The sequence below is a fragment of the Onychostoma macrolepis genome, chromosome 07 (assembly GCF_012432095.1).
Source record: "Onychostoma macrolepis isolate SWU-2019 chromosome 07, ASM1243209v1, whole genome shotgun sequence".
NCBI classification, from domain to species: Eukaryota; Metazoa; Chordata; class Actinopteri; order Cypriniformes; family Cyprinidae; genus Onychostoma; species Onychostoma macrolepis.
In genome coordinates this window covers 8,015,600-8,128,468 of record NC_081161.1, presented here as the reverse complement: position 1 = coordinate 8,128,468, position 112,869 = coordinate 8,015,600, and the positions used below count along the sequence as shown (strand labels likewise).

Here is a 112,869-nt window from a genome sequence, read left to right as displayed (position 1 = left end):
CAACTAACATTCACAAATAATAATAAATTATATAACAAATGTATTGCTCATTGTTAGTTAATATTAGTTAATGCATTAACGTCGTTAAGTGTTACCTGAAATTTAAATAATTATTGACTGAAAATTTTGAGATCCTCAAGTCTCCTTAGCATGAACTATGAGAGCTCATGAAATTGATATTTCTGAATGAATTTTTCCTTTAAATCTAATCTTTTCAATGAACGAGTTCATATTTTTATAAGTTTGTTTCCGTTCTGCAGCTTGAAAGCTTCAGTCCCTATTTTTTGTAATTGCATGGAAAATTCATGCAGTACATTAAAAATATGAATGTTCGTGCTATATCCTCATGAAACGTATAAATTTATCTGTCAAAATCTTTTTCTTTTGAAAATGAGAAGTAGTCTAGATGATCTGCAGGGCACATGTCATGTGTTTCAAAGACACGCAGTAAAAGATATTCCCTCTGGGCTGTTTGCTCTTTTTTGCACTCGTCTCTCTACTCCCTCCATCTCCCTCCATCTCACAGCATCACACTCTAAAATTAGCTGAGAACACTGAGCTCTGAACTGGACTTCCTTCCCTGATCAACAGCCCCTCTGTCTCCAACTCCAACTAAAATCAATGTGTAGCTATTCATATCCTCAAGAGGTGTTTATGAACAAGTTATGCAAAAAATGTGTTTAATACTTGGTGTAATTGATCTTTATGATTCAAAATAGATGAAACTTTAATTCTGATTAAATTAAACAATGATCTTATCAACATCTTGTTAAAACGAATGAAACTTTTAGATAAAATTAAATACAATCTAAAAAAAAAAAACTTTAAATTTTTTTTTATTTTATTTGAAATATTTTAGATGAATTCAATTTTGATTTATCTAATCAATATTTAAAACAAATGAGATAAAATAAAATAATTTAGTATGATCTAATCATACATTTATGATTAAGTAAAACAAATTAAAATTTTTATTTGAAATATTTTGCATGGAATAAATTATTAAATTAAATGATATTATACAATTGAATTACATTTAAATCATTTATAATTAATTTTTTTATTTGAAATGTTTTATCAATGTTTTATCAATAAATGATAAAAACTGAAAATTTGCAGCATTGCAAAACATAAGTGAACAAGAATGCTATGTAAATATAATAAAATTTGCTCATTTTGAATCAGTTTTTTTCTGTTTGAAGTTCAGTTTTTTCCCCCTTGTGGATTATTCAAAATCTACTTTTTATAAATCACTTTTCACATTTCTTTAGAACAAATTTGGTCAAAAGCAAGGAATTTATTTACAAAGGACTTTTTCAAATCTATGCCACACATAAGGTGTGGTAGTGAATGAATTTTCTTGTTGGGTTATGAATGGGTAAACTCCCAAATTAATTTCATTTTCTTCCCAAGTAAATATTTATGAATGGCTGGAAACAGTGGATGGGTTGTTGTGACTGCACTGAGGGCATTTCAATTCCCTTTAGGTACACAAAAACACCGAATGCCCAGCCAATAGCCTGAGAGTAAAAAAAGGGAGAAAACTGTAAGACTTGTCCACTTTCTCTCAGTGATTTGCACAGCTCGTCTGTGACCATGGCACAGTCTCGGCTTCTGCTGTTAGTGATCTGCTTTAGTGTCCTCCCGTCCGGATATGGCCATCCCTCTCGCTCCAAAAAAGCAGTTCCAGCTCGACAGAGAGGTAACTTTTATGTCAGGACTGTATGTTTTTCCTTAGCCGCATCAATTCCTTCAGAACTCTTAGATTCAGTCAAGCTTTTGTAATGTATTGAATATTTGATCTGACCTCTGGTGTGTCGTTCTTCTGTTGAGATACAGCGACAGAGGATGAGGACATGAGGACACAGATTGACAAGCTGTGGCAGGAAGTCAATTCCCTGAAAGAGATGCAGGCGCTGCAAACAGGTAAACAGTTATACATAATTGTGACCCTGGACCACAAAACCAGTCTTAAGTGTCAATTTTTAGAATAAATAAGCTTTCCATTGATGTATGGTTTGTTAAAATCTGGAATCTGAGGGTGCAAAAAAATCTAAATATTGAGAAAATCACCTAATCAAAAACGATGTTTTAATATATTTACAGTAGTAAATTTACAAAATATCTTCATGGAATATGATCTTTACTTAATATCCTAATGATTTTTGGCATAAAAGTAAAATCTATAATATTGACCCATACAGTGTATTTTTAGCTATTGCTACAAATATACCCCAGCGACTGGTTTTGTGGTGCAGGGTCACATTTGATTTCATTTCATTAAAAAGAATGTTTATGTTGCAGATCATTATTTAATAATTTTCCTGTTTCACACCATAAGTGGCAGCAGCGCATATTGTTAACAAATGAAAGTTGACATCAGAAGTGTATTTTACATCATTGTTTTCATAATCTTTTTAATGGCTTTCAAGAAGTATACACTTATTTTGACTAACATAAAGCATGTGTAAATAACTGCAGTGTTATTCGATGTTTCAATGAAAGTTAATATATTTTAAATGTACTAAATTGCAATACATTTTAAGTACATAACATACAAATTTAAATAGAAATGACATTAAAGTATATTTTAAATGACTATAAATGCTTGACAACACATTCAGCAGTACACGTTAACCATATTTTCAAAGACAATAGAAGTATGAAATTACATATGAAGATGTACTTAGGTCTAAAAAAAGCACTCTTAAGTTTAACATTGCATTTAATATAAATTTAATAAATAGTATGTTTTCATTTAATTTTAAACAATTTGCAATAAAATGTCTGAAAACATTAATATGAACATTGTTCACAAAGTATATTCTTTTAAAGTGTATTATTTCCATACTACTACGACAACTATACTACTACTATTGATAATAATGCTAATAATAATAATAATAAATACAGTTATTACTGTATTTTTATTACTTTTATTGTTATTACTGTAAAATTGGAATGTATTCATATGGTGTCCTTCAAACAGTGTGATTTAAGAGCATTTTTTCCATTTCTTTTTTAAGACAAAGTGGGGACTATGAAAATAGTAACAGAAGTAGTAATGTTAACTATTTGGTTGAAACTATCAGGCTGATCTTACAATATTACAAAGATTCTATTTCAAATAAAAGCTTTTTTCATTCATCAGAGAATTCTGAAAAAAATGGATCATGGTTTTCGCTAGAATATTAAGCAGTGCAACTGTTTTCAACATTGATAATAATAAGAAACGTTTCAAATTAGCATATTAGAATGATTTCTGAAGAATCATGTGACACTGAAGACTGAAAATGTAGCTTTATCGTCAAAGGAATAAATTACATTTTAAAATATATTTAAATGGAAAACTTTTTATTGTAATAATATTTAATAATAATACTGTTTTACTGTATTTTTAATAAAACGCATGCAGCCATGGTGAGCCTAAGTGACATTTTTATCGCTCAAACTGATATTGAACGATAGTGTACATAATATTTATAATGCATTTATTTATGGGAGGGGCCTCCAGTTTGTTCCCTAACTAGATGAATGTTATGAAGGACTAAAATGGTACCATTAGGTGTTTGACAGATGTGGATATAATGACTGACAAAGAATGAACAATGTAAGTACTTGTTAGCTGGCATGTTAGTGCTTTGTCTTTACGGGTAACCCCTTTTTATGCCCCTTTTTACAAGACGTAAAATAAGTCTCTGATGTCCTCAGAGTGCATATGTGAAGTTTTAGCTCAAAATACACTACTGATAATTTTTTATAGCTTGTTAAAATTGCCACTTTTAGGGTATTAGCCAAAACGTGCCGTTTTGTGTCTGTCCCTTAAAATGCAAATGAGCTGGTGCTCCCAGAGAAGAGGGCGGAGCTTCAAGAGCTCGTGCTCTGTGCTGGCCTTTGCAAATAAACATTCCACTATTAGTACAAGCCTGTTATATTTACAGAAAACGTGCTCGGTTGAGCATCATGGCACAATAAAAATAACTCATGGTGCCATTGCTTGGTATTACAAACTTTATAAGCCCCACTTGTGATTATGAGCTCAACTAATTCAAGCGGTCAACTTTCATATGCAATTTTTAATCGTATTTACAGTCATTCTGGTAGCATGTGAAGGCAGCATCAATGAAAACAGGCATAGATTTAGCAACAGTAGCCTTATAGAGTGCCAAGAAGTGCTTTCAGAAGGGCAGTTCGGAAAACAAATGCATGACTTACTTTGTCTGGAGCTGACGTTCGTGCACGAAGCATTGGTATTGATCCATGAACATAGAGGGGACTCACTTTACCGTTTTTTTCCCCCGGGGACAATTTCTTCGATAATGAAATTTAACCACAGTGTCCTCAGTGGGAGGGAGTCTATGGAGACTCCTGTTCGTTGGTGCTTCAGAAAACACACCTCTTTGACACTAACATTGTATATCTCCAGTAATGGCGGACTGCTGCTTCTCACTCAGGGCTGTGTTTATGCAAATAGGGCAGAGATCGTCACAAATGGGCGGGACTTCCTTCAGTGATGAGTAAAGAGGGAGAATCTGAAATCGCTTGTTCTGAGAGACTGTTTATAATTTATTGGGATTATAAAAAAAATGAGTGGGTGGATTTTTTACCATTATAGGATGATTGATTTCACACACCGCGGCCACACAACTGTGTTCAAACACCTTATAAAAGTGACTTAAGAAAGCTTATATGTCTTATTACATTAACAGTAAAAATGCTTCATAAATAAAGACAGCAATATTTTTGTCACTGATTATTTGATATTCACATTGTAAGGCATGTGTGAAACTGCTATAAACCAGTGTTCGAGTGAATGTGTTTTTATATGTTTCAGTTTGCCTGCGTGGCATCAAAGCCCACAGGAAGTGTTACCTGCTCTCTGAGCAGGCCAAGCACTACCATGAGGCCAACGAGGACTGCATCGCACAGGGAGGGACCCTGGCCATCCCTCGAGACATCAACCAGAACGACGAGCTCACAGACTATGTCAAACGCAGCTCACCCGTATCCAAAGATTTCTGGATCGGCATAACAGACATAGTGAAGGAAGGCCAGTATGTGGACGTGAACAGCCTGCCTGTCACTTTCTTCCACTGGGATCGTTCCAAGAGAGAGCCGACTGGAGGGAAGAGAGAGAGCTGCGTCGCTCTCTCGCTGGCAGCACAGGGAAAATGGCACGACGAGGTCTGTCGCAGTCAGAAGAAATACATCTGTGAATACCTGATCCCATGATGTGCATGGCGCATGTTAAATGCCAGCCTGTCATTAAGCCGCTCATTAAAAATGAAACACAATGGTAATGTATGATGTGTCCTCTTTATTCACTCGAACAGAGGAACACTAAACAGAAAATTGCTCAGGTTCACAGTGCTTGTTTTTCAAGGAAATAATATTACGGAGTGTCTATTTACACTAAGTGCAAAGAGCCTGCCTTGTTGGCAAAGGCTGTTTACACTAACTCTGCCCAACAGTGTGTGATTGGAATAGTCAACAAGGTGCTTTTTGATGCGATCGACCCGAGGTCGAATCCACCTTTTGCCGAACTTTTTTTTCAAATCTCATATTGCATCGGGAAGGCATTTATTTTCAATAAAAATGAAGGAAAAAATCAAAAAGTTGAAAATAAAGTATCGGGTAGTGTTAGGGTAGGTGTAGTGAGGTCTTTATTCTCCCAATATAGGTGGCGTCCATGTAATAATTTGAATTAAATCTATCCACCTTTTTCTTGCCGTAAAAATGGGCCATTTGTAAATTCTATGGGTCTGGCTTCCGGTCTCATCCGCATCCAGCTATGTTTAGCTGTACAAAACAGTTTGTTTTGCTGCTTGATATTGAAAATGTGTGTATCTTACGATATTATTTTAATGTATTATCTTAATTATGAACACACTGGTTTGTAGTGCAAACAGTTTTACCGTTTACTGCACGTTGTTATTCTTCTCGTTATTTATCTATAATGAATCGGAAGTCTCTCCCATAGGCTTACTTCCGCGTTGAAGAAAAAGGTGGATAATTTACACTCAATACGTTATTACTGCGTACTGTTTTACAATGTCCTACAATACTGAGGTGCAGATAATTGCCACTATTTGCAACAAGTAGTATAAATAGCAGAAAATGCTGCTATTTTAACATAGTGTAAATAGAATCTATCGCTATTTGCACTTAGTGTAAATAGCATCTGACATAATATTATGTTTGTTTGTTTTTTGGATAATGGTATCATGTCCAATTTTGTAACATTTTGAACATGAACATTTTGACAATTTTGAATATTTTGTTGAGGTCAATTATTAAAAAAAGATGATGACAAAAAAACAAAACAACAAAAGTTGTTTTTCAGATGAGGTAAACACAAAGCTGTGTATTTATATAGATTGCATTATATCAAACATCAAACTTTTTTAGTTATTTGTTTGTTTATTTATTTACAAAACAAGAGAGGCAGCATTTCAACACCACAAACATAATGAATGAAGATAAAATGCAAACCATAATGAATGATTATACAAGAATAAAATAAAATAATAAAAAATCAACCCCTTTTATTTGAGTAAACATTAAAATAAAAGAAAAGAAAAGAAAAGAAATCACCCCCTTTTATTTGAGTAAACAATAGAGGATTTGACTTCAGGAAAATCTTGTCCCAACATTTTTAAGTTTAACTAATTACTAAATGAATTAAACCTAATAAATAAAAAATACATTTAAGAAACTAATAAAAATGACAATAACACACTACAAAATGATTAAAATGTTAACTAAATCTATAGTAAATGCAGAAAATATAAAACCAGATTCTAATTCAGAATATTAAGAAATACACTAAGGTATGTATTTTTTATAATTTATACTTTTTAAAAGGCTATTATTTTATTATAACCATATAATTATAAATGTTGGGAAGACCACATTGGCATGCATTAATATATATATATTTATATACACATTCTCTCTCTCTCTCTCACACACACACACACACACAGTTTTTGTCATTTGTATACATTTATATACATGTATATACTATTTGTTCTTTGTTTATTTTATTTATTTATTTTTAATCTGTCCACTTAACTAAAATTCCAGTGTTGGGAAAGAAGTTAACACAATAAAACATGAAGGCAAAGGTCAGTTATATATACTGACAGCAGATTTCAATCAAAAGGTGTGCTCTCAGGACACGTTTTATATTTCATAACTATCATGCAAAGTCCCGCATTACATCACAATATTTTCACTTTACTAACTGCTTGTTTACGCGTTCAGCTGTTTTATAACGTACACAGACAGTGTTGTCGGAAGTGACGCAGATTGATGTGAAGTCTCGCGAAAGTGCGTGGCGGCCATTTTTCCTCCATTGATTGCTGTTTTTGCTTGCAGTCCAAGCAGAAAGAAAGTAACACAGATTAACCTGGATTAACGGCTATTTAGCCCAAAAGTTGTTTCCTCGATATCACCTCGTTTTAACTAACACACTCAGAATGGTGTCTCGAGGCGCCTCGCAGAGCTCCTGTTGACAGCGGACCGCGGCTGGAGGATCCGATGGAAATGGTGCCTAGCGAAGAAAAGCAGCTTGTGCCCAAAGAGGTGAGAGATGATCGACCTCAAAATAACACACAGGAGTCACACCATCAACTCTGTAAATCGCACCACGAGCTAGGAACTCGCGTTTATATGAATGCAGGGGGACACATGAAGTGCGCGTCAGTGTTGAGTTTAGCGGCTAGCAGCAGAGTGTTAGCAGCAGCTCAGCTAACTATCAGTCAACAAGTCCTTCCAACAGATTAAACACGTTAATAACCACTCGAGTCCGGTGATTTATGTGATTAATAAGGCGCATAAAGTGTTGTCATGTGTGCTGTCCTACTGTTTACTTTTCATGCAGCCTGTAAAGTGTCCTGCTGGAGTGAGTTTAGGGAGGTGCTAAAGTGTGCGCCATAGTTTATGTTAGCAGCACAGATTACACTGCTCGAGTTAATCCACATCACTTCATTCATGGACATGATTCAGAATAGATTCATAATTCAGGTATTTTAGGACTTCTCTCTACTTTCATTTCTAAAAGACCGTGCAGTGTCAACACACGTAAAATCGGATTTTAATCGAGAACAATTTTACCTGGCAACCTATTCTGGTCAATTCAAATCAAATATATTGTTTCAGATTGAATCCACATTATTTTATTTGTGGACATGTTTCGGATCAGATGAGAATCGAGTTATTCATTTTAATGTCCAGCATCATTTTTGGGCACTTAGCTGTCAGGATGTTTATTTTTCAGTCTTCCTGTTAACTGATAAATAACACATTTTGGAATAAATGTCAATGCAATTATAAAAGTTATATTTGTAAAATCATTCCTTAATATTAGCAAGGACAGCCTGTTTTTATGGAATGCTTAAAGTAATATTTAGAAATAATTGACAAGAATCATGGTACTTGTACATTTCTTCAAGGTACTTCAAAGAAAACAGTACTTGGTAATAAAAACTAGTGGATGGCCAATATAAAGCCATCAGTTATGTTATCACACGTTTTAATTAATTTTTAAAGATTGTAAATAACACATGATGTAAAGAAATTTGTATTTACATAAGTAAGATTTTACCAGAAAATATTTTAGAATTTTTATCATATGCTAATTTAAACAATTGTGTATAATTTTAACTACTGCATTTTTCTGTTTGCTTGGTTTTGTGTTTATGTAATTTGTATTATTGCAACTCTCGTTTTTGCCATGAAGAGAGCCTCAGATGCTGATTGCAATAAAAATAAATAACTAGGCTATAACTACATAATATTTACTAAATTAGAAATAATTTTAAAATGGAAAAAACAATAGAAAAAGTCTCATACATGTAATTATTTATTTATTATTATTATTTTTTTAATAATGATTTTTAGTTTAGATGGCAGTTTCCTGATTTTGGAATTTTTCATGACTCAACTGAATTTTTAACATTAAAAACATAACTACAAATGCACACTTCAGAACATCTAACAGCAGGATTTGTTTGCAATGTTTGTGGAATTAAATGTTTATTAAAAATTCAAAGACTTGCCTAAATGAAATATGCATTCACTGAACGCCAGCAGTTTTTGAGAAAGCATTATTGCGGTATCAATAATAATGGAAAGTCAAACACTATAATGCTTTTTCATATACCATTTACTTTCTATGTTTAATATTTCTGTTAATAATTTATTAGACTGAACTGTTCAACAAAAATATCAAACTAATGAAGACAGAGAATGGCTGTCCGAATAAAAGTCTTACTTCTGACACTAAACGGCCAAACAGAAAAACAAATTGGCCCCTGCAGAAGAAAAAATCTATATATATCAGCTGATTTTCCAAAAATCAGCTGATAGCAACCTATCATCCTCCTTGCTGATATATATATACCGGTCGACTACTTTTTGTTTTTCTTAGTTCCCCTGTTTATATGGTTGTTATTGTGGGTGATTTAAATTTATTGCGTCAGGGATTCCAACTAAATTCAGAGCAGGATTAATCTATTCAAACACGTAACAACAATAAAAAAAAAAAAGTCATTTGACTTTAGCATGAAATGAATGAGTCTGTTTGATCCTATTTGATCTTATAAATTGGTCTACAGGATTAACATGACCTTCACTGGCTCCACGCCAATTACCACATGAATCTGTCTCAGTCTTTTATAGCGGGATGCGACACTCCCACACTCTTCCTCTGGGTTGTGACAACACCTGCTGGAAATCATTGATTAGTCAGCACTAAAGTTTATAGTTATATTTTATCTCCGGTGCAACCAGATTACCTTCAAAGCACACTGAGCCTTTTCTTTCACGTAGTTGTGGCATTTATCCTGTGCCAGTGCTGAATGACGTGTGCTGATATCACAAAGGTTCATGGGCTCACAGTACACCGCTCTTACCATGGCACTAGAGCTGCTTGATTAATCAAAATAAAACCAAAATTGCAACCAGTGTTAATTTTGTCAACGAAGACAGCGACGAAAAATATTCCTTAACAAACCTTTTTTTCTGTGACTAAGACGAGACGTTGACCAGTTAAAACTAATATCTGATGATAAAAACTATGACGAAATTTATGCCGCAGGACTAGAATGTTATTTGAGGACTACCGGACATTCAAAATACATCCTAAAGTTGTCTTCTCTTTCAAAATGTGTGTCCCTGTCATTGGATTGCAATAGGATGACGGCGTTTGCATATCTAATCTCAGTATGGCAGCCGCTGTGGACAGATAGGCTATCAAAACGCGAACTAGCGATCTGAAACAATGGCCTCAGCACCTGAAGGGTTAGGGATAGGGTGACCCGGGAGTCACAATTCGTTGTCGTTTTAACATAGACAAGAGACTGTGCGAGGAAGTTAGAAAATATCCCCATTTGTACCACTGAAAGAATACAAGGATATTTATATGGGTTTTAACTCGCGCAAACACTGGCCCCGTTAGGCCAGGAGAGGTATTGCAATTCGGTGCAAAGCGTGCGTCGAACATCTTTGTACGCGTACGAGTCAAATTAAGTATATTTTGCAAGGCTGTGTGTACGACTGTATGCATACGCTAACGTACGTGTAAAAAAAGAAGTATACTTTGGCCTTAAAACTAGACACAAACTATGAAAGACTCGGATAACTAAAATGTGGCTAAGACTATTAAGCATTTTCGTCTCAAATTAACACTGTTAAAATTAACACAGATTGCAACATGGCTTAAGGTGATTATCAAATCACACAGGCTGTGATTTTCATAAAAAAGAAAAAAAAAAGCGCTGCGTGTTTCAGAGTGAAGCATGGCACTGTTTTCTTACACGTGAGCAACTCGTTATCTGCCATACTTTCAGCATCTCAAAGCACCTCGGTTCACAGCAAATTCTGCTCCTCACGAACTCCATCTCTGCATGAATTTGGGCTGCTTAAAGATGGGTTTTGGAAAGCAGCATGCCCCAACCATCTTCAAAGAGAAGCGCTTGTCAACAAAAGAGAAGCTTTTTCCCTGCGGTTTTCCGTCAAAATAAAAGTTTGATGGTGTAACATTTGTAAATGAGGAAATTAAGACATCCATTAATATTAGTAATTTATAAAATAAAATTATTAGTTGTGCTATATGCCAGCACACTAACCTCAAGTCTGTCGGTGCCGAATATTTTTAAAAATAAATTTTTAGAATATTCTTGTTTTTATTTAGTAAAAATAGTAATAATTATTATTTTATAGACATTTTGATAAATAATCGCACAATTTTAGCCAAATTGTTCAGCCCAACAAAAAACATGCAAACCCGGATTTTTTAAAATCACATTTTAAATTGCAACCACAATTTGTAGCAGAAAAATTGCAAAGGGGTTTATGCGCAACAAACTTCCATATTATATAAAACAGGTCACATCACTTCTGTTTCTGGTCTTTTGTATGTGATTCGTTAAATATGGAGCTCTTTTACTCAAGACATTCAGATATAAAAATTAAATAAAATACAACCGCCACAAAAAAACCCCCCAAAAAACCCCAACTAGCTAGGTTAGCATCAGTTCATACTGCTGTTAACACTTTCTCCATCAAACAGATGCAAAGAGACCTGTTTTCCAGGCTTGTTAGGTGACATCCCCCATTAGATTTTTTCCCCAAAATCATGCAGGCCTACTTGGTACCCTTGAGCAAAGCACTTAACCTCACATTGCTTCAAGAATGACGTTCCTGCAGTTCAACTACTGTAAATCACATCACATCAAACCATTCACCAAGTAACATCAGATGAAGCCCAATTTGTGGCTGCGGTTGCTGAGGGCCCCGAAGTGCAGGCCAGTGATGCTGAGCTCTCTCTGTCTTCATTGTCAGATTGGCTCATTTTAATCTGCTCAGGGTGGGCTTTTAGTAATCAAGACCGTCCAATGTCAGCGGGCGTTCAGTCAGGACATCTTCTAATGATGTTGCTGTAGCTGTTATTTCAGATTTAATGTTCCAACTTCGCTCTCTGCACATATCCCTAAATTTCCAACAACTCTGCCTCTGTCCCGCTGCCACACAAAGGCCAGGCCCAGAGAACATCTGCTACCTTTAGATAGAAGAGGAATGTTTAGCATTCTAGCAAACAGGAAGAGAAAATATAAAGCCAGTAAAGTTTCACAATAGCTTTTTAAGTGTACTGTCTTTCGGGTCCAAATCGGCTTACGCGGAGCTCCTATTATGATGTGTGGTTGTAGGGTCTGCTGGCTGTTTCAAAGGACCACCTGCTAAAAGTAATTAAGCCGTTTGACAGAAGGCTTGAGGGTGACTCATGCCCAGCAAGGGTGAGGCACATTTTCGTATGAAGGCCTCACTAGCTTTTTTCAAAATGCATATCCCATAGGTCTGGTTTATGGGAAGGGTTGGTAAATTTAGTTATCTATTTAAATTTGATTTTCATTCGTATTAACAAGGCAGTCGAGAATTGCAGTGATTTTACCTTGGTTAAGGTTAACATGTCCTTGGACACAATGCAAAGTTATTTTAATTACTTTTTTAATTACATTTTTAAAATATATTCAGATATAGCTATTTTCAGTTGTAATAATGTGTCACCATATTACTGTTTTTACTGTATTTTGATCCAATAAATGCAGCCTTGGTGAGCAGAAGAGACTTCATCAAAAAATAAATAAAAAATCTTACTGACCTACACTTTTGAATGATAGTGTACATAACTCCAAAACTAGGCTGATGTTAATATTAATACTGCAGTTGCCAAAGGTCTGCAGTTGCCCAAGTTACCCAACGAACGAAAAGCTCTGTAGTTTCAGTGTTGTGTTGAGATGATTTGCTGCCCACATCACATTCTTTAAAAGGAATGCAGATGTTAACAGGTAAACAAAGGTGGCTTCATTGGGGTAACATCCGCCTTTACTGTCTGTCACAGGCTGGGTGACTTTCTCTTTAAAGTCAACCTATACAAACAATGCATGGAATTTCCCTGAATAATAATCAGACGCTTGCTTTGGGCCTTTGATTCAGGTGCTCTGATAGTGTTCAAAGGGACTGGAAATGCTAAGCAGGATCTGAGGCCCCAGTGGCCCCTCACTCTCTCAGTCTGTCTCTCTCGCTCTCTCTGTCTCTTTTTCCATCAGCTGGCGTCTGTGTGCCAGGTAGGAATCTTTGTTCACTTCAGCTATTGATGTCATCCACATTGCACCACAAGCTCACCGTTTTTATCACAGCCCCACGGGACCAGAACGTGAGCTAAATTACAACTCAGGTTTGCATCCAACCTGGGAACCTACGTCCTGGAAATGGGTTGATCTGCCAGGCTGCTTAGTTCCAATGTGTAGAAGTATACACACGTACAGTTATATATATTTTTAACCCTTTAGACTATATAGGCAGTATAGGAAGTTATATTCCTCAGTCATTGAAAAACCTGGAAATATATTTGTTTAATTATTTGTCAAACCTGGAAATGCCATGCACATTAATACATTTTAGAAATAAAGGAAAAGACATTGACGCTTCTATAGTGAATATAAATTGTTCATATTATGTTCTACTTTAAAATATCAAAAATGTAAATATGACTACACAACTCTTGTTTACACAACTCTTAAGCTTATTTATTTGTTTAACCAATTTCTGGTATAATACATATTGGTATGTATTTTAAAATATTAGTACACATATTTACAAGTGTATTAGTTCATTTCAAAGGATACCTGACATAGACATTGAAAACTGCTCTCTCCAAAAATCTCTATTAACATTTTGAATCATATTAAATGGCTGCAAAAATTATTTTATATATTTTTTTAATTTGTATATTATTTTATTGTTTTAATAAGTATTTAATTGGTCAAATTTTGTGGAAACCCTGTTTTATATATATATATATATTATCTATATTTATAGACATACACATATAAAATCTGAAAAATACCACAGTCTTCTGTAAATATTTTGGGTGAAACTAATCACAAATATTCAATGTTGGTTAAAATGGTATATCAAAATATGAAAAGAAAATATGAATATATTATGGATATTTGATATGCATCGTTGAAAGTCTTCACTGAGATAAAGATCTTGTAGCCCTTTGCACCTTGTTATAATGAATACCGGCCGCTCGAGTACAGGCCAACCTGTTTCACGTGAGCACCTAACGATATTATCCCTGATAAAAATACCCTGTAATCTGATAATGCCCCTGCTTGTGTTGACATCTGTGTGTCTTTTACGGTGGCATCTTCACATTTTCTCCTCTAGATCGCCATTCTTCCCTTGAGTATTGACCTTTAACAGATATCAGACATCAGTGCGGCTCAGATCGTGATGCTCAGCCTTACGCTCGGGGCTGGTTTGACTTCTCTTGAACAGTGTGTTGTTGTTCTGTCATCAGGGTATTTTTTGGAGTTGCAGGCAGAGTATTTTTGAGGAGATGCAGAAGAGGTTCTCACAGGTAGCTGTATTTGTGTGGCATGTGTGTGTGTTTACAGCATGGTGATTCATTTGACACTAACTCTCAAATGAAGACGTCAGGAAAAAATCAGCTGGTTCGAGGAGAAGCTGAGGGCTTGACACTATTACAGGCAGATGGGAATTTAAGGATGTAGTATAAAAATAATGGGGGGAAAAATCAATAAATTAAATATCTAAATCTAGTTTTATGAAAATATAATATTATAAATATATAAAATCTTGATTTTTATATATATTTTATTTTGATTTTAGAGTGATGCTTTTTGACAAGCTCGGTGCGATTCACCCAGTTAGTAATATTTTTGCTGGAAGCTGGGAATTTGAGTATATCGTGTAAAAAATGTAATTGTCTGTAAAGTAGTTAAAGTCAACATGAATCAACATTCCTATTTTACTTTTCTTAGTGATGCAGAATGTTCACGACTAAAAAAAAATGTAGGAAGACACTTGATTTTATCCATTGGGAATTAAATTGAATTGTTAAAAGTGGGCGTTACATAGCAAATTTTGTAGTCAATTGGACTGAAGTCACCAATGTCCAAGTTATAAAAGACAATCAAATTTTAAAAACCAATAAGTAAAAGGACAAAAAATTGAAGTTTTATTTAATTTATTTTATAAAAACATACATTTAAAAAGTCATCAAAAGTAATTAAAGTAAAGCACCCTTAATACAGTCTATTCAAGTTATTTTCAATGCTTTTCCCATCAGAAATATATGTAGAAGTGTTTTGCTTGCATCGTTCTTGGTATTCTCAGTCAGCGCTTTCGGTAACATGATCAGTTCTTTAGCAGACGCTCAGACAGCGTATGAAAAGACCATGGCTTTGCTTTGTAAACAACACCTGCAATTAACCAACCACCACCAGTCATGCTGTCCACATTATAGCCTTGACTGCATACTGTGGCCTCATTTGAACAGTGAAGCCATAACTTCTGAGCTAGTTTTGCAGTTACATTTAACCAAGTGTCGCTATGTTTAATAATATGATTGTTTACGGTTTTTATTGATTAATTAGTCAGGTTTGCTCGAGGCACGGTCATGCTTTTAGTCTTGTTTAACCTTGATTTGTTCATGGTGGGGCTTTGTATTATTTGAGTTCAGTGTTGAAGTATGTACATACTTCCTAGTTTACCATGTCTTCCAGGATGTTACATAACGATCAGACGATTATTGCATGGCACAAGAAGACTGTCATGTTTTTAACTGTCATGTCTGATGGAAGTTCTCAGTACTGGAGCTCAGCTTAAACTCGTGTGTGTTTGGTTAAAGTAAACTCAGCACACGTGTTTGTGCACTTACAGATTGAAAGTGCAGCGGAGGAGCCGAGAGTGCTGTGTATAGTGCAGGACACCACCAATGCCAAGACCGTCAATGAGAGGCTGACACTCAACCTGCCCGCCTCCACCACCGTGAACAAATTCTACGAGGATGTGGCTCACAAGGCTGGATATGTGAAAGGCACTTTCTGCCTGGCCTGGGCCAACAATGGCGACACGGTGAGAGTCCTTCCATAAAACACACAAAGACTCTAGTTCGATTACGCAAAAACATGTAATATTTCACTGCAAAATTAATAGAAAAAAATTAATTTTATTGTGCATAAATAATCAGGGGTTTTGTCCTAAGTAGCTGTGATGACGACACGTGAAATTTCTATTTTAGACAGTTTCTATTTCAGCGACACTAGATGATTCTCAGGTGATTGTGCTTTATTCAAATTTAAACGTGTCTAATCATTTTGCATGACCTTATAGCCATACTGAAAGCAACAACAGATCTTGAAAATAAATTAAAGCAAACATGTACGTTAAAACTGTGAACTCACTGCGAATCAATGAGTGTATCCCATAACAAAGATGGTATCAGTCACTCAGAATGTACATTTAATGATGTTAAAAAGGTTTGATATTTATGAATTAGATTATAAACGTATCCATTTCATTGCGAGTGCAGTGCGCTTCCAGAGAGAGCCCGCCCACACGATCTTCTGATTGGCTGTGATATTTGATTGATTCTGTGGCGCCGCGTTTGGTGTGGACACCCAAATTGCTTGTCGCGTCAAGTGTAGTTAGGACACAGTGTTATTGTGAAATATTATTAAAATGTAAAATACCTACATTCTAATTTATAGTACATTTAAATGTAATTTATTCCTGTGATGACCAAGCTGAATTAATCGTAATCTTTTGTAACATTCTAAATGTCTTTACACTGTCACTTTCCTTGCTGACTAAAAGTAGTGATTTCTTTAAAAGAAAATCTGAACAATTTAACAGTAGTATAATTATACACTGAAAAAGTTTGGGTGTAGGATTTACTTTAATGTTTTGCTAGTAAGTTTCACGAGTAATTACAAAGTAATTAAAAAAATGGAAAAATCTGAATTAAGTGTAAAAATTTTAAATAGATATGCTGAAATAATAGTTTTTTGGTAAAACAATCCAGTAATCTTTGTTTTATTTACAACTTCACCCATGTAGTAATAATGAATGAATATGCCCTGCTTATGGATTAATTATTCACATATACTGGAGGTTTGTATTGTGTAGTGTACTAGAGGTATGCATGGGTATTTGAAACTTAACCCGACCAGTACTGTCAAATGTAAGACCAACCTGAAATCGCTCCCAATAGCTTGTTAGGTTCTGGTTTCTTAAGGATGGAATACACTAAATGACTTTTAAATGTGCAGACTGTCTGTGACTTTTGGCAACTAGTGTCGACTCATCCAGACTGCAAATAAAGGCCAAAGTCGTTAGTGTGTTCCTGCCTTTAATAATGCAAATAATTTATAATATGTTTTTTTATTAATTCCAAACACGAGCGTAATGCGCACCTGAAGTTACACAGACGGCGTCAGAGCCATGATTTTACCACACCTCTGCAGTGCTATGATTAGATGGAGCTGTGTCATGGACTCTGCTCCATTCTCCATCTAATTGTGTGCTAATCCCAGCGCTGACCCAGCACAGAGTCTGTAGCTGCAGGTAACTCTCAGAGTAGGTCAGTGGATTAGGGCCTGTTTCTGCCGTTACCCACGCTGCTCTCCCCGCCAGCGGAACATTAGCGCGTCCAGACCTGTGGCTAAATTGCTAGTACATGTTGTCCCTCAGGTAGCACAGCCATTGTTTCCACACTAACTGAATCCTGGGACGAGATGTGGGTTATCTGCAGTACATCAGGTTGATTGTTTTCTCTCTGAAGTTTTTTTTTTTTTTTTTTGCAGTATTTCTGCATATTTAGACTTGCTCTTTGTTTGGTGTTCCAGACAACATCTTGTCTCACATTGCCATTTGTTGTTCTGATCATTTTTCTCTACCTCTCACTCTTCATCATTGCTTATCTCTCTTTTCTCCCCTCTTTCTCAAATCTGCACCTATAGGCTCCGCTGGACCAGGCCAGTGAGATGTCCCTGGTGTTGTCCGGTTTTGAGGCGGGGAAAAGGAATTTCCTGCAGCTTACAGACAAGGACGGGGAGCAGCCTCAGATCGCTTCAGTGAGTCACTATATCAGCAATTTAACTGGGTTTAAAAAACAAAACAAAACAAAGAAAACAACAAAAAATATATTGTTCGTTCAATCTGTTTTTCATTCTGTCTGTTGTTCCATCTATTGTTTGGTCTGTCTAATGTTCTGTCCATCGTTCTGTCTAAATTTTGATCTATTGTTTGATCATTCGTTCTGTCTTCTTTCAATCTTTCATTCATTTGTTCTATTAGTCGTTTGTTCATTTGTTCTATCAATCTGTAGTTCTGTGATTCTATCTGTTGTTTAATTATGTCTGTCTGTCTGTCTGTCTATGTCTGTCTGTCTGTCTATCTATCTATCATTCTATCATACTATCATACTATCTATTGTTCTATCTATCGTTCTGTCTATTGTTCTATGCATTGTTCTATCATTCTGTAGTTCTGTCGTTCTGTCTACATAATTCGAATTATTTAATGTTCCATATCGTTCTATCTATAGTTCTAAATTTTGATCTATCGTTTGATCATCCGTTCTATCTTTCGATCTGTCATTCATTAGTTTGTTCTATCAATCGTTTTTTCATTCCATCTGTTGTCGTTTCTGTCTGTCTATTGTATGTTCTGTCATTTGTTGTCTATTGTTTGTTTGTTTGCTCATTCTATCTATCTATCATTCTATCGGTGTTGTTCTATCTATATAGTTCTGTTTATCTAATGACCTGTCTGTCTCTCTATCTATCTGTTTATCTATTTATTGTTGTCTCGTTCCATCGTCTTTATTTATATATCTGACTAAAATGCAAAGAAAGTTCAAAATCTATCTTTTATTCTGTCGTTCTATCATCATTATTTATATTTGAACAAAAGTGCAAAGAAAGTTTCAAGTAAGGGGAAAATATTTGTACACATTTTTGTTCCCACTGTTTGATCTGAAATACAGTTCACATTTATTAATTTAGCAGACGCTTCCAAAGCGACTTGCAATTGAGAAATACAACAAGTGATTCATCTTAAAGAGGCAAATTAACATAGGAAGTGCTTGTAACACAAGTTTCAGACAGGTTGTTACCTTGTGGGTTCCTGACTTATTTAATTCCAGTAGAAATGAAGGATACCACACAATATGAATGCAATATCATAAGAAAAATAATTTTGATAAAAGAATGAGTGTTAATTTAATATCCTTTTGGCATGAGATCTTAATTTTGTCAGGCATGGTATAAAACTAGATGGTGAGCATTGCACGTTTAGCATTATTCATGTGGAACTCTTTCAGGATGAATCTGGCACCGCAGACAGCAGTGGTCTTGATGACAGCTCTCAGGATCGCTTCATCGGACCCTTACCGCGGGATGGTACTGTCGGCTGCAGCAGTGACTACAGCAGCCCCAGTTACTCGTACTCCTCCATACTCAACAAATCAGAGACAGGTAGCCCTCCTTCAACATGCATTGGCCAAGAAGAACATGCCAACTTTGCCACATAGATTTATTTGTCTTGTAACCTCTGCTTTCAAGGTTATGTTGGTTTGGTCAACCAAGCAATGACCTGTTACCTGAACAGCCTCCTGCAGACCCTGTTCATGACCCCTGAGTTCAGGAATGCACTCTACAAGTAAGTAGTCTGTGTCAGAACTAGTTGATATGAAATAGATTTAAGCAACACACCAGCATAAAGCAGAGTTCCTGCAATTGTTGATGCAAAAATTGTTAAATCAGAATTTTGAACTCCCAACTGTGTTTTTAATGATTCTGCACCAGTTGGGAGTTTGAGGAGTTGGAGGAGGATCCGGTCAACAGTATCCCGTACCAGCTCCAGAGGCTGTTTGTGCTTCTGCAGACCAGTAAGAAGCGTGCCATTGAGACCACAGATGTGACCCGCAGCTTTGGCTGGGACAGCAGTGAGGGTACGAGGCTTCACTTAATATCCCTTTGGGAAACTTTACCCACATTAACGCTGCTGTGATCAGATAGCAGGAGGAGTCTTGATTACTGTGAAACTCTTTACCTTGTTTGTCTTGCAGCCTGGCAGCAGCACGACGTCCAGGAGCTTTGCAGAGTCATGTTTGATGCACTAGAGCAGAAGTGGAAACAGACCGAGCAGGTATGTGATGCAAGCCCCGCCGCCTCATCACATGATACTAATCCATAACCAATGGGATCTCTAGATCAGGACAAAAGACCCAGTGTTGAGTCAAATAAAAAGTTCCAAGCTTTTTTCTGCTGTGTAAACAGCAGCTGAGTCTGGACTGGTGGGTTTTACCCATTCAGTGTGGGTTGGATCAGGGGCCACGCACTGAATTCTGCAGATTTTCTACATAGGTTTGCATGTTTCTACACTCAGCTCATTGTTCTCTTCTAAGCTGGGTGCTGTAAGACTTTAAATCTCTGTATTTGTGTCAGTAAGTTGGCTAAACTATTTGTTGAAATGAAAACATGTCTCAACCTCTTTTTCGGGGTTTGAGTTTATAGCGGGGTCCAAAAGTATTAAGGCTCTGACATGCCAGCCAAAGCGATATGTAAGAACTAGCAATGACGAAAACTGAATCTGTTGTTGCCTCATATCGCCTGCATCTGGGCCAAAATGTAGAACACTGCAGAGACTAAAAGCCAACGGTCAACTGCCCTGCATAAGAGGAAATAACACTCCATTCCAGCTGGTGGCAGTATTCTTTATTTGATCAAAACGAAGACTGCAGATATGCAAACTGTAAACAAGCAGCGCTTGCTTATCATTTTTGAATTTGAATCATGTTGATCATTTGGTCTTCACAATATTCAGACATCCATGTTGTTATGTTTGCGTATTGGAAACTGAAACAAGGATGTTCAGCATATGCAGATATACAAAGCAGCACCCCTCACCGACGGCTCCCAAGCGAATTTGACATGCCCAATCAGCTGAAAAGCCACCATTACAAAAACTAGCAGGAGAGACAGTCAATGATGGTCTAACATTACTTGATGACCAACCAATGCCTTGAAAATCACGGCTTTTAGCCCACAGTTTCTTTTTCTGTAATTGAAAAAGATTCTAAACTAAACCTCAAAATTATTTTAGTTTTAGGATTTATATTAAAAAAAAAGAATGGATTACATAACGTGAACGTGTGTTATGGTGGTTAGATGTACTTGCTTCTGTTGAAGCACAAGATTCTCTTTGGTTCATTCTCTAATCATGCTGTAGAACATGATTATCAGGTTTTACACAAGTTGTAGAGCTCATGCAGCTGAAGCTCTGCTGTCATTAATGCACGTCACATGCTAAAGACATTCAGAAATTCATTTTCACTTTTTCAACTAAACTTTTCACCTAAATTATGCTAATAGGATCATCTATATTAGGAAAAAATGTTTTTCCTTTTAACAGTCTCAGACTGTTGGACTGACTGTAAGTTTCGTTCTGAATGTGTGGGTGTTTACTGAACAGTTTTGTGATTAGTGGTGTATGCAAAGTGTCTTGATGTACTGCCTTTTGTTTTTTCCAGGCTGACCTGATCAACCAGCTTTACCAGGGCAAACTGAAGGACTATGTGCGCTGTTTGGAGTGTGGCTATGAGAGCTGGAGGATTGACACGTATTTGGACATACCTCTGGTCATCAGGCCCTTCGGGGCCAGCCAGGCGTTTGGCAGCGTGGTGCGTCCGGCTGTCATAATGATCATTTTTTTGTAGCCGTTGCAGTATAGATGACTAGCAGATACAGAATTAAATTGTAAAGGAACTGTAAATTGTAGTAGTTTTATATGCCAACAAAATTTTCAGTTTGTTGATTTTATTACTGATAAAATGTACATTGGTCTTAAAAAACAAACTAACATAGAGTCCACAGCCAGTCAGAATATATTTATAAGTAATTGTCATCAAAAGCGCTGAAGTGTTATTTTAAATTATTTATATAGTATTATGGTATTTATTTAAATTTTGAATTATATACTTTTTATGTTTCAGTTTTTGTTTTAATATTATATGTGTCTCTTCTTTTTATTAGTTTTTGTTGTAAATATTTATATATATTTTTAATTTTTTAATTTTTATTTCCCTTTTAGAAATTTTGGTACGTAAACTTATTTTATTTCAGTTTGTTGCCAAGGCAATGCAATCTCACAGTTAGATGTTTTATCAGTTTTTCATCTAATATTTAGATTTTATTTTATTTCAGTTAAAGAAAACAATGTTTAATAGTTTTAGTTAACAATGACAGCACTGGTACTAAATGTCAAATGCAAAAAACAGCAGTCTGAAACAGTTATTATCTAAATAGTTCTTTAGTGGCAACCTCACTAAACTTTTGATTGACATGTTTGTCCTCATTGTCCACTGATTTTATGTCGAACAGGAAGAAGCCCTGCAAGCCTTCATCCAGCCTGAGACTCTCGACGGTCCCAACCAATACTTCTGTGAGCGCTGCAAAAAGAAATGTGACGCTCGCAAGGTGATTCAGATCACTGACAATGATTGTGAATTCCTGTACCACATTTCAGTTTCTTATGCAGTGTTTTTTTGTCTCCAGGGTCTGAGATTCCTCCATTTCCCATACCTGCTGACTCTGCAGCTGAAACGCTTCGACTTTGATTACACCACTATGCACCGCATTAAACTCAATGACCGCATGACCTTCCCAGAGGAGCTGGACATGAGCCCCTTCATCGACGTCGAGGACGAGGTGAGACACAGCTTTATGCTTTCTTTTTTGAGTGCTCATATCCTTATTGAGTCCATAATTAATGAACTGATGATCTCATCTACCCTCTTTACCCCTATTGTTAACATCCCAGATGTGTCTCTCGTAACCATTTGTGATTAGTTTTCATCAAGGAGATTTTGTGAACAGACCTAAGTGATAACCTGGTTGAAAATGTGCATTTGAATTTTATGAACACGCTATTGCACCTTTAATAACTTTTAAAGGGGTGCTTGACTTTTTTTTTCTAGGCTTGATTGTGTTTATAGGGTGCAGTCTAACATGTTAATGCTTTGTTTGTTAAAAAACACGTTATTTTTCACATAATTTACCTTTATTCCACACCGCTCTCTCCTTCTCTGATAAACGCCCTGATCATTTCATGCTTTTATGAAGCCCCTCCCTCAGAAATAAGCGATGGACTCATATTGGTTAGCTGGTCCAGCATGTTGTGATTGGCTAAACCGCCTTTAGTGCACGTCTGAACAACCCGCCCCTCAGCTCAGCGGCATGTGCTCTGGTTGTATTGTAAACAATGGCGTCATCTATATTGCTTATCAATTTGAGCCTGATTGAGACACAGAGGATATTAGTGGAGAGGATTGCGCAGAACCTGTGCAAGCACGGCTCTTAATGGTAGGCCGAAGTTTTTTGTTTGTTGTTGTCTCATACTTTTAGATACGCTGTTATTTGTAAATGCTACTGCTTCTGTTAGCTTTTAATATACGGTTTTATATTGATTAAAGCTTTAATACAATACGGAGCTGATGATCTGAATGAGAGAGAGAGAGGTGCAGAGCAGGGGACGCGAGGAACAGTATTAAGAACCGCTGCTTTAGAACATTGATTTTGAAACTTGTGAATCCATTAGAATCGTTAGAAGACAGAATCACGATTCATATATGAATAGATTTTTACGTGCACCCCTAGTTTTCTCTTCCTCTTCTCTAAAGCAGTGCAGCATGGCCTCGTCCCCTTTGCTGCGTGTTCCAGAGGGCGGGGTTTATCTGGGTTCATGACATATCGGACCTGGGAAGTAACTCGTTGTAGTCCCTTACCAGTCGTTTTTGTAGGCATTAAACTGCCAGAGTTTTAAAAGACGATATCTCCGTTTGCATCGAACTTTCAGCTTCGTAACTTTGCAGATATTGTTTATGCTCAAACAGCAACATTACACACTAACTAAAGTTAAAAAAGTGAAATCGCAATCAACCACCCCTTTAAAGGCTTATTTATATAAGCTGTTTGATTGGTTATATCATTGAGTTGTAAAGACTGGCTTTTCATAGCATTAGGTCATGCAGTCTCATGAATAACTATGTGACACCGGCGATGTGTCATCAAAGTACTACAGTCATTTGCTACATCACTACCTGTGCTGTCAGCACAATGTCGATTTTAAACCTGGAAGACAAAAAAAAAAACAGCTCAATATTAACCAGTGTTCTCCTACAAACAAATGATATAATAGTCTTCTATGATGTGCAACACAAACACCTTTGTTAAATTCCCAGAAAAAGTAGTTCTGTATTTCATGACCCTTTAAAAGTTGGATTTCATAAGTACAGTACACTCACATAAAGCGATATATACTATATAGCAAATCTCTGCCTTCTATTTTAATTTTGTAACGAAATGTAACTGTTGTCACCCAGCTCTGTATATAAAGTTGGCTATATAAGTATGCCCTGCTTTATTTGCATACATATAGTATACTCATTTTGGGATGTAGAATACAGCATATCTCAAATGCTTGATTGCTTGTGTCGTCACAAAATGTAGTCTATATTATCACCCAGCTTATATCTGCTTAATGTGGCATTAAGGCATGAAGATATTAAAAACATTATGGTTTCTGTAAAGCTGCTTTGAAACTAAGTGTATTGTGAAAAGCACTACTAAGAAACTTGACTTGATCTCAACATTTGGCAACAGACTGATAAGGGCATCAAGTATAATAAGAGTCACATTTCTCATTTCCTATTATTTAATTCTGTTTAAAAGAATCGTTACAGAAAAACTTAAATCATGAAGAGACGCGCCAGATGTTTTTTATGATTCCCATCCCTAGCCAAGAACAAACTTGTCGAATAGTGTGCTCAGCTTTTGAGTGTTTTATACTGTGAGCACTGCGTTTTTAAGAAAGAACAAGTAGTTCTATTCTTTTGCACTCTGTCATTGGTTTTTGTTTTCATTGTTTTTGGATAGAAGAACATTTCTTAATGCACATGTCTAATAGTCTTGTTATTCAGTGTTTCCTTAGACCAGTAGGTTACCACTAGTGGATTTTGAAAGTGTGTAGTTTTGAACATCACACATCATTTTGATGCATTAATTGCAAGTTTTGACTCTGCAGAAATCACCTCAGACAGAGAGCTGCACTGACAGTGGGGCGGAGAATGAAGGAAGCTGCCACAGTGACCAGATGAGCAATGATTTCTCCACGGATGATGCTGTGGACGAGGGCATCTGTCTGGATAACACCAGCAGCGCAGAGCGGGTGCTCAAGCCAAAGGTCACCTCATGTCCTCTCTGAACCTAAATGCCGAAGTGCTGTATTGAACTGTGGAAGGTGAAAGACGAACATGCTTTTTCTTGTCTCCCTTACAGAGCTCCTTGACCTTTGAACTCTTCTCAGTCATGGTGCATTCTGGGAGTGCTGCAGGTGGGCACTACTATGCCTGCATTAAGTCCTTCAGTGACAGCCAGTGGTACAGCTTCAATGACCAGCACGTCAGCAAGGTCAGCCAACCAGCATCAGTCTTAAAGCAATAGTTCACTCAGAAATAAAAATACTGGGTCTCATTCACTAATAATTGTGTTGATTATTCCTATATATACACTAGGGGTGTAATGGTACACAAACATGATGGTTCGGTATGTACATCGTTTTTGACGTCACAGTTCGGTGTGGTTTCAGTACAGCAGGGGGGAAAAAACTAAACATAAAACTTATTTTTTTTAATTTTTATATTGAACAGTGGTTTACTTAAACTGCTCTTTGAATTTCTTTAAATAAATTCAATTATAATTACAATTTTCTTAGGGATAAAAAAATCTACTTCAGCTTATGCTCTAAACTATAGGGAGCCCTTTTACATTACTAAGGTTACAATTAACAACAGAGCCCAAACATAAATTTAATTACTATTTATTTTTAAATTTAATAATCAACACTCAACTAAAAAAAAAAATTGTATACAAACATAAATTGCACATAATGCAGTTTTTAAATTTAGAAATACAATTTCTATTTGTTTTTGAAATATATTCATTTATACAGTGGCATAACTTGTTTCATAACAGATTTATTTAACCACACATTAAATAATTAAGACAGGTAAAGTACAGGTAACGGGTAAAGTAAAATATTATGAGTATATAATATTTCGCGAAATGGCAAAATAACGAGCTGTGGACACTGATGACTTGTCTGAGGTAAATGAAATTTTACGTGACATTTTGCTTTGACAACTTTCCACTGTTGAAAAACAGATTGAGCGATTACATGAGGGTGTCCATGTTTATTTTGCATTAAAGGGATCACCGGGTATTAAGACATGTATAGCTTAATGTAACGTAAATTATGTCTCTTATTTAAATATGTAGTAAAAAACCCATGAAAATGTATGTTATTTGAAAAAAAATCTACATCGTTTTTGGACTATGGGGGGTGCCATTATTTTATGTGCACAGTACATTCTGCGTTGATGACGTCAAATGGTTGCACTCAGTGAGCTACTGGCGCTCGCACGGCCGCTAGAGGAGTTTCTCGGCGCGGATTTCCCTCGATATCCGGGGTGTTTACACTCCTTGTGGGAAAAAATGCGTACTGAACCAAAAGACCCGTACGGAAAATTGTCAGTATGAACACGTGTACCGTTACACCCCTAATATACACACTTTTCACAAAAGAATTTCACCATATTCACAAATTTGTTATTAACCTAATTCTAACATTAATGAATTTGAAGTGTTGTAAATGAGCAACCACGTGTCCAAGGTTAGTAATTTACCTAAAACACACCCAAGTCATCTCTATATTGCTTTTCATACAATCATTCCTTCCCGTTTCGACTGGGTATTTTCTTTATTTTGGTTCTTTTTGCAGCTTGACACTATAAATCTATATAAATGTATATCTATTTTTGTTTGTATAGAAAGAAAGAAAACTGTACAGGATTGGAGGGTTGTAATACAGGGTTGTAATTTGTGTTATCGCCTTCATGTGTGTGCGTTCCAGATCACGCAGGATGACATCCGGAAGACATATGGCGGATCCTCAGGGAGCAGAGGCTATTACTCCAGTGCCTTTGCCAGGTGTGTAAAGCCTCCTAGTCCTACATTTGTGATCTCTGAAATGCCAAAGAAGACCCTTATAAAACATTATAATGTAAAGCATGTCATAAAATCCATTTTTATCAAATCTTCTACTTTTACCCCCCAACAGCTCTACAAATGCATACATGCTCATGTACAGACTAAAAGACTCCTCCAGGAATGCAAGTAAGAAATGGAATTTACATGGTTTGAATGTTGCAAATGTATTTATTTTCTCAGTATCAAAAAGTATTCCCAGTGATCTCGCTCCCTGTCTGAGATTCTGGAAATTAATGGAGTGTGTGTTTTGCAGAATTCCTGGAAGTGGAGGAGTTTCCAGAGCACATAAAGAGACTGGTGCAGCGAGAGAAAGAGTCTGAAGAACAGGAGAAGAGGCAAAGAGAGATTGAGCGCAACACATGCAAGGTAAGCTGCATGAATATACTTGGCTCTGTTCCAAACCCTAATGAGCTGCCAACCTAGACAGCATTTTAGGCATCACAGGTGCGCTCTTAATGCAAAAGCTGTTCCAAGCAGTGTGCCACAGAATTTGACCTAAATTAGGTATTGTAGAGTATAATTTAAGGCAACATTAAATGTGTTAAGCCACAAAGATTTGATGGTGGTGAGGGTCAAAGGAAATATAGGCAGGATATAAAAAAAAAATTGATGTTTAGGGTTCTGCCTTAAAAGACCTGTGTAGACACAGCCTGTGTTTAGAATATAGCCTTATTCTGTCCTCTTCCCTTAGATCAAGCTCTTCTGCATGCATCCAGTGAAGACGATGATGATGGAGAATAAGCTGGAGGTTCACAAGGACAAAACTCTCAGAGAGGCAACAGAAATGGCATACAAGGTAAGCAAGGCCAGTGTGTAGTTGTCTATAGTTCACCTCTGCATCAGAGTGTCTAAGTCTCTCTTAATTGATCACTGATTGTTTCATTGTGTTTGTCTGTGTGCATGGTGTGATTGTCCTCGGTGTGATCAGCTGATGGATCTTGATGGAGTGGTGCCACTGGACTGCTGTCGATTGGTCAAATACGATGAGTTTCACGAATATCTAGAACGTTCATATGAAGGGGAGGAAGACATGCCCATGGGTCTGCTGCTCGGCGGGGTCAAGTCTTCATACATGTTTGACCTGCTCCTGGAGATCCGCAGGCCTGACCAGTTGTTCCAGCCCTACAAACCTGGAGGTATCTACTGAGCAGAACATTTGCACGTTTAACTAAAAATCTGCCATCAAGGCCCCAATAAAAAAAAAAAAAAGACATTAATGCATCATCATTTTGCAATCCTTTGTTTTCCAAGATTTTTCGTTATGGTTGACCAGATATCCTTTCAAAATGTTTGTGTGTTTATTTATTGCAGAGGTGATGGTGAAGGTCCATGTGGTGGATCTGAAGGGTGAGTCTATTGCTGCTCCAGTCAGCGTCAGGGCGTATCTCAACCAGACAATTACAGAGTTCAAGCAACTCATTGCACAGGTACAAAATCTCATTTCTGTGAATACACTGCTCCATTAACTTACAAAGGCCAATTTCCATAAATAGGGTAAAAAAAAAATGTGACCCATTATTTTATTTTTTTTAAACCAATGAGCGCCCAAGTCCAATGTTGTTTTGAGAGAACAATTACATATGTTAGATAAACTATTATCCAACACTAAATTATTATAGTGTATAAAGTCCCCCCTTAAAATAACCATAAAATAACCTTACAGAAGTCATAATTTGTAAAAAAAAAAAAAATAATAAATAAAAAAAAAATTTGAATTACCAAAGCTACATTTTTTGCACTTACTGTGCGTGCACTTTTTTTTTAATTTTTTTTTTTATATATGTTTCATGTATATATATTTTCATTTATTTAATCTTAATTTTTTTTATGGGAGTTTCAAACACTGTTTTGTTCCCTATTTGTGGAAAGTGCCAAAGACTGTTGAAACAGATGTCCGGTTCCATCTAACATCTTGTTACCTGGTTATGTGTTCTCAGGCCACTGGGCTTTGTGCGGAGACGATGCGTGTCGTCTTAGAGCGCTGCTATAATGACCTTCGGCTTCTTTATGTGCCCAACAAGACTCTGAAAGCAGAAGGTTTCTTCAGGAGTAACAAGGTTCACTTGCTTAACACTTACTTTAATGGCTTTTTTCTAAAACTTAATGAGCTGCCTTGCTGCCTTCTAAGGCAGCATCTTGACCAACGTAGAACACGACTGGTTTTGAAATGTTCTTCATAAACAGTTTATGGTCATGCATGGCATACAATTATAGCCCCTCCAATAAGGTATACAAGAGATTTGTCTATCCCTCTTATTATATACACTAAGTGCAAAATGCATGACACTCAAAATACTTGCCAAAAAGAGTTATTTTTTTATTTATAAAACATTTTGGGATATTTTTCAGAGCCCACTGCAATGCATTCTGGTATTGAATATATATGCAATCCATTACCAAAAAAAGAAGCATCATTGAAGTTAACTTTAGGTAAAAATCAGTGTACTAGTAATAATTATTGTAATTGTACTACATCAGTACTACTTTTGGACTAAATTGGCCCACTTTCGTTTTGCTGTGAGGGTAGTTTAACTGTAGTAGAGTTGAAATACACAACCAGTTTCCATATAAATTATATCAAACTTACTGTTTATTTGCTAGCTGTATACTTCAAGTTTACTTATTAGTTTTTATACTGAAATTATACTTGTAAGTTTTCTTGAAGTGAACTTAATCCTGCCTTAGCATATTTAGCTGACCTACTTTTTGGAATGGCCTTCACATTCCGACCATGCCAGTGCCTTATAATTCTGTTCCAAAACTTAGAGAACTAAGTTTCACAAGATCCTTCTTGAAAGAGAGATTTTTTTTTTGCTGCATTTTCCCTTAAAATGTCTTAATTTTGCTGTTTTCTATAAGATGCTGTTGTTTATCCTCAGGTTTTTGTGGAGAGCTCAGACTCAACGGATCATCAGGCCGTTTTCACTGACTCTGTTTTGTGGAAGCTCCTGGATCGGCACGGGAACACAATCAGACTGTTTGTCTCCTTGCCCGAGCAGTCGCCAGGTTCTTTGGCCAACAGAACTAGTTGCCCCAAAGCTAGCGCTGACTCTGAGGACTCTTTTGATGGGGCGAAGGGCAGCAGGAAGTCAGTGGAGGCCATTCTTGAAGAGAGCACAGAGAAGCTAAAGAACCTTTCTTTACAGCAACAGCAGCAACAGCAGCAGCAGCAGCATCAGCAATCCTCCAGCACCAGTGACAGCCAGAAGAGCTCAGAACACAGCGACTTTGAGCACATCGAGTCACCAGCACAAGAGCCGGACGCTGCCTCGCAGCCTTCCCAGACGGAGAACTGCACACGGGCCGCCTCAGACACAGAGAACCAGTTCCCCTCCGAGGAGCGCTCGGACTCGGACGTCAATAACGACCGCAGCACCAGCTCAGTGGACAGTGACATCCTGAGCTCCAGCCACAGCAGCGACACGCTGTGTAACGCCGACAGTGGCCCGCTGCCTCTGGCTAACGGCCTCGACTCGCACAGCATCACCAGCAGCCGGCGCTCCAAAGCACACGAGGGGAAGAAGGAGACGTGGGACACGGCGGAGGAGGACTCCGGCACGGACAGCGAGTACGATGAGAACGGCAAGAGCAAAGCTGACGCCCAGTACCTGTACTTCAAAGCAGAGCCATACTCTAATGAGGACGGATCTGGAGAAGGACAGAAATGTAAAGTCTCTCTGGTTGACTCTTGTGTGTTTTTTTTTTTTTCTTTTTTTCTTTTTGGAGACCTTGGACAGGATTAGATTTGGATTTTAAATGAACAATGCCGTGTTTGAGCCTTAAATAGCAGGGCATACATTTGTTTTATTTAATTTGCAGTCTTCGCAATCTGTCTATAGCATTAAGCCATGTCACAATAATGTTTTTATTTTGATATATCATGCATATAATATAACGGCACTTTTATTTATTTGCCAAATCGCCAAAATAAAAGCTTGAGGGTTTAAGCATTAAAATTACTGACATTTTAGCCTAAATTTTAACATTAGTCAATTGGCTGGTAACCTAAAACAATTTGGGTTTAAATTCTAAGGAATTCTAATGACGATTTGACCTTTTTATCAGATGTTAAAACCAAAATATCATGATAAAACCAAAAAGATTCAAACAGTAAAACTAAATGGGTAAATAATCATTAACCTAAACAAATACCCATCTGTTTCTGGTAAACATGCATTTTAGTAAGCAAGTTAATGTTGCGAATGTGTCTGTTTTAGGTTTACTTGTCCACGTTGACAAGAGGATCACACTGGCAGCATTCAAACAGAATCTAGAGCCGTTTGTTGGTGTCCCCTCCACTCAGTTTAAGGTCTTCCGGGTTTATGCCAACAACCAGGAGTTTGAGAGTGTGCGGCTCAATGAGACGCTCTCCTCTTTCTCTGACGACAACAAGGTGAGATTCTAACTTTACATTCTAGCTTAATGTTCAAGGACAACTATTCCTAGTTATTCTTGCATTTCTGTTTGGCACCACTAAAGATGCATAAATGACACACTGAATGTTTATATGCACTGCTGCTCTGCTGTTGAACAGATCACGATTCGATTTGGACGTGCACTGAAGAAAGGAGAATACAGGGTGAAGGTGTACCAGCTGCTAGTCAATGACCCAGAGGTGAGGGACAAAACGTTTGGAAATGGATGTGCATTAAGTTTATTCTACAGTGGAATGCGTATTCTAAAACTGCTAAAAAAATTGTTTGTGCACATGTAATGTGTATTTTGTTTTGACAGCCCTGTAAGTTCCTTTTGGACACTGTGTTCGCTAAAGGCATGACTGTTCGACAGTCTAAAGAGGAGTTGCTGCCTCAACTCAAAGACCAGTGCAAACTGGACCTCAGTATAGATAGGTAAGCCCATAACATTTTAGATTTTCCTTCTAAAGGCCCTGAAATGGCGTGATCGCTGAAGTTCTTCATTGCTCTTTGCAACAAAGATGACAGCCATAAGAAATCAAAAGCTAAAAGCATCTGATCACAGTGATGTGGATAGGTTTACCAGAGCTCTGCAATTTGGCACTCCAGTCAAGTCACGTCATGTTTATTTATATGCCACTTTATACAATAGAGTGCTTCAAAGCGGGGGTAATCAATTAAAGTCTGGTCTCTAAATGTCCTTCCCAGCAGAGGTCCGGAAAATGCCTATTTGAAATGGTTATAAATTTCGATCTGGGCACCAGTAGTACTTTGTAAAAAAAAAAAAAAAACCTCCTAAACAGTCAAAATACTCATCCAAGATGAGGATATTGGGCTCCACGAGCCAAAGCAGTGGTGTCTGAGAGAATTCCTTCCAAAAACAATTCGGAGTGAGCTTTTCCTAAGTTTTTGCTTTGGCTAGCTGTTTGAACTCATGAAATGAACTTTTGGCTTGATTTTGTTTGAAATGACACCACACCAGTTCAGTGTTTCCCCTGCTGCCATTGTTGTTTACTACTCATACAGAAGCGCGTGTGACGCTTCCGGTGATATTAACCTCTGGCATCTCACTAAATGAGGACATAAATACATGAACAATGGCTCCAGAACTGCTCTGAGAGTCACTTCATGAGTATTTTACCATTTCATTTGAGTAAAACTATCCTCGTATCATATACATACAGAAATGTAAGTATTCACGGCAACCCGTCAAAATAAAAGTTTGGTTTACCTTGAAGTCATTGCTGCAGAAATAGCCAACATAATTGTTCAGTAGAATGTTATAGAAACCTTATTTTTAAGGGATAATTTCTTCAATTTTTATAATTGTAATATTAAATCCCCTTATTTTCCAAAAAAATTAATTAAATTTTCATTAATTAAAAGATAAATTAAATGAATGTTTTATTCCTTAAAATTGAAAATACACAGAATTTCTTAGGGGGAAAAAAATCATAGGGCTATTGTAAGAATAAATGAAACTTGTTTTTATGCTTTCAAATAGTTAGACATGCTAAAACAGAATTTGGTAACAATAAAACATAAGGTTGGAAAACATTTCATAGGGCCCTAATCAGGTAATTTTTGTTAAACTTTTAATAAATTGATGTTAAGTTAAGTATCCTGATTTTAATTAATTAGACATGCTTTTTGATTAATAAAATGTAATTTAAACATTAAAAAGGAGTCCAGAAAAATTAAAACGGAACCCCTAAAAAAAAAAACAGGCAAAAACCTAGGGGAAACACTGCTGTTCATTCTTCGATTTCACTTGAAGCATATCAGTGCCTCAAAGTTTTTTGCACCGAAAACATTCATGATTTTTCATCTATGCTGAATTAAAAGAACGCAGACTTTAAATCTGCAAAGTGGAATAGGTTGTTTATTGTAATGAAAAATCATCATGTTATCCATCTGAAATCTCAGTTTTCTGACTCGTGAATATGCTGCAGCAGTTTTGGACGCACATCCACCTTCTGCACGCTGCAGTGATGCATCCCAGTGCTTCACTGCAGCTACTGACCTTTTAAATGCACTGGCTCACAGCGCAGGACGATTAATGCCTCAGAATACTAACAAGATATGTGTCGCCCTGTGTCACAGGTTTAGACTCAGGAAGAAGACCTGGAAGAACCCAGGCACAGTGTTTCTGGATTATCACGTCTATGAGGAGGACATCAACATCTCCAGTAACTGGGAGGTGTTCCTAGAAGTCCTCGAAGGTGAAGACCATCATGGTTGTCATGAATATTCTAGTCCAACAGCCTGTATATTTTGTCATTCAATGACTTTCTTGCTTGTAGAACCGGAGCGGATGAAGTCCATGTCCCAGTTGGCAGTTCTGACCCGTCGCTGGTGCCCAGCCCAGATGAAGCTGGAGGCCTTCCGGGAGGTGGTGCTGGAGAGCAGCAGCGTAGAGGAGCTCAAGGAGAAGGTATGTGGAATATAAAATACTTAGAATTCTTTGTTTTCCTTTTCTTTTGAGTGCTAATGTCATATTTTGTTCCCTCAGCTCAGTGAATTGAGTGGAATTCCTCTTGAGAACTTGGAGTTTGCCAAGGTACGGCAGTCTTTGCGTATCAGATTTGGTTGAGTTTCAGATGCCCTTCCGTCAGATCTGACTGTCTTTGTTTCTCCTACAGGGACGAGGAACTTTTCCTTGTGACATTTCAGTGTTGGAGATCCATCAGGATTTAGATTGGAATCCTAAAGTCTCCACCCTCAATGTCTGGCCACTCTACATCTGTGATGATGGCGCCGTGATCTTCTACAGGTAAAGCCTTTCCCTTTCACATATAAACTTGATTACTAGTTTTAAACTAGTTAAGTAAGGAAATTGTATGCAAAAATAAAGACTTTTAGACTCAACTAGTCAGCGAGTTGTCAAAGACTTGTTTAGCTGGCTCTATGAAATGGCTATATATATATTATATTATATTATATTATATTATATATTATATTATATTATATTATATTATATTATCATATTATATTGAATTTAATTATTTCTTTCCTGTTTTAATAATGTAGTTTTAATTGTTAAAGATAATTGCCAATTTTCAACCAGCTTTGTATTGTTACATTTTCAGAATCAACCAGTTTGTGAGTTGTCCGAAAGGCTAGTTTAGTTGGTCCTGAGAAAACTCTAGGCTAGTGTATGTTAGTTATGTTAGGCTGGTTATATATTACATTTATTTTATTTTATTGAATTGGTGTTGAATTGTTTTAATAATGTAGGTTTAATTGTTCAAGAACAACTTTGTAACAATACAAAGCTGGTTGAAATTTGACAATGTTGGAAGTGTATGTAAATGAACAATGTTTACTTTTTTTTTTTTTTTTTTTCTTTTTTTGTTGTTGTTGTTGTTATCTGCATCCAGAGATCCCCGTTTTTTTTTGTTTTGTATTTTTTTTTTTTGGCAAAAGTCCACAAAAAGTTATATTCATATATTTTATAAATTATTATATGATGGTATATATTAAATTATTGTTTGAATAAAGTAAATACATATTTTTATAACAATATAAAATGTTAATATAGATTTATTTTATTTTAAATTACCTTTTCGATTTATGTAAATTCATAAGTGACATGAATAATAATAATATTTGAATTTATATTAACCTTAATGTAAATCCGCAAGTCAAAATTATATAAATTAGTTACTTTAAATAAATCTAACTTTAATTTAAATATTAACATTGTTATTAAAGATAAATACTATTAAGATAAACCGACTAGTCATCTTAGTCTGTAATTAACTAGTTGCTTGTTGATCAATTAGTCAACCATGCATTTCTGCGCCTGTCTCTGCAGGGACAGCACCGAGGAGCTCATGGAGCTGTCTGAGGAGGAGCGCAATGAACTGATGAAGAAGGAGAGCAGCCGCCTTCTGAAGACGGGCCACCGGGTCAGCTACTCCCCCCGCAAAGAGAAGGCCCTCAAAATTTACTTAGACGGAGGGCCCACCAAAGACCCTGGACAGGACTGAGAGGGGGAGGACTCTATCCTTCCCTATTTTCTATCTGGCCTGCCCGCTGCAGTGTAGCGCTGCCTCGCCAGCGACCCTGGCGTTTGGGCCCCACGTTGAATCAACGTCACCAGTGCTGTCCGGCTGACGCTCTCTTCTTTGAGCTCCAGAACGCATAGCGTGGCTCAGAGTACTATTGTGCACCATAGTTTATTGTACTGTAAAGTTTAAAGGGAAGTGCAAAAGCTATTTCAAGTTCAGTATCATTCAGATAAATCAATTTAATAATACAGAGATGGGTGCACTCGTTAGAGGAAAGGGGGCAGTTTGGGAGAGAGATTTTATCGCCCTCTTCATTTCTTTCGTCTGTTTGCACTCTCAGTGCACCATCTCCATAGATTTTCATCCCGTCGTTCTGCATTTGCTGTTTGTCCATCACTCACTCTCTGATTTTGAGATGCGATCGAATGCATCGAATTCTCACGTTCTCAATGTCCATCGTCCCGAGTCCATTCAGCACTCGAGCACAGCGTGTAACGTATCCAGCCACCTCCGAACGCCCGCAGGGGTGACGGCACTGCTCATCTTCCATTGCATAGAGCTCTTCGATCGACTCCAGTCGTAGTGACACTTTCACTTGAAGTTTTGGGTATGATGCTCTCACTTGAATATTGGGATATCTCTCCTTTTGTTTATTTAACACATAGTTGTGAAATTAAATGCTTCTTTTCTGGCTGAAGAGGTTCTGTTCTTGCAGTTCATGCTACCTTTTGTGTGAGGGTGTCGCCCACTGACTGCTGAAGCTCCGCCCTCCTCCTCTCACTACACTTCCTACTGGGGCTAGTGACACTGGTACATATGAATTTGCAAGCCTTTAAGAGTAGGGCAATATGAATCAAGTAGTGCGCTTTGTTTACCCGATTCATTTTTTTTGTTTGTTTTTGTTTTTTTCTTGTAAATTATTTCATTACAGACTGATGATGACGTTAGGTCTTGTGAGTGACTTTTAATGGCACGTGTTTTAATTTTTTGATCTGTACTCGGCTTTTCTTTTTCCATTTAGACATGTCCTGTGTTCTTTTTTTTTTCATTTTTCATTTTTATTTCTGCACAATGTGAACAGAGCCTGTGGGTTCGGATGTGGCAGGTTTGCGTGTGTGCATGCGTGGAAATGCTTCTCGCTGCTGTTTTCGCGTAGCTGGAAAGCGGAGGTTGCGGATGCCCCACTGGAGGGGCGCCAGTGTTGAACCACTGCGGGTTCCTGGGCTCCTAATGCTGCCACAAGCTGTTCACAGTAGACATGCCAATACTGAAATAAAAAGCAACAATCAGTCTCTGTCTTCCTGCTTCCAGGTTGACGTATATGAAGAGCTCATATTTTAAAGAAGAATATGATCTGCTATTTTATGGCGTTATATAAGGAATCGAATTTTGCTTGATTTTATGAAATTATAGTAGAAATTATATAAAACAATGTTAGCATACTATAACCTACAAAACATTAAGATTAAAAGGGATAGTTCACACAAAAATGAGTTTTGTTTCATCATTTACTCACCCTCAAGTTGTTCCATACATATAAGAGTTTTTCTTCTGTTGAATGTAAAAAGATATTTTGAACAATGTTTGTTACCAAACAGTTGACGATAACCATTAACTTCTATAGTATAAAAAATACTCTAGACGTTAATGGCTACCATTTTGCAAAATATCATCTTTTGTGTTCAACAGAAGAAAGAAATTCATACTACTTCAGAACAACTTGAGAGTGAGTAAATTATCATTTTAATTTTGGGCGAACTATTCCTTTAAGCTGCAGAAATGGTTCATAAATAGTAATAATTTCACATGTGCAGTTGGTGTGCGTAGTCTTACGGTGTGGTCACATTAACGGCATTTCATGCAAAAAATGTCCATTGTCTGTTGTGAAGTATAGCAATATATAAAGCACAGCTCAAAAAAGAAGTCAATTTCAAACTAAGTGGCTTTCTGTTGGGCAATGGGCAGATTTACATGACCAACTTGAACCCATTGCAAAATCTGCAAAAGGAAATCTTTGCCTTTGTGCAAAGTTCACAATTGCGTAGATGAATTCCTATTGAAATGGATGCATTTAGTCTGCGAAAGTTCTCCAACTTACATTCAATTTTAAACCCACACTTTTAAGGTGAAGTCACATTAGCAATGTTTAGGCAAAATTGTTAGTGTAGCCATGGATGAAGCATAGCTCACACAGAAGTCATTTTCAAACCAAGTCGCTTTTTTATTGGTCAATACAGCAAATTCATGTGACCAACTTGAACGCATTGTGAAATCTGCATGGGGAAATCTTTCACTCACGTGCGAAATTTGCACAGATTCCTATTGAATTGACTGGATTTCGCCTGTGAAAAATTCAGCAAACAACGGTAAATGTGACCACACCTTTTAACTCAAATAATTGCAACTAATATAAGTGGATGCAAAACTTTGGTTCATATTATATACATAAAAAAAAAAAGATATAAACAACATATATGTTTTTCAACCTTTTATTTTCTGGAGCAAGTTTGTGTTTATTACCTGGGTAAATTACAAGAGGTTTCTTGTATGGGTACGTCACTTTGGCTGCTACACTAAACTAAGATGGATTGGCTCTCAACAGAGATTTCCTCTTTACATTTTTCTGCCTGATGTATTCTTAAAGCATTAATACTGTACATTTAATAATAAGTGCTTCTTTCCAGTGCTCAGAAGCCACAGTTGAGCTTCAACACTTGAGGGCTGTTCACACTGACAATGATTCGATCTGCTGGATGCCCAAATATTAATGCTGCCTAGCTTTGAAAATCTGATCACAAATCATCATCCTTTGAAAAGGTGCTTGAATCAAAGTTGCAGGGAATGTAACTCACTCATCTACAGTATCTCACATGTGACTGTTGCATTCAAACTCAAAGTTCACTTTTTTTAATTTCATTTGTGTCATCTAACGCCTCCAACCATCACCATCACTCAAATCGCCAACTTTCTTTGGAAATGAACGACTTCCAGGCAGCTTGATACTTTCAAATCACTGTCAGTGTGAATCTGCTGCACATTCACTGCTGTTTGGGTGATTATAATGAAGGCGTTTCCTACAAAGCTTTGGAGTGATGATGAAGCGTTCATGTCTGTTTCAGCAGCTTCTCTTCGTCTGTCTGTCAAACAGGCTGAGTCTCACTAGACGATGTAGTCAATCTCAGAGTAGAGAGTGTCAGTGAGCTCCTCTTCACTGGAGTTCTGACTCTTCAGGCACAGTGCACCTCGTCTGATAAAGAGAGTGACCGTAATTTCTTATTAATATTTCATATATTATTTCATGTCAAGAAAGTATTATTTTATGATCAACAAGGCTGATCAAAAATACAAGAAAAACTACAGTAATCTGAAAAATATTTGAAATGTGATTTATTCATGTGATGCAAAGTTGAATTTTCAGCATCATCTTCATCGTCTTCAGTGTCACATGATCCTTCAGAAATCATTCTAATACAATAACATTTCTTAAATTATCAATGTAAAAAAAACTTAGCTGCTTAATATTTTTGTGGAAACTGTGATGCATTTTTTCAGGATTCTTTGATGAATAGAACGTTCAAAAGAACAGCATTTATTTGAAATAGACTATTTTGTAAGATTATAAATGTCTTTACTCTCACTTTTTAGCAGTTTAATTCAACCTTGCTGAGTAGAACTATTAATTGCTTTAAAAAAAAAAGCTGCTCCTGACCCCAAACATTTTTGAACTTTTATTTATTTAAAATTTCTCTCTTAAATAGTGCACATAAAAGAAGTTGATCACTAAAAACTAGAGTTTGGCCAGGAACTTATTGTCATTGGGGTTGTTTTCTGCAAATATCTGCATATTAGAATGATTTCTGAAGGATCATGTGACTGAAGTAATGATGCTGAAAATTCAGTTGTGCATCACCAGAATAAATTACATTTTAAAATACATCAAAATAGAAAAGTTCTTTCAAATAGTAATAATATTTCACAATATTACTGTTTTACTGTGTTTTAAATCAAATAAATGGTGGTAAAAAAAAAAAGTCTTACTTCAAGCGTATAAGTGTATAAATATTAAAATATAATATTTAAATATGTACATATTTATGTCATATCAAAGGGATAGTTCACCCAAAAATGAAAATTTGATGTTTATCCCCAGGGCACCCAAGATGTAGGTGACTTTGTTTCTTCAGTAGAACACAAACAAAGCTTTTTAACTCAAACCGTTGCAGTCTGTCAGTCATATAATGGCAGTCAATGGTACTCACGGCTTTGAGAGAAAAAAAACATACACAGACAAAACCAAATTAAACCCTGCGGCTCGTGACGATACATTGTGGTCTTAAGACACGAAACGATCGGTCTGTGCAAGAAACTGAACAGTATTTATATCATTTTTTACCTCTGATCCATGCATGCATCTTCTATGCCAGAGCACGATAACGTGCGCTCAGGACAGTTGGACCGTGCGGTGGATCAGAGCTAAAAAATTATATAAATACTGTTCAGTTTCTTGCACAGACCGATCGTTTTGTGTCTTAAGACCACAATGTATCGTCACAAGCTGCAGGGTTTAATTTGGTTTTGTAGGTGTATGTTTTTTTTGATTCTCAAAGCCGTGGGTCCCATTGACTGCCATTATATGACCGATAGACTGCAATGGTTTGAGTTAAAAATCTTAATTTGTGTTCTACTGAAGAAACAAAGTCACCTACATCTTGGATGCCCAGCAGATAAACATTAAATTTTCATATTTGGGTGAACTATCCCTTTAAGTGAAAATGGCAAGAAGATGATGGCTTCTTACCCGAGATGTTGGCACTGCAGATCACCGGCACATGGACAGTGCTCTTGAGGACCCTCCCCCTTAAAATCCCACGACAGCAGCTCCATCAGGTGATTGGCTGAAATGATGCAGCGCTCACGTTCTATTGGCTTAGAGCTGCACACTGGGAACAGCAGGGCTGAAAATTGAACAATATATGCACTATTCAGCAGGTGCAGATCAAGATGTAGCGTGCTCATATGTTATGATGCAAGATGCTCATACCTTTATGGAAAGCACAGCAGAACTCCTCCTTACAGTCACTCTGGTACTGACAGATGGTTCCTGCTGCTCCCTTTGTGCTGTTTGCACACTGACCCCAAATGCACAGCTGTCCTGCACAGCATTCCTCATCTTTGGTGCATGTCTGAGGGGGATACAGGACATATAATGGCTTGAGACAGCTCAAAATATTTCAGCATACATATTTCATGCTTATATTGAATCAACCAATTAATTTTTTCAGGACACTGATGCACAGCAATACATCTCAAGAACACTGATGGTAGAAATTACTTGAGTGTTTCACGAAAAACGATCAAAGTAACAGTATATTTAAGACTAGACTTAACCAGACTTAGCCTGTACAAACATTTGTGCCAGTGTGCTGCTAAAGTGTTCCGAGTAAGAATAAGAATCATTAGGAATGTAAAGAATCTGAAAAAGCACAGTTTTGCATTTACTGCCCTCAGCATTGTGTTATAAATGAGATCAATTATGATTTCAACAAAACAGGTTTAACATCTCAGAAATGTGAAATAATTCTTGTAAAAATCTTTACACAGACTTAAAAAATACAAACTTGTGGTTCAGTATGTGAATACCGCACTAGCTGATTCATAATTATGATTCACAAAAATAAACTGGCCCATAATTCATTTATTCTGTAATTAGACTCTACTGGTTGCAATGTACACTACTTATTCACTTTAAAAAATGGCTCATGGATGTCATGCATTCAGGAATTTGACTATATTGGTTGCGCTATATCAAAGACTGTAAGACTTTGGCTATATGCAGTTGGTTCACTAAATAGACATGGTTCATAAGTCATTTAGGATTCAGACTCCACTGGTTGTGCGGCATGCTATTGATTCACTAAAAAGTACTGTCTCACATGAGTCATTTGTTCAGGAATTGGACTCCACTTGTTGCCATTGCAATTATGTGCTACTGAAACATTTAAAAAATGGCTAATACGAGTCAATGTAAGAATCAGACTCCTCCACTGGCTGCACTGTATGTTATTGATTCACTAAAAAGAAAAAGCTCAAGTGAGTCATTCATTAGCGAATCAAACTCTACTGGTTGTTCTGTATGCTATTGATTCATTAAAAAGGACTGGCTTATAAATCATTTGTTCAAGAATCAGACTCCTCAGGATGTGCTGTATGTTTAATGCCTCACCAAAAAGAACCAGTAAATAAGAGTTATTTAGGCTCACAAGAGTCATTCTTCAATATTCTTGAGTCATTCATCTCAGTGTAGGCCTCCAATGTATTTAGTTTCACCCTTTTATCATCTGCCAAAAGTAAATCTTAGAAAATGCTTAGAAAACTATTAGCACGATGTTCCATACATAAGGTTATGTTTGTTCAAAGCCTTAGCAAGGCTCTCTAACGAGCAGTTTGTTTTGATTGGGTGTTAGAATCTGCTTCAACAATATCCTGCAAGAGTAATGCACATCTGTATTCTGCTTAGTTGGCTACCCTACTTCCTGTGCCGCGAGGTGAACTCAATATGTCCTATCTTGGGCCGGAGAAGCTGCTCATATTTAGCAATCTGCGCACTTTGATGTGAAACCCAAAGGAGAAACGCTTCGGCATATCAGATTCCAGGTGCACTCGTACTGCAATGCAGTCACAATGCAGGCTCAGTTGCATCATGTTATTGGAAAGCCACATTACTGGGTATTATATTTGTGCAGAGACCCAGAGAAAGCAGAAAATAATGAGCAGATGAAAATTACTACAGACTAGGCTGAACACCTAACACATAATAAGCAAACTTGACGAACTCTTACTGGATAATAGCAGAGGTCAAGTGTACTTCAAATGTGCCTGGTCTGTGAAATTTGAAACCGCTTACTGCATCAGTGTGTTTGCAGGGCAGACACTTTGATCTCTGTGTTTCGTAGAGACAGTAGCTGCCCTTCTCACAGTCTTCATCAATGATGCACTCCTGAGAGACAGAAGAAAATCATTCAAAACTTTCAAGAAGGAGCAGATCGAGCAACATGTGAACTAAAATAAGAGTCATAACCCACACGTCTATTTGAGGAACTAATCAATAGCAGAGCTGTACTTCACCACAGAACTAAAACAACATTCACTGGATTTTGGGAAGATATGAGGTGGTCATATGATAGGTGCAGTAATTTTCTACATCCCTACATTTAGGCTGATGTTGAAGTGTTGGACAAAAAGCTTTTTATCCCGTAATGCTCCATTTCCCTCCTTTTTCATCCTGGTTCATAAATATTTAACAGAGGCAAAAGTCATCCCTTCCATTACCGTTAGAAGAAACAAACGAGTGATTTAAACATATTAAATACAATCACTGCAATTATATCATTATAAATCAGACTTATAGGGACAGCTTATCCAAAAAAGAAAATTGTGTCATTTACTCACCCTCATGTCATTCCAAACCTGTAAGACTTTTTTCTTTTGGAGCACACAAAAGATATTTTAAAGAATGTTGGTAACTAAACCATTCTAGTTACCATTGACTTCCATTGTGTAGAAAACAAAAAACAAAAAAAACTCTTCTACGTTTCATGTTCAAACATGAAATTACATAAGGGTGAGCGAATAATGAACATTTTAATTTTTGTATGAACTATCCCTTTAAGGACCAATTGTGATTTTGTATCAATGTCTGTTTGGTTGTCTATAGGCTAGTACGCTCCTAAATGTTTATTTGTGCAAATATACATATTTAAAATGGAAAAACATCATCTGGAAAAAATAGACCAAAATATTGATGACTCATCCTGCACTACACAGATTTTTGTCCAATCAAATGCTGTTTATCTAGAACAAAAGTCCCTCCCCTCTTATACCACCTGCAACTGACTAGCAAATCATCGTGCATGTGATTTTATGTCTATTAGCTATTTTAAAATGGGAGGATGAGCCTCTAGAACTTCCTGTTTCAACAGGAAATACATCAATACAGGATGGAAAACAGTGATTTTTGGAGTCATGAAAATAACTCAGTTATTTAATTTATAAGGTTTATAAATTTATGGTCGTTTTCAGATGAGTACATAAGATATTTTAACCCTATAAAGCCAACTGTGTCATATTTGATATGCAAATTTCTAATGCCTCTAAATGATCAACATTCAACTTTTGCTGGAAAACCATCAAATTGATAGTTTATACTTCAAGGTTGTGGAACACAATTCTTTTTACTGTGAAATCTTAAATGATTTTCATAAAGGAAACATAAGAACAATACTTCTACAGCATTTATTAATCTTAGTTCATGTTAATTTCAGCATTTACTAATGCATTATTAAAATCATAAGTTGTGTTTGTTAACATTAGTAAATGCACTGTGAACTAACGTGAATAAACAATGAACAAAAGTGTAATAAATGCATTGTTCATTGTTTGTTCATGTTAGTTAATACATTAACTAATGTTAATAAATGACACCTTATTGTGAAGTGTTACCAATATTTTTTATTGTTGTTTCCTCCTCGAGTAAGAGCTCCGTATTCTCCTATATCATACTATATGAGCCTTACAATATAAACTCAACAAAAAACATGCAAACTTTTTTTAGTGATATTGTTTAAATTTTATAGAATGGTTCAGTAAACTACAAACTGGCTTGTGCATTTGGTTTCTTAGTCTGAGCTTCCTGGACGACTGGAATTAGTGGACTTAGTGCATCCGTAAAGACGAGACATAGACGAGATCTGCCGATTATCCGGCGTTATCTTGCCTTGTCAGCTGAACTGTCACCTCAGATCCAGAACCCTGCCATCTAAAAGAGCAGGCCAATTCACAGCAGACAGCGTTATTTCAGTCAGACGGGAATTTAAAGCTGAGGAAGAGTTTTCCTCTTCCTGAAAACTATTCCTCCTGACGTCTCTGAGAAGATGTGTGCAAATAAAAGGGTTTTGGTTGTGGCAGCGTTTGGCTGAGCAAGATAAATACCAGGTTTTTCAGACACAATTAGACCGAGAGACAAAAAGATAGACGGACAGACAGACAGACAGCTTACGTGATCAATGCTGTTCTCGTTATCTCTGGGTTGTATGGTTGTCAAGTTGTTTGTCTCTTCGGTTGAATTGTCCGTTGTCTGGGAGTAAAAACACCAAAATTTATTTAGTCACATATTATCATGCATTTAATGTGATTCTACATTATCCCACTTATTACTTAACACATTAATGAATAAATAGACTCAAAATAATGATTTGAGTTATACTTATAGTATGTGAGAAAAAACATCGTGAAATATCGTGTCTAGGAAACCAGTTGCCAAGGACAAAATCAATTCCACAGGTAAAGTTCCCCTGCAGTTACTAATTTTATCCCTTACAACTCAGCTTTGATCATCAAAATGACATATTTAGAACCATGTGAAAATCATTTTTTCATCCCTTAAAATGGCTTGAATATAGTTCTGCATCTTTACCTCATTCAGTAAACATTAAAACATGAATATGCAAATGAGTCCCCGCCTCCACTCCATCACACCTGCTCAAACCTGCTTCATTTTCACTCAGTTAACTAAAGTAGTAAATGCTACACTATGATAATTCATTTCATGTATGAACCAGAAACTCATTCTAAACTCCGTCCCGTGAGTGTTTGTGATGGTAGGAAATGGACTGTTTCAAACCGTGCTTTTGGTATACTGCAGATTTAAGGAGAAAATGTACAGCAAAAGTTTTGAATTTGCAAACTTGATTTTCACCACAGGGGGTCTTTAAGTGGTCATTACGCCAAATGATCTGACCAATCAGAATCAAGTATTATGGAGAGTCATATAACTGTATTTAAACTGCCTTACTGAACCAGAAAAAAACTCATACCCACCTTATTGATTCTCTCAGCAGTATAAATGGATTGATTCCCAGCTATGATTTCAATACTGCTGTAATTCTGGAGATTTGAAGAGACATTGTGTGGATGGAGGCTGGATTTTGCTGTCTCATTGTCCATCTGAGAAAAAAGGAAAATGCTGCAATAAGTACAATTTCCCAGCTACCAAATAAGCTATTTCTAAATGAACTGACCCTTGAAAATCACTTTCATTGATGTAAAGGTTTCCACAAATTGTGACCAATGAATTTCTTAACTTTTTCAGTTTTTGATTACTGGGGTAAGTGGGATTTTAAAAAAATTTATAGACTGTCACTGTCCTCACAAAAAGCAATTTCTAACTAATGAAACATTTTAGTTCTGGGCATAGCAAGAGGCACAAACTAAAGTATTCTTATGATTTGCACAACTTTATAATTCTTTATAATGTGAAACTTCATAATGAGTTCCCTCACAGTGGGAATTGTCTTAATCAGTAATATTAAATATGTATTTTTTTTATAAAACCACTTTAAATTTTACTTGACTATTTTGGGGTAAAGAGTTGAACCAACAATATCTACTTACATTCACTTACATTCATGGGCATCAGTTTTTATATAAAGTTGAAAAATGGCAAATTTGGGAGATCTCTGAAGAATAACACCTAACAATGGCATTCACAGGTAAAACAGTATGAAAAAGTGTAGTTTAAAATGAAAATAGTCCTAACAATATTAGTCAGTCTCAGTTTATGTGAAAATTTAATTCTGCTGTCTAATATCTCATATCATGTCCATATTATCTAATTAAGCTGTGATGGATCATTTTTAGGAAAACTGCCATTGCAGCCAATGATGCTATTATTAAAACTCAAAAGCTATTAGTTGTGAGAGAATCCAATAATTGGACTGTATTTTAAAGCAAAAACCTGATGCACCGCGTCCTCCAGCTTCTGCTGCGTGTCCTCCATCAGTTCCCCCACCTCTTTGAACACATCGCTCAGTGCCGTTTGTCCTTCTTCTGCATTTGTTTCCATGTTTGCAATGATGTCCATGTCTGTTTTGGATATCTCGGGGACAATTCCGTGGACGATGGCCAGGCACAGGCTGAATCCGAGCAGAAACATGTTGACAGGGCGACTGGTGTCTGTACAGTGTGTGTGTGAGCAGAGAGCGGCTGTGTCTGTGCAGTGTGTGTGTGTGTGTGTGTGATCAGAGGAGCTCCAGCTGCACGAGGCGGGGCGGGGCGATGCGCATCCACACAAACACAAACCTCTTTATACTGCATCTCTAGCTATTCACATTTACTGCATATGCGAGACATACATTCAGTGAATTTACGCGAATTTGACATATGCAAATCAACTGTGACGAACAGTTACAATAGGCTATTTTAGTTATTTGTTTCACAACGTTTCTTATTCAGCTTTTTCTTAGTTTGTTGCATTTATTCTAGGCTTTATTTATTTGCATTTACCTAGATGTAGGCCTCTTTTTATGTAATACATAAAACATATATTTTTATATACCCCCCGATAAACAAGCAATCAGGCGTAGGTATTAAAACCTACTCATTTCCCCTTGTTAAAAAGTGCTACGCACAAATAAATTATTATCATTGTCTATTATTAGCCTATTATTTATTTTATTTTATTTTATTTTATTTTTTGTGCATGGAAAAAAGTCATAATGTCCGAAATTGCAATGGTTAACAATACTCTAGAGTCTGTTTAACCCTTTTGATGTTAGCTATTTTTGACCAAAGAAGTCGACAGAGAATCAATTGATTCATGACTCACTGAGAATACAGAAGACTCGAGTCACTGAATGAATCAAAATCACCACTACTAGGCTATTTTTGCATTAAAAAGTAATTGTTCTGTTCAGTTAAGTTCTGTTTTTGGTTCTCACAACGAGTCTCTCATGAGGCTGTAGAAAGTGGTTTTCTTATGAAGTAAAATATCTGTTTAAAGAATATGAAAAACTCAGGATTAGCAATCTATTTATGGCCAGTCATTTGAACCGATTAGTGAATGAATCATTTAATCTCAGATCCGGCTTTAAAGAGCGATTCGTTTCGAACTTTCATGAACGCAGTTAATGCTGACTTTTTGAATCGTGAAGCTTTATTATTATTATTTTTTATCACCCACTAATACTACATTTTAAAAAACAATCATCTGTTGCCTCGCGTTAACCATTTTATTGGCTATATAGATATTTAATGGACAAACTGCGTGTTCGATCCACGCGGTGGCGCCATTGTAGTTTGAGTTTGACAGTAATTAGAAGGCGATCAGAGTCCAAACTTCAGCTAATATCACTGCTGGTAGAGTTCATCTCAAACAGTTGAAATAGTTAAAAAATATTAAATAATAAGCTCACAGATAATGATAGATGTTATCAGTGATTCTGTGGTTTATTGTTCACCTTTGCATCCTAACATGTAGTGCGTTATCAAGTATGAAAAACGCATGAACTATCACCTGTTATTGTTCCGGAAGTCTAAAGGGCGAGTGAAATACCTTATTGTTGGATTATGTCAACAGGTAAGCCTAATTTAGACCGCGCTGTAATGATTTCATACAGAACAGTCTGCCACACTTCATTCTGGACGTTAGGTTCAGCCTCCTCCACTATAAAATACACAGAGCCAATAGGAAACCCAACTTCGCATGTCCTCAAACGCCATTTATTGCCTCCAACTGCGGATGATAGCCAGTATATTTCTTCTCTTGTGAAAGAGTAGGTAAACTGATTGCGGATCTGACACACATGCTTGCTACGGTACAGTCACTGACTCACACACAGATCAGGAGCGCACTTCTGCTGCCTTCACTTCTGACTGACTGACACACGATCGCTGTACCTGTGCCTTCAGTCCCACGAGCACAAGAGTAAGTGCCTGTTACTTATTTCGAATAGTTAATTTGAGTATTTTGTAATCCTGTATTGTGTGAGGAGAGTATTTGGTGTTGAATCGCTTCTGTATATTCCTCTGTTGAACAGAATCATTTCTATCCATTGAGTTCTATTGACAGGTTGTTTCGGTTCATCTTCACCTGCTGAAACATACTTTATGTATGTATGTCGTTGTTGTAAAACGTTTTTAGTGTATTTTAGTGTAAATATTTGGAATCAGTGCCGTCAAAACATAGGCTGTCGGTCGGAGTCAATAAGTCTGGTTCATTTATTGATTACTTAATCCGACGAAGCGTAGCCTACAGCTGACAACCGACCAGCTGTCTTGATCTGACACATACTTTTATACTAATTAATTGGAGTAAGCTTGATTAAAATAGTTTAGTAGGGAATCTTTATGTGCCGTAGAAGAGGAAGCTACTTCGCTTCTCCTTTTCTATTCAAACGTCTGTTTGACCTGTTTTTAAATGGCATTCTTTTCATTGTTATTTAATAATCAAATGAATTGTTATTAAGGGTGCAGTTACACACTTTCATAATGCGTATAGTATGTCAATTACTGGACACAGAAAGAGAGAGATGGAGTAGAGACTCCGAAGGTATTTTCACGCTTAAAATTTATTAATATCCTAACATTAACAAAATATCAAACCCACTTTTCAGGGACAACAAATAAGTTTGTTAAAATCATATATATATATATATATATAATATTTATATTTGCACACTTTCTTGTCAAATGTTCTTGTCAAAATCAGCTTGGCTTTATTTGCGAATATAAAATGCGAAGGTCTGAGAAAAGCAGCATCATTTGTTTGCAGATGCCATTGTTTCTCCAATGAACAACCAGACATGTTTAAGTGTGACTTAAGTGTCTAAAAGTGTCCAAACTCTTTGGGGACAGTATGTGGAATAAAATACATTTTATTTTATTTTTTTCAAAATTTTGCACTCATTAGAAATATTATCAAATATGAAATTTAAAGAAGCTGTATGTATGTTAATTATGTTTATTCATTTGAGCTTTTTTTTTTTTTGGACCTTCTAAGACTCATCTGAACTTTTTTTTGAAAATGCAACTGCTTGTTCGCTTTGTCTCAATGAGAGAGGGAGAGAGAGAGAGAGAGAGAGAGAAGGAGGAGGTAGAGAGATGAATGATTGGTTGTTCTCAGTGTGAGAAAGATAATACTCCCTTTAATGTTTCTTCAAGGAATCGGTGGCTTGCTCAGTAACCTGCTCTTGAACTTGTGTGAAGTTTAGTAGATTTAACACCACTCGATTTTCACACAGTTTTCTTTGTCCGGATCTCAATGAGACTTTTAGAAATACATTCTAGACAGGTAATATTGGGAAACTGGAAATTCACCCTTTGGATATTCAGCACATTCACCTTTTGGACTTTAAACACACCATTGTTTGCGCTCAACCTGAAGTTTGCTGTCTGGAGATGACAATCAAGCTAAATATTGATGTTGTAACCCATCTAGTCATCTCAGTAACAAAGAATGTTTAAGAGTGGTGTTTGAAACGTGTAAATATAATACATTATAATGCATTCAAAGTGTCAGTTATGTGTTTTTGAAAAAAAAAGACATTATTATTTTTCAAAAACAACAATGTAAACATTAGAATGTATCTCAATTTCTATTATAAGATATTATGTGTATCTTTATGATATACTATAAATACAGACTTTGAGTCTTCATGTAGTTTAACTCTGGTGAAGGTTGGTCTTTAACTAGTCCTGTGAGATTTGTGATGAACAAGGCAGCCACAAAAACAGTTTCATCTTCCTCTGTGGATGAGCAATAACTTCCTGTCTTACAAAACTGAAAACATCTCTTTCCCTCATGGGGACGTGATTCACACTTCCTAATTATAATATTATTTATTGCAAATTAAATCTGTGATTTTTTTACTATCTAATTATCAAAAGTTCAAACATAAAAATAGTGCAATTTATAATGACAAAAAGTTATTTTGTCAGAGCAATTCAAGCTGCAAGTACCACCTTCATGTTTTTGCAGGCTTGCTTATTTAATCAGCAATTAATCAACGTGGTGATACATTCCTGTTTTTACAGTCCACATAGCATTCATCACTTTGAAAGTCTGATAAACATTCATCACATTTTTATTTAAAGCTGCTTTCTGTCTGTTTGGCTGAAATTTCCTCAATAACGGTCTGTTCTGTTGGCCACTACAGTGCAGTAGTGCAGCATCCCTCTGAAGATATCGTCTGGATTCGACACTGCCAAACGCAGTCTGCCAGTTGTGTGTACTGCACACTATGTACTCCAACACCCTCATTTATCAGAAGTTAGTCCATGTGTTACTGTTAAATAAGGAATTTCTACTGTGGAGCTTTGCCATGTTGATGTAAGCACAGATATAGTGTGGAAAGAATGCTTTTTGGCAGGACATGAAAACGATCAGGTTGTATGTAAATCTGGATGTTGGGCATCTGTTATACTTATAAATTTGTTTTTATACTCTGATCTGTTTAAACACTGGCCAACGATGCCCCCTTATTTGGTGTGTTCACAAAAATGGCAGTTGGTAACCTTTGTTGAGCCTTTGTTGTTACTGTTTTTTATACTTAGCATTAGTGATTTGTAGAGCTGGGGGACTGGGACTCCAACTTGGACTCATAGACTGCGATTTTGAATGAAGTTGAACTTGGATGGACTTGTACTCTAACATGACATGGAGAACAGACGAATTTGCATCATGAAAGATAAAAAATAAGTAAGAGCATATAATTAATATAAAAACACATTAATGAATATCTCCCACACAAACTCAATTGGTTAAGGACTAGGACTAGACAAGGTGGACTCAGATCCAACACTGGTGATTTGAACAAACCCCTAAAATGAATAATTATTTAGTGTGTAAGTAACTCATACAGTTGGATTTGTATGGAAGTCTGTTTCCGCCACTGACAAAAAACACTATTTATATCACAATGCGAGTTTGCATGTCACAATTCTGACTTTTTTCTCAGAATTGCGTGATATGAATTTCCAATTGCGAAAAATAAAGTCAGAATTGCGAGATGTAAACTCTTAATTCTGACCTTTTTCTCTCTATTGCGAGTTTATATCTCTGTTCTCTTATATCAATTCTGACTTTTGGAGAGGATGTTGTTTTGGATCAAAGATTATGTCTATTTTTTGCAGTTTATATCCTGCAACTCTTGACTTTCTAACTTCTCTCAGAATTGCGCGATATGAATTTGCAATTGCGAGTTATAAAATCAGAACTGCAAGATATAAACTCGCAATTGCGAAAAATAAAGTCAGAATTGCGAGATGTAAATATTGCGAGTTTATATCTATTGCGAGTTTATATCTCTGTTCTCTTATATCAATTCTGAATTTTTTTGCAGTTTATATCCCGCAATTCTAGCTTTCTAACTTCTCTCAGAATTGCAAGATATGAACTCACAATTGCAAAAAATTATAAACTCTGTAAACTTTCATTTCTGACTTTTTTTCTTGCAATTGCAAGTTTATATCTCGCAATTCTGACTTTTTTTCTCAGAAGTGCATGATATAAATTTGCAGTTGCAAGTTATAAAATTGAAAATGGCAAGATATAAGCTTGCAATTGCGAAAAAATAAATTCAGAATTGTGAGGTATAAACTCGCAATTCTGACTTTTTTCTTGCAATTCTGACTTTCAGAATTGACATAAATTGGAATTGCAAAAAAAAAAGTTAATATCTTGCAATTCTGACTTTATAACACTTTATAACACAATTGTGAGTCTGAAAGTCAGAATAGTGAGATATAAACTTGCAATTCTGATAATAAGAAGTCATAATTGTGAGATAAAAAGGGCAGAAAATGTTCAAATCTGACTAACGTTAAAACTGTTGGCATGAATTCAGTTTTCTTAGCGTTTCATGAATCATTGCAGACATTCTGTTGCAAATCCTCGCGCCGTTGGATTGAAAGTGCATCTACTGGCAGTGCCGTCTCAGTTTATAATTAGTGGTTTTCAGAAAAGCTTGATTTAAACACAAGTTTGGCGCTCGGGGAATTTGTAAACGGTTTCTAAACTGTGCAGTCGGACACACTATATAAGCCATCATCCTAAAATAAAAGCAACGTTTCTCCATGAGCTCATAATCAACTAGCACAATAAAGCGTTTAAATACATCACACTCAACACAATATTTAGGGTCTCCGTGGCAACTGGTTCAAAAACATGACATGTAGCACAGACGTCAGACTGGAGCCCTGTTTTAGATTAGACCTGTGGACCTTCCTTTTCCTCTGTAAAAACACCTTTCCATGAGTCCACGCTTCCTGTTCTGCAATTTTGTAAAGGTCGCCCAGATGGGTGAATATGTGCAAGACTCAATTCAAAAATATAATGAAGTCTCATTAATAAGCAGATACATGTGTTTGCAGTGGATCTTATGAGGAACTCACAATTACTTCGCTGAAAAACACTATGGTTATAAGATGAAGGTTATGCTTTTGACTCTATAGAACAGCAAGAAGGATTCACAAAAGCATCAACACTAATATCTGGCTAACTGTATGTATCTAGATAAGACTGTCTTTGTCATGCCTATAGTCTTCATCACATCAGTGTTTTCTACACAATTCTGCTTTAATATTCAAATTTGAAATGTATTTTTTGTATTATGCTTCATTTAGGAGGAGAACTTGGTTCCTTTGGTTCCTTGCCAGTGTCACCTTTAGCTTGCTCAGACAATTACTATTCAGTAATATCTTCAATTTAACTGCACCGACACTGGATGAGAACAAAATCTCAAATAAATTGAGCAACTAAATTGAGCTGGATAGTGATACTAACTTTACAACATCGACACTGAAGTGAGTTATTGAATTGTGATGACATTTGAACTGACCTAAGCTGAATAATGACACTATTGTCTTCTGTAGAGCTGCGTTACAGCTGAAATTAAATTGGTTTAATAATTGATGAGTATAGAACATTAACATTGTTATTTTCTTGTTTATTAATGTGAAACTGCTTTGAAACAGTCTGTATTGTATAAAGCAAGCACTATATAAATAAATGTGACTTGACTAACTTGACAGAACAGAATACTCAAGATAAGTATCACAAAATTGAAATGTACAAAACTTGCTTCATTTTGCACATCATTTTTGATAGTAATGAAAACCACAATATCATTGAAGTCACCATTAAATCAAAATAGACAATTCTTATTTTGTTTTATTTTATTGCAATGTTTAGGCTAAATCATTTATATTCATAATTCATGTTCCCTCATAATCTTTGATCCAAAACAACATCCTCTCCACCTGCAAAGACATCTTTTCTTTGATGACATGCCACCAGTGTGAGGGCAATACAACCTCCCTTCCAGCCAATGACAACAATCCAATCAATTCTCAATGAACAACATCAAGTCCCATCCTCTTTCGAGAAGCTGTTTGTTTCACTTTGTCACAATATATGGGGAAAAACATGATCACAATTTCTGTTGCATACCAACATTAAAAGGTTTTCTTAAGGCATCTTTGATCTTAAAGAGGTCCTTCTAGGGCATCGGACTGTAAAATTGAATCCCTCATTTACAAGAATGTGCAAAAACATTCACTTCTCTCTATTTAAATGATTGGGACTGCATCAAAGGGATTCTGACATCTACTGGTCTCAAGTGAGGAGACTACAGTGGGCTTCAGGTGGCCTGTTACAGGTAGTGAATGATCTGCCTGGCCATGTGTTTTTCTTTTCTCCTGGAACACGAGACTTGTCTATTCTGAGCCTGTCTGCTCACACATCAATTCTTCTGCCTCACTATTTCTGCCCTGCTGTAATGCAAGTTGATCCTCAGAGCCATCCATCACAGGATTCTAATGTCTGCAGAGTCAGTGCTTGTCCTGACTGAGGACGTGCGGTTGACTCAGATCATTTATTAGGTGTCAGGATCCAGTGCTGCCTCATGCAGTATGCTGATATGATATCCTCCAAACAATCTCAAAGGTCATTGTGATGCTACTCTAAAATGTGATGCAAACCTTGCTATGAAATCCCTTGAACACTCTTAAAAATAAAGGTTCTTTATTGGCATCACTGGTTCCACAAAGAACCTTTACCATCCCTGAAATCTTTTCATTCAACAAAAGGTTCCTTAGATTATTAAAATGTTCTTCACACTAAAAAAAATGATTCACTGAAAGGTTCTTTGGGGAACCGAAACTGGTTCCTCAATGGCAGGCCACTTTCCTGCAGAGTTTAGCTGTAACCCTAATCAAACACACCTGAGCATGCTAATCAGTGTCTTCAAGATCATTAGAGAATCACAGGTAGGTGAGTTTGATCAGGGTTGGAGCTAAACTCTGGAGCAGATTGGCCCTTCAGGGAAAGATTTGAAGAACCCTGCTCTATGGCATCGCTGTGAAAACCCCCTTTTGGAACCTTTATTTTTAAGAGTGTAAAAGCACAGTGAGGCAACATGATGGTACAGAGATGCATTCAGAATATAATTCCAATCCAGGGGCCGGTTGCATAAACTGTTTAGACTAGTCTTAAAAAGTTAGTCACCTAATTTTTTTTCTTCAAGACTGGTCATAACTTTTTAAATTCAGTTATGAAAAGGTAGATTGTTCTTATTTGTATTGGAAAAGTAAGACTGATTACTCCTTGGCAACTGCTAGTTGCTCAAACTAGTTCTTAAGACACAGTCTTAACATGGTGGCTAAGTTTATGCAACTGACCCCAGGCTCATTGGAAAAACTGTGCCTGTAGCAACATTTCTGCCAAATGCTATTATGTTACTTTTTGCACGTTTTGCAACAATTTCTAATTAAAATGTCCAGTGAGTGGCAGTAAAAGTGCTTTTAGTTTTATCCAAAACAGATGAATGTGAATCTGGCAACTTTTACTGCGCTGGTTGTTGCACATATCGCGGTAATTCAGAATCGAAATGTCTGGTGAGTGGCGCTAAAAGGTTTTCTTTTGCATTTGAAAATAACATACCACCTACACCAGTGGTCTCAAACTCAATTCTGCATAGTTTAGTTCTAACCAAACGTGAGATAAAAATGCATTTGCTGAAGTCTTTGAGTTCTTATATCATGACTCGTACCTCAGTACCCTGCACTACAAGGCAATACTGTACCAGGTGTGCTAACGAGCAAGTTTACTACGACAGAAAAGCCATACATACTGTATATGGAGCTGGCTATGTGATGTAAATGCAAAAATGTATTAGTTTACAAATCATGCACTTTGGTAAAATGTATTAAGGTCATTTTATTAATTGATTATTAATTGTGTTTACAATGAGCCTGGGTTGCATAATTCAATAGTACTTCAGTGATAATGCAAAAATGTTTTTGGAATTTTTTCACTTTAATATTATATTAATTAAGCATTTCCCCCCAAAATGATCATTACTGTTATATTCACTAACATATTGTTTCTCAAAGTGAAAGAATGAGGCTTATAAAGCTATTTGTATAATCATTTCTGCAAATGGTTATTCTCCAGAGTGCTTTGCCAAACTTGCATAAGTGTCCGAAGATAAATTTCCTTCTGGAAAGGGTCAGGCAACCTCTAAGACGGCCCGCAGCTGCTCTGTCTCGCACTCTCACTTCTGTGTGAATTAATGACTTTCTTATGAGACGTTCACTGAGGCCACTTAGATAACACACTGTTTGTACTTCTGTCCAAGGCGGCTTCCTTTTGTTTTGGCAGTCTTTCGTGAAGCAGTGTCTTTACTGCAAGTATGAGACACTGGGAGCGTGTTTTCACCGCGGGGAAAGGTTAAGCCCATGAGGGATGCTGGGAAACATTGTTTTCTGAGATTGCCATGCAGCTAACAGGCATAATGTCTGCTTATCAGATGGGGGTTCCTTCCTGGTTTTCTTTGTATAGGGTGGCAATTAAGTCCGTTACGTTCGGCTCCCAGCTTTCCCTCTGTTTCCTCACTGACATCAGCTTCCTTTTGTTTGGTCTGATAGCTGGAAGCTCTCTACAGCAACAACAGCAAACTGCACGCTTCATGCCTGGGATCTGTTTTTCTTATTGGACTCTGTCCCCTATAAAATCACATACAAAGTTTTAATGTAATAAAGGGTGTGGACTGTGACTTAAGTTCATCAGATTGGCTCCAAACATGAAGATTAAATCAGTGTCTCATATATGATTAATAGCCATGATTGTCTTTTATATATATATCTCTGTAAACCCTAATGCTCAAAGCAGTGACTTGTATTGAGTAGAAGTGGTAATTCAGTCATTCTCATTATGCGTTTGAGTCACTGTGCATGACGGGAGCTTAGCCCCCCACAAGACAGTTTCTGTGTCCCAATTTGCATACTATCCATCCTAAATAGTATTTGAAATTAGAATTAGTGTATCCCAAATCGTATAATGTTGAAATGAGTATCCGAAAGATACCCCAATCGGAATGAAGTTCGAAGTGCAGATCTGTGCACATTCTAATGGCTAATATTGCCCACAAACCATTGCGCGTTGGATGAGGATTTGATTAGAACTACAAACACAAATAAAAAATGTGTTAAAAACTACAAACATGCCAGATATGCAAGACCAACGGTGGTTTGAGTGATTAATAATCAATATCTAACCTGATAAAAAATATTCATTTAACATAAAAAAACATATTTCCTCTGCAACAACATTGGGAACTTTTATAAATATATATTTGATAGTTATATTGGACAGTTCTCGGCATGAAAGATGTGCAACTAGAAGATCAGCTTGCCTCTTCATTTTTAAAAAAAAAATGACATAATAGAAAACTTTTATTTTAATTTGTAATAATATTTTACAATATTACAATATTGTTTTTACAATTAATTTTCACGTTCATTCATAACACACAACTTGAAATGTATTAGTAGGAAGAAATAGATGGCATCTGAGGCAGAGGTATTACTGTAGGATATATTTAACATCACTGGAATTCCCATCAACACATTAAAGGGCAGACTTGATAGCATTTTAATAAGTGCACTGCCACAATTATTCCCAGTAATGTTTTTTCCCTCTTGTGTGTGCATGCAGGGATATGTGTGCACATTTTACTGGTGTTCTGTGGGTTAGTGCCGTCTGCCCGCAGTGGCCCTTTCCATTCTGTCAGATGGTGAAGTCATGGTATGTAAGTCAGCACAATGCAGATTCAGCTGAAAGAGCAAACGGAGGGACAGTGTGTGCTACCTTCCACTGCTCAAGAGGAATGCCTCAACAGATGGATCTAATAGCTATTTTCTTCCATCTGTGAATCTGACATGCCAGCCGCTTAGTTATAGTTATTGACACATTTTAATTTAGCCTTCCAGGCAGACATACTAAAATGACCACATATTATAGTTTCTTTGAGTTTGGATGCAGTAACTGCTATTGTGGCGAAGCGGTTGCGTTTTTATGATGCTTTAACACAAGCTTTTTTGTAATAAAATAATTCAGCTGAAAGTCTCCGGTTATGTTGGATTAGCATACTAACATAGTATTCTTATTATTTCTGCAGTATGTGTAATGTGCAGAGTATGCACATTTTGTGCATGCATTGAAAACCTGGATAACTTACATTTACCAAAATTGTCCAGTATACAACAGGGATGCAACAATACAAGCTTTTGATTATTCGCAGGGTGTAAAGTAAAAAAAAATTTAGGGTGGTCCAGCAGTCCTGAAACCATAGAAAAAAGAAGAAAAAAAGCCTGATTAAGATCTTGAAAATCTTGAAAAGAAAACTATGTAGTGTGGCATTATCTATTTTATTACTTTCTAAAAAAATAATAAGCAGTGATACATTTTTGACACAAAATAGTACAATTTAAAAAAAAAAAAAAAAAAGCAAAAAAGAAGAAATTGTCGGCCAAATTGAAGTCATGTGGTAATGGCTTGTAAAATGTATTGCGATATATAACAATCCCAAAACACTTTATTATAATTATGTGATGTGGTAGTGATATTTGTAAAAATTCTTTATACTTTGAAAAATATATTGAAAAACTTTTTTTTTTTTTCCTTTTTTAAATATGTAATTATTTACTTGATGATTGCACCACATCACATTCTTAGAGTTTTTACATTTAAACATTTGTTAAAAAATTCATAAAAACAACATGAATACAAATTGTACAAGAACTTTGCACATTACATTTTTAAAACAATTTTCCTTTTCATTTTTGTGGACACTCTTATTTTCATTGAGTCTTTTACATAACACTTGATTACAAATCTAAAGAATCTTATTTCTATTATGAAATAGATGCCACCTACTGAATTAAACAGGCAACATAATGAGGTCATGTCCACAGAAAAACTACAATGATTATGGTACAGAGGAATGATAACATGGGAATCACTTTCAGAATGTTTTTATTTTTTTAGCTGATGTACAAAAAACATTGACAGCCAATCAGAATCCAACAAACTTTAAAGAGTGTGAGCATTTAAAGTAATAGAATGTTATCAGCCATTGGAGTGGATGCTAATATAATTATCCTTACCTTCTTGTTCTTACTGTTTTTTTTTGTTTTTTTTTGCATCACCCAAAAATTAAAATTCTGTCATTAACTACTCACCCTCATGTTGTTCCGAACCCATAAGACCTTCGTTCATCTTCAGAACACAAATTAAGATATTTTTGATGCATTCCGAGAGCTCTCTGACCCTCCATAGACAGCAAGGATCCTTAAAATATCTTTAAAATAATCCATGTGACATCAGAAGCTACGAGAATACTTTTTGTGCGCAAAGAAAACAAATATAACGACTTTTTTCAACAATTGATCTCTTCCATATAGTGCCATTTTGGAGAGTATCACATATGTAAACACATACACTGCTCTGTCTCAGCAGCACCGTACGCGAATACGTTGTTTATGCTTTAATCTGAACGTAAACAACGTATCCTTGTATATACGTTGCATATGATGTTTACGTATGTGATAGCGTGAGTTAATTAATGACAGAATTTTCATTTTTGGGTGAACTATCCCTTTAAGCGAGTATTATTTAATTCTGAACATATCACTAAAAATGTCACATATTCAGAAGGAAGTGACACAACTTAAAATCAGTTTGGCTCTCTTATGGTATGCAGATCACATGATTTGACAACTTTTTGCAGTGCAGTTAGACCATTATATCTTAATCAGGTGCATAATACAAATACAAACCAGTACATTTAAGGTGTCTGTAGTCTCATATTTTTCAGTTGCAGTGCCTCTGCAGAGCCTGTTCTCACACTCATATAAATAAGAGTGACTATGTGTGGAGGTGTGGTCTGATGCACAGCTATGTTCGGCTTCTGGCTGCTGGAATGCAGTGTACGCGAGTGTTAGCGCGTCTGTCTCCAGAGGGAGTTCTTCTAACACCCACATGACAAGAGCTGACACATACCCTCACTTAGACCACCGCTAGCAAAACAGTGTCCTAAAATCACACCCGGCACTGAGATCTGGCCTGACTACATCTGCCACCGTGCCTCATAATGCAGACCGAATTGTCTGTCTCATGGTAGAAGTGGATATTTGACTGCAAGTTTATAACAGTATTAATGATACGTATACATAAGGAACAAGTGGGAGGTAAAGACTTTATGGAAGCACTGCAATATTCAGGTAACTGCAGAGATACATCCACTACTGCCCATGTTTCAGCTCCGTGTCTGTTTTTAAAGCAATAGTTCACCTGAGAATTAAAGTTTGGCTCATCCTCATTTCATTTTCAGTTTCATTTTCTTAATGTTCAAACTTTTGCATAGTCAAACTTCATGCTTTAAGATTTTTCTGGGAATACAGAGTTAAATGTCAGCCTTGCTAAGCTATCGTATTGTCACATCTTGTTTGTGTTATTCTGTCTAAAGACTCTTATTTTGAAGTTTATTTGGTTCTGTGGTTTTTGTGTTTGTTTCCTCAGTTCCCTTGGTTACTAAAACACTTGGTTTGTTTCTGTAGTGAAAAATTGAGTTCACCTGTGTCTAGTTTAGTTTATTGTTATTCCATGTTGCCTTTTTATCTTGAGTTGTCATTTTTTGTCTTTGCATTTGTTTGTAAAGCTGCTGCGGTTTTCCCCAAGTGGACCGCATTCTTTGTTTATTCATTTAAACTTCTTCAACTAGAGCCTCAACTCTTCCCTTGTACAACTGTGACACATAGGCCTACGACTTTTCATGGTGTTGTCCTTAATGAAGCTTGACAGTGGGAGTGAACAATATGTATTGTCTACAAAACAAATGTAACTCAATTTGCAAAAAAAACTAAACAAACATGTCTTGAGATTGCATGCTTTCACTGTGGGATACAGCATGCAGTTAGATTGTCAAAATTTCAATATACAGTATGGTGAGTTTTTGTCCTTTATATTCCTGTGAGATATAGTTAAGCAATATCACAAAAGCACACATGCTGTTTTTCCCAAATATAAGCATGATTGCAAAATGGGATATTGATTTTGTACAAGAATGCAATATTGTAAGTTACATTTTAGACACCATTTTATCAAAATAGTCTGTTTATGCCAACAAAAATAGTTCTGAACTACAGTTTGGCTCATCCTCATTTCATTTTCAGTTTAATTTTCTTAATGTTCAAACTTTTGCATAGTCAAACTTCATGCCTTAAGATTTTTTCTGGGAATACAGAGTTAAATGTCAGCCTTGCTAAGCTATCGTATTGTCACATCTTGTTTGTGTTATTCTGTCTAAAGACTCTTATTTTGAAGTTTATTTGGTTCTGTGGTTTTTGTGTTTGTTTCCTCAGTTCCCTTGGTTACTAAAACACTTGGTTTGTTTCTGTAGTGAAAAATTGAGTTCACCTGTGTCTAGTTTAGTTTATTGTTATTCCATGTTGCCTTTTTATCTTGAGTTGTCATTTTTTGTCTTTGCATTTGTTTGTAAAGCTGCTGCGGTTTTCCCCAAGTGGACCGCATTCTTTGTTTATTCATTTAAACTTCTTCAACTAGAGCCTCAACTCTTCCCTTGTACAACTGTGACACATAGGCCTACGATTTTTCATGGTGTTGTCCTTTATGAAGCTTGACAGTGGGAGTGAACAATATGTATTGTCTACAAAACAAATGTAACTCAATTTGCAAAAAAAACTAAACAAACATGTCTTGAGATTGCATGCTTTCACTGTGGGATACAGCATGCAGTTAGATTGTCAAAATTTCAATATACAGTATGGTGAGTTTTTGTCCTTTATATTCCTGTGAGATATAGTTAAGCAATATCACACAAGCACACATGCTGTTTTTCCCAAATATAAGCATGATTGCAAAATGGGATATTGATTTTGTACAAGAATGCAATATTGTAAGTTACATTTTAGACACCATTTTATCAAAATATTCTGTTTACGCCAACAAAAATAGTTGTGTCTGTACAACACACAGTGGGGTTTCGTTCCTGAATGAATCAGCTTTTTTGAACGAATCAATGATTCGGTGATTCATTTATAAGTCATTTGCTTCATTTTTGAACGAATCTGTTTGAACAAACCATTTGAATGATTCAGTGACTCACACATTTAGACAGTGACTTGTCGACACCTGCTTGTGGTTTTTGTTTCATATTTACAAGCATAATTTCCTTAAAAAAATAACATTAATCTCATATCATTATTTTTGCAGTTGTAATTGCATTGTGTTATTCTGCATCTAATAAGGTTTGAAAAAAACTGCCTTTGTAAACATAAAAATGCCCTTGGAAATCAATTAAAGGTGGCAAACATCGACCCAGGTGAAGTTAAAATGTAAAAAAAGGTAATTAAGTTCATTTCTGTTAATGCTGTGAACTAACCGCTGTACAGAATAAGAAGAATATGAAAAGCGCAAAAACACAAAATATTGTCAAGTCAAGTCACCATTATTTATATAGCGCTTTTACAATACAGATTGTGTCAAAGCACTTAACAGTATCAAATTGGAGGATAGAGTGTCAGTAATGTATAATGATAAGATTAAACACTCAATTTTCAGTTAAAGGCATTTCATTATTGAATTCAGAGATGTCATTGTCTAGCTCAGTTTAGTTTAAATAGTATCTGTGCAATCAAATCGGCGATAATCGCTAGAAATTAAGTGTCCCCAACTGAGCAAGCCAGAGGCGACAGCGGCAAGGAACCAAAACTCCCTCTGAGACAGAATGGAGAAAAAAAAACCTTGGGAGAAACCAGGCTCAGTCGGGGGGCCAGTTCTCCTCTGACCAGACGAAACCCGCAGTTCAAAAGTTTATATTTCTATTTTAATTTTGTTGCAATTTCTAACAATAGTAGTATTATGTAGTTAGGTATTTTATTATATTTTAGTTATTTTGTTATTTTTGGTTGATATATCTGGGGATATATCTCTGGGGTCATCCGGCGTCCTGGTCTCCGCCGACGATCAGGGCCGCAGACATCACCTCCCGGCGCCGACCCACCATCTGATCGGACACGGACCGAGAAACAGACTAGGAAAGAAACAGACAAACATTAGCACAGATGCCATTCAACTTACGATGTAACGAGTACATTGGGTGTTATGGGGAGTGTTCCCGGTTGATCTAATTAATGCAGCCTAACAATCCTTTAACAGATTTGAATAATAGAAGCGTATTAATGTGTTATGTGTAAGCCAGGCTAAAGAGATGGGTCTTTAATCTAGATTTAAACTGACAGAGTGTGTCTGCCTCCCGAACAGTGTTAGGTAGACTGTTCCAGAGTTTGGGTGCTAAATAGGAATAGGATCTGCCGCCCGCAGTCGATTTTGATATTCTAGGTATTATCAAACGGCCAGAGTTTTGAGAACGCAGCGGACGTGGAGGACTATAATGCGATAAGAGCTCGCTCAAGTACTGAGGAGCTAAACCATTCAGGGCTTTATAAGTAATTAACAAGATTTTAAAATCTATCCGATGCTTGATAGGGAGCCAGTGCAGTGTTGACAGAAAATATTGTCTAATTATTACTGACAAAATTCCAGAAAATATTGAGAAAATATTTGTTAGCATCTACTTTTGTTGAATAGAATAGAGCAGCTTGAACATTCTGCTAAATATCTCCTTCTGTGTTCTACAGAAGAAGGAAATCATACAATAATGATTCCTTTGAAAGAAAGGGATAGAAAAAGAGCAAAAAAAACTACAAATATGCTTGTCTTTCCCTTTATACCACTAGACATTGACTCACCACAAAATCAAGGGGATGTCCTGTCCCAAAGAAAAATATGTTCTGCAGTAAAATGAGTCTAGTATTACCACAGCAAGCCTACAACGTCTGCTTTCATGTGCTTTCAAGGCATCTTCATATGCAAACAGAAAGGACATGATTTCATTTTCAGCACATATTATGAACATTTAGAAATATTCACAGACTGTGCGTGTATAATTACAGTTAATGGCTTTTCTATGTGGTGTTAGGTTTATTGTGCTTATGTTTTGTGGCGTCTTTAAAGTGTGTTTATTATCTTGGGGAAGTGGAGGGGCTTTGAAATTTTATAAGGGAGTTCACTAAAAATACACACCAGTGGAGTTTGTTGCCAGGGTAGCGACATGTCCCCAACTGCCTGCAAAAGCGCACCTCTGTCCTGTTCACGGTTCAGCAGGGCAAAGCCGCAAGATAAACAGTTTTTTCAATGCTCTCTGCAAAAGTGCATGGCTGGCAGTCTGGTTAAATCAGCTGTTATCTCCAGTCAACAGTGAGATTCTGTGGATGGATTATCCGATGTATCTGACGTCAAACTGCTGTTAAGATGTAACCGATACAGGCTCTGCTTTTTTCATGCCTGTCAAAAAAATTAAGATATCTAATATATCTACTGTTGTTGTTGATGTACTTTTTTAATGTATCAGATTACGGACATTTGAAGGAGTAGGTTTCTGCAGTGTGTGTGGCCTCCTGCCTTAGGCAATAGTATAGTATGGCAACCTAAATTGCAGTGGATTAACAAAAAAACAACAACTGCATTTTATATTGTTTTTCCTGGCAATGACGTCAATGAGTGTCAAAGATAAAGATAAAAAATGTTTAAAATGCAGGTGCAAGTCCTTAGAAATGTACTCTTTGTATTTATGGTTTAAAAAACTTTTATACATTTTTTAATCAATAGTAATATACAATCTTATCTTAATCAATAGTAATATGAACATTTTATATATTTTATTTATATATTTTATTTTACCTGTATAATAAATTGGATATGAATGAATATTTTATATATATATATATATATATATATATATATATATATATATATCATACTTTTTGGTGTATCATATGACATTTTACACTGTGAACTAACCTTGCATTTTCATAAAAATCGCATTTTCATAATTTCATGTTGGTCTCATCACATGACTTTAATTTGGCAGAAAAAAAATTTACTGTATTTATTTTTACTTTTGTATTATTTTCTACGAAATTATAATAAAATAAATGTTTTTTTTTTATATTAAGCAAACAAAGCAATACAGACATACAAAAAAAAAAAAACAAGAGAAAAAAAAAAACAAGATATGTACCAAGAAGATGCAATTGTGGTAATTATGCTAGCGTATGGAGAGGCAGTAGGAAGAGGAGGTAAACAAACAAACACATATATACAATTATACACATACTTACAAAAACATATATATAATATAAACACCTAAAAAAAAAAAGAATGTTTGAAAGTCTGACGCATTGAAGGATTTTATGTTTATGCTATTTAAACATTTTTTTTATTATTATTAATTATTATTATCACCAATAACAATTTATTAATATTTCCCCCCTCCCCCTGCCACAAAAAATAAAAATAAGTAAATAAGTAGATGAGTAAACAGAAAGAAAGAAAAAAAATATGAAGATAAAGAAGAGAAGGAAAATTTACAGAGACAAATGAAACAGAGGAATAGAGAAGAAAGAGACAAGTTTTGTGAAGGACGAGGGATTCTGTTGTTGAGTTGTTGTTGACTGGTTTAAATGACTTCCTGCTTTGTATGCACGTTTCATTGGAATATGGGTCCACCAGAATACTTTGGCGAGACCTTCCAGATCATTGTTGCATGACCTGGTTGTGTCTTTGTCCTGGGTGTTTGGATATTGTCAGAGTGACTCACTCACTGTTGTTGTGCAGTGTGTGCTTTTAAGACAGGTATCATATCTTATCTAGAAAGAATAAAAAACAAAACAAATGAGCATCATGCCATTGACCTAACTTGAATGGCCAAGCCTTATACATTTTTTTTAAATATTCAAATTAATAGACATTTCATTCTTTTATTCAGATTTAACCATGAGTGAGGAGACTGAAGTGTGGGCGTAGCTGTCCAGTGGAACAAGGAGAAAGATATCACAAGCACAGCATCCACACTCCCACATAATAGACCATGGGTGAAGCCGAAAATGAGAAGAACCAGGCAGGACGGCTATTTGAGAATTTTGTTCAGGCCACTGACTGTAAAAGCACCCTGCAGGCCTTCAATATTATGTGCAGTTACCTGGAGCTTGACCCTCTGGAGCACAGCACCTTCTACAGCAGCCTGAAAAGCATGGTGACCTGCTGGAAAGCCAAAGCCCTTTGGAGCAAGCTGGACAAGAGAGCCAGCCACAAAGAGTACAAGAAAGGCAAAGCCTGCGAGGGCATTAAGGTAAGCTTGCAAAAAGCCAAGACAATAACAATTCTGGAATATGTTATGACGTTTAAATGAGCTGGCAAACCTTTGTTGAGATCTTTATACACCAAACATTTAGGTTGTTTATAGATTCCATCTAAGATTTGCCCTGATTTTGGGCTATGAATTTTGTATGCTATGATATCATTATATATAACATCATGGACACATGTTGTTCGTTAGACGAGTGCTCTGTGACTCTTTTATTGTAGCTTAATTGTGGTGTGTGGTGAGGCAAACATCTACTATTACTCATACTATAACACATACAGTAAGTCACACATACTGTAAGTCGCCCTGCATCATTTGTTAACTGATAATGAATCATAACATTGTGTGAATTTTCTTATGACAAATTGATTTATTGTCACCAGAACACCCTAGCAACTGCCACCTTACCGCCTTAGCATCCACCCAAGCATTGCACTATCAAGGTGTCGAGTTTAAACGGATAGTTCACCCAAAAATGCCATCATTTTATCACCCTCAATATACGAGTTTTACATGCAAGAACAAATCTCAAGCACGGACATTTCAGCTTATGTTTACCATATTAGATTCATAGAAATCAATCATTTTTCATCAGAAGACTTGGATTACTGGTAAAACTTTAGTACAGGGACCAATTCTCACTATTAACTAGTTGCTTATTAGCATGCCTATTATTAACATATTGGCTGTTTATTACTTATAAAGCACATATTCTGCATGACCATATTCTACACCCCTAATCCTACCCAATACCTAAACTTAACAACTACCTTACTAACTATTAATAAGCAGCATATTAGGAGTTTATTGCGGCAAAAGTCAGAGTTAATGGTTTGTTAATAACGAGAATTGAACCTTAAAATAAAGTGTGACTGGATTACTTTTACAATGTCTTTATTTCGTTTTTTTGAATTTTGGTTGTGTTGACTTTCGATGGATAGACAAAAATAAGCAGAAAATATTAAAAATATGGATGCATGGATGGATTTTTTTTCTGAAGATAAACAGATGTCTTTGGAATGACACGAGGGTGAATAAATGCAGAATTTTCATTTTTGGGAGAACTATCCTTTTAACTTTAGTCATAATATCCCTGCAGATCATTTTTCAATGTACCTGACACTTAAGTTTATATATCAAAAAATCATAAAGATAAAACAAATTCCTGTACATTTCCACAACCTGTCTCAAAGGGCCCTCGAAGGGCCCAGAGACAGCATCACTCAGCAGATCTGATTATTTTAGAAGATCAGACTCTTGTCTTGTTCATTATGAGAACTTCCCCCTTCTCACACACACACACACACACACACACACACACACACACACACACACACACTTTGAAAGGCTGCATGGAATCAAGCTCAGCTTATTGTTAGTGAGCGTTTGAAGTGTTTCAAAGAGAGCATAATTTAACAAGTTCACTTCATACGTACAATAAACGGCCCACTAACGCTTCTGATGTGAAGGAGCGTAATTATGCAGCTCTTTTTAGAGTGCAATTTACCTCTTTGTAATAAAGATGGTAATTATATACAGTAATCCTGGCGAAGGGCTGTTCTGCACACTTTAATCAAAGCCAGAACAGTGTTGCCTAATGGCACTGGTTCAGACAAGCCAGGCATGCTGTAACTTTAAAATGGTTCATTATTTAAATACTTGCATTAAGCATCGGACCCTTACTAGTCCATCACCATTCATCAGACAAACAGCTTGTCGCATCTCAAACTCATGCCATTGGTTGAGTCGGAGGCTGACTTTGTGAATTGCAGCAACAGACAAAGCAATGTTTTGAAAGCAACAGAGAGTGTCTGCTCTCATCTGGAAGCCAACCTTCAAATGGCTTACTTAGTTAATTCTGCACATTAAACAGGCATTGGAAAGGTGTTTTAACATCCTGATGAATAACAGACCATCTGCCCCTTCATCCTGTTGTGACTTGAGTTGAGTTGGGGGAAAAAAGGTGTGGTTTAGGAAGACTGACACGATATCACTGCTCACCAGCCTCCAACTGTCTGCCAGATTCACAGTCTGTGCAGGATATGAGCTCATTCTCTCTTTATCAACCTGCAGGACAGCTCAACTGCCTGTTTTATTGTTTTATACTGGCTTTATTACCACTGCAGAGAACTCAGAGGCTTAATCTAAAAGTTTAGACATTCACTGCAAACAAAATATGCTAAAATAAGGTTACACTTTATTTTGATAGTCCACTTTAGACATTCTACTAACTATAAGTAACTTTGTAACTACATATCAACTAACTCTCATTAATTTGCAACTACATGTCTACTAACTCTCAGAGTAGACTGTTAGGGTAGGTTTAGGGTTAGTAAAATAAGTTGACATATACTTGCAAAGTTTCTCATACTCAGTATGTTGTATGTTACGGACCCGTCAAAATAAAGTGTTAGAAGATATTAAGCAGACAGTCTACTAATACTCTAACGACTGCTAGTTGACATGTAGTTGCAAAGTTACTTACTTTTAGTAGAATGTCTAAAGTGGACTACCGAAATAAAGTGTTACCTAAAACAATTTTAACACAGCCAGTGAGTGTTTTTGTAATTCAGGCAGTGATATATCTGATTCCTGTATCATTCTTATTAACATATGTAAATTTTGTTTAGTGATTACTACACAGGTTTCAGGAATACTTGATTCTGATTGTACACAATTCTAGCAGTGTTAGTTTCATGTCTTTTTTATTAGTCGTTTTTTTTCTCACATAATTTTTTAAAAATTATTATGTTTTTGAAGCAATAATAAGTCTCTTCTGCTCACCAAGGCTGCATTTATTTGATCAAAAATACAGTAAAAACTGTGAAATATTATAAAAATTTAAAACAATATTATTCAGTTTTAATATATTTTAAAATGTAATTTATTCCTGTGGTGGCAAAGCTGAATTTTCAGCATCATTACTCCAGCCTTCAGTGTCACACGATCCTTTAGAAATCATCCTAAATTTGACGATGTGGTGTGCAAGAAACATTTCTTTTTATTATTAATGTTAAAAACAGTTGTGTTGCTTAATATTTTTTGTTGAAACTTTCAGGAAACTCACAGATTCTTTTGATGAGCATTTTTATGAAATAGAAAACTTTTGCTATGATCTAAAAGTAATTACTATCATATTTGATCAGTTGCATCCTTATTGAATAAATTCATTTATTCTTTAAAAAAAAAAAAAAAACTGCCCCCAAAGTGTATTTCCAAATATATATTAGCGTTTTTTAATGTTAGTTTGGTATGGCACAATGCAGTTTTATTAACACTTGATCTGTTTCACAGAATGACTCTTAAATGGATTCCCACATTGGGCAGCAGTTAAAGTTGACACAAAAAGTTTCTTTTAAATTCTTCTCATAAATTTTTGGGCTGTATTTCAGGGGTGGTGTAGTGGTTTCACCACCGGATTTTGTGGTAAATACTTGGAGCCGTTCCTCAGTCTGAGCAGTGTGAGCTCCTGACCCAGACTCTGTGAGCTCATGCGAAGAAGCACTGTTGGGAAAGTCAAGTTCTTCTCTTTGTGTATGTTTGAGCATGTGTGCAGTCTGCTAGACATATGCTTACAGCTGTGACTTTGTGACTCATGATTACTTGAACAATGTAAACAAATCATACAGTGGCATTATACGCTAACACTCATTACCAGGACTTTTGTTCCATTACACTAGAGATATCAGCCATTTCACCTGCCTTTTTTTATTCTCATACAGGCCTTAATGCTTGTGAATCTGGACTGCTCTCCTGGTGGTCTGCTTCAGTCCATCGAGCAGCTTTCTCTGGTGGTGTGATGTCTAATTGAGCAAACTGCTCAAGCAAACTGTGATCACATTGTGTGCTAGAAGCAGGATAAGTATGTGTGTCTGGGTTTAAGTTATTGGTCCTGCAGTGAGGTGGTCTCTGTTCCACTGGGCTTTGTGTAAAGTGACTGTTGGTTCAACACATACCGTGGCTTTCACCAGGAAGTCTCATCTGGCAGGTTATGCTGCCAGTTCCTGTCCTACAGACTTTTCCATGAGATAAAAGAGGCTGAACCAGCCTGAAGTGGCAGTGGTGTGATGGGACTTTACAGCAGACGTTGGCCTCTACAGTGATTGGCTGGATTTTAAAAAGAGGAAAATATGAAAATATTTTTTTATTGCTCTGAGGTTGTTTTTTTACAGATTGGGAAATGAAATATTCACAGTTATAATTATTTTTTAGTATTATATTTGTCTTAGATTTTTCAACAAACATTTGTATGATGATTATTGAGATACAATAAGGGGCCATTCACACAATTTATCTTTACGCCTCAAAACGCAAGATGCAGCGCTCAGGAATGGTTTTATAAAAAAGTGCAGCACACTTTTTGGTGGTCTGGCAAAGCGGACAACAATTTAAGACATTTTTGAGATCTCTTCTGAATTGTTTTTTCAAGTAAAAAATTTGACAAACAGGAGGTGTTTGTCTCCATTTGCTCTCAGTTTGATTTAATTAGGAAAGACCTGATTTCATTAGAAAACGTATTCGTATTTTAATAATTTGTTATTTTGCCTTTACTACGGGCAACCAAAAAAAAGTGCATGATTTTGAGCACCCACTGATGGACAGGAAACAGCTCCATGCTGACTCAACAGGAAACTTCACCTCTGGACTACTGTTCTGCTTGGTTTCAGGGTGGGGATGAGCAGAAACAAAAGAGTTATCATTGTGTTCATATCTGCTCTGACTGATGGAGCGTTTCATTAGTCTGTAGGGATGGTAAATCTTCTCCCTGGAGTGGCTGCGTGGCTCTCTGTCTTTTCTGAATAGGCTGTCTTTGTTCATTCTCTGTGGCTTTTAGTGAGGGTAAAGTCAAACAGAAACTGTGCACCTGGCCTGTCAGTCTGTGCTGGTGGTGGTAACTGGTCCATCCAGTGTAATCAAAAGCAGCAGTGCAGAGACAGACCTGTCCAGACAGTGCAGCGGCCACCTGCGTCTGCCAGCCTCATACCTGCAGCACTGATGAATAACAGATCTCCCCTTAGGCATTTAATACTTGCTTGTTTTCTCTGTACGCATTTCTCCAACCGCAATACTTTCTCCACTACTGCTATGCACTGCTATTGATACTTTCAGCACCGTTACTCACAAACATAATCCTGTTAATTCTAGCAATCTTGTTACTTCAAATACACAATTTCTATTGATTTTTTCAACCCTGTTACTCACAAATGCACAAAAACACTGCTACTGATACTTTTAATCTTGTTATACAAAATACTCAATTGTTGTCAATATTTTTCAACTCTGTTACTCAGAAAACACACACAGTCAATATTGAGACTTTCAACCCTATTATTCACAATTACACAAACACACTTTTGTTAATACCTGCAATCTTGTTACTTCAAATACACAATTTCTATTGATTCTTTCAACCCTGTTACTCACAAATTCACAAAAACATTCCTACTGATATGTTTAATCATGTTACTTAAAAATACACAAATTATGTCGATTTATTTCAACTCTGTTACTCAAATTAGACACACAGCCTATATTAATACATTCAACCCTGTTATTCACAAATACACAATCACATTTTTGTTGATACCTGCAATCTTGTTACTTAAAAATACACCATTTTTACTGATACTCTGTTACTCAAATTTTGAGTAACACACACACACACACACACACACACACACACACACACACACAGAGAGAGAGTCCTATTGAAACATTCAACCCTATTATTCAAAAATACACACATGGAGGCCTGTTGGTACATTCAACCCTGTTACACTAAAATAAACATTTTGTCGACTTCTTTTGATATTATTAACCCCATTACTCAACAGTACAAACACATTCCTATTGACACTGTCAACCCTGTTATTCACACACACAAATATATTTGTAAGTAACAGGGTTGAAACACACACTAAGCATATAATGTCTAAGTCTCTGTCTTATTTTTTTATTAATGAAAGCTGAAGGCCTTTTAATGAAATTATCTGTGCTTCTAGCAGGCTGAGATCTGAAAATAGCCACAACTGACACAGTGCCAGGGACAACTATCCACACAGGCATTGAGGTCTAAATAAACATGATAAGATCCAGGATCAGGAGGGGCTGAAACCCGAGCATATCACAATATCGATCACAGCACAGGCTGAGAGTCTTTGCTGTATGCACACTGTGACAGGAAGCGCTTGCTGCACTCACTGCTGCTTCCTTATTTTGAGGTCAATTAACCATCCTGAAGTTGGCTATGTGTGTGGGAAATCATAGGAGGGGCAGGAAATGAATAGATCAAGTAGAAAAAAAGTCACATTGTACCATCTGGGCTGAAAATGAGCTAAAGCTTTGCGTGATGTGAGTCCAATACGTGGATCTCTTCTGTGACTCAAGAATAGATTTGTGTGAAGATCATCTCTCCACATAAAAAGTTATCTCTCATCACTAGACCAGAGAGGATGAAGTCATACCCACAGCAGGCATTCTCAGACACGTCCCGAAACCTGACGTCTTGACTTCATGCATTCATACAAGCCTGATGCATGAATCATGCCTTTGATATGACAGGACTGTAATTATGAATTAATGCTGATGAAATCACACACGCGCCTCCAGTTATCGGCACTGGTTGTGATGTGGTGCTTGGATAAACATTTGCGTTAGTGCTTCCTTTTCTTTGAGCTTGTCTGCTAAGATTTTCTGCTTTCTAGGATACTTCCTGAAAGAGTGGGCAAGAACTGTTTGCTCACCACAGAGTAAAATAGGCTCCTTGAATTTCAATAAAGAAAAAAATACACAAGGTATTATAAAAGGCACAGAGGTCCTAGAGAGGAAGCGATGTCTTAGACATCTGTATTGCCTTCTTTTATATGTATTTGTGGAATCTAAAAAGCAATGAAAACAAAAGTCACCCATTTGTTCTGTACTTTCTCTGTTTTTTAAATGAAAATAGTGACCTTGGTTAAATTCTTACCCTGCTGATTCTCTGAATTTCTGATTGTAACTTTCAGTGCTTGATAATTGGAGGGGGCCCCTGCGGCTTGCGGACTGCCATCGAGTTAGCTTTCCTCGGAGCCAAAGTGGTGGTAATAGAGAAGAGAGATACATTCTCAAGGAACAACGTCCTACATCTCTGGCCCTACACCATTCATGACCTCAGGGCCTTAGGAGCCAAGAAGTTCTATGGAAAGTTCTGTGCTGGAGCAATAGACCACATCAGTGAGTTCTGAAGCAACTCCTCATTCTCTGTGTTCATTTAATCATATTATAAGCAACCTATCATAACTTCCTTGTTTATAGCAGTAGTTCCTCTTCTCATTCTTTTGATAGCCCTTCTTTTTTCTATATATGCAGTATATGTTACCTTTGTTGTGTTTATCCACAGTGATATATCAACCAAAAATCTACACTGTAAACCCTAATAAGTTTAGAGTTAAAGTCTAAACTCATTCACTCACTATAGTTATTATAATTAACTAAAACTAAAAGCATATTTGTTAATTGAAGTAAAGATGAAATAAAAATAACTAACAGTTATAAAAATAACTAGTTGCCAACTAATTTAAGTATATTCAAATAAATTTACAGCACTACAATTACAAACTGGAATGAAAAATAAATAACTAAATTACTAAAATAACTAATAATAAATAACTAAAATAACTAAATAAATTAAACCATAAATAAATAAATAAATGACAAAGAATCACATTTTTACTAGAAATAATTACTAGAAATTAAACTAATTAAAATGAAAACCGAAAATATAAAAATAAGAGCTAAATCAAAATAGTAATAAAAACTATAATAATATAAATAATACTAAAATAACACTGTCAACCTCAATTTAATTTAGTAATTGTAGCTAATCCTATTAAATTAAGTATTTAAGTGCAGTTGCAAGTAAACTCTAATTTATATATTGTTTCATTTACTTATATTGAACAAGCAGTAAATCATTAAAACAAGCTATTGCCTCACATCAACAATATATATATATATATATATATATATATATATATATATATATATATATATATATATATTCGTTTGTTTACTGTGGAAAACAAAAGAAAAGGCTGCTCTTTCCATACAGTAAAGTAGATGGCGACCAGTCGCTGTCAAGACTTATATTTCAGTTTGTTTCTCACACAAAGCTATTGTATGACTTTACAGGATTTGGAATTTATCACATTAGTCATATGAACTACATTTTTGTTGTTTTAATGTCCTTTTAGGAGCTTGACAGTCCCAGTCCCTATCCATTTTCATTGTATGGAAAAGAGACGATGATAGAATTTCCATATTTGGATGAACTATCCAAAAGATGAAGCACTAAGTGAAACTACTATCCTGCCACTCTAATGACGATATTTCTGTTCTCACATCTGTTAGTTCTATTGGTTGGTGTTTTTATAAGTGAGGCAGTGTTAGCGTGACTGTGAGGCTAATGGTTCTTGCTCTGGCTGGGTTTGGCAGGCATTCGGCAGCTCCAGCTCATGCTCCTGAAGATCGCTCTGCTTCTGGGTGTGGAGTTTCACGTAAATGTGGAGTTCGTCAAGCTGATGGAGCCTCCAGAGGATCAGGAGAATGAGGGTGAGACTGACGGCCCCAGATGCAGACTAGACGTCAGTCGAAAGTTTGGACACACCTACTCAATGTTTATTATTGCTACTTCTAGAATTGTAAACATTTACATTTGGCAGACGCTTTTATTCAAAAGTGACTTACATTGCATTCAAAGTACACATTTGACATTTTTATCAGTTCTTGCTTTCCCTGGGAAATGAACCCATGAACTTGGTGTTGCTAGCGCCATGCTTTGCTGTTTTTGGCTACTGAAAAGAAGATAACAATACTATAAAAACAACACAGATGGTAATATAAGGTCATGTAGCCATCACGAAATGCTATTTTATATATTTGCTTCTTCAAAGTAGCTGTCCTTTGTTTGGATAATGGGTTTCAAACCTTTATGATCCGTTTGTGAGGGTCCCCCTTTGTAAAAGTTATGTATGTATGAAAATACAAATATTATAAATATGTGTCATAGACAGATATTCTGATTTCATCAGAAATTAATTTAAAATAATTTAATAATTTAAAAATAAATAAATAATGAGAGTAAAATAACAGTAAAATAATTTGGGATCTAATGCTTTCTGAACAGTGTTTAGAAAGCAAAATGAACCAAAAATAATGTTTTGTTTTGTTTTGCTTTGTAGCATTCCCTTTGTGGACCCTGTTGATCCTGGTGATCCACTAGTTTGAAAACCACTAGTCTTGGTTCCAGATAGATATTGGCTGCATTTAAAATCGCATACTTCCCTACTATAAACAGAATGTGACAAAAGAAGTATGTTTGAATTTACAGTACTCATAAAAGAGTAGGCAAAAAGTATCCGGATGACCTACTATTTCCAGTGGGATTCTGAAGTGTGCATAATATGGACACTTTACTATCCCATGAGGCCACGGGAGAGAATTTGTGAATAGCAGTAAAGTGAGGCAAGTAACACTAATAGGTCATGTGAGAATGTAGTACATCTAGATTATATTCATACTACACACATTCATACTAACATGTTTTTTTAGCAGTAGCAAAGTAGTTACTTATCCAAAATAAGTTCCTACTCAAGAGAGTATGCGATTTCGGATGCAGCCATTATATCACCTTCCTGAGCTGTGTCATGGGATGATATTTTTTCCATTATTGGAAGAGTTCACACGTATGCTAGACACTTTTTGGCTGCTATTCCTTTAATATCTGCTCCCTCTTATCCATTAAAACTAAATACTTGATTTTATTTAAAATGTCTTTGTTAATTATAAGAAACATACATTCAGTACATTCAGTCAAGTGTGTCCAAACTTTTCACTGGTATTATAAATACTTTTCAGTCTGCTTTCTAAGCCTGTTTATAACCAGAATACCCATATATCCCACTACTTTGATTGAACTTAATATCCCATAGTTTTATTAGACACCACATAAGCTTGAGTATTGAAATGTTAATCTATACTCATCTTGATGGATCTGGGTTCTTTTGATTTTGCTGTCTCTTTATTACAACATTTTCTTTGGAGCTGTTTAAGGTTTTCTGGGCTGGTCTGTCATTACCAGGAAGATGAAGGGATGGAGTGCTTCCTGCCTCACTATAATAGCTGTTTCCATGACAACCAAACAACACCTGCAGAGCTGTTAATGTAACTTTAATGCCCATGGAAAAGTGTTCAGATCCACTTCACTCTCCCCTCCTGCATCCAAGTCTCATTTTATGACTACATAGCATGCATCGCGTTCACCCGTTACACACCGCTCTGCTATCTCATTTCAGAAGATTTTTAAAGATCAGAGAAAGAAGAAACTGATTAGTTGATCTTGATAATTAGAAACACAACTCAAAGGTCCAAGGAGTGTGTTTCCATATGTGGCCACTTTGGTCATCTATGGTAGAACAACATTGCGTAAGCTTCTCCCCTAGACTTCTAGACCATTGGCAATCTATCTTTCTCCCTTCAACAGCAATGACAGCAGGCAGATAAAAACAAAAGTGCTTTCTAAATTAAGAATGTGTTATTGCTGTGACCCAGTACTATGGCCTTGAGCGAGACTCATGATCCTAGATATAGTTCAGTTGGATCTCAGGTTCTCAGCTTGTATGTGTTAAACAATTTTGGTTTATTTTGCTTTTAAGTTGGACTCTAAATGTTTGACATTGATGGTTGGCTTTTATTAATAATAGCCGTTTTATTAATGAACTTGCTGTGACTGCATGTTTCTGGAATGCATGTTCTTGGCACGATTGCATAATGCATACATGAGTAACATAACCTGGTCTTGTTGAAATATGTAGCTGTTAGAAAAATATGTTTTCATTTAGCAGATTATTTTCATTTTAAACAACCTGCGGTTCACTTACAGCAAGAACAGTTTGTCAGAAGTAAACTTAGGTGAAGTGTATTGAAATATTTTGATATTTTTATTTATTGTCCTATCGCTCCACCCAGCTCCTGTCCTCCTCAGAGGAAAAAATATTGCTCAGATGTTGCTTGGGAGATTTAATGAGTTCCCAGTTTTGTTTCAACTCTTAGATGCTTCTGAAATTTCTTTGGAGAAATAAAAATAGAAACAACAGAGTTAATTGTTGGCATGCTGTAAAAATAAAGAGCTATAAAATTAATGTGGATAACAGCTCAGATAATTATGTTTTTGGAGTTTAGTTGTTGTGAAGATCGCTTCTCAAACTCAAGAGTAAACTTGGAGATTACTAGAGTTTCTTTTCTTAGTAGAATCATCTGAAAAGCAAGATATGTCTATTTTTAATTCTCCTAACAAATGAGTCAATGCCTGGCATGCAGTAAGAGTACAGAGCTATGAAATTAAAATGGTAGCGGCGCAGATAAAGAAGTCTTTGGAGAGTTTGATGAGAAATGTTTGAGATCATATTTAAAACACAGACTTTTGCAGAATTTGACAAATCTGAGCACAGTTTGAGACACCGTTGAGATCTTCTCTGAAACTCAAGAATACTAGTGTCATCTTCTCAGTAGAAACATCTGAAAAGCATCGAAGAAATCTCATTGTTCTCTAGGAGATATTAAAAAGATCTCAATTGTGATTTGTCACTTTTGCAGCTGAATGATTGCCTTTGTTTCTGCAGGGCCGGGTTGGAGGGCAGAGATCCGGCCTGCGGATCATCCTGTGGCCGACTTCGACTTTGATGTGGTGGTGGGAGCCGATGGGAGACGAAACTCTTTAGAAGGTATGAGCTCAAATGGGTAAAGATGATGCAATCGCTGCTCATGAGAAATAAAATGTAAAACCTGCCATGCTGAATTACATATATTATGTGAACTATCATAAACACACATGCAACCCTCTGTTTGCACAGTAACTAAGAGGCTATAATAATCTTTGCTCTATGATTACAAACTGTTCTAGAAGTTACTAAAATTGTACCTCACTAAAATATGATAGCTTGTACATGAAAATAGCATGTCATATGCTCTTTCAAATAAAATAATAGCACACTTCTCAACAAGTCACACAGTTCATCTAGGGCACAAACTATGAATTTGAGCAAAATGGCAAATGTAGAATTTACTGAAAATCTACTGAAAATCATGTAGATGAGTTTGTTTCTTCATCTGAACAGATTTGGGGAAATTGAGCATTATATTACTTGCTCACCAATGGATCCTCTGCAGTGAATGGGTGCCGTCAGAATGAGAGTCCAAACAGCTGATAAAAACATCACTATAGTCCACAAGTAATCCATACAGCTTTTCAGTTTACAAGAAATTGACAATGCACTGGAGTCGTCTGGATTACTTACTTGTGGATTATTGTGATGATTTTATCAGCTGCTTGGACTCTCACTCTGATGGCACCCATTCACTGAAGAACATCCATTGGTAAACAAGTGATCCAAATTTCTAAATCTTTTCCGATGAAGAAACAAACTCATTTGCATCTCGAATGGCACATTTTCAGCAAATTTTCATTTTTGGGTGAACTATTCCTTTAATCAGCACTAATAAAACTTCTTCAGATATAATCCAAAACCTCTCTTTGTTGCACTTTTTCTATCATTAAAACAACCTTAAAATTTGGCCCATGCTCTTGGCCGAAGTGCCTAGAATGGATTGTTTCATCCAAGAAGGTTATTAAGCCATAAAATCAAGTTCTGCTGTGTAAAGTGATACTGCATGATGTCACCAGCCGCCCACCGGTTATATATGAGATCAGCGAGTCAACATGTGCTCTTGAGGAGTTCTCAAGGTTTCTGAACACTTTTCAGCTGATGATGTGTGTCCGTTGGACTCTGTTTTCCAAGTTCGTCATCTTTGTGCTTATCCCTAATCAGATGCTTTTTCCTAAAAAGGCCATTTGTGGGGCCTTCCAAACTATGAGATGTTAGCTCATTGCACAATTTTGAGTAACTTCAGGGAAAAACAAACCCAGCTTGTTTTGGACATTAAGTGAGCTAGTTCAGGACGTCTAGGGAAAGTTAAATTTATCCCAATCTGAGGCAGAGCAGCGGTCAGACGAATGCAGCTGAATTTGGACCGAATAACGCAGATGACGAAGAGGAGAACTGATGTCTTAGTGAGTTAACAACATGGCAGTAATGGAACAGTTCTGGCTCTTAATCAAATCTGTGTCTGTTTGTAGAGAAGCTCTGTAGAGCCTCATACATTATTTTGCAGGATGAGAAAGCAGAGCCAATTCTCCACGACCCAAGTCAACCCACTCAACAGCCATTAAAAATGAACAGCTTGTGCCGTTTTTGTAAAATTTGCCAGGCTGGGATGAACTTATTTGGCTAATGCATAAAGGCACTTTATGTTCCTGTTTTTGTAGGCCTCTAACACATCTTTATCAGGCATGATGCAATACAAATCTCTCTCGAGTCAATCAGAGTATCCAAAAAATAAAAAAAATACATAAACAGAACATTTATTCGATCTCTTTAAGGATCAAATTATTCTTTATTTGAGTACAAATATTCTGAAAAGGCAGTTTTTGCCTTTTTATTTGTTGTGCATATCAGCAGTGTCTTAGGAAATCTCTAGATCCATACAAAATGCATAAGGGCTTTAAAAACAACAGATGAATATTATAGGAATTTGCAACTGGAGAGATTTACTTCACATATTCAGTGATTAAAGGGATAGTTCACCCAGAAATCATTTGCAAGTTGTGTTCATGATGTTACAAAATTCCAGCATCTCCACTTAACCTGTCCACATGCATTACAGAAAATAATGTTTTGAAAGTCCTCAATTTAAAAGGCAATTTCAAAAATCTCAGTTTTCAATGACCAACCGCAAAATGCTGCTAATGTGTGGAAAGAGGCTAAAATGAATAGAAAATATTTTCAAAAATATTGCAACTGTGCAGACGAAGCCTTGGTAGGCTGTGAAATATCAGCCCATAACTGTTCATTAATCATCAGCTATCTTCAAGTCAAATCAAGTGTTATATTTTTGTCATTGATATACTATGTTTGTTAATATTTTGAATTTGATTTTATTTTTATATGTTTTAATTTTTCAAGTTTTAGTTTGAGTTTATTTAGTTTTAGTTATTTTAGTAATTCAAGTTAAACTAAATTAAAATGAGAACTGTTGTCTTGGCAACTAGCTAAAATAAAATAAGTTTAAGTTTTTAATTTTATTTCAAGTAATTATTTTTTAATTTAGTTTTAGTTAACAATAATACTACTTAATAAAAATTCAATTTCAGCTTTGAGGCAGCTCTATATTAGACAATAGTGTCATAATTCAGCTCAATTTATTTCAGTGTTGTTTCAGTTCAGTTTAGTAAGTTTCGATGTTGTAAAGTTTGTCATTATCCAGCTTAATTAAGTCTTAATTCAAATTTTCTCATTCAATAGTGTCAATACAGTTAAATTGATATATTACTTAATATATATATATATATATATATATATATATATATCTATCTATCTATATATATATATCTTCAGATGGGCAGTATTCAGTGTGGACTTTGCCTTTGGTTTAATTGAGCATCTGTGAACCAAAAATAATGGGCTTGTAATACTGGTAGAGTGGCATGTTTGTGTTGCATTCGTTTACTTCTATCAAACACGAGGAAACAAATGCAACGTTATAAACTTCTAAACCCTTCCCCCCCTTGTTTTTCCTCCTTCTTCTCTCTCTTTCTCAGGGTTCAGGAGGAAGGAATTTCGTGGAAAACTGGCCATCGCCATAACAGCAAACTTTATCAACAGAAACACCACCGCTGAGGCAAAGGTCGAGGAGATAAGTGGAGTTGCCTTCATCTTCAACCAGAAATTCTTTCAGGATCTCAGACAGGAAACTGGTGAGCAATATCTGCCACATTAGCCACTAAAAATACACCACATTAGTCTAAACTAAGCATCCAGCTCCCTGGATATTAAAGAAATATCTCCCAACCATCTCAACTATGTACTTTCACCTCTTCCTGCGATGTTTTCCATAAGCGTGTCAGTGTTATCTGCTGGTAGGAGTGGCCATATTTCAGTTATCGTCCTCTTGCTCTGATTTGTCACGTAAATGTTTATCCTCCAGGGATTATGGGCTTCCTCCCTCCAAACTCTTACGTATGCTTTGTATACCTGTCGTGACTCGTACCCCTTTGAAACTGAATTCCTTTAAAATCCTGTATTAAACTCACTCTGACCTCATGAGATTCGTTTTGTCATGTTACAGGCATGAAGATGTTACAGATTTAAGTAATACCACAATTTTGTCTCTTTCGTAGGGATTGATCTAGAGAACATCGTCTACTACAGAGACAACACACATTACTTTGTCATGACAGCTAAGAAGCAGAGCCTGCTGGACAAGGGTGTCATCATTCATGTGAGTTGGTTGCTTTTCTCTGTGGCAAGTGTTGAGTCAACTATTTTCCTCAGCTTCCTGCAAGATGGAGGGACCAGACGCCTAAAAACACAAGAAGAGTGCAGAGGCTTATAAACACTCCTAAGGAGCACATATTTATCAGGGGGAGAGAGACACAGTCACAAACGCTCTCTGGTACTCTGAGTTCTTGGGCCTCGTTGTTGACGCACATTAGGGTTGTTGGCACTGTCTGTGCTGATCTGATTCACGCAGTGAGTCAAGTGCTAGAACTGAGTGTGCGGCTGACAGTCTTCACCTATTTTGGATTGTGACCAGCTTTGGAAAGTCATTCAATATTTCCTCAAGCCCTTTTTTTACACTGTCTGAAGGCAGATATTTTATTTAGTGTCTGTTTTGCAAAGATCTGGATTTTTCTATTCAAGATGAAGTGTGTAATTTCTGCACCACTATAGTGCCACCCCCAGTATGTGTATATGTACATATATATAAAATATTGATTTCTTTTTCGTTGATATATTTTATTTGATATATCAAAATATTTAAGCATCCTAACAACAAGATAAATTTACTTGAGGAACAAAGTTGCATAAGATATTAAAACTTATTTTCAGATAATAGTTTTTTGTTTGTGTGTTTTTGGTGTTGTTTTTACTAGCATGCATGTGTGTGTGTGTGTGTGTGTGTGTGTGTGTGATTTTGAAGAAGTACACTACTATATTCTACAAAAGTTTACATTTAAGGACTTGAAAATGTGGTGTACTCATCAAGAAATAAAATATTTTACTTAGATCTTGTTAACATGTGAGTGTACATATCTTAATATTTTCAATATTAAAATACAAAATCATTTTAAAATACGTTTTTAGTGATTGTACCACGATTTTACAATTATATCCTTCAAATTGAATTGAGCATTTTACAGCCTGAACATGAATTAGTCATTTTACATGCTAAAATCTGATTATCTGATATTTTAAGACTTACTGACCTTGACCCAGACTCATAACTGTATTTGTGTTTCCTACATGTTTCTTCATGTTTGTCACACTACATGACTTTCATTTTATTTGAAACATTTATAATATTTTTAACAAAATTGTTTCACTGTTTAATTTTTCTAAATAATAATATATTAATAAATAAATAATATCCTTTTAATAAGGCCTAAATGCATACTTTTCTATTTATTTTGAAAATAGCCATCTTGACCCTTAAACTTAAAAAAAAGTTAGTTTTTTTCCCCTTTGGTTAAAAAGTGTTTTAGTCTTGATGATCTGTCTCCATTCTTGTACTGAATAAGAATTTTTACAGTTTAATTACTCAGTCATCAAGTCCCAACTTATGTTTTTTTTTCTCATAATATCTGTTTCAAAAATATCATATTTCAGAAGTGAGATGCATTGTAAATGACGTTTCATGTTGACCAAAGAACCAGCTCACAGCGCATAATCTGTCAGTAGACATTAGTTTTGAGTTGCTAGCAGTCAGTTAAGTATCACTGAGTAAACATTCTGTATGTTTGGTGTGGTAACAGAATGTTTTGTATTGTGTAGGATTATATCGACACCGAGGCACTGCTGAACAGTGAGAACGTGAATCAAGAGGCTTTGCTGGCATACGCACGAGAGGCAGCCGACTACGCCACCCACTACCAGCTGCCCACGCTGGACTACGCCATGAACCACTGCGGTCAGCCTGATGTGGCCATGTTCGATTTCACGAGCATGTACGCCTCAGAAAGTGCTGCTCTTGTCCGGGAGAGGTTTGGTCACAGTGTGCTGGTGGCACTAGTGGGAGACAGTCTTCTAGAGGTGAGGAGGATACATTACTGTGTAGTTATACTTAAATAATCATTCTTGTGTTTATTTATATTTATGATTATTAGGTTTGATTCTGTTGACGTGATTGTGGTTGTCTGTCTTACTGTAGCCCTTCTGGCCTATGGGGACCGGCTGTGCCCGCGGCTTCCTGGCAGCCTTTGACACGGCTTGGATGGTAAAAAGTTGGGCGCAGGGTAGAAATCCACTCGAGGTGCTGGCAGAGAGGTCAGTGAAGGTCAAATTTAACATGCGCAAACAATAAATGCACAAACAGTCACATAGCTCCATATGAATATGCCACCATGTTTTCATCTATAATATATGACTATTTGGTCATACTAAAAGGATGAATGAATAAATAAATCAGTAAATCAATATATATATATATATATATATATAACTTTTTTTTTTCAGATTTCAAAGATGTTGAAAGTGTTAATGCACTTAAAATACTATTAATAGCTTGTTTATGTAGTTGTTTTGTTTTTATTCTTCTAGGGAGAGTCTGTACCGATTGTTACCTCAAACAACACCTGAAAACATCGGCAAAAACTTTGATTTGTACTCCATAGATCCAGGAACACGCTATCCCAACCTTAATTCAAACTGTGTCAGGCCACACCAGGTGAGATGACATTACTCTCTGTGCACAGTAGGCCTATATTGTCATTAAACAATCACATGGTAAAATCACTGCAGTTCACAACCTCAAGTGAGTTATTGCTTTTATAAAGCAACAGTGACAATGAGGATAAATAAACTAATACACTGCTGCCCAAAAGCTTGGAATAATTATGTTTTTTTTAAATATTTTTGAAAGAAAGTCTCTTATGTTCAGCAAGGCTGCATTTATTTGATCAAAAAAAGTAATATCATATGTAACAGTAATATCGTGCAATATTATTGCAATTTAAAAAACAAAAACAAATGTATTTTTACTATATTTTAAAATGTAATTTATGATGGCAAAGCTGAAATTTTGCAGCCTCAGATTTTGCTGCTTAATATTATTTGTGTAAACCTATACCGATACCATTCATTCAAGTCTCAAGGTACTGTAAGTAATATATTAAATAAAAAATAAATGTATATTTTTACATATATTTTGACAGTAAATACATTTATAATGTTTATAAAGTATCCCGATAAAATATTAAGCAGCCAAAACTCTTTTCAACATTTATAATAATTTGAACCAGTATTAATAATTGAGCACAATTAATAATAACTGAGTACCAAGTCAGCATATTAAGGAAATGCAGCCACTTCTTTAATAAACATTAGTCTTTTTTAATCTAAAAATTATTCCAAAGTTTTGACATGCGCTGTATGTAAACACAGCAAATAAATAAACTAGCCTAACTGTAGTTGCCAAGCAAATTGGCACATTAATATAGTAAAACAGGAATATGCAAATCTGCTTTGCTACCACAAATGCCTACAGACAATTTAAACTGTTAACTATTTTTGTTGTTGTTGTTCAACAAGGCTTTAAACCTGGCTCATCCAATCAGAATTTAGAGGTGTAAATATCAATTTTATACATTCACTCTCATTGAAACTATCATTATTGTTTATTTTTCTCCTTTGTAGGTCCGCAACAACTATATCTGTGGAGAGATGAAGTCGTGCTCTCTGGAAAGGGCCGCCACGATACGCCGCCCTGTCAACTTGGCCAGGCGAGGTTAGAAGAAACTTCTAATCAGTCTAACACAGATCTATAATTATCCTCTGCTTTTACTTGAGTGCACCATCCAAGAATTCCTCAAGAGTTACCGCCACTGTATATGAGAGCTGAGATTTGCATATGATAATCATAGACAACAGGCAAGTAACTCAAGTTAAGACGAGTGTTTACAGCATTCCCACCTTCTGCAGATAACAGACAGCTCCTGTTTTAGGAACGTTCTCAAAACAGCAGAGCGAGCCCACTCCTCCCACGATGTGGCAGGTTCAGGGAGAGGCAGAATTTATTTCTGCTGAGGGAATTCGACCCAGACTGAGATTTGTTATTACATACAGAGCCAAAGTGAGAAGATTACTACCCTAAGTAAAGAGTAAGGAACGCTCCAGACATGCTGCTCAGAGGAATCGTTCACTCAAAAACTGGAACTTCATTATTTACTCACCCTCAAACTTGTATGATCTTCTTAGTTTCGTAAAAGAAGACATTTTGAATGTTCATTCTGCTTATTTCCATACAATAAAACATGATGACAGTGGGCTATAAAAACAACTTTTATGAATTGTACAATCAAATAGATACTAAAATATACACTACTGGTCAAAATAAAAAGGAATTTGTAATTATTATAAAATTTTTTTTTAAAAAGGTCTCATATGCTTAAAAGTCTGCATTTACTTAACTGAAAATACAGTAAAAATGGTGATACTGTGAAACCATTTACAATTACTGTTTTCTATTTTAAATAATAAAATGTCTTTAAAAATCTTCAGAATCACATGATCCTTCAGAAATCATTCTGATATGCTGATTTGGTACTCAATTATTATTGCTACTCTGTTTTTGTGGAACACATGGTACATCTTTTTTAGGATTATTTGATTCAAGAATTAAAAAATAAATAGAACATACAAAAACTGATAATGCTTGATAATAGTTTGAAAAGTTTCATGAGCACCGAATCAGCATATTAGAATGATTTCTGAAGGATCATGTGACACTGAAGACTGGAGTAATGATGCTGAAAATTCAGCTTTGCCATCACAGGAATAAATTACATTTTAAAATATATTCAAATAGAAAACAATTCTTTTAAATTTAGGCTATGGAAATAAATCTGCATTGTTAATCCTTTTGATCTATGATTTAAAAAATTCACAAAAATCTAACCTTTCATTGGAGAATAAGAATTTAAAATGGAGGGAAGTATCATTGTGAAATAAATGTTTTTCTCTAATACACATTGGACACAATTAACGGTACATTTTTATTCAATACTTTTTGAAACCTCCATTTGAAATCAAGCCCGCCTGGTCGCTCCGACGTCAAGCCCGCTGGCTTCGTCTCTTTTCAGCTCCAAGTTTCTCTCCAGTGTCCTGACCAGAGTTCAGTGCAGGCTCCAGCCCCTGACCAGAGTCATTTTAAAGTGTCGTTGTGTCCATAGGAACAGCTTTAGTCTTGTCTTGTCCATGGAGACTCGACTGGGGCAGGTGGCTCCTCTAGTATTGGCCGCGGAGGCCATTCCCTAGCCACCTGCCTCTACTGTCGCTGAAATGGAAGCGGTTCCTGAGTTAACCCTGTGAGGCCCCTGACTCCACGTTCAGCCCAAGGAGGGCTGCGGATCTTCCGTCATGCCCAGTAAAGGACCTCAGATTCCGAGCCTAGCCCAGTGTGGGCTCCTATTCCTGTGAATAGTCCTGTTCCTGTGTTTAGCCCACGGAGGGCCCCGGAGCCCGTAAGTTCCCCCAAGGAAGGTTTTTTTTGGCCGGTGTAGTGGCCGGTGCCGAGGGGACCTCCTGAGCTCCCTGCTCCGCCATGGCGCCCCGAACTGTCTATCTGTCCTGGAGGCCCCGTCCTGTAATCCTATCCGTGTCTGTCCAGAGTGCCCCCCTCCCCGGTGGTACTGTTACGGCGCAGGACGCGCCTTCTGGAAGGGGGAGTTATGTCAGTCCTCTGTCATGTGTTTCCCGCCCTCTTGTGTCCTTATATGGTTTTTCCTCTCCTTGTTTAGTTTGATTGTTTATGATTTTGTTCAGCTGTGTGTGTAATTATCCTGTGTATTTAGTTCCTGCCTGTTCAATTCTTTTTTGTCTGGTCTACTCGTTACTCCCGGTGTTCCTGTGTGTCTGCCCTGCCTTGTCTGGATTAAAGACTGTTTAATTTGAGTTTCCTCCTCGTCTCGTGTTCCTCGTTCCTCCCCGCTGTGTGCACCGTGACCCCACATTTTAAATTCTTATTCTTGCGAGATTGATGAGGCAAGTTCAGACACCTGACAAAGAGAAGACGTCACCTTGACTTTCATTCCAGATTAACCTTTGTACAGTATCTCACAAAAGTGAGTACACCCCTCACATTTCAGCAACAATTTTAGTATATCTTCTCAAGGGACAATACTACGCAAATTAAACTTGGGTATATTTTAGAGTAGTCAATGTGCAGCTTGTATAGCAGTGAAAATTTACTGTCCTCTAAATATAACTCAGCATATAGCTATTATTGTCTAAATAACTGGCAACTAAAATGAGTACACCCTAAGTGAACATGTCAAAACTGTGTCCAAAGTGTCAATATTTTGTAGGGGCACCATTGTTATCTAGCACCGTCTTAATCCTCCTGGGCTTGGAATTCACCAGAGCTGCGCATGTTGTTGCTGGCATCCTCTTCCACTCCTCTATAATAACATCACGGAGCTGTTGGATGTTAGACACATGGTGCTTCTCCACCTTCCGCTTGAGGATGCCCCACATGTGCTCCATAGGGTTCGGGTCTGGAGACATACTTGGCCACTCCATAACCTTCACTTTCAGCTTCATCAGCAAGGCAGTTGTCATCTTGGCGGTGTGTTTGGGGTCGTTATCATGTTGGAAGACTGCCGTTCGGCCCAGTTTCTGAAGGGAGGGCATCAGAATGCTTCTGCTTCAGAATGTCACAGCACATGTTGGAATCCATGTTTCCCTCAATCAACCGCAGCTCCCCAGTACCAGCAACACTCATGCAGCCCCAGACCATGAAGCTACCACCACCATACTTGACTGTAGGCAAGACGCACTTTTCTTGGTACTCCTCACCAGGGTGTCACCACACATGCTGGACACCATCTGAGCCTCATCAGATCAGCCTCATCTATCTTAGTCTCATCAGACCACAGGACATGGTTCCAGTAATTCATGCTCTTGGACAGGTTGTCTTCAGCAAACTGTTTGCAGGCTTTTTGTAAGCCGACTTGTTGCAGTGTGTGGCGTATGGTCTGAGCACTGACAAGTTGACCTTCCGCTTCTGCAACCTTTAAAGCAATGCTGGCAGCACTCATGCATTTGTTTTTCGAAGCCAGCTTCTGCACCTGAAGCACAGCACAAGGACCTAACATCTTTGATCGACCCTTGCGAGGCCTGTTCCAAGTGGAACCAGTCTTGGAAAACCTCTGTATGACACTGGCCACTATACTGTAACTCAGTTTTAGGTTGTTACTGATCTTCTTATAGCCTCTGCCATCTTTGTGGACAGCAACAATTCTCATTCTCAAATCCTTAGAGAGTTCTTTGCCATGAGGTGCCATGTTGAACTTCCAGTGGTCAGTATGAGAGAATTGTACTCAAATCACCAAATTTTAACTGCTCTAATATAAGATACACAAATTTGTATAGTCCTGTCAAGCAGACAAAAACATGAACATGATGAATAGGACATGTGGCTTTGCATGGTTAAACAACGTATAGCTGTTATCACTTAGAGTGTACTCACTTTTGTTGCCAGCTTTTTTGACAATAATGGCTGTATGTTGAGTTATTTTCAGAGGACAGTAAATCTTTACTGCTATACAAGTTGCACATTGACTACTCTAAAATATATCCAAGTTACATTTCTATAGAATTGTCTCTTGAGAAGATATCCTAAAATGGTTGCTGAAATGTGAGGGGTGTACTCACTTTTGTGAGATACTGTATATATTTTCATATAGCTACAGTCTCAGATTCTCAGAGTTTTTGGGTTGATCAGTTACAAAATAACATTTTTCTCTGTTTGTGTGTGTGTTTAACAGAGTCTGAGATCAGGCCGAGTCGGTTACTGACGTGGTGCCAGAAGCAGACAGAGGGCTACAGGGGTGTGAATTTGACTGACCTCACTTCCTGCTGGATCAGTGGCCTGGCTCTCTGTGCTCTCATACATCGCTTCAGACCACAGCTCATGTGAGATTCTTCTGCAGGAAACATCATCAGAACACTGTCTTTAACATTTAAAATCTGTATCTAATATTGTGATCAGTAGAATCACCTAAAGTATTGTATCTTATTATTTGATTGACACTTACATAGTGTTATGGTAGTAGTACGGTACAGTGTAGCTAGTGATATTGTACGATTACCATTGTTCATATACAGTACCATGGTATTTACATGGTACTCCAAGGTACTTAATAGAATACTGTGGTATTATCATGGTGTATGTTTAAATATTGCCATGTAATAGTGCCATGATACCTTGTGCAAAAAAACATGTACTAAACAACAATGTGTTTAGTATATGTTTTCTAGATTGTCCAGAATTAGGTAAACATGGTAGTGCCATGTCCAAAAATACATGCTAATATTGTCCATTCTAAAGGATGAATCAGGCAGTCCCTAGTAAAACAGTAGTTTACATGACACTTTGATAATGTTCATCTGATAAGTGAAACATTGGCAATGGAATTAAGTCGTAAGCACATTTAATAAATATTTGGTCTGCTTCCTGACATGCCCACAAATCACATTCTGTTTTGGCAACCATTAAAGTCAACTCTCCTGTATGTTTATTAGCTTTTGCCTTTGCACAGTTAGTTACTGTGTAATCCTAAACATGAGCAGGACATGTGAAAAGCAATTTGACCCCTTGAGAAATCGCTTTCCCATGTTACAGCTTTATTCCTTCAAAAACAGATATCCTGCTACACGATACTTATTCATCTAAACAGCGTGACTTTTAAACTTCAGCGTTCTTGGCTGAGAAAGCGTATGAACAGCATAACCATGTGCAACATTTCACAAACTTTATCAAGTGCCATTTTTCAAGTCTGTCATTTGAGATTGTCAAAAGTAGCTTAAAGAAAGCAGAGAAGTTTCACGGCTGTACATTGTCCTTTCTTTGCATAAATGTCAATAGGGCAGCTTGTTTAATTCAGGTCCCATGCTCTCTGTTCTTATCACCTTGTTTCCTGTAGTGATTACGACTCTCTCAATGAGCAAGACTGTGCCAAAAACCTTCAGCTGGCATTTGATGTGGCGGAGAAGGAGTTTGGCATTAAGCCTTTCATCACAGGGAAAGAGCTGGCAGCAGGTCAGGAGCCGGACAAGACCAGCATGGCCAACTACCTCTCTAAGTTCTACGAGCTCTTCCGGGGAACGCCTCTACCTCCCTCAGGTAGATCATGAACTCTTTCATTACAACCCTATTAGGATCACTGGCTGTGTTTGGAATGGCAAACTAGCATACTACTTAGGTAGAACACTTTATGCAGAATCAAATACACTATTGTTTACAAGTGGGTCGGTAAAGTATTGTCAGGGTTGGGGTGAAGGGATGAGGCGAGGACTCAGTGGTGCAGGAGCATGGGCCTTTATTGAATAATAAAAATAAACAAAACCAGCCAAACCAAAATACCCCGTAGGGGAAAACCAAGGCAAGGCAAGGCAAACACAAGGACACATCCACAGGAATATCGATGACGAACTGGCACAGGACTGCAAACACAAGGAGATTATAAAGGGAGCAAATTAGGAGGGTAACGAGGAAAACAGGTGGGGCAAATTAACCAATAATCAGGAAACAAGATGGGTGGGGTCAAGACAATTGACATGAGAGCACATGGCACACATAAACTAAGACAAAAGCCATGTACTCACACAAAACAAAAACACAAGCACATGGCCAGCAACACAAATCACCAGCCATGTGCTAAACAGGACACGAACACGCAGCTAATGAGAATACCCATAAGCCGCGCGTTCACACAAGACATGACAACATGAATGCATGCAGCCGATAAAAACATGAACTGCGTGCAACACAAAACAACATACACAGACAAAAGAGCGCGCGGCCGAGCAAACCCGAGACCGCACGCTCACACAACGAGACAGAACATGGAGCGTGAGTGTCCGAACCCCGACACAAAACCGAAACTCAAGACATGAGTGCCGGGATCCGAACACCACGCTCCAACACAAAACAAGGCACGCAGACGAGAGAGCGCACGGCTCGAGCACACTCGAAGCCGCGTCCCCACATAAAACAGGACAAGACGGGAGTGTCAGGGCTCTGTCACAAAACCATGAATAACACTAGACCGAAGTGACAGAACCCTGACAAGTATTTGTAATGTTTTTTGAAGTCTCTTATGCTCACCAAGACTGCATTTTTTATAGCACAAATACAATAAAACTGCAATATTGTGAACAATTATTATAATTTAATAATAATTGTCAGTTCTATATAGTATGAATGAGGTTAGTATGAATGGAATTCGGACGTACTACATCCGCCATGTTGATGTTGTCACGTGTCATGCGTCTTCACAACAGCGCGAAAATTTAAAGAGCCCACTTCACTGCGTGAACATCGTTAATGATTTAAATTCTTAACGCTTAACGAACCATCTATTTAAAGAAAGCAGCGTTAACAAGCTGATGTACTACATTGAGGTTAACGTAACTCCATCTGATCGGTAATGATTAGAGATCTTTTTATAACTAATTCACACAATCGTTTCATCTGTTTGTTAAACCCTCAACAAGTCAGTTGTTTACTTGGATGATGTTAAACAAGTACAAGTTAACCACAATGAACATCAACAATGCTTTTCTCTGAGGTACTTTACACTTAAAGACAGCCGCGTTGCGACTTTCCGCCATTTTTCGAATATGATGCGGCCTCTCCCGCGGCCTCATGGGATAGTAAAGTGTCCATCATATGCCTACTACAGAATTCGGAAGGAAGTAGTAGGTCATCCGGGTACTTCTTGCCTACTATTTTTCGAATACTATGAATTCGTACATACTACTCGCCTCGCATACTGTTTTTCGCATACTATATAGTAGGGAAGTATGCGATTTCGGACGCACCCATAGTCTCATAATTCACAGACTTTATTGCAATAAAAATGTCTTTTCAGCTCCTTCAGCTCTGAAAATATACATGACATTGTTACATTTAGCCCATTAAAGGTGTTCAAAAATGAACCTTTTACACTGTCCAAACCTATTATCTGTTTTGAGTGTGTCTTCCGCCTAGTTAGAGTTTGCATAAGGTGTGTCCATTAAGGAAACACACAATGCATTTATGGAAAACCCCTAAAGAGAAGCATTTTATCTGGCCTTTTGCACTCGAACATTTGTGTTACACAATTCCTTCTGTCACGCAGTCATGCCAGGAATGCATGTCTGTCTGAAACCAGGTTACCGCCCTGCAGATCTGCACATCACCACAGTGGAGGAGGCCATAAATATTCCACATTATATATTGTCTGGCCGCAGATATGTTAATACAGCAGAAGCACATCTGATGTCAACTAAATTACATGCATTCAGATAGCTTCTTCTAGAACAATCAAGCTGCAATATGAGGCTTTTATGTTGTAAAGTGATGTGTGTTTGGTTACAATGCTTATTTGTTGTAGTTGTTTATTCTCAAATATCATGCAAATGTTTGTCATGTGGTTCATTGTAGATTCAAAGCGAGATGGTGATGCAAATAATGAAAAAGGTCCATCGGGTCCTCCTAGACCGGTTTACAAGTCACTGAGTTTGCTTCAGCCTCGTAAACGCATACCCAAGGTAGTATACACTGGGTTTGATTTATTACAAGCACTTTTACAGTTTGGGTTTGGTGGACTTTCTTATTTTGTTGAAGTTTGGACATCTCCTTCTAAAGCAAAATATAACTTATTGTACCTTAGAATGAAAAAAAGATTGAAGACAATGACGCCATATACAAGAGAAGACGGAAAATTAGTTACTTAGAAGAGGTCAGTATTATAGTATATAGTAACATACCAGTAAAAGCATGTGAAACTAGAACTGCTCTCTGATTGGTCCACTTCTCTTCCAGCCAATCAGATCCATCAACCAGAATTCTTCTGCATCCAGTGAGGGGCGGGAACTGAAAGAAAACAAGGTCAAGTTTATGGCCACTCAGCTTCTAGCAAAATTTGAAGACAGCACAGCAAGCTGCTCTATTCGCAGACAGGTAAATACTATTTTGTCTGACCTCACGGCATCAGGGGACGATTTACATTACATTTTCTTAAAGAAATAGTTCACCTGACAGTGAATATTCTGTCATTGTTTACTCTCTCTTGTATCATCGCACTATTTCTGTTTTTCTTCAGTGGAACACAAAAAGAGCTATTTTGCAGAATGTTCTTGCTGCTCTTTTCCGTATAATAAAGGTGAAGGCTGTAGAGCTCCAGAATACACTGAAAAAAGTGCTCTGTATGTTTTGTGCGCAAAACTATCTTGAAGCCATACAATAGATTTTTGTAACGGACTGAATTTTTTATTGTCATTCACAGAAAATCTCTGATGGTGCTTTACAGTATCTTTAACAAACGTTGAAATATGATACGTCATGATGTGTTGTACAAGGTTTGACATCAAGATGGTTTTAAGGCATATTGGTTTCAAATTATATAAAAAAAACAATGACAAAATTAAGGGCTTATCATTTCTTTTACATTTTGTCTTTCTGAGTTTTTCTGTGCTTAGTTAATCTCTTCTTTCTCTTTTCTTCCCTCTGTCCTTCTGACCCTGGCTTCCTTTTCTCTGAAACTGTTCCTGGTATAATGATTTCAGTCTGACTCTAATGATGAGAGGCCTCCAAGACCTCCATCGCTCGATATGAGCGATAGCCCTCTCTTTAACATTATCAAGAAGAAAGTCCCACCACCCCCACCCCCTAAAAAAAAGGTAGAACCTCAGTGTACACCCACAAACAAAATACTTATAAAAAAAGTACCATTTATCACCTGGTATTCGCTGTCACATAATCTAAATAAAGTATTTAAAACTCTACACTCTTTAATATAAAGGTTCCTTATTGGCATCTGTGGTTCCATAAAGAACCTTTGAAGTTTTCCATTCAAGGTTCTTCATAGTCGAAAAAGGTTCTTTTTTTTTTTTTTTTTAAATGTTCTTCAGAAGTGTTTTCTAAGAACTGTTCTTTGAAAGGTTCTTTAGGGAACCAAAAGTTGTTCTTCTATGGCATTCCTGCAAGACATCCTTTTTGGAACATTTATTTTTTAGTGAAATGAGTAATTTAGCATACAATATATGTCATCATTACATTTCACAGTGTGAATCTCTGCCTCTCTGTAGATTCACTACAATTTTTCCCCAAGTTTGTGTATCAGTATGACACAGCCCATATCCAGCACTGCCCACATGTGCTGTGTGTTCACAGTTTCCGTCCATTGCCTGTGTACGACACACTGAGGAGCCCTCGGCTCCTCTCTTCCCCTCACTTCATTCCAGTCCTCTGAATCCACGGAGGAAACCACTTGAGCCGACTCACGCACACACTCACACACAATCAGAGGCAGAGAACACAGCTGACTCAGACTCAGGAAATACAGCCACCTGCCGCTCAGCAGTGCTGGCCATGAGAGCAATGCTCCAGCGCCTCCAGAGGGTGGAAGAGGAGATTATCGAGGTGAACAACCACCATCTTCCTTCTGGTCTTATATGTGTATTATAAGTAGAGCTCCTCAAGTTTTGAGATATGCTGAAATATATATTTAACAACGTTATTAAATGTATTGAATGCAGGTGGAACATTCTTTATAATGGGTGCCGCATTTGTCCCTCATTAACATTGACAAATAAGCTAGTATTTTGTCTTTATTCTTTCTGTCAATATTTAGTAAACAAATACATTATTTAAAATACTTGAAGTAATTTTCCCAGGATTAGTGTCAACCATGTTACCATCATGAGAATCTCTTATTAAAGTAACACAATTCACAATTACATTATTGTACCTTAAAATAGTAAATTTTTATCACTACATTTTGTTTGTCAGGAGACAGATCTTAAAATATCAACCCTGTTAGTTTTTTTAAATTAAAAACAGGATCATTCAATTCTATTTTTAATGTCAATAATAATATATAAATAGTAAAAACAGTCAACCCTGTTGATATTAACTTTTCTAAAGGAATAGTAACATCCCAACCTACTGTATACTGAGTTTTTACTTTACCTGAAATGGTGCAGTGCTATTTATTATTACTTAAATAGATTATTTTTTAGACAGAATGTCTGCAAGCTAACAGAAATGCATTTAATTTGTTTTTCGAAGTGGAAAATGCACCCATTTCATAGAATGTCCAATTTAATATATTTACCAATCTTGACATTAAAACTATTTCATTCTGTTCTGTCTTCTTTCTAAAGACTGAGCTATGAATAGCTGTTCATATGTTCTAAAGCCTTTTTAAAAGAATATGTATTTATAAATAAATTCCAGATGGGATCCTTAGCAAAACATACATTCCTAAATTATGAAAAATAATGTTACTTATTGTTTGAGAATATGTATGTTTAGAGGCAATTTCAACCAATTAAAAATGTGAAAATAACGGAATTTAAAAAACATGACATTAATCGCAATTCTATTGACAAGCAATAAATGTCAAACGCATTAGTGGACAGGGATCTAACCACAGATTTTCCTGTTCACCACAGGCTCAGTCTTTATTCTCTTCCACTTTTTTCTTGCTGTTTTCTTTCTACCTGCTTCACTCAGAGGAAAGCCCAGACTCAAAAGGCCAGGGAGTTTCATAAAAAAAGCATAAAGGAGAAGGCTGTGCATTTGAGTGCTCTGTTCTCTGGCGAGGCCTGCTCTCCACATCAGGTGACTATGCTACTGCGTTTGTTGGCTTTCCTCACTCAGCTGCTGTTGCATGCCCTGCGGTTTTGGCCTGTGATCATGCACCTGCAGTCTTTGCAGATATCATCGCATACTGAGTAATTAATTCCCTGAACCCCCGCTCAGCCATAATTGGTTAATAATCTGTCTAGCAGAACAGATGTGGGTCAGCTGAGGACATACTGCAGTGCTCGATACATTCAAATGACCTGTTTTACTTGAAAAGAGTTAATAAAGTCAATGAATGCCAGTGGACATCATAACATATTAGGTGGTATTTGGTTGTTCTTTGAAGAAATTGTTGGAATAATGTTTTCTCTCAATTCTAAGAGGGTTGGTGACTTTCACATGGCTCTCTTAGTCTTATAAAGGGGTCTGGGCTGCTCTGGGGTCCTGCAAGCGTTTAAATTGATCTCTCAGACTGGAAAAGCAGCTTCTTTGCTTTTTTACTGCACACATAAGGAGAAACCATTAGTCCAGGTGTCCACAGATGATTCAAACATCCACATTCTCTGTGCATTTATTATATTTCCTACCAGTACTATGTGCTTCTGTGAGAAAGCTGAGATCATTAGATAAGAAAAAATAATCTATCTGCAAAAACTGATGCTATACTTCTCTCAGTATGTGTGAATTGCTCTCTCCGGCTTCATACTGTAACACGCATGTTCTGGGTTTTGTCATCCGTCATTAAAGTGCGATCCAGACACTCCTCCTTGTAATTTCTATGAACCAGTTGAGTATATTTAGCTTTTGAAAACATTCCAAAGAGTGAGTAACATATGTTGAACAGTCCTCTAGAGCCTTCAAACAACTGCTAAATATGAATGTATAATTTTAACATTTTCCACAAGGAACTTAAGTTACATAAATAACATAATTTATATTGCAGGTTTCGTGATTTTGTACAAAGCAGTATATATGTACCCATAGGAAAGAAAAAACACATATGAGGTCTCTGTCATATCTCAGTTGTTTCTTATAGGCAAAAACAGAAGAATTAAAGGGATAGTTCAATCAATTACTGTCATCAGTTACCCTCATGTAGTTCCATAAGACTTTTGTTCATCTTTGAAACACAAATGAACATACAGTACTATATTTTTAATGAAACCTGAGAGATTTCTGTCCCTCCATTGAAATTCCATGCAACCAAAACTTTGATGCTTCAAAAAGTTTATAAAGTAATTATAAACATAATCCATAATTCATCCATTGCTTAATAAAAGTTTTCTGAAAAGACACAATCACTTTATGTGATGAATGTTTGAGCTTCCTCAAGAACCAATGTGATTTGTTCTCGTGTCAAGGAAGTGCTGTTGAGCTTCCATTTACCATATTTGATGTGCTCTGAATAAAAAGCGTCCTGGAATGGACTTTCAGTGGAGGAACAGAACGTTTCAGAAGGGATCTCAACATGTCAAACTTTGCTTAAAGCAAAGTCTGCAATTGAAATTCAATATTAAAAAACATCGGTATGTACTCAAACATGTCTCATCGAATAGCCACTCTAGGAACACATTTTCTGCAGCCATCTATATTAATGTTATTGCTCATTTCATTTATGTCTATTTTTGTGTTTATTTTTTTTACCATGGAATTTTTGGAGAAACATCATAGATAAAGTTCTTTACTATCAGTTAAACATAACTAAGAAATGCTAAGAACTCAGGCCTCCTAAGATTTAAAAGAGCAACATCTGAGCAATACATTTTCCTTTGAGTAATGAGTGTCCTGTAATCCAATTTTCTCAGTTCTGAACGTTCAAGCTATCTCTGTTCTGGACAGACTGACTCCTCTGCTGTCTGACCTTACAATCCATCTCCACATTAACTCCACCACACCCAATCCCAGAATGCATTGCTGCTCCCTACAGTACGTCCTCCCATGATCTCTCCTAATCTTGTCTCCTGTCCTCTGACAGTGCCTGCCATTACTAAACATGTACTTCTTTCCATCTCTAATATCGCTTAACACTCCTAATACTGCTTGCCCATTTAACAGCCTTTAATGAATCATCATCAATTCATGTCCTCCTCCTGCTCTTTCCTCCGCTCGAATAAGACGGATATACCTCAGACTGGGCAGCTAGACATGCAGCTTTGTGAAGAGAAGAGAGAATCAGCGAAAAGCTCAAAGGTGCTTTTTTCTGAGACATTTACAAATATGATATAAATTTCATTAGTGCCTGTCCACCTTTTCTGCAGCATTGTTCTAGAAGTATTTTTACCAATAATTTTCCAATAAGGATTTTAAAAAAAGTCTTTGTTAAAGCCATGAACCAAGCCAACCAGCTACAAGGTGAATCAAAATTTGAAGAAAAATTGAATTTGAAAATTAGCAAGATCGACTCCACAGAGCTCTTTTGGTGCGATTTGCTCACCGCAACTCTCTGATTGGTGGAATTTTCCGTACAGAATCATGGGTAATGTAGTTTCTCATCATAAATTCCACTATTAAACTTGATTATTTTAAAAATCAATTGAAATGATGCGAACAGATGGCTTGTCAGATGTACTGTTAATTAGCAACCTCAGAGCTCACAAATGGTCTGTCTTTAAAGGTGTATAAGTTGTTAAAAATACACTTTCTTATAAATGAATTAGTTTTTATTTGTGGAACCTGACTGTTGTACTTGATTAGCATTAGACAGGACAATTTTAGCAAAAGTCAGTGTTGTTTATTGACATGTGTTTCCACAGTCAATAGACAAGACAGAATACAATAGACAGTATTGCTATGTATAAAAAATAATACATAATATGCAGAGATAACAATAATAATAAATAATAAAATAAAAATTAAAGGGGTCATATGACATTGCTAAAAAGAACATTATTTTGTGTATGTGGTGTAATGCAGTTAAGGTTAAAAAACACATTATTTTCCACATACTGTACATTATTGTTGCTCCTCTATGCTCTGCCTTTCTGAAATGCGCCGATTTTTACAAAGCTCATCGTTTTGTGAAGCGAGGTATGCTCTGATTGGCCAGCTATCCAGTACGTTGTGATTGGCCAAATACCTCAAGCGTGAGACGGAAATGTTACGCCCCTTACTGTATTGTGATGCCATGTCCCGGCGCAACAACACAAAAACAATAAAACCCATTATAAACGAGGCATTTGTTGCATCCAGTGGGGACATAATTACTGATTATAATGACTCGTACTGTCTTTTTACGCGTCGCGTTGCATCGCGACATGTAAACATTACCGTGTCTGCATTTGTGATCGGAGAAATGACAAACAACAAGCGCTGCGCTACTCTACACTGCTCAAAACTCGCGTTTGAATAGTCAGTGGCAAATTCTTTAAATATGAAAACGTACTTACAGGCTGTGAGTCAGAATTGCCAGACTGTCCTTTGCAAAGTTGGAATTGCCCCACTTTATAGAAACAGTCTTTGAGCATAGCTGGCAGGCTACTCCCAGGTTCAGGAAATAGTCCTTCGTAAAATGTGCTGCACACACTCGAATATTTGGGTTGAACTGTTCTGGAACAGTGTTGTAAATACAACTTAACCACTGATTTCTAGTTGTGTCCTCTTTTGGAAGCCCAAACAAAGTAGTTTCGCTTTCACAACGAAACACAGCATCTCCAGGACAAGACAATACTACAGCGAGAATAAAAGTCCCGCCCTCTTTCATTGCGTATACATTTGGGTGGTGTTTTGCAAATCTCCCCACACCGTGACGTAGACGTGTGGGTAAGTGTTTGAATGAGCTGTTTTAGGGGGGCGTGGTCGAGTCTTAACTTTTATAAAGAATATCTCTTTGGTTTTGAGACTTTAGTCTTTGCAACTTCGGGGATCTTATCTATGCACAAACAGCTTGTAACACTCCAAAGAGAAAGGACAACTTGAAATCGCATCATATGACCCCTTTAAAATAAAACAATAAAATGACAGTGCCATTGATGAGCTTAAAGTATCTGGTACAAGATCAAATTGTGTTGAGTGACACTGGGATCACTGATTTTGATTTTAATTCAGTCAAATCAGATCCACATCTCTACCAAAGAAAACCAAAAGTTTGAAAGCTCAGATAAAAAAATCTGATCATCACCTTGAAGATCTTCTTCAACCCATCCATTTGGTTACTAATCCAACTTGCTCTTTCTCTCTCTTCATGACTTGTGTCTGTGCAGCCTCACTCTTCATCTCTCCATTTCCCTCATTCCATCCCATTGACCACCCCTTCATGCCCTCTCCCACAATGCACTGCTGCTTCCTGTCCTCCTCCACTCATTTCATCCTATCCCTCTCTGCTGTTGCGGCAGGTAAGGACACATGCAAATTTGTCTGTCCCAGTCTGCTGCATCTGATTCTTACTTTTTCTCCTCTTCCACTGGCATCCGTTTGGTTAAGGTGTCTAAAACCAAACCATTACATGTGCAGCACCTTAAAAAGGAGATACAGGGAGAAACAGTGAGTTCTTCCCATCTGGTGAGTGTTCCCTCATCGCTCAGCTAAGTTAGGAAATATAATTACAGTGTAGAGGGATTTAGCGTAAGTGTTTTGACATCTGGCATGCTGGAGGTCACTGGCTTAGTCAATCTTCTAAATAATTGTAGGTTAGTTATCATTACTGTGTGCTCAGAGTTCAGCTTTATGACGTATTGAATGGGATCTGCAGTCGCAGAACATCTCATTTTAGGCATCAGAGCGAAACACAGATCCCCCAGTCAGAGGAAAACAGAAACTTTAACATACCTGATAAGGTATCATGGCACCATCTAAACTTGCTGTTTTGCGTTTTCTGTGACTAAACATATTTGGAAAGCTAAACCAACATGTTTGCATGTCATATAGACAGTGTTTCTGTTATTTCAAGGCATGGAAAGAATATTTTTCCACTGTGAAGAGTTGAACACCTAATGAAATGATTACCTTTGAAAAATAGGCAGTTTAAGATATTCAATTGGTGGTGTAAAGAACTTGTTCTACTCAAATTAAATTAATCTTAAGTATCAAATGTGTCTGTGGATAGGGTATTTTCTTACAGTGGCTCAATCAGTGACTGAAACCTTTGTGTGATGCTGAATTCACACCGAAAAGTGTCAGTGTAAAGTCTAAGACCAGTGAGCAAAAATTACTTGGCGATACTTTAATAATATTAGAGCATTTGAGCAATTTAATGTTATTCTATGTAACATAAAATCAAAATCTTTATTTCCCTGTTGTCTAATCTGTGTGTCCATCTCTGCTCTGAACAGACCAGTTCTTCCACTATCCATCCTCATCAATCTAACTCCATAACATTTCACCCCATCCCAGAATGCACTGCTCCAATCCATCTTTCCTTTACATTCTGCTCTGCTTCCTCATTAAGGTATAGCAGTGGTTTTAACTTTAACACTCTTCCTGTATATGGCCTTAGTTCTAATGCCTTTCAGAGTCATTTCTTATTAACATACAGTATCACTATCACTCTGCTCATGTCTTTTTTAAAGTAGTAAATTAAAGGCAGAAATACTTTATGGCATAAACTTGCAAGAAGAAGAAGCAAAGTGTAACTCAGAAATGGTGAGTGTTTATCAAGATTGTTTAATTGATTGATTGATTGATTGATTGATTGATTGATTGAGTGAGTGAAATATGCACCCACTAATGAAACTGATTTAGTTTTTTTATTCGCCCTCATGTTGTTCCAAACCTGTGTACTGTTCTTTCTTCCATGGAAGAAATATCTCACTTGTCTCATAGTTGAATGCTACAGGGCTAGTTTGAATATGTGGATGTGCAAATGAGATTTGAGAGTTTCCGTGACTTCTGATTTGGTCTTTAACTCACGCAAAGCTATCGTATCAGCTTCAAAATACTTGAAATACACTGAAAAATAATTGGTGTAAGAATTACCTTAAAACAATATTCACTTGTGAGTAAATGTCATAAATAATTACAACGAAACAGCAAGTAATACATTGAATTTAGAATTTTTAAATTTAAAATAGTATTTTCTTGTAATACTTACTCCATTAATCTGTTTTATTCATAAACAAATATACATATATTTTACAGTGTATGGTACAAGTCATATAGACAGCCTTTTATGATATTTTGGGATTTTTTTAATATTATAATTTTTTGGAGCTTGAAAGACCAAATAAAACAAAAATGCTTTCTTGGAAAGAAATAGCTTGGGAATTTCTCCTTTTGAGTTCCATGGAAAAAGAAGTCGTACAGGTTTGGAGCAATATGAGGATAAATACATTTTCATTTTTGGGTAAGCATTTCATTTAACTTAACCAAAAATGATCACAACATTTACTGCAATAAACTCTCAAATCTACATTTTCAGTCTGCCACCAGCAGTAGCACAACATCCTTTACTGTAAGAAAACAAACAGATGTTCTTCAGTCAAATGGAGACTCATATGCTCCCAAACAGGTATATGACCATATCTGTGGAATGACTCTTATCCACAATCTCCCAGGACTCGCATGATGTGCAGTCTGACTGGAATGAGTCTTCCATAAGATTGTTGGCATGTTGTAGGCAGGACTTGAGAGCTCTGATCAGGGCGGCAGCATTCTTTGATGGACTGTCTTTCTTTACATGGTTGGCTTTCTTATGAAAACATGCCGGTCTCTCTCTCACACACACACACACACACACACACACTTGGCTGTAAGCATCCTTACATTCCAGCTGACCACAGGGAGAGAGAGTGTTCTGAAGTCCCCTCTTCCATTGCCAGATGCCTGACCTGAAACTCTAGCTCCATCCACTGAACAGTTCAATGTGACTGGATCATTACATAATCGTCTCAACATAGGTGTTTTTCAAGTCTTACTTGATGCCTTTAGAAGTATCTACCAGAATGACTGACAACCCTCATTGTGAGCTAAAAAAGTGAGCTCTGTTCTAAAACCTAGTTAGATGCCTACATTCTATAAACGTGACCCAAACATACATAACAATATGTGACTCTTGCTACATTACGGCAAAAGCATACCTGTACATTTCACTTTAGAGGCAGTAAAAGATCAATTTTAGGTGGTTCCTTACACAATAATATTTTATATCTTCAGTACAATTTTACGTCAGTGCATGATTTGTAAATTAAAACATTTTAACTTAAGCAGCACATAAGCAGATCCATATATTGTATATATGGATTTTCTGACATAGTAAGCTTGCTCGGTAGCTCACCTAGAACAGCTTTGCATTTACCATATGGAGAGCTCGGGTACAAGTCTCATCAAACACGAGTCAAGACACTCAACAAAAGAGCTCAAGACCTTGCAGAAGGATGGTAGCAAAATGTACCTGAAGCAAATTATTTCAGATTTTGTGGAAATGTAGCCAGAGTCATATTTTTCTAATGAGCCTGAGTTACGTGAATGCCTGCCTCCTAAGTCAGCACATATCACTCTGTACAGGAAACACAACATACCCATTTCAGTAGTCTGATGTTAGCATGTTGCTAAGCTAACAACATGATAAATAAGCATTAAAATATACATCACATAATGATTGTGCTATAAAATGTTAAAATTAATTTTTAAATGATAGTTTGCAATATATTAATAAAGCACTGTATACATTTGTAATGCGTTTCAGAATTGCCATCTTTAAGGATGAGTTCAGGGCTACCTTAAAAATTTGCCAAAAACAAGGAGGGGTGTTTGATAAATCTTGCCTGTTTTACACCATGTTCCTGTGATGCTTTAAGATTGAGCAATGCAGAATCTATCGATTCGATCAAACACTGTTTGACAGAATGGTTTTCTGAATTCTTTTTTCTCAGATCTCAGCATGTCCTCTCTGCTATGTCTTGTATTGCTTTGTCCTTCTGTTTCATTCTCTTTTCTCCACTTTCTGTCCCTGCTCTCCCATTGGCTGGTAGCGCACAGTAGGCAAAGTGTCTCTGATAGCGGGTACTAGAGATGACTCTCTGGTTACCCTCTATGAAAATGATCATAGACCCCAGGCAAGCAGCTCTGACACCCCGGTAAGCCACAGATCAGCTGGTCAGTTGTTTTTAATCTGAAAACAAATATGAATTAATCTTTGAATTTTATGAACTCATCCTGTGCAGTTCAGTGCATTTCATGTTAACATGTACAGTTTGGTCATCATTTACTCACCTTAATGTTGTTACAAACCTGTATGACTATCTTACATCCCTGAAATACAGCAAAATGTCCAAGCTTCTTCTTTTTTTTTTTTTTTTAATTAAAAGCGTATGGGGACTGGGACTATCAAGCTCCAAAAAATGTCACCATGGTTGCTCATGTAAATTGAGAAAATTAGATTAAATCTCTCACAGAGGTTTATATACTGTTCAGTATATAATGCTATCAAAAAATGGTGAGGAACTATGGAAAATGCAACACCATTTCAAATGACCTGCATTTTGCATGTTTAATTAAGTCATCATTATGTGGCATCCATATTATCTTAAAAATAAATATTTTGGATTTTGAATACATTTTTGTATAAAAACTGAAATTACTTCTGTGTTTACTTCTGAAATTACTTCTGGCTCATTTACAACAGTGAAAAGTCAAATCAAGCATACTGCATTGTGGAATACAGTACCTAGTACTGTTTGAATATATACTGCATAATTTTGGCTATTGCAGTAGGTCATAAAGGTATTGCAGTAGGTTTCAGCATACTTAATCAACACAATCTTAACCAGTTTTTTTCTTCTTCTTTTTTTCCCCAGCCTTCCTTAAAAAGAGAATTTCCTCAGAGTCTGGGTGATGTGTGTCATGCGTGTAAGAAACGGGTGTTTGTAGTGGAGAGGCTCAGCGCGGAGGGATTCCACTTCCACAGGGAATGTTTCCGCTGTCATACCTGCAGAGCTCCGCTGCGCCAGGGAGGACATTCATTCGATTCAGAGGAAGGTACTATGAAAGGCCTGTTATGCATTCTCACTGTTTCTCATTTAATAGTTCACCCTAAAACGAGTATTAAATCATTTACTCAACCTCATATTGCTCAAAACCTGTGCGGTTTCATTTTCTGCCTTTTTTATATATGCTGGAGCTGTCAAACTCTAAAAATGACAAAAAAAAAATAAATCATCATAAAAGTAGCCCTACAGGTACTCCTATGACTATATAAAAGTACTCCCTATGACTATATCTAAGTGTTCTAAAACCATATGATAACTTTGTATGACAAACACACCAAAATAAGCAGTTTTTCATTGAAAATCCTTTTAATTTTTGTGTAAACTACTGTATCCCATTAAAGGGATAGTTCACCAAATATGAAAATTCCAGTCCGATCTCACGGCAATTCATACATATTTTACGAGGTGGCTAATTTGTACGAATTCATACAACCTCACTCGTACAAATTCATACGATTTTTGCTAAAAATTCGTATGAATTTGTACGAATGACCTACACCTAACCCCGCCCCTAAACCTACCCATCACTGGGGTTTAGACAAATCGTACAAAATCGTACGAATTGGTCGTGAGATAGTGTTGTAAAATTCTGTCATTAATTACTCACCCTCATGTCGTTCCAAATCCATAAGACCTTCATCTTCGGAACACAATTTAAGATATTTTTGATGAAATCCGAGAGGTACCACGAGGCATGCGTGTGCATTCCTCTGCTTACAAACAAGGTCCAGCGCATTTGGGTTCTACGTCAGAATGCTGGCTCATGCATCAGGAGCACCTCGCGCATACATGGTACTGTAGTAAATGCGTGTCAAAGACTGACAGGGAAGAGAAGAAATTGTTGAATAAAATAATTATTTTTTGGGGGGGAGGTTTGTGCACAAAAGTATTCTCATAGCTTCATAAAATTAAGGTTGAACCCCTGATGTCACTATTTTGACAATGTCCTTACTACCTTTCTGGGCCTTGAACGTGCCAGTTGCATTGCTGTCTATGGAGGGTCAGAAAGCTCTCAGATTTCATCAAAAATATCTTCATTTGTGTTCTTACAGGTTTGGAACAAGATGAGGACGAGCAATTAATGACAGAATTTTCATTTTTGTGTGAACTGTTCCTTTAAATTACAGGCTATTTCTTACATTTCAAAAAGAGGTCAGCTTTTTGTGATAGTGACTCAAGCAATCGCAAGGAGAATCATACCAAGACTGACAGTAGTTTAATAGTTTTATAGTTTAATTTTCATTACACAGCAAATATAATCATATACACATAAGATTACAGTTTGAAAGATGCAGACATTGTTTCTAAATGTCCGAAGTCAAGATGAGGTGTCAATTTAATAAACGTTTGTAAACCCAGCTAGTCTATTCACAATGAAAGACTAGAAAGAAATGAGATATTTAGCACAAATGCAAGTGTTCCAATATGCAAACATTATTATTTACGCACTAAATCCATCAGAAACATCTGGATAAACTGCAGTTTTTAAATGCATATGATAAACGTCACTACCTGATCCTGACAGCGATTGGCTGCCGTCTGGTGTTTTTCACCTGGCATTTGCATAAAGTTGAGTATTTCTGAACCTTTCGATACAGCAGCCACTTTGATGAATCGCAATCTACAATGTGAACAAAATGAACTAGTTTCATTCATTCTATTCAACAAATAAAATGATTATTAAGAGTGAGTAAAAAAAAAAGTGAATAAAAAGGACAGATAACAACAAAACATACACATTGGTATTTAAATAAATAGTATACTGCATTAGGTAAAAGGGCCACATCTACAACACTAATACTGGAAAATAAATAATATAAAATTGACAATACGTAAGAACATGGTAAAATATGGTGATCACACTCTTAAAGTACAGTGACTGATATTTCAGTAAAATTTTGCTTTTATAAAGGTGCATTGTCAATAGCATATCAACGTACGAAGCACAGCTCACACTAAAGTCACTTTCAAACCAAGCAGATTGAACATGAGTATAATCTGCATGGAGAACTTTTCCGTCCTCAAGCGAAACTCCAGAATGCTTGGATTCCTATTGAAATGACTTGAGTTCGCCCACAATATTTCACAGAGGAACAGTAAATGTGACCACACCTTTACACTAACGGTTTCTTTTGCTCCTGTAGGAAAGCTGTACTGCAAACTCCACTTTGCTCAACGGAAACCCTTAGTCAAGAATGGGAGGACACCAATTCTTCACACGGTAAAAACTTATTTATGCTTCATCTCTTTTTTTAATAGTTCATCAGCAACTGTCTTACAGCACACCCATCTTAATATTGATTCTTCAGACGTGTAATGACGAATCCCACGATGGCTCCAGCTGGAGTCCAGAGGGACGTGAGCATCGTCTCCAGGACGAGTCTCCAGGTATCCTGTCCTCACTGAAGAGAAGCCTGCGCTGGCCGCTGCACGTGTGTGGTGTGCCTCGGCGTGTGTTTAACTGGCTGCATGGTAAAGCGCGGGCCACAGGAGTCCACCTGCGGGATAATGCCGAGGATTACGCCTTCCTGTACGAACTGCTCAGTGTGAGTCTGCCTCTGCTCGCGGTTCTCCATGAACAGCTCGTCCAAATGTACGCAGAGGCCGAGCCGCTCAATCTGCAGCCTCTACAGCGCTGGCTGGAAGAGCACATGGGCCACTGGGTCTAAATGTGAGAGAAACGTCTCCAGGACCCTTTAAAAGGGTTAATATGAACAGAACGATCTGAAATTTCCTACTTTTTCAGAGCGTATAAATAAAATGGCCTGGTTTGGTTTGCGCACAAATTACCAAAGCCTTTCTCAGTTACAAAAGTTTGCCTAAAGAGAAAAAAGTGTCAAACACGGAGTGAACTTGAAGCACTTTAATGAGTGAGCTGCCTTCATATGCACGATTAAGAGTGATGTTCTGCTTTTAATTATTAATGAACGTTCTTTATTGAGACTGCAAGTTTACAAAACCTGACCGATCAAGCTGCAAACACGTCTCGTCTGCTCTGTTAACCATTCACGAACATGGAATTCACATTCTTCTCGCATGTTTACACTTCTTATGAAAAACATACAGCATGGCTGTTAAAAGGAATGTTCCGGGTTCAGCGCAAGCTAATCTATTGACAGCATCTGTGAAAATGTTGTCAACTATCACTGAAAATAATTGCATCTTATCCTTTATACTGTTAAAACAAACAAGAATTACAATGGAAATCTGTGGGACAAGACATTCCAGAGAGTTTTAAGCGGAAATGTGCATCTTACATTTCTATCAAAGCATCTGTAGTAATTTATCAAAACAATGTGACATTTTTTAGTGGTGTAACACATTAGTCTATATGAACACAATGTGTTGTCTTGTGGCTGGACTTTCAAAACAGTGTGAGCATTTTGTATTTTATTGTCTTGTCCTGTAGACTTTCATTGTAAGTCTAACTTACTGTAAGAGTGTCACAGATGCTGTCCATAGAGTTTAACTTTAAGCTATAAAGACTATGTTCTTACATGTATGCTGTATATGCAACTAGGGATGCACAGATTTGGACATTTTAGCGGATATCAATAAGTATTTATATTTTGAAGCCAATAGATGACAACAATAGGTGCAACAACAGAAAACCTTTTTTTTTTTTTTTTTTTAATTCCAAAATCTTTTAACAAATTGATGTACTATGAACCATTGGAATGAAGAAATTATACATAACCATGATAATACAACAAAGAATAAAAATAAACTATACATTTAAAATAAAATAAAACAATAACAAATAATGAATCGATTAAACATTTATTTTTATTTTATTTTATTTTATTATTTTTTGTTTTTAAATTTGGGGTCCTATGGGGCTATCATTTCTTAATCATATCATTTATCAAGCTTATTTTACTTAATGGACCGATTCAGATAACATCAAAAAGTCACATTTGCTGGCTAATATGAATACAGATATATCATGCATCCCTCTATGTAACAAAAGACCAAACATGTAAGCATTATACTTTGTTCTCAGGCTTGTTTGTAGAGTTCTCATGAACAGTTCCAAATGCACATGTATTAATTTCATCTGTTTACTCATGTAGTCTCAATCATACACCAGTTTTGTGTCACATTACATGCACTAAAAGATTAAAAAACTTGCGTCACACTTATGAATCGTGACAGAAACACTACTTTGGCAGTCTTGTAAACGTCCTCTCATTTGATTCACTGGACTATTACTGCGGTTTCTTTTAATGTCATTTGCTACCTACGATGTGCTGTCTGAGGGCAGGGCAATACTGTACTTATAGATTTTACAGTAACACATTTAAGTGCTATTAAAATGCACTTTTTTTTTTCCCAGTCAGAACTTACTGAGAAGTATTAATAATATGAAACATACTTTTTGTTGACACTGGAAGGCGATTGTTAGTTTGTGATGTGTTAATTAGCCTGAATGGTGATTGCAGATAGATCATCATACGACATGCACGGAAATAAAGCACGGATAATTAAATCTGTTAAATCCATTTTTGTGCATTAGCAGCTCGTTTCGAAATGCTGTTTACAAGCTGCCTTTTAATATGATTCACTTCTCATGTATGTTTCTCCTTTTTTATTCACTTGTAGTCTTTTTCGACCTCTCCACTGCGTCTGCTCCTGACTTGCTGTGAGCAACGCTGATCCAAAGGTGATCGTCTGCAAGGTCACGCGTTGCATTCGCTCATAGCGTCTTTGACCTGTTTCACAGCTGTGGAAATGCACGCTGCATGACACTAACCGCCTGCCTCTGATTCTTTCATCTGCACGTCACGTCTGACATGTTTCTCTTTTCTGTCTTTCTTCAAGGCTTGTTAATTACTTGCTCATGCAGCCTCTGTCTTTTCTTCATTTCTTTCTGTTTCAGAGGTGGCTTACATTTCAGAAACCTACACGCAGGCGCCCGTGTGCCTCCATGAAAGCAGGTTGTTAGGCCTTTAGTTAAAGTAGCACCTTTTATTGGACATGTTGTAAAACTGTTTGAAGTTTTTTGCTGTATATTTTCCATTTGAAACATTTGTTGTTGCCTTATTTATGTTTAGCCATACTCTTGCAATAAAAGAAAGATCAAAGCCTTGTCATCTTTACTTCTTTTTACATGCACGTCTAGTCAGTGTCTGTTACATGCAGTACATGCATATGATATCCTTAAACACTTTTAAATAAGAAATATTCATATTAGTGGTTGATCGATGCGGGTATTTCATTCAGTTAAAGTCCCCCTCAATACCATCTACTGTTTTAAGTCGCTATTATTAGGTTGATTCATATAATTGCGACTTCTTATCTCACAGCTCAGTTTCTGACAATTGTGATTTAGAATTGCGAGAATTTGTTCAATTTGAGTTCACCTTGTTTAGATTTTTATTGGTGGAGCAAAAAACAAACTGTAACTGGACTATTGTGTCTAAAAAGTAAGTTACTAAATATTAACTCTTTTTTTAACTTTTGTATAAGAGCAATCAAACTTGTGTTATTAGGTTATTACCCATACAGTTTGATATGGATTATATTATAAATAATATTATAAATCTATTATCTGTGAGTGACTATATGCATCATTTTTATAATCTATAATAACAGGCTAATTATCAAAGCCATAATTTAAGGCAAGATGCCACAGGTGAATGTAAACACTTGATTAATCACAGTACATTAAGACATCTTTTTTTGTATGAAGTTTTCTGAAATGCTGTTCGAATATGCAAATAATGCATTATCTAATTAATATGCACTAATTTGTACACTAATATGCACTAATTTGTACAGCATAAATCTGGACATTGATATTGAAGCCAGGTTCAAAATACATTTTTGTCCCCATTTTATTTATAATTTTTTTATTTGTTATTTTATTTTATTCAAGTAAATTTTTATTTATTTATTTATTTTTTTTAAAGAGAAAAAATCGCATGTTTTAAGAATAAAATGTTATATACTGTAAATAAGGCAGATAATATATAAACAAACCTCTCTGTAAAAACCTTCAGAATATACAGTAGATAGGAATAAAACTGTAAAATTTGGTGTAAGTTCATAAGACATTTCTGGCTCAGGGCATGAGAAAAAAAAAAATAATTTTAAGAAAAACGGCCTTTAAAGATATGTATCGTAATTTAAATTCACAAACGCAAATAGATAAGTGTAATTTTAAAAGTGTATTTTGGATGCTTTCAAGAAGACAATGGTTTTACCTGTGGTGTCTTAAAAATATGATATGATATGACTTCCTTCTGAAGTCCATCACAACCTCCTTTGTCTTACTCACATTGAGGGACAGGTTGTTAGTGCCACACCATTTCGCCAGCTGTGCCACTTCCTCTCTGTAGTGCGTTTCATCGTTGTTGCTGATGAGACCTACCACTGTTGTGTCGTCAGCGAACTTGATGATGTGGTTGGAGCTGGACTTGGCAGTGCAGTCGTGGGTCAGCAGCGTGAAGAGCAGCGGGCTGATCGCACAGCCTTGTGGGGCACCTGTGCTCAGTGTGGTAGTGCTCGAGGTGTTGTGGCCGACATGGACTGAAGTGAGGTCTTCCGGTTAGAAAGTCCAGAATCCAATTACAGAGGGAATTGTTAAGGCCCAGCAGGTTTAGTTTGTTGATGAGCTGTTGTGGGATTATTGTGTTGAATGCTGAGCTGAAGTCAATGAACAGCATTCTAACATAAGAGTCTTTGTTTTCTAGGTGGGTAAGAGCCAGGTGGAGGGTGGAGGAGATTGCATCGTTCATACTTCTATATGATCATAGTTAAATTCACATTCATTTTTAATATATTCCCTTTCTTTGTATGGTAAAACAATGTAAAGTCACAATCCTGCATCCCTAAATCCAACTCCAGAGTGAACTCCAAAATTCTTTCCATTACCAGACTCAAGTGGGTGAGAAAAAAAAGCTTTCAAGACTTGTAAGTGCTGATAAGTGTTCAGAGTGACCCTGGACGAGACCTTCTTCCTGGATGGATGTTAGACAGATAGGGGGTTTTGGGTTTGAGGTCAAGGCCTACACACTGCATCACTTTCATGTGTAACAGCATTCCTGCTTTCCAAAGCCTTCAGCGCTGTGTGGTCTTCATCAGTGCATTATTATCTCACTCCATATTTACAGTGTTGTGCTTCAGCGTGGATACTATCACACAAAACACTAGTATGCTTCATATTTTACATGAGTGTGTTTGTTCTTAACAGGCATAATTTATTGATTTATTTATTTATTTTTAAATCTGTTTTAAATGTAAAATATCCAAATAGCACTACACTTCACATCCCTGAAGCTTTTTAGTCACTAATTGCTGAAATATCACAGATTCTTATCCTGTTGAAGCAAATGCAAGTTTTCATTCAGTCATATCAAGATATACAAGGAAAGGTGGCTTGCATATTGCAAGTTCGGTTGAATTAAAACCGCATCTTAATTAGATTGTTCTGTTTAGGGTATTTTCCAAGGGTTATATTTGACTGATTTAAAAGGGAAGGAACAGTATTTCCTGTTGTCATAAACACATGAATGATTAAATAAATAAATGGATGAAGGATTCATTAATAGTAAAAATAGCAATAAATAATACAAATAAGACCGAGGAGTTTTAAACTATACAGAAGCCTCATGAGTCATGCACGGGAGACAGTAAATATGGCCCATTAACGCCCCCACGTGGTTTAACAAGAGCAGAACGTCACAGCGTCTTAGACCGGAAGTTATGATGGAGATTTTTTTTTTTTTTTTTTTTTACTACTGTCAGATTTTTTCCTTACATGAATGGCAGGGCATTCACAATTGCAATCAAAATTATTCAGCCCCCTTGCCCTTCAAGACATTCTGCTGCCAAGAACAAAAATTTATGAAAAGAATTCGACAAAGGCATCAGTAAACTATTGTAGACAGTTTCTTAAAACACAGTTCAGATTCTAAGAATGTCAAGTTTATGAAAAGTAAAGACAAAGGGGAAAAAAAATCGAATTGGCTCTAGACAATTTAAATCGGAATTTAAATCTTAAATCTGAAGACTGAACAGGGCCCTCAAGAACATTCTACAAAATGATCCCTGAACCAAGCTTCAGTAAGATTTTAGAAGTAGACTTTGGGATGATTGTTCTGCAGAAAAGTCCATTGGTCATCAAGCTTCAGTCTCTGCACTGAAGGCATCACAATGTTTGCCAAAATAGCCTGATACCTCAAAGAATCCATGATGTCCTGCATTCAGTCAAGATCTATTCTGTTGCACATCATATTTTTATTACTTTTTTTCTATTTCTGACTTTTGCAAACTTTACTTTAGTAGTAGTAGTAGTAGTAGTAGTAGTAATAATTGTGTACCCAATGTTTTTCTTTTAAATTTTAATGTGATCTTTCTCAATATATTCCCAAACTCTGGAATAGCCTTCCTGATAACGTTCGGGG

At 36.6% G+C, this 112,869-nt stretch overlaps 4 protein-coding genes across 16 annotated transcripts; 3 read left to right on the top strand and 1 right to left on the bottom strand.

Moving 5' to 3' along the window:
• The first annotated feature begins 1,299 nt into the window (after positions 1 to 1,299).
• clec3a (C-type lectin domain family 3, member A) lies at positions 1,300 to 5,289 on the top strand. Of its 2 annotated transcripts, none has more exons than XM_058782831.1 (3): positions 1,300 to 1,702; positions 1,840 to 1,926; positions 4,835 to 5,289. In XM_058782831.1, exons 1-3 carry the CDS (start codon positions 1,597 to 1,599, stop codon positions 5,230 to 5,232), a joined length of 591 nt encoding a protein of 196 aa, XP_058638814.1. In that variant the 5' UTR covers positions 1,300 to 1,596; the 3' UTR covers positions 5,233 to 5,289. The 2 variants fall into 2 exon arrangements, with proteins under 2 accessions (XP_058638814.1, XP_058638813.1); XM_058782830.1 differs by having other exon boundaries at positions 1,834 to 1,926.
• Positions 5,290 to 7,296: 2,007 nt separating this feature from the next.
• usp47 (ubiquitin specific peptidase 47) lies at positions 7,297 to 36,713 on the top strand. Its single transcript, XM_058781535.1, has 28 exons — positions 7,297 to 7,587; positions 15,757 to 15,951; positions 17,838 to 17,951; positions 19,202 to 19,355; positions 19,443 to 19,539; positions 19,686 to 19,831; positions 19,949 to 20,028; positions 21,413 to 21,562; positions 22,263 to 22,358; positions 22,437 to 22,589; positions 24,964 to 25,122; positions 25,218 to 25,349; positions 26,851 to 26,927; positions 27,058 to 27,113; positions 27,241 to 27,353; positions 27,679 to 27,783; positions 27,916 to 28,123; positions 28,299 to 28,414; positions 28,925 to 29,044; positions 29,867 to 30,653; positions 31,205 to 31,380; positions 31,522 to 31,602; positions 31,722 to 31,837; positions 33,506 to 33,624; positions 33,706 to 33,836; positions 33,915 to 33,962; positions 34,045 to 34,175; positions 35,220 to 36,713. The coding sequence occupies exons 1-28, from the start codon at positions 7,543 to 7,545 to the stop codon at positions 35,392 to 35,394; spliced, it is 4,080 nt and encodes a 1,359-aa protein (XP_058637518.1). The 5' UTR covers positions 7,297 to 7,542; the 3' UTR covers positions 35,395 to 36,713.
• Positions 36,714 to 37,890: 1,177 nt separating this feature from the next.
• dkk3a (dickkopf WNT signaling pathway inhibitor 3a) lies at positions 37,891 to 46,751 on the bottom strand. Its single transcript, XM_058781536.1, has 7 exons — positions 46,208 to 46,751; positions 45,292 to 45,417; positions 44,471 to 44,548; positions 42,320 to 42,412; positions 40,457 to 40,598; positions 40,214 to 40,370; positions 37,891 to 38,662 (listed from the first exon to the last, which is right to left on the bottom strand). Exons 1-7 carry the CDS (start codon positions 46,403 to 46,405, stop codon positions 38,575 to 38,577), a joined length of 882 nt encoding a protein of 293 aa, XP_058637519.1. The 5' UTR covers positions 46,406 to 46,751; the 3' UTR covers positions 37,891 to 38,574.
• Positions 46,752 to 47,814: 1,063 nt separating this feature from the next.
• Positions 47,815 to 109,545, top strand: mical2a (microtubule associated monooxygenase, calponin and LIM domain containing 2a). Of its 12 annotated transcripts, XM_058781195.1 has the most exons (31): positions 47,816 to 48,175; positions 65,439 to 65,801; positions 72,821 to 73,028; positions 74,289 to 74,405; positions 77,474 to 77,575; positions 80,509 to 80,664; positions 81,088 to 81,188; positions 82,742 to 82,999; positions 83,118 to 83,233; positions 83,507 to 83,633; positions 84,602 to 84,692; positions 88,732 to 88,879; positions 89,890 to 90,089; positions 92,394 to 92,500; positions 92,623 to 92,691; positions 92,775 to 92,912; positions 93,518 to 93,631; positions 94,125 to 94,373; positions 95,469 to 95,576; positions 97,656 to 97,730; positions 99,740 to 99,871; positions 99,960 to 100,037; positions 100,808 to 100,923; positions 101,045 to 101,117; positions 101,893 to 101,982; positions 103,445 to 103,549; positions 104,270 to 104,450; positions 106,606 to 106,682; positions 106,771 to 106,849; positions 109,064 to 109,124; positions 109,341 to 109,545. In XM_058781195.1, exons 2-30 carry the CDS (start codon positions 65,541 to 65,543, stop codon positions 109,105 to 109,107), a joined length of 3,720 nt encoding a protein of 1,239 aa, XP_058637178.1. In that variant the 5' UTR covers positions 47,816 to 48,175; positions 65,439 to 65,540; the 3' UTR covers positions 109,108 to 109,124; positions 109,341 to 109,545. The 12 variants fall into 12 exon arrangements, 11 of the variants coding, with proteins under 11 accessions (XP_058637174.1, XP_058637172.1, XP_058637178.1 ...); XR_009271954.1 differs by having other exon boundaries at positions 47,815 to 48,175; positions 106,771 to 109,124; positions 109,341 to 109,427; XM_058781193.1 differs by lacking the exon at positions 109,064 to 109,124.
• The last annotated feature ends 3,324 nt before the right edge of the window (positions 109,546 to 112,869 follow it).

What these genes read in the sequence shown, in the direction of transcription:
- dkk3a (XM_058781536.1), bottom strand. Translation starts at nt 46,405, where the DNA reads ATGTTTCTGCTCGGATTCAGCCTGTGCCTGGCCATCGTCCACGGAATT. An exon ending in ACGAGAACAGCATTGATCAC is followed by an intron (nt 42,413 to 44,470) that starts GTAAGCTGTCTG and finishes TCTGTCTCTCAG; the next exon opens with GAGTGCATCATTGATGAAGA. An exon ending in CCTGCAAACACACTGATGCA is followed by an intron (nt 40,599 to 42,319) that starts GTAAGCGGTTTC and finishes TATCCCCCTCAG; the next exon opens with ACATGCACCAAAGATGAGGA.
- clec3a (XM_058782830.1), top strand. Translation starts at nt 1,597, where the DNA reads ATGGCACAGTCTCGGCTTCTGCTGTTAGTGATCTGCTTTAGTGTCCTC. An exon ending in AGTTCCAGCTCGACAGAGAG is followed by an intron (nt 1,703 to 1,833) that starts GTAACTTTTATG and finishes TCTTCTGTTGAG; the next exon opens with ATACAGCGACAGAGGATGAG. An exon ending in GATGCAGGCGCTGCAAACAG is followed by an intron (nt 1,927 to 4,834) that starts GTAAACAGTTAT and finishes TATATGTTTCAG; the next exon opens with TTTGCCTGCGTGGCATCAAA.
- usp47 (XM_058781535.1), top strand. Translation starts at nt 7,543, where the DNA reads ATGGAAATGGTGCCTAGCGAAGAAAAGCAGCTTGTGCCCAAAGAG. An exon ending in ATGACCAGCACGTCAGCAAG is followed by an intron (nt 25,350 to 26,850) that starts GTCAGCCAACCA and finishes TGTGCGTTCCAG; the next exon opens with ATCACGCAGGATGACATCCG. An exon ending in AGACTCCTCCAGGAATGCAA is followed by an intron (nt 27,114 to 27,240) that starts GTAAGAAATGGA and finishes TGTGTTTTGCAG; the next exon opens with AATTCCTGGAAGTGGAGGAG.
- mical2a (XM_058781189.1), top strand. Translation starts at nt 65,541, where the DNA reads ATGGGTGAAGCCGAAAATGAGAAGAACCAGGCAGGACGGCTATTTGAG. An exon ending in ACTGTGTCAGGCCACACCAG is followed by an intron (nt 83,634 to 84,601) that starts GTGAGATGACAT and finishes TCTCCTTTGTAG; the next exon opens with GTCCGCAACAACTATATCTG. An exon ending in AGGCCTGCTCTCCACATCAG is followed by an intron (nt 95,577 to 97,655) that starts GTGACTATGCTA and finishes CGCTCGAATAAG; the next exon opens with ACGGATATACCTCAGACTGG.